General features: G+C 50.5%; 3 protein-coding genes and 1 long non-coding RNA gene across 9 annotated transcripts; 3 read left to right on the top strand and 1 right to left on the bottom strand.

Moving 5' to 3' along the window:
* The first annotated feature begins 80,972 nt into the window (after window positions 1-80,972).
* LOC101124995 (protein FAM87A) lies at window positions 80,973-81,468 on the top strand. Its single transcript, XM_055391230.2, has one exon. It carries the CDS (start codon window positions 80,989-80,991, stop codon window positions 81,466-81,468), a length of 480 nt encoding a protein of 159 aa, XP_055247205.1. The 5' UTR covers window positions 80,973-80,988.
* Window positions 81,469-100,394: 18,926 nt separating this feature from the next.
* On the bottom strand, window positions 100,395-103,281 carry LOC134758710 (uncharacterized; the record flags this gene model as incomplete). Its single annotated transcript, XM_063707357.1, has 2 exons — window positions 100,395-102,658; window positions 103,067-103,281. Coding segments are annotated over 2 exons (588 nt in total), but the record flags the coding sequence as incomplete, so codon positions are not given.
* Window positions 103,282-103,414: 133 nt separating this feature from the next.
* On the top strand, window positions 103,415-124,666 carry LOC109027124 (uncharacterized). Of its 4 annotated transcripts, none has more exons than XR_008680972.2 (5): window positions 103,415-103,501; window positions 104,654-104,757; window positions 105,421-105,564; window positions 123,030-123,278; window positions 124,134-124,666. It is a non-coding gene; the product is annotated as an uncharacterized lncRNA (long non-coding RNA). The 4 variants fall into 4 exon arrangements; XR_010134426.1 differs by having other exon boundaries at window positions 103,422-103,501; window positions 106,576-123,278; XR_010134425.1 differs by having other exon boundaries at window positions 103,422-103,501; window positions 105,421-122,933.
* Window positions 124,667-133,161: 8,495 nt separating this feature from the next.
* PDCD2 (programmed cell death 2) lies at window positions 133,162-143,318 on the top strand. Of its 3 annotated transcripts, none has more exons than XM_004044989.5 (6): window positions 133,162-133,815; window positions 134,371-134,613; window positions 134,922-135,053; window positions 138,005-138,108; window positions 139,131-139,244; window positions 140,385-143,318. In XM_004044989.5, the coding sequence occupies exons 1-6, from the start codon at window positions 133,533-133,535 to the stop codon at window positions 140,541-140,543; spliced, it is 1,035 nt and encodes a 344-aa protein (XP_004045037.2). In that variant the 5' UTR covers window positions 133,162-133,532; the 3' UTR covers window positions 140,544-143,318. The 3 variants fall into 3 exon arrangements, with proteins under 3 accessions (XP_004045037.2, XP_063564087.1, XP_004045038.2); XM_004044990.5 differs by lacking the exon at window positions 140,385-143,318 and adding an exon at window positions 139,445-139,612 and having other exon boundaries at window positions 133,455-133,815; XM_063708017.1 differs by lacking the exons at window positions 138,005-138,108; window positions 140,385-143,318 and having other exon boundaries at window positions 133,454-133,815.
* Window positions 143,319-144,179: the final 861 nt, after the last annotated feature.

Raw genomic sequence — 144,179 nt, 5'->3', positions numbered from 1 at the left:
GCCTAACCCTGGGCCCTGGCCCTGAACCTAAAACAACCCTAAACCTGGGCCCTGGCCCTCATCCTAAAACAACCCTAACCCTGGGCCCTGGCCCTGACCCTAAAACAACCCTAACCCTGGGCCCTGACCCTGACCCTAAAACAAGCCTAACCCTGGGCCCTGGCCCTGACCCGAAAACAACCCTAACCCTGGGCCCTCGCCCTGACCCTAAAACAACCCTAACCATGGGCCCTGGCCCTGACCCTAAAACAACCTTAACCCTGGGCCCTGGCCCTGACCCTAAAACAACCCTAACCCTGGGCCCTGGCGCTGACCCTAAAACAACCCTAACCCTGGGCCCTGGCCCAGACCCTAAAAAAACCCTAACCCTGGGCCCTGACCCTGACCCTAAAAAAAGCCTAACCCTGGGCCCTGGCCCTGACCCGAAAACAAGCCTAACCCTGGGCCCTGGCCCTGACCCTAAAACAACCCTAACCATGGGCCCTGGCCCTGACCCTAAAACAAGCCTTTCCCTGGGCCCTGCTCCTGACCCTAAAACAACCCTAAACCTGGGCCCTGGCCCTGACCTAAAATAACCGTAATGCTGGGCCCTGGCCCTGACCTAAAACAACCCTGACCCTCGGCCGTGGCACTAAAACAAGCCTAATCGTGGGCCCAGGTCCTCAACCTAAAACAACCCTAACCCTGGGCCCTGGCCCTGACCCTAAAACAACCCTAACCCTGTGCCCTGGCCCTGACCCTAAAACAAACCTAACTCTGAGCCCTGGCCCTGACCCTAAAACAACCCTAACCCTGGGCCCTGGCCCTGACCCTAAAACAACCCTAACCCTGGGCCCTGGCCCTGACCCTAAAACAACCCTAAACCTGGGCCCTGACACTGACCCTAAAACAACCCTAACCCTGGGCCCTGGCCCTGACCCTAAAACAAGCCTAACACGGGGCCCTGGCCCTGACCCTAAAACAAGCCTATCCCTGGGCCCTGGTCCTGACCCTAAAACAAGCCTAACCCAGGGCCCTGGCGCAGACCCTAAAACAACCCTCATCCTGGGCCCTGGCCATGACCTAAAACACCCCTAATGCTGGGCCCTGGCCCTGACCTAAAACAACCCTGACCCTGGGCCCTGGCACTAAAACAAGCCTAATCGTGGGCCCAGGTCCTGAACCTAAAACAACCCTAACCCTGGGCCCTGGCCCTGACCCTAAAACAACCCTAACCCTGGGCCCTGGCCCTGACCCTAAAACAACCCTCATCCTGGGCCCTGGCCATGACCTAAAACACCCCTAATGCTGGGCCCTGGCCCTGACCCTAAAACAACCCTAACCCTGGGCCCTGGCCCTGACCCTAAAACAACCCTAACCCTGGGTCCTGACCCTGACCCTAAAACAAGCCTAACCCTGGGCCCTGGCCCTGACCCGAAAACAAGCCTAAACCTGGGCCCTGGCCCTGACCCTAAAACAACCCTAACCATGGGCCCTGGCCCTGACCCTAAAACAACCCTAAACCTGGGCCCTGGCCCTGAACCTAAAAGAACCCTAACACTGGGTCCTAGCCCTGACCCTAAAACAACCCTAACCCTGGGCCCTGGCCCTGACCCTAAAACAACACTAACCCTGGGCCCTGGCCCTGACCCTAAAACAACCCTAACCCTGGGACCTGCCCCTGACCTAAAACAAGCCTAACCCTGGGCCCTGGACCTGACCTAAAACAACCCTAACCCTGGGCCCTGGCCCTGACCCTAAAACAAAACTAACCCTGGGACCTGGCACTAAAATAAGCCTAACCCTGGACCCAGGTCCTGACCCTAAAAGAACCCTAACCTGGGCCTTGGCCCTGACCCTAAAACAACCCTAACCCTGGGCCGTGGCCTTGACCCTAAAACAACCCTAAACCTGGGCCCTGGCCCTGACCCTAAAAGAACCCTAACCCTGGGCCCTGGCCCGGACCCTAAAACAAGCCTAACCCTGGGCCCTGGCCCTGACCCTAAAACAACCCTAACCCTGGGCCCCGGCCCTGACCCTAAAACAAACAGAACCCTGGGCCTCACCCTAAAACAACCCTAACCCTGGCCCTGAAACTAAAACAACCCTAAACCTGGGCCCTGGCCCTGGCCCTCAAACAAGCCTAACCCTGGGCCCTGGCCCTGACCCTAAAACAACCCTAACCCTGGGCCCTGGCCATGACCCTAAATCAACCCTGACCCTGGGCCCTGTCCCAGAACCTAAAACAAGCCTAACACTAGAACCTGGCCCTGACCCTAAAACAATCCTAACCCTGGGCCCTGGCACTGACCCTAAAACAACCCTAACTCTGGGCCCTGTCTTTGACCCTAAAACAAGCCTAACCCTGGGCCCTGGCCCTGAACCTAAAACAACCCTAAACCTGGGCCCTGGCCCTCATCCTAAAACAACCCTAACCCTGGGCCCTGGCCCTGACCCTAAAACAACCCTAACCCTGGGCCCTGACCCTGACCCTAAAACAAGCCTAACCCTGGGCCCTGGCCCTGACCCGAAAACAACCCTAACCCTGGGCCCTCGCCCTGACCCTAAAACAACCCTAACCATGGGCCCTGGCCCTGACCCTAAAACAACCCTAACCCTGGGCCCTGGCCCTGACCCTAAAACAACCCTAACCCTGGGCCCTGGCGCTGACCCTAAAACAACCCTAACCCTGGGCCCTGGCCCAGACCCTAAAAAAACCCTAACCCTGGGCCCTGACCCTGACCCTAAAAAAAGCCTAACCCTGGGCCCTGGCCCTGACCCGAAAACAAGCCTAACCCTGGGCCCTGGCCCTGACCCTAAAACAACCCTAACCATGGGCCCTGGCCCTGACCCTAAAACAAGCCTTTCCCTGGGCCCTGCTCCTGACCCTAAAACAACCCTAAACCTGGGCCCTGGCCCTGACCTAAAATAACCGTAATGCTGGGCCCTGGCCCTGACCTAAAACAACCCTGACCCTCGGCCGTGGCACTAAAACAAGCCTAATCGTGGGCCCAGGTCCTGAACCTAAAACAACCCTAACCCTGGGCCCTGGCCCTGACCCTAAAACAACCCTAACCCTGTGCCCTGGCCCTGACCCTAAAACAAACCTAACTCTGAGCCCTGGCCCTGACCCTAAAACAACCCTAACCCTGGGCCCTGGCCCTGACCCTAAAACAACCCTAACCCTGGGCCCTGGCCCTGACCCTAAAACAACCCTAACCCTGGGCCCTGGCCCTGACCCTAAAACAACCCTAACCCTGGGCCCTGGCCCTGACCCTAAAACAACCCTAACCCTGGGCCCTGACCCTGACCCTAAAACAAGCCTAAACCTGGGCCCTGGCCCTGACCCGAAAACAAGCCTAAACCTGGGCCCTGGCCCTGACCCTAAAACAACCCTAACCATGGGCCCTGGCCCTGACCCTAAAACAACCCTAAACCTGGGCCCTGGCCCTGAACCTAAAAGAACCCAAACAGTGGGCCCTAGCCCTGACCCTAAAACAACCCTAACCCTGGGCCCTGGCCCTGACCCTAAAACAACCCTAACCCTGGGCCCTGGCCCTGACCCTAAAAGAAGCCTAACCCAGGGCCCTGGCCCTGACCCTAAAACAACCCTAACCTGGGCCCTGGCCCTGACCCTAAAACAACCCTAACCCTGGGACCTGCCCCTGACCTAAAACAAGCCTAACCCTGGGCCCTGGACCTGACCTAAAACAACCCTAACCCTGGGCCCTGGCCCTGACCCTAAAACAAAACTAACCCTGGGACCTGGCACTAAAATAAGCCTAACCCTGGACCCAGGTCCTGACCCTAAAAGAACCCTAACCCTGGGCCTTGGCCCTGACCCTAAAACAACCCTAACCCTGGGCCGTGGCCTTGACCCTAAAACAACCCTAAACCTGGGCCCTGGCCCTGACCCTAAAAGAACCCTAACCCTGGGCCCTGGCCCGGACCCTAAAACAAGCCTAACCCTGGGCCCTGGCCCTGACCCTAAAACAACCCTAACCCTGGGCCCCGGCCCTGACCCTAAAACAAACAGAACCCTGGGCCTCACCCTAAAACAACCCTAACCCTGGCCCTGAAACTAAAACAACCCTAAACCTGGGCCCTGGCCCTGGCCCTCAAACAAGCCTAACCCTGGGCCCTGGCCCTGACCCTAAAACAACCCTAACCCTGGGCCCTGGCCATGACCCTAAATCAACCCTGACCCTGGGCCCTGTCCCAGAACCTAAAACAAGCCTAACACTAGAACCTGGCCCTGACCCTAAAACAATCCTAACCCTGGGCCCTGGCACTGACCCTAAAACAACCCTAACTCTGGGCCCTGTCTTTGACCCTAAAACAAGCCTAACCCTGGGCCCTGGCCCTGAACCTAAAACAACCCTAAACCTGGGCCCTGGCCCTCATCCTAAAACAACCCTAACCCTGGGCCCTGGCCCTGACCCTAAAACAACCCTAACCCTGGGCCCTGGCCCTGACCCTAAAACAACCCTAACCCTGGGCCCTGACCCTGACCCTAAAACAAGCCTAACCCTGGGCCCTGGCCCTGACCCGAAAACAACCCTAACCCTGGGCCCTCGCCCTGACCCTAAAACAACCCTAACCATGGGCCCTGGCCCTGACCCTAAAACAACCCTAACCCTGGGCCCTGGCCCTGACCCTAAAACAACCCTAACCCTGGGCCCTGGCGCTGACCCTAAAACAACCCTAACCCTGGGCCCTGGCCCAGACCCTAAAAAAACCCTAACCCTGGGCCCTGACCCTGACCCTAAAAAAAGCCTAACCCTGGGCCCTGGCCCTGACCCGAAAACAAGCCTAACCCTGGGCCCTGGCCCTGACCCTAAAACAACCCTAACCATGGGCCCTGGCCCTGACCCTAAAACAAGCCTTTCCCTGGGCCCTGCTCCTGACCCTAAAACAACCCTAAACCTGGGCCCTGGCCCTGACCTAAAATAACCGTAATGCTGGGCCCTGGCCCTGACCTAAAACAACCCTGACCCTCGGCCGTGGCACTAAAACAAGCCTAATCGTGGGCCCAGGTCCTGAACCTAAAACAACCCTAACCCTGGGCCCTGGCCCTGACCCTAAAACAACCCTAACCCTGTGCCCTGGCCCTGACCCTAAAACAAACCTAACTCTGAGCCCTGGCCCTGACCCTAAAACAACCCTAACCCTGGGCCCTGGCCCTGACCCTAAAACAACCCTAACCCTGGGCCCTGGCCCTGACCCTAAAACAACCCTAACCCTGGGCCCTGGCCCTGACCCTAAAACAACCCTAAACCTGGGCCCTGGCCCTGACCCTAAAACAACCCTAACCCTGGGCCCTGACCCTGACCCTAAAACAAGCCTAAACCTGGGCCCTGGCCCTGACCCGAAAACAAGCCTAAACCTGGGCCCTGGCCCTGACCCTAAAACAACCCTAACCATGGGCCCTGGCCCTGACCCTAAAACAACCCTGAACCTGGGCCCTGGCCCTGAACCTAAAAGAACCCAAACAGTGGGCCCTAGCCCTGACCCTAAAACAACCCTAACCCTGGGCCCTGGCCCTGACCCTAAAACAACCCTAACCCTGGGCCCTGGCCCTGACCCTAAAAGAAGCCTAACCCAGGGCCCTGGCCCTGACCCTAAAACAACCCTAACCTGGGCCCTGGCCCTGACCCTAAAACAACCCTAACCCTGGGACCTGCCCCTGACCTAAAACAAGCCTAACCCTGGGCCCTGGACCTGACCTAAAACAACCCTAACCCTGGGCCCTGGCCCTGACCTTAAAACAAAACTAACCCTGGGACCTGGCACTAAAATAAGCCTAACCCTGGACCCAGGTCCTGACCCTAAAAGAACCCTAACCCTGGGCCTTGGCCCTGACCCTAAAACAACCCTAACCCTGGGCCGTGGCCTTGACCCTAAAACAACCCTAAACCTGGGCCCTGGCCCTGACCCTAAAAGAACCCTAACCCTGGGCCCTGGCCCGGACCCTAAAACAAGCCTAACCCTGGGCCCTGGCCCTGACCCTAAAACAACCCTAACCCTGGGCCCCGGCCCTGACCCTAAAACAAACAGAACCCTGGGCCTCACCCTAAAACAACCCTAACCCTGGCCCTGAAACTAAAACAACCCTAAACCTGGGCCCTGGCCCTGGCCCTCAAACAAGCCTAACCCTGGGCCCTGGCCCTGACCCTAAAACAACCCTAACCCTGGGCCCTGGCCATGACCCTAAATCAACCCTGACCCTGGGCCCTGTCCCAGAACCTAAAACAAGCCTAACACTAGAACCTGGCCCTGACCCTAAAACAATCCTAACCCTGGGCCCTGGCACTGACCCTAAAACAACCCTAACTCTGGGCCCTGTCTTTGACCCTAAAACAAGCCTAACCCTGGGCCCTGGCCCTGAACCTAAAACAACCCTAAACCTGGGCCCTGGCCCTCATCCTAAAACAACCCTAACCCTGGGCCCTGGCCCTGACCCTAAAACAACCCTAACCCTGGGCCCTGGCCCTGACCCTAAAACAACCCTAACCCTGGGCCCTGACCCTGACCCTAAAACAAGCCTAACCCTGGGCCCTGGCCCTGACCCGAAAACAACCCTAACCCTGGGCCCTCGCCCTGACCCTAAAACAACCCTAACCATGGGCCCTGGCCCTGACCCTAAAACAACCCTAACCCTGGGCCCTGGCCCTGACCCTAAAACAACCCTAACCCTGGGCCCTGGCGCTGACCCTAAAACAACCCTAACCCTGGGCCCTGGCCCAGACCCTAAAAAAACCCTAACCCTGGGCCCTGACCCTGACCCTAAAAAAAGCCTAACCCTGGGCCCTGGCCCTGACCCGAAAACAAGCCTAACCCTGGGCCCTGGCCCTGACCCTAAAACAACCCTAACCATGGGCCCTGGCCCTGACCCTAAAACAAGCCTTTCCCTGGGCCCTGCTCCTGACCCTAAAACAACCCTAAACCTGGGCCCTGGCCCTGACCTAAAATAACCGTAATGCTGGGCCCTGGCCCTGACCTAAAACAACCCTGACCCTCGGCCGTGGCACTAAAACAAGCCTAATCGTGGGCCCAGGTCCTGAACCTAAAACAACCCTAACCCTGGGCCCTGGCCCTGACCCTAAAACAACCCTAACCCTGTGCCCTGGCCCTGACCCTAAAACAAACCTAACTCTGAGCCCTGGCCCTGACCCTAAAACAACCCTAACCCTGGGCCCTGGCCCTGACCCTAAAACAACCCTAACCCTGGGCCCTGGCCCTGACCCTAAAACAACCCTAACCCTGGGCCCTGGCCCTGACCCTAAAACAACCCTAACCCTGGGCCCTGGCCCTGACCCTAAAACAACCCTAACCCTGGGCCCTGACCCTGACCCTAAAACAAGCCTAAACCTGGGCCCTGGCCCTGACCCGAAAACAAGCCTAAACCTGGGCCCTGGCCCTGACCCTAAAACAACCCTAACCATGGGCCCTGGCCCTGACCCTAAAACAACCCTAAACCTGGGCCCTGGCCCTGAACCTAAAAGAACCCAAACAGTGGGCCCTAGCCCTGACCCTAAAACAACCCTAACCCTGGGCCCTGGCCCTGACCCTAAAACAACCCTAACCCTGTGCCCTGGCCCTGACCCTAAAAGAAGCCTAACCCAGGGCCCTGGCCCTGACCCTAAAACAACCCTAACCTGGGCCCTGGCACTGACCCTAAAACAACCCTAACCCTGGGACCTGCCCCTGACCTAAAACAAGCCTAACCCTGGGCCCTGGACCTGACCTAAAACAACCCTAACCCTGGGCCCTGGCCCTGACCCTAAAACAAAACTAACCCTGGGACCTGGCACTAAAATAAGCCTAACCCTGGACCCAGGTCCTGACCCTAAAAGAACCCTAACCCTGGACCATGGCCCTTACCCTAAAACAACCCTAACCCTGGGCCGTGGCCTTGACCCTAAAACAACCCTAAACCTGGGCCCTGGCCCTGACCCTAAAAGAACCCTAACCCTGGGCCCTGGCCCGGACCCTAAAACAAGCCTAACCCTGGGCCCTGGCCCTGACCCTAAAACAACCCTAACCCTGGGCCCTGGCCCTGACCCTAAAACAAACACAACCCTGGGCCTCACCCTAAAACAACCCTAACCCTGGCCCTGAACCTAAAACAACCCTAAACCTGGGCCCTGGCCCTGGCCCTCAAACAAGCCTAACCCTGGGCCCTGGCCCTGTCCCTAAAACAAGCCTAACCCTGGGCCCTGGCCCTGACCCTAAAACAACCCTAACCCTGGGCCTTGGACCTGACCCTAAAACAACCCTAACCCTGGGCCCTGACCCTGACTCTAAAACAAGCCTAACCCTGGGCCCTCGCACTGACCATAAAACAAGCCTAACGCTTGGCCCTGGCCCTGACCCTAAAACAAGCCTAACCCTGGGCCCTGGCCCTGACCCTAAAACAACCCTAACCCTGGGCCCTATCCCTGACCCTAAAACAAGCCTAACACTGGGCCCTGGCCCTGACCCTAAAACAAGCCTAACCCAGGGCCCTGGCGCAGACCCTAAAACAACCCTAAACCTGGGCCCTGGCCCTGACCTAAAACAACCCTAATGCTGGGCCCTGGCCATGACCTAAAACAACCCTGACCCTGGGCCCTGGCACTAAAACAAGCCTAATCGTGGGCCCAGGTCCTGAACCTAAAACAACCGTAACCCTGGGCCCTGGCCCTTACCCTAAAACAACCCTAACCCTGGGCCCTGGCCCTGACCCTAAAACAAACCTAACTCTGAGCCCTGGCCCTGACCCTAAAACAAGCCTAACCCTGGGCCCTGGCCGTGACCCTAAAACAACCCTAACCCTGGGCCCTGGCCCTGACCCTAAAACAAGCCTAACCCTGGTCCCTGGCCCTGACCCGAAAACAAGCCTAACACTGGGCCCTGGCCCTGAACCTAAAACAACCCTAACCCTGGGCCCTGGCCCTGACCCTAAAAGAACCCTGACCCTGGGCCCTGTCCCTGACCCTAAAACAAGCCTAACCCTGGGCCCTGGCCCTGACCCTAAAACAACCCTAAATCTGGGCCCTGGCCCTGACCCTAAAACAACCCTAACCCTGGGCCCTGACCCTGACCCTAAAACAACCCTAACCCTGGGCCCTGGCGCTGACCCTAAAACAACCCTAACCCTGGGCCCTGGTCCTGACCCTAAAACAACCCTAACCCTGGGCCCTGGCCCAGACCCTAAAACAACCCTAACCCTGGGCCCTGGCCCTGACCCTAAAACAAACCCAACCCTGGGCCCTCACCCTAAAACAACCCTAACCCTGGTCCCTGACCCTAAAACATCCCTAACCCTGGGCCCTGACCCTAAAACAACCCTAACTCTGGGCGATGACCCTAAAACAACCCTAACCCTGGGACCTGATCCTAAAACAAGCCTATCGCTGGGCCCCGACCCGAAAAAAACCCTAACCCTGGGCCTCGACCCTAAAACAAACCTAACCCTGGGCCCCGACCCTAAAACAACCCTAACCCTGGACCCTGGCCCAGACCCCAAAACAACCCTAACACTGGGCCCTGGCCCTGACCCTAAAAGAATCCTAACCCTGGGCCCTGGCCCTGAACCGAAAACAACCCTAACCCTGGGCCCGGGTCCTGAACCGAAAACAACCTTAACCCTGGGCCCCAGCACTGACCCTAAAACAACCCTAACCCTGGTCCGTGGCCTTGACCCTAAAACAACCCTAACCCTGGGCCCTGGCCCTGACCCTAAAACAACCCTAACCCTGGGACCTGGCCCTGACCCTAAAACAACCCTAAACCTGGGCCCTGGCACTGACCCTAAAACAACCCTAACCCTGGGCCCTGGCCCTGACCCTAAAACAAGCCTAACACTGGGCCCTGGCCCTGACCCTAAAACAAGCCTATCCCTGGGCCCTGGCCCTGACCCTAAAACAAGCCTAACACTGGGCCCTGGCCCTGACCCTAAAACAAGCCTATCCCTGGGCCCTGGTCCTGACCCTAAAACAAGCCTAACCCAGGGCCCTGGCGCAGACCCTAAAACAACCCTAAACCTGGGCCCTGGCCATGACCTAAAACAACCCTAATGCTGGGCCCTGGCCCTGACCTAAAACAACCCTGACCCTGGGCCCTGGCACTAAAACAAGCCTAATCGTGGGCCCAGGTCCTGAACCTAAAACAACCCTAACCCTGGGCCCTGGCCCTGACCCTAAAACAACCCTAACCCTGTGCCCTGGCCCTGACCCTAAAACAAACCTAACTCTGAGCCCTGGCCCTGACCCTAAAACAACCCTAACCCTGGGCCCTGGCCCTGACCCTAAAACAAGCCTATCCCTGGGCCCTGGTCCTGACCCTAAAACAAGCCTAACCCAGGGCCCTGGCGCAGACCCTAAAGCAACCCTAAACCTGGGCCCTGGCCCTGACCTAAAACAACCCTAATGCTGGGCCCTGGCCCTGACTTAAACAACCCTGACCCTGGGCCCTGGCACTAAAACAAGCCTAATCGTGGGCCCAGGTCCTGAACCTAAAACAACCCTAACCCTGGGCCCTGGCCCTGACCCTAAAACAACCCTAACCCTGGGCCCTGGCCCTGACCCGAAAACAAGCCTAACCCTGGGCCCTGGCCCTGACCCTAAAACAACCCTAACCATGGGCCCTGGCCCTGACCCTAAAACAACCCTAACCCTGGGCCCTGGCCCTGACCCTAAACCAACCCTAACCATGGGCCCTGGCCCAGACCCTAAAACAACCCTAACCCTGGGCCCTGACCCTGACCCTAAAACAAGCCTAACCCTGGGCCCTGGCCCTGACCCTGAAACAACCCTAACCCTGGGCCCTGGCCCTGACCTAAAACAACCCTAACCCTGGGCCCTGACCCTGACCCTAAACCAACCCTAACCCTGAGCCCCGGCCCTGACCCTAAAACAACCCTAAACCTGGGCCCCGGCCCTGACCCTAAAACAAGCCTAACCCTGGGCCCTGGCCCTGACCCTGAAACAACCCTAACCCTGGGCCCTGGCCCAAATTGTAATGAGGTCTGTTGGGCAAAATTCCATATAAGCAAAGTATAAATTAATAAAGCAAATCGTGATGAATTAGTACGATTGACTTTCTGGAGTTTCTGACAATAAAAGTAAGGAAAATGCAGAACACAAAGACAGAGAGTAAAAGGAGAAATTAGGAAAGCATTCTACATGTTTAATAGGAAGACACTGGCCGTGTTCGTGCAGCGGCAGTATGTCGTGACATGACATACTTTGGAGAGAAGTTAACAGATGAGGAAGTTGATAAAAATCGTCAGAGGAGCAAAATACTGGTAGCGACACTCAAGGAAACCACGAAATTTCCATAACTTATGTCAGCAAAGTGGGAATATTGTACAGTGTGTGCTGAAGTTCCTATACAACATTGTTTATCTGCCGTTTGTTTGTTTGTAAGGAATGTATATACTAACAGTTCTTCTTGCTGTCAAAAAATATGTGTGAATAAGTCATTCTAACTTATTCTTCTGTTTTTCTTTTATCTTCCTGCCATCATCCCACAGCCTTACTTTAGAAATTTTTTCTTTAGAAAATTGAACAAGTGCTCCTTGTGGTGGCACATACCTCGAGGATGGGAGGCAGGGGTGGAAGGGTCACTTGAGGCCATTAGTTTGACAGCAGCCTGGCCAACAAAGTGAGACCCCATGTCTGCAAAACAATTTAAAAATTAGCCAAGTATCGTCATGTATACCTACAGTCCCAGCTACCTCAACTTACGGAGAAAGTTCAGGGCCTGGAGAGAAGGCTGGGAGGCAGGAGCTGGGTCTAAAGAGGCCATTGGAACGATGGAGCTGTGCCTGTGGAGGCTGTTGTGAGGCAGTAGGCTCATCTGCGGAGACTGCCGTGAGGTAGGGTATGGGCCTAAATAGGCCATTGTGAGTCATGAGCTTGGTCTGTAGAGGCTGACTGGAGAGAGTTCTGGGCCTGGCCAGGCTGCCGGGAGGTAGGAGCTGGGCCAAAAGATTTAAGCACATTTACGTTGATTAGGCACTTCATTTCCATTATTACACTGGAATATATAATAAAATAATTATAGAACTCACCATAATGTAGAATCAGTGGGCGTGTTAAGCTTGTTTTCCTGAAACTGGATGGTCCCACCTGAGCGTGATGGGAGAAAGTGACAGATCAATAGGTATTAGATTCTCATAAGAACAGCGCAACCTAGATCCCTCACATGCACGGTTCACAACAGGGTGCGTTCTCCTATGAGAATCTAATGCTGCTGCTCATCTGAGAAGGTGGAGCTCAGGCGGGAATGTGAGCAAAGGGGAGTGGCTGTAAATACAGACGAAGCTTCCCTCACTCCCTCACTCGACACCACTCACCTGCTGTGTGGCTCCTTACGGCTCCATGGCTCAGGGGTTGGGGACCCCTGCTCAAGTGCATCCAAAGCGACCCTTCCCACACCAGTCTTCATAGTAGTCAAGTGCAGCAACCACTTAGCTCCCAAGGCGTGTGTCTCAGCTGGCATTTCATCACAATCAACAGTAAGTGGTAGCTTGAGTCGTTGTGAGGTCACTTCCTGGAAATCACCCTAACCCTGGGCCCCGGGCCCTGACCCTAAAACCCTAACCCTGGGCCCCGGGCCCTGACCCTAAAACCCTAACCCTGGGCCCCGGTCCCTGACCCTGAAGCCCTAACCCTGGGCCCCGGGCCCGGACCCTGAAGCCCTCACCCTGGGCCCCGGTCGCTGACCCTGAAGCCCTAACCCTGGGCCCCGGTCCCTGACCCTGAAGCCCTAACCCTGGGCCCCGGGCCCTGACCCTGAAGCCCTAACCCTGGGCCCCGGGCCCTGACCCTGAAGCCCTAACCCTGGGCCCCGGGCCCTGACCCAGAAGCCCTAACCCTGGGCCCCGGTCCCTGACCCTGAAGCCCTAACACTGGGCCCCGGGCCCTGACCCTGAAGCCCTAACTCTGGGCCTCGGGCCCTGGCCCTGAAGCCCTAACCCTGGGCCCCGGGCCCTGGCCCTAAAGCCCTAACCCTGGCCCCGGGCCCTGGCCCTAAAGCCCTAACCCTGGGCCCCAGGCACTGACCCTAAAACCCTAACCCTGGGCCCTGGGCCCTGACCCTAAAACCCGAACGCTGGGCCCTGTCCCTAAAACCCTAACCCTGGGCCCTGACCCTAAAACCCTAACCCTGGGCCCTGACCCTAAAACCCTAACCCTGGGCCCTGACCCTAAAACCCTAACCCTTCGCCCTTACCCTAAAACCCTAACCCTTCGCCCTTACCCTAAAACCCTAACCCTTCGCCCTTACCCTAAAACCCTAACCCTTCGCCCTTACCCTAAAACCCTAACCAGAACCCTAGTGAGCCTAGACCACACATTGCACTCCAGCCTGGGTGACAGAGCATGACTCTGTCTCAAAAAAAAAAAAAAAGAAAAAAAGACAGAGAAAAGAAAGCCAACAAGACACCATTAGGCAACCCATTGTCAGGTTATGGGAGTTTGAAAAGGAAAGTAGAGAAAGGAGAAGAAAGCTTATTTAAAGAATGGCTGAAGACTGCCTAAATCATGGGAGAGATTTACACATCTAAATCCATGAAGCTTAAAGATTCCTGAAGAGGTTCAAACCAAATAGATACTCACCAAGTCACAATATAATCAAATAGTCAAAAGTTAAAGAAACTTTGCAGGTCAGGACAGAATCGAATAATACATTCAAAGTGCTGAAAGAAAAAAAGTGCCAGCAACTAATACTATGTCTGACAAAGCTGTCCTTCAGAAAGAAAAAAGAAATAACGTGCTTCCTCGACAAACAAAGCTGAGGGCATTCAGGACCACTAGGTCTACCTTAAAAAAATGCTTAACGGAGTTTTTCAAGTAAAAATGAATGAAGTTTGGAGCAGTGGCTCATGCCCGTAATCCCATTTTGGGAGGCTGAGGTGGGTGGATCACCTGAGGTCGGGAGGTCAAGACCAGCCTGGCCAACATGGCAAAACCCCACCCCCAGTAAAAATACAAAAAATTAGCCAGGTATGAAGGCCACTGAGATCGTGCCACTGCACTCCAGCCTGGGTGACAAGAGTCAAACTACATTTCAAAAACAAAAAAACAAACAAAAAAAAACAAAACTTGAGGCCTGGTCTTCTGCTCCTCTCCAACCCCCACTTCTCTGGGCCCAAGCCACCTGGGCTGAGGAGGGGGTGAGGTGTGAGCCCCTGCCAGGAACTCCCTGCCCGGACCAAGTACTCGGCCCCCAGGCCTGCATTCAGTGAGGCCTCCCGTGGCGTCAGCATGTTCGTGTGGAGGAATGTGGAAGGTCACTCTGTGGCCGTGTTCCCCTGGTACTCCCTCCCCTTCCTGACCCCTCCCTGCAGCCACACGAGGCCCAGCAACCTGCCAGTTACTCAGTGGCCTCCAACCAGAGAAAACAACCTGCCAAGTTGGCAGCTGTTGCTCATGAGCATCCACCAGGTGGCACAGGGAGTGTTGACCCTGGGCAGCCCCCTGGAGCCACCTGCCCTGAAAGCCCAGGGCCCGCAACCCTACACACTTTGGGGGTGGTGGAACCTGTTAAAAGCTCACCTCCCACCATGGAGGAGGAGCCCTGGGCCCCTCAGGGGAGTCCCTGCTGGACAGTGAGACAGAGAATGACCATGATGATGCTTTCCTCTCCATCATGTCTCCCGACACCCAGTTGCCTCTACCACTCAGATGATGTCAGGCCCAGTCCCTCAGTGCCCTGCGCAAGGAACAGGACTCATCTTCTGAGAAGGATGGACGCAGCCCCAACAAATGGGACAAGGACCACATCGGTGGCCCATGAGTGGCGGTCATGATCTTCAGCAAGCGGCACCAGGCCCTGGCAGGGCGCACCAGGGTCACTCCAACCAGGATATCCGGACCGTCAGCCAGATGCTGACTCTGGCCCAAAGACTTCTACTCAGTATGGAGCTCCAGGCCACTTTGCAGCCCCTGGTGAGGGAGGTGTACATACCATGAATTGTGGGACCTTCAGAGCTTTTCACTTTTCGGAAAATAGCTCCTGTTGGGGCTACAAGATGGAGTGTGAAGAGGGCCTTGGGCCACAGGGAGGTGCCTGTGGACTAGGGGGAGTTCATGCACCCCTTCTTTCCCCAGAGGGGCTGGACTCAGGTGAGTATGGGGGTGGGGGCTCCTGCACTTCGACACAGGCAGCGGGAGGGTTTTCTCCCCATTCCCTCTGCACTCCCAACTTGAGCTATACTTTTTAAGAAAGTGATTCACCCTGCCTTTGCCCCCTTCCCCAGAACAGAACACGTTGATCATGGGCGATATTTTTCATTGTGCCAAACAGTTGCCATGACCGTCATTAAACCTGTTTAACACCAAATAATAAGGAAAATAAAATAAAAAATTCGGGCTTGGTGCAGAAACTCACCCCAAATAAATCACCTACCAAAATATTTACATAATGGTGGAAATATTCCAAAATTCAATATTTTGGGATTTATACACAAAAGATAAACAAATTAGAGGCCAAGAGGCTGCCAGAAGGGAAAAACGGGGCCTGGGAAGGCCGTTGTGAGGAATGAGCTGGGCCTAAAGAGGCCACTGGCAGGCGGGAGCTGGGCCTGCCGAAGCGGCCGAGAGGCAGGAGCTTTGGACTCGGGAGGCCGCAATGAGGCGAGAGCTAGCTGGGCATGGAGAGTCCGCTGTGAGTCCGCTGTGAGTCCGGGCCCGTGCAGGCCTTCGAGAGGCAGGAGGCCGGGCCTGCAAAGGCCCACTGGAGGTCAAGTTCTGGGCCTGAAGAGGCCACCAAAAGTCAAAAGCGGGGCCTGGGAAGGCCGCCAAGAGCCATGAGCTGGTCTGGGCTGAAAGAGGCCACTGGGAGGCAGGAGGAGCTGGGCCTGGAGAGGCTGACTCGAGGAAGTTTTGCACCTGGAGAGGCCGCCGAGAGGACGGAGCTGGGCCCGGGGAGGCCGACTTGCTGCTCTTCCGGGCCCAATTCCAGGCCGACTTGACGACAACTTGGGCCTGCTGGGAGCTGGGCAGGAGCTGAGTCCAAAGACGTTGTTGGGAGGCCAGAGTCAGGCCTGGAGACGCAGCCGGGAGGAAGAGCTGGGCCCGGAGAGGATGCCGGGAGGCTGCAAGTGGGTCTGGAGAGGCCGATTTGAGGAGGCCCGGCCTCCGCCTCCCGCATGGCGGCCTCTGCAGGCACAGCTGTTTCTCCTGGCTGCATCTCCCGCCTCCCAGCAAACAAGCTTTTTTGGCTCAGCTCCCACCTGCGTTTGTAGACCCCGAAGTTTCTGCAACCAAGCTCTTCAGACCCACATCCCACCTCCCAGTACCTGAACAGTCCCAGCTCCGGCTGGAGAACAGAGTCTGTAGGCCCCGCTGTTGCCTCCCAGGGGAGTCTCCAAGCCCAGCTCTCACCCCACCACGACCCCCCAGGCCCAAGTCGCTGCCTGCCTCACAGCAGCCCGCGTGCGACCCTGCTCCTCCCTCACGGTGGCCTGTTGAGGCAGGGGCTCACGCTGACCTCTCTCAGCGTGGGAGGGGCCGGTGTGAGGCAAGGGCTCACGCCGACCTCTCTCAGCGTGGGAGGGGCCGGGGTGAGGCAAGGGGCTCACGCTGACCTCTCTCAGCGTGGGAGGGGCCGGTGTGAGGCAAGGGCTCACGCTGACCTCTCTCAGCGTGGGAGGGGCCGGTGTGAGGCAAGGGGCTGACGACCTCTCTCACCGTGGGAGGGGCCGGTGTGAGGCAAGGGCTCAGGCTGACCTCTGTCAGAGTGAGAGGGGCCCGTGTGAGGCAAGGGGCTCATGCCGACCTCTCTCAGCGTGGGAGGGGCCGGTGTGAGGCAAGGGCTCACGCTGACCTCTCTCAGCCTGGGAGGGGCCGGTGTGAGGCAGGGGCTCGTGTTGACCTCTCTCAGCGTGGGAGGGGCCGGTGTGAGGCAAGGGCTCACGCTGACCTCTCTCAGCCTGGGAGGGGCCGGTGTGAGGCAAGGGGCTCATGTTGACCTCTCTCAGCGTGGGAGGGGCCGGTGTGAGGCAAGGGCTCATGTTGACCTCTCTCAGCGTGGGAGGGGCCGGTGTGAGGCAGGGGCTCATGTTGACCTCTCTCAGCGTGGGAGGGGCCGGTGTGAGGCAAGGGGCTGACGACCTCTCTCACCGTGGGAGGGGCCGGTGTGAGGCAAGGGCTCAGGCTGACCTCTGTCAGAGTGAGAGGGGCCCGTGTGAGGCAAGGGGCTCATGCTGACCTCTCTCAGCGTGGGAGGGGCCGGTGTGAGGCAAGGGCTCACGCTGACCTCTCTCAGCGTGGGAGGGGCCGGTGTGAGGCAAGGGCTCACGCTGACCTCTCTCACCGTGGGAGGGGCCGGTGTGAGGCAAGGGCTCACGCTGACCTCTCTCAGCGTGGGAGGGGCCAGTGTGAGACAAGGGCTCAGGCTGACCTCTGTCAGAGTGAGAGGGGCCCGTGTGAGGCAAGGGGCTCATGCCGACCTCTCTCAGCGTGGGAGGGGCCGGTGTGAGGCAAGGGCTCACGCTGACCTCTCTCAGCCTGGGAGGGGCCGGTGTGAGGCAGGGGCTCATGTTGACCTCTCTCAGCGTGGGAGGGGCCGGTGTGAGGCAAGGGCTCACGCTGACCTCTCTCAGCCTGGGAGGGGCCGGTGTGAGGCAAGGGGCTCATGTTGACTTCTCTCAGCGTGGGAGGGGCCGGTGTGAGGCAAGGGCTCACGCCGACCTCTCTCAGCGTGGGAGGGGCCGGTGTGAGGCAAGGGGCTCACGCCGACCTCTCTCAGCGTGGGAGGGGCCGGTGTGAGGCAAGGGGCTCACGCCGACCTCTCTCAGCGTGGGAGGGGCCGGTGTGAGGCAAGGGCTCACGCCGACCTCTCTCAGCGTGGGAGGGGCCGGTGTGAGGCAAGGGGCTGACGCTGACCTCTCTCACCGTGGGAGGGGCCGGTGTGAGTCAAGGGCTCACGCCGACCTCTCTCAGCATGGGAGGGGCCGGTGTGAGGCAAGGGCTCACGCTGACCTCTCTCAGCGTGGGAGGAGCCAGTGTCAGGCAAGGGGCTCACGCTGACCTCTCTCAGCATGGGAGGGGCCGGTGTGAGGCAAGGGCTCACGCTGACCTCTCTCAGCGTGGGAGGAGCCAGTGTGTGGCAGGGGCTCATGCCTCTGGGCAGGGTACCAGAGGCATGGGCATCAACAGGCCACCGTGAGGGAGGAGCTGGGCCGCATGCGGGCTGCTGGGAGGCAGGCAGGGACTTGGCCCCAGGTGGCCGCCGTGGGGGCAAGAGCTGGGCCTGGAGAGGCCCCTGGGAGGCAAGAGCGGGACCTGCAGAGGCCGTTCTCCAACCATTGCTGGGCCCGTACAGGCCACCGGGCGGCAGGAATGAGGCCCAAAGAACTTGGCTGGAGAAAGTTCGGGACCTACAAAGGCGGTTGGGAGCTGGGCAGGAGTTGAGCCAAAAGAGCTTGCTTACTTGCTGGGAGGCATGGCTGGGAGATGCCGACTTCAGGACAACTTGGGCCTGCAGAGGTCACCGGGAGGCCCAAGCTTGGCGTGGAGGAGCCCACCGACCGGAGACCATTTGGGTCCTGCAGGTGCCATTGGAGGGCAGGAGCTCATCGTGGAGGGGGCACCGTGAGGCCTGACCTGGGCCTGGGGAGCTTGGCTTGAGGAAGCTGTGGGCCGACCAAGGACGCCAGGAGATGGGTAGGCACTGAGTCCAAAGAGGTTGTTGAGAGGCAGGAGTCGGGCCTGGAGACGCAGCCAGGAAGAGGAGCTTGGCCCGGAGAGGACGCCTGGAGGGTGCAAGTGAGTCTGGAGAGGCCGACTTGAGGAGGTTCTCAGCCCGGAGAGGCCGCCGGAAGGGAAAAACTGGGACTGGAAAGGCTGTTGTGAGGAATGAGCCCCATGGGCCTGAAGAGGCCACTGGCAGGTGGGAGCTGGGTGTGTAGAAGCTGCTGAAAGGTTGGGAGCTTGGCTTGGGGGGTCCACAGTGAGGCAGATGCTGGGCCTGAAGAATCTGCTTAAAAAGATTTAAGCACATTTACATTTATTAGGCACTTTATTTCCATTATTACATATATATAAATATATATACGTATTATATATCCAATATATAATAAAATGATTATGCAACTCACCATAATGTAGAATCAGTGGGCGTGTTAAGCTTGTTTTCCTGAAACTGGATGGTCCCACCTGAGCGTGATGGGAGAAAGTGACAGATCAATAGGTATTAGATACTCATAAGCACAGCGCAACCTAGATCCCTCACATGCATGGTTCACAACAGGGTGCGTTCTCCTATGAGAATCTAATGCTGCTGCTCATCTGAGAAGGTGGAGCTCAAGCGGGAATGTGAGCAAAGGGGAGTGGCTGTAAATACAGACGAAGCTTCCCTCACTCCCTCACTCGACACCACTCACCTCCTGCTGTGTGGCTCCCTACGGCTCCATGGCTCAGGGGTTGGGGACCCCTGCTCAAGTGCATCCAAAGCGACCCTTCCCACACCAGTCTTCATAGTGGTCAAGGGCAGCAACCACTTAGCTCCCAAGGCATGTGCCTCAGCTGGCATTTCGTCACAATCAACAGTAAGTGGTAGCTTGAGTCACTGTGAGGTCACTTCCTGGAAATCACCAGCATCCCATTTCCCACTGGCAAAGAGCTCAGCACTGCCCCCTGGGAAACCAAACCTATGCCCAAATCCCATCTGTGTGGGTTTATCTCCTGGGACCCTTCCTAACATATTAGTCAGAGTCCAATCAGGAAGCATAAACCACTCAAAAGTTTAAAGTGGTAAAATTTAATACGGAGAATTATTCATTATAACAGGTGAACAGCATAATGAGAGATTGGCTAGCACAAAGTAAAGAGAACTCTAGAGAATACAGGACTAGCCCAGGCCAGGCATGGTGGCTCATGCCTGAAATTCCAGCAATTTGAGAAGCTAATGCAGGAGGATTGCTTAAGGCCAGGAGCTAGAGACCGGTCTGGACAACACAGTGAGAACCTGTCTCTATCCAAAAGAAGAAAAAAGTTAGCTGGGAGTGGTGGTGCACACTTGTAGTCCCAGCTACTCGGAATGCTGAAGTTTGAGCCTGGGAGGTCAAGGCTGCAGCGAGGCATGATTATGCCACTACAGTCTAGCCTGGTGACAGAGCAAGACCCTGTCTCAAAGAACAAAACAACAACAACCATTTACAGACAGAAAAGAGGTAGAGCTAATAAGCTAAGGAAAGATGTTGAAATGTGACAAGTAAAGTAATATGAGGTCTTTTATCTATTTAAAATAATCAAACAAAAAATGACTTACTAAATTATAATACCCTGTGCTGGCAAAGGTGCAGTGAAATGGGCACTTTCTTATACTATGAGGGGTGTTTACATTGTGTATAAGCCTTCCCGGGTAAAGCTTGTCAATTTTTTAAAATAATGGAGACAGGGTCTCACCATACTGCCATACTGCCTCCTCCAACTCTTGGCCTCAAGCAATCCTCCTCTCTTAGCCTCCCAAAGTGCTAAGATTATAGCTGGGAGGCACCCAAAACCCTGTCAATTTACATCAAGGGTAATGAGAATGTCCATTCACCATGACTCACAGTAATCTTACTTCTGGGGAGACAATTCAATCTAAACAAAAGGTCATCTGTACACACACAGTAAAAATCTGGGAGTAACTGAAGACAGAGTTGGTAAGTGAAATAAGAAACAGTTCTAAGAAATTAAACTATGGTATCAATAGGCACCTGGTATAAAAGGTCAGTTGATGTTAGCTGCTACTTTTTTGTTGTTTTGAGACAGGGTCTCACTCTGTCACCCAGGCTGGAGTGCAGAGGCCTGATCATGACTCACTGCAGTCTCAGCCTCCCTGGGCTTGAGTGATCCTCCCACCTCAGCCTCCCAAGTAGCTGGGACTACAGGAACGTGCCACCACACTAGGCTAATTCATGTATTTTTCTGTAGGGATGGTGACTCCCCCTTTGTTTCCAAGGCCTATCGCAAACTCTTGGCCTCAAGCCATCCTCCTGCCTCAGCCTCCCAAAGTGTTGCGATTACCAGTGTGAGCCACCACACCTGGCCAGCTGCTACTTTTAGCAATATTATTATTATTCTTCCACTCCATTAAAAATTATTATTTTCAAGGCTATGCAACAGTATGTATCCTACAGCGTAATTGTAAAAACATATACAGTTGCCGTCCCTCAGTATACAGAATTAGTTACAGCCCCCCATCTCTGCATATACCAAAATCCATGCTTACTCACGTTTCGCTGTCACCCCTCTGGAATCCACGTATACGAAAATACCAAATATTAGTTGGGCGTAGTGGCAAGCACCTGTAGTCTCAGCCACGTGGGAGGTTGAGATGGGAGGATCGCTTCAGCCTGGAAGGTTGAGGCTGCAGTCAGCTGCGATAGCACTACTACCCTCCAGCCTCGGACAACAGAGGGAGACCCTGTCTCAGAAAAAAAAAAAAACAAAATAAAACAGGTTAGAAATTGTAATGAGGTCTGTTGGGCAAAATTCCATATAAGCAAAGTATAAATTAATAAAGCAAATCGTGATGAATTAGTACGATTGACTTTCTGGAGTTTCTGACAATAAAAGTAAGGAAAATGCAGAACACAAAGACAGAGAGTAAAAGGAGAAATTAGGAAAGCATTCTACATGTTTAATAGGAAGACACTGGCCGTGTTCGTGCAGCGGCAGTATGTCGTGACATGACATACCTTGGAGAGAAGTTAACAGATGAGGAAGTTGATAAAAATCGTCAGAAGAGCAAAATACTGGTAGCGACACTCAAGGAAACCACGAAATTTCCATAACTTATGTCAGCAAAGTGGGAATATTGTACAGTGTGTGTTGAAGTTCCTATACAACATTGTTTATCTGCCGTTTGTTTGTTTGTAAGGAATGTATATACTAACAGTTCTTCTTGCTGTCAAAAGAATATGTGTGAATAAGTCATTTTAACTTATTCTTCTGTTTTTCTTTTATCTTCCTGCCATCATCCCACAGCCTTACTTTAGAAATTTTTTCTTTAGAAAATTGAACAAGTGCCCCTTGTGGTGGCACATACCTCGAAGATGGGAGGCAGGGGTGGAAGGGTCACTTGAGGCCATTAGTTTGACAGCAGCCTGGCCAACAAAGTGAGACCCCATGTCTGCAAAACAATGTAAAAATTAGCCAAGTATCGTCATGTATACCTACAGTCCCAGCTACCTCAACTTACGGAGAAAGTTCAGGGCCTGGAGAGAAGGCTGGGAGGCAGGAGCTGGGTCTAAAGAGGCCATTGGAACGATGGAGCTGTGCCTGTGGAGGCTGTTGTGAGGCAGTAGGCTCATCTGCGGAGACTGCCGTGAGGTAGGGTATGGGCCTAAATAGGCCATTGTGAGTCATGAGCTTGGTCTGTAGAGGCTGACTGGAGAGAGTTCTGGGCCTGGCCAGGCTGCCGGGAGGTAGGAGCTGGGCCAAAAGATTTAAGCGCATTTACGTTGATTAGGCACTTCATTTCCATTATTACACTGGAATATATAATAAAATAATTATAGAACTCACCATAATGTAGAATCAGTGGGCGTGTTAAGCTTGTTTTCCTGAAACTGGATGGTCCCACCTGAGCGTGATGGGAGAAAGAGACAGATCAATAGGTATTAGATTCTCATAAGAACAGCGCAACCTAGATCCCTCACATGCACGGTTCACAACAGGGTGCGTTCTCCTATGAGAATCTAACGCTGCTGCTCATCTGAGAAGGTGGAGCTCAAGCGGGAATGTGAGCAAAGGGGAGTGGCTGTAAATACAGATGAAGCTTCCCTCACTCCCTCACTCGACACCACTCACCTGCTGTGTGGCTCCTTACGGCTCCATGGCTCAGGGGTTGGGGACCCCAGCTCAAGTGCATCCAAAGCGACCCTTCCCACACCAGTCTTCATAGTAGTCAAGGGCAGCAACCACTTAGCTCCCAAGGCATGTGCTTCAGCTGGCATTTCGTCACAATCAACAGTAAGTGGTAGCTTGAGTCATTGTGATGTCACTTCCTGGAAATCACCCTAAACCTGGGCCCTGACCCTAAAACCCTAACCCTGGGCCCTGACCCTAAAACCCTAACCCTGGGCCCTGACAATAAAATCCTAACACTGGGCCTTGGCCCTGAGCCTAAAACCCCACACCGGGGTCCCGGCCCTGACCTTAAACAACCCTAACCCTGGGCCCTGTCGCTGACCCTAAAGCAAGCCTAACCCTGGGCCCTGGCCCTGACCCCAAAACAACCCTAACTCTGGGCCCTGGCCCTGACCCTAAAACAACCCAATCCCTTGGCGCTGGCCCTGACCCTAAAACAAGCCTAACCCTGGGCCCTGGCCCTGACCCTAAAACAAGCCGAACCCTGGGCCCTGGCACTAAAACAAGCCTAACCCTGGGCCCAGGTCCTTACCCTAAAACAACCCTAACCCTGGGCCCTAGCCCTGACCCTAAAACAAGCCTAACACTGGGCCCTGGTCCTGACCCTAAAACAAGCCTAACCGTGGGCCCTGGCCCTGACCCTACAACAACCCTAAACCTGGGCCCTGGCCCTGACCCTAAAACAACCCTAACCCTAGGCCCTGGCCCTGACCCTAAAACAACCCTAAACCTGGGACCTGGCCCTGACCTAAAACAACCCTAACCCTAGGCACTGGCCCTGACCTAAAACAACCCTAAAACTGGGCCCTGCCCCTGACCCTAAAACAACCCTAACCCTGGGCCCTGATTCTAAAACAAGCCTAACCCTGGGCCCCGACCCTAAAAAAACCCTAACCCTGGGCCCTGGCACTAAAACAAGCCTAACCCTGGGCCCAGGTCCTGACACTAAAACAACCCAAACCCTAGGCCATGGCCCTGACCCTAAAACAACCCTAACCGTGGGCCCTGGCCCTGATCCTAAAACAAGCCTAAACCTGGGCCCTGGCCCTGACCCTAAAACAACCCTAAACCTGGGCCCAGGCACTAAAACAAGAGTAACCCTGGGACCTGGCCCTGACCCTAAAACAAGTCTAACCCTGGGCCCTGGCCCTGACTGTAAAACAACCCTAAGCCTGGGCCCTGGCACTGACCCTAAAACAACCCTAACCCTGGGCCCTGGCACTAAAACAACCCTAAACATGGGTGCAGGACCTGAACCTAAAACAACCCTAAACCTGGGCCCTGGGCCTGACCCTAAAACAACCCTAACCCGGGCCCTGGCCCTGAACCTAAAAGAAGCCTAACCGTGGGCCCTTGCCCTGACCCTAAAACAACCCTAACCCTGGGCCCGGGCCATGAACCTAAATCAACCCTAACCCTGGGCCCTGGCCCTGACCCTAAAACAACCCTAACCCTGGGCCCTGGCCCTGACCCTAAAACAACCCTAACCCTGGGCCCTGGCCCTGACCCTAAAACAACCCTAACCCTGGGCCGTGGCCCTGACCCTAAAACAAGCCTAACCCTGGGCCCTGGCCCAGACCCTAAAACAAGCTTAACTCTGGGCCCTGGCCCTGACCCTAAAACAAGCCTAACACTGGGCCCTGGCCCTCACCCTAAAACAAGCCTAACCCTGGGCCCTGGCCCTGACCCTAAAACAAGCCTAACCCTGGGCCATGGCCCTGACCCAAAAAAAAGCCTAACCCTGGGCCCTGGCCCTGACCCTAAAACAAGCCTAACCCTGGGCCCTGGCCCTGACCCTAAAACAAGCCTAACCCTGGGCCCTGGCCCTGACACTAAAATAACCTTAACCCTGGGACCTGGCCGTGACCTAAGACAACCCTAACCCTGGGCACTGGCCCTGACCTAAAACAACCCTAACACTGGGCCCTGGCCCTGACCCGAAAACAACCCTAAACCTGGGCCATGGGACTAAAACAAGCCTAACCCTGGGCCCTGGCCCTGACCCTAAAACAAGCCTAACCCTGGGCCCTGGCCCTAACCCTAAAACAACCCTAACCCTGGGCCCTGGCCCTGACCCTAAAACAACCGTATCCCTGGGCCCTGGCCCTGACCCTAAAACAAGCCTAACCCTGGGCCCTGGCCCTGACCCTAAAACAAGTCTAACCCTGGGCCCTGGCCCTGACACTAAAACAACACTAACCCTGGGCCCTGGACCTGACCCTAAAACAACCCTAACCCTGGGCCCTGGCCCTGACCCTAAAACAAGCCTAACACTGGGCCCTGACCCTGACCCTAAAACAAGCCTAACCCTGGGCACTGGCCCTGACCCTAAAATAACCCTAACCCTGGGCCCTGGCCCTGACCCAAAAACAACCCTAACCCTGGGCTCTGGACCTGACCTTAAAACAACCCTAACCCTGGGCCGTGGCCCTGACCCTAAAACAAACCTAACCCTGGGCCCTGGCCCTGACCCTAAAACAACCCTAACCCTGGGCCCTGGCACTAAAACAACCCTAAACCTGGGCCCAGGACCTGACCCTAAAACAACCCTAACCCTGGGCCCTGGCCCTGACCCTAAAACAACCCTAACCCTGGGCCCTAGCCATGACGCTAAAACAACCCTAACCCTGGCCCCTGGCCCTGACCCTAAAAAACCCTAACCCTGGGCCCTGGCCCTGACCCTAAAACAAGCCTAACCCTGGGCCCTGGCCCTGACCCTAAAACAACCCTAACCCTGGGCCCTGGCCCTGACCCTAAAACAACCCTAACCCTGGGCCCTGGCCCTGACCCTAAAACAACCCTAACCCTGGGCCGTGGCCCTGACCCTAAAACAAGCCTAACCCTGGGCCCTGGCCCAGACCCTAAAACAAGCTTAACCCTGGGCCCTGGCCCTGACCCTAAAACAAGCCTAACACTGGGCCCTGGCCCTCACCCTAAAACAAGCCTAACCCTGGGCCCTGGCCCTGACCCTAAAACAAGCCTAACCCTGGGCCATGGCCCTGACCCAAAAAAAAGCCTAACCCTGGGCCCTGGCCCTGACCCTAAAACAAGCCTAACCCTGGGCCCTGGCCCTGACCCTAAAACAAGCCTAACCCTGGGCCCTGGCCCTGACCCTAAAATAACCTTAACCCTGGGACCTGGCCGTGACCTAAGACAACCCTAACCCTGGGCCCTGGCCCTGACCTAAAACAACCCTAACACTGGGCCCTGGCCCTGACCCGAAAACAACCCTAAACCTGGGCCATGGCACTAAAACAAGCCTAACCCTGGGCCCTGGCCCTGACCCTAAAACAAGCCTAACCCTGGGCCCTGGCGCTAACCCTAAAACAACCCTAACCCTGGGCCCTGGCCCTGACCCTAAAACAACCGTATCCCTGGGCCCTGGCCCTGACCCTAAAACACGCCTAACCCTGGGCCATGGCCCTGACCCTAAAACAACCCAACCCTGGGCTCTGGCCCTGAACCTAAAACAACACTAACCCTGGGCCCTGGCCCTGAAACTAAAACAAGCCTAACACTGGGCCCTGGCCCTGACCCTAAAACAACCCTGACCCTGGGTCCTGGCCCTGACACTAAAACAACCCTAACCCTGGGCCCTGGCCCTGACCTAAAACAACCCTAACACTGGGCCCTGGCCCTGACCCGAAAACAACCCTAACCCTGGGCCCTGGCACTAAAACAAGCCTAACCCTGGGCCCTGGCCCTGACCCTAAAACAAGCCTCACCCTGGGCCCTGGCCCTAACCCTAAAACAACCCTAACCCTGGGCCCTGGCCCTGACCCTAAAACAACCGTATCCCTGGGCCCTGGCCCTGACCCTAAAACAAGCCTAACCCTGGGCCCTGGCCCTGACCCTAAAACAAGTCTAACCCTGGGCCCTGGCCCTGACACTAAAACAACACTAACCCTGGGCCCTGGACCTGACCCTAAAACAACCCTAACCCTGGGCCCAGGCCCTGACCCTAAAACAAGCCTAACACTGGGCCCTGACCCTGACCCTAAAACAAGCCTAACCCTGGGCCCTTGCCCTGACCCTAAAAGAACCCTAACCCTGGGCCCTGGCCCTGACCCAAAAACAACACTAACCCTGGGCTCTGGACCTGACCTTAAAACAACCCTAACCCTGGGCCGTGGCCCTGACCCTAAAACAAACCTAACCCTGGGCCCTGGCCCTGACCCTAAAACAACCCTAACCCTGGGCCCTGGCACTAAAACAACCCTAAACCTGGGCCCAGGACCTGACGCTAAAACAACCCTAACCCTGGGCCCTGGCCCTGACCCTAAAAGAACCCTAACCCTGGGCCCTGGCCATGATGCTAAAACAACCCTAACCCTGGCCCCTGGGCCTGACCCTAAAAAACCCTAACCCTGGGCCCTGGCCCTGACCCTAAAACAAGCCTAACCCTGGGCCCTGGCCCAGACCCTAAAACACGCCTAACCCTGGGCCATGGCCCTGACCCTAAAACAACCCAACCCTGGGCTCTGGCCCTGAACCTAAAACAACACTAACCCTGGGCCATGGCCCTGACCCTAAAACAAGCCTAACCCTGGGCCGTGGCACTGACCCTAAAACAAGCCTAACCCTGGGCCCTGGCCCTGACACTAAAACAACCCTAACCCTGGGCCCTGGCCCTGACCCTAAAACAACCCTAACCCTAGGCCGTGGCCCTGACCCTAAAACAAGCCTAACCCTGGGCCCTGGCCCTGACCCTAAAACAAGCCTAACCGTGGGCCCTGGCCCTGACCCTAAAACAAGCCTAACCCTGGGCCCTGGCCCTGACCCTAAAACAACCCTAACCCTGGGCCCTGGTCCTGACCCTAAAACAAGCCTAACGCTGGGCCCTGTCCCTGACCCTAACACAAGCCTAACCCTGGGCCCTGGCCCTGACCCTAAAACAAGTCTAACCCTGGGCCCTGGCCCTGACCCTAAAACAACCCTAACCCTGGTCCCTGCCCCTGACCCTAAAACAAGCCTAACCCTGGGACCTGGCCCTGACCAAAAACAACCCTAACCCTGGGCCCTGGCCCTGACCTAAAACAACCCTAACCCTGGGCCCTGGCCCTAGCCCTAAAACAACCCTAACCCTGGGCCCTGGCACTAAAAGAAGCCTAACCCTGGGCCCAGGTCCTGACCCTAAAACAACCCTAACCCTGCGCCCTGGCCCTGACCCTAAAACAAGCCTAACCCTGGGCCCTGACCCTGAACCTAAAACAACCGTAACCCAGGGCCCTGGCCCTGACCCTAAAACAAGCCTAGACCTGGGCCCTGGCCCTGACCCTGACCCTAAAACAACCCAAACCCTGGGCCCTGGTCCTGACCCTAAAAGAAACCCAACCCTGGGCCCTCACCCAAAAACAACCCTAACCTTGGTCCCTGACCCTAAAACAACCCTAACCCTGAGCCCTGACCCTAAAACAAACCTAACCCTGGGCCCTGACCCTAAAACAACCCTAACCCTGGACCCTGGCCCAGACCCCAAAACAACCCTAACACTGGGCCCTGGCCCTGACCCTAAAACAACCCTAACCCTGGGCCCTGGCCCTGAACCGAAAACAACCCTAAACCTGTGCCCGGTCCCTGACCCTAAAACAAACCTAACCCCGGGCCCCGGCCCTGACCCTAAGACAAACCTTACCCTGGGCCCCGGCCCTGACCCTAAAACAACCCTAACCCTGGGCCCCGGCCCTGACCCTAAAACAACCCTAACCCTGGGCCCCGGCCCTGACCCTAAAACAACCCTAACCCTGAGCCCCGGCCCTGACCCTAAAACAACCCTAAACCTGGGCCCCGGCCCTGACCCTAAAACAAGCCTAACCCTGGGCCCTGGCCCTGACCCTAAAAACAAGCCTAACCCTGGGCCCTGGCCCTGACCCTAAGACAAACCTTACCCTGGGCCCCGGCCCTGACCCTAAAACAACCCTAACCCTCGGCCCCGGCCCTGACCCTAAAACAACCCTAACCCTGGGCCCCGGCCCTGACCCTAAAACAACCCTAACCCTGAGCCCCGGCCCTGACCCTGAAACAACCCTAAACCTGGGCCCCGGCCCTGACCCTAAAACAAGCCTAACCCTGGGCCCTGGCCCTGACCCTGAAACAACCCTAACCCTGGGCCCTGGCCCAAATTGTAATGAGGTCTGTTGGGCAAAATTCCATATAAGCATAGTATAAATTAATAAAGCAAATCGTGATAAATTAGTACGATTGACTTTCTGGAGTTTCTGACAATAAAAGTAAGGAAAATGCAGAACACAAAGACAGAGAGTAAAAGGAGAAATTAGGAAAGCATTCTACATGTTTAATAGGAAGACACTGGCCGTGTTCGTGCAGCGGCAGTATGTCGTGTCATGACATACTTTGGAGAGAAGTTAACAGATGAGGAAGTTGATAAAAATCGTCAGAAGAGCAAAATACTGGTAGCGACACTCAAGGAAACCACGAAATTTCCATAACTTATGTCAGCAAAGTGGGAATATTGTACAGTGTGTGTTGAAGTTCCTATACAACATTGTTTATCTGCCGTTTGTTTGTTTGTAAGGAATGTATATACTAACAGTTCTTCTTGCTGTCAAAAAATATGTGTGAATAAGTCATTCTAACTTATTCTTCTGTTTTTCTTTTATCTTCCTGCCATCATCCCACAGCCTTACTTTAGAAATTTTTTCTTTAGAAAATTGAACAAGTGCTCCTTGTGGTGGCACATACCTCGAAGATGGGAGGCAGGGGTGGAAGGGTCACTTGAGGCCATTAGTTTGACAGCAGCCTGGCCAACAAAGTGAGACCCCATGTCTGCAAAACAATTTAAAAATTAGCCAAGTATCATCATGTATACCTACAGTCCCAGCTACCTCAACTTACGGAGAAAGTTCAGGGCCTGGAGAGAAAGCTGGGAGGCAGGAGCTGGGTCTAAAGAGGCCATTGGAACGATGGAGCTGTGCCTGTGGAGGCTGTTGTGAGGCAGTAGGCTCATCTGCGGAGACTGCCGTGAGGTAGGGTATGGGCCTAAATAGGCCATTGTGAGTCATGAGCTTGGTCTGTAGAGGCTGACTGGAGAGAGTTCTGGGCCTGGCCAGGCTGCCGGGAGGTAGGAGCTGGGCCAAAAGATTTAAGCACATTTATGTTGATTAGGCACTTCATTTCCATTATTACACTGGAATATATAATAAAATAATTATAGAAATCACCATAATGTAGAATCAGTGGGCGTGTTAAGCTTGTTTTCCTGAAACTGGATGGTCCCACCTGAGCGTGATGGGAGAAAGTGACAGATCAATAGGTATTAGATTCTCATAAGAACAGCGCAACCTAGATCCCTCACATGCACGGTTCACAACAGGGTGCGTTCTCCTATGAGAATCTAACGCTGCTGCTCATCTGAGAAGGTGGAGCTCAGGCGGGAATGTGAGCAAAGGGGAGTGGCTGTAAATACAGACGAAGCTTCCCTCACTCCCTCACTCGACACCACTCACCTGCTGTGTGGCTCCTTACGGCTCCATGGCTCAGGGGTTGGGGACCCCAGCTCAAGTGCATCCAAAGCGACCCTTCCCACACCAGTCTTCATAGTAGTCAAGGGCAGCAACCACTTAGCTCCCAAGGCATGACCCTCAGCTGGCATTTTGTCACAATCAACAGTAAGTGGTAGCTTGAGTCATTGTGATGTCACTTCCTGGAAATCACCCTAAACCTGGGCCCTGACCCTAAAACCCTAACCCTGGGCTCTGACCCTAAAACCCTAACCCTGGGCCCTGACACTAATACCCTAACACTGGGCCCTGGCCCTGAGCCTAAAACCCCAACCCAGGGTCCCGGCCCTGACCTTAAACAACCCTAAACATGGGCCCCGGTCCTGACCCTAAAACAATCCTAACACTGGGCCCCGGCCCTGACCCTAAAACAACCCTAACCCTGCGCCCCAGACCTGACCCTGAAACAAGCCTAAACCTGGGCCCTGGCTCTGAACCTAAAACAATCCTAACCTTGGGCCCTGGCCCTTTCCCTAAAACAACCCTAACCCTGAGACCGGGCCCTGACCTAAAACAACCCTAACCCTGGGCTCTGGCCCTGACCCTAAAACAACACTAACCCTAGGCCCTGGCACTAAAACAAGCCTAAACCTGGGCCCAGGTCCTGACCCTAAAGCAACCCTAACCCTGGGCCCTGGCCCTGACCCTAAAACAGCCCTAACACTGGGCCCTGGCCCAGAACCTAAAACAACCCTAACCCCGGGCCCTGGCACTGACCCTAGAAAAAGTCTAACCCTGGGCCCTGGCCCTGACCCTAAAACAACCCTAAACTTGGGCCCTGGCCCTGACTCTAAAACAAGCCTAACCATGGGCCCTGGCCCTGACCCTAAAACAACCCTAACCCTGGGCCCTGGCCCTGACCCTGAAACAAGCCAAGCCATGGGCCCTGGCCCTGACCCTAAAACAATAAAAACCACGGGCCCTGGCCCTGACCCTAAAACAACCCTATCCCTCGGCCCTGGCCCTGACCCTAAAACAAGCCTAACCCTGAGCCCTGGCCCTGACCCTAAACCAAGCCTAACCCTGCGCCCTGGCCCTGACCCTAAAACAAGCCTAACCCTGGGCCCTGGCACTGACCCGAAAACAACCCTAACCCTGGGCCCTGTCCCTGACCATAAAACAAGCCTAACCCTGGGCCCTGGCCCTGACCCTAAAACAAGCCTAACCCTGGGCCCTGGCCCTGACCCTAAAACAAGCCTAACCCTGGGCCCTGGCCCTGACCCGAAAACAACCCTAACCCTGGGCCCTGTCCCTGACCCTAAAACAAGCCTAACCCTGGGCCCTGGCCCTGACCCTAAAACAAGCCTAACCCAAGGCCCTGGCCCTGACCCTGAAACAAGCCTAACCCTGGGCCCTGGCGCTGACCCTAAAGCAAGCTTAACGCTGGGCCCTGGCCCTGACCCTAAAACAACCCTAACCCTGGGCCCTGGCACTAAAACAACCCTAAACCTGGGCCCAGGACCTGACCCTAAAACAACCCTAACCCTGGGCCCTGGCCCTGACCCTAAAACGACCCTAACCCTGGGCCCTGGCCATGACGCTAAAACAACCCTAACCCTGGCCCCTGGCCCTGACCCTAAAACACCCAAACCATGGGCCCTGGCCCTGACCCTAAAACAAGCCTAACCCTGGGCCCTGGCCCTGACCCTAAAACACGCCTAACCCTGGGCCATGGCCCTGACCCTAAAACAACCCAACCCTGGGCTCTGGCCCTGAACCTAAAACAACACTAACCCTAGGCCATGGCCCTGACCCTAAAACAAGCCTAACCCTGGGCCCTGGCCCTGAACCTAAAACAAGCCTAACACTGGGCCCTGGCCCTGACCCTAAAACAACCCTGACCCTGGGTCCTGGCCCTGACACTAAAACAACCCTAACCCTGGGCCGTGGCCCTGACCCTAAAACAAGCCTAACCCTGGGCCCTGGCCCTGACACTAAAACAACCCTAACCCTGGGCCCTGGCCCTGACCCTAAAACAACCCTAACCCTAGGCCGTGGCCCTGACCCTAAAACAAGCCTAACCATGGGCCCTGGCCCTGACCCTAAAACAAGCTTAACCGTGGGCCCTGGCCCTGACCCTAAAACAAGCCTAACCCTGGGCCCTGGCCCTGACCCTAAAACAACCCTAACCCTGGGCCCTGGTCCTGACCCTAAAACAAGCCTAACCCTGGGCCCTGTCCCTGACCCTAACACAAGCCTAACCCTGGGCCCTGGCCCTGACCCTAAAACAAGTCTAACCCTGGGCCCTGGCCCTGACCCTAAAACAACCCTAACCCTGGGCCCTGGCCCTGACCCTATAACAAGCCTAACCCTGGGACCTAGCCCTGACCAAAAACAACCCTAACCCTGGGCCCTGGCCCTGACCTAAAACAACCCTAAGCCTGGGCCCTGGCCCTAGCCCTAAAACAACCCTAACCCTAGGACCTGGCCCTCACCCTAAAACAACATTAACCCTGGGCCCTGGCACTAAAACAAGCCTAAACCTGGGCCCAGGTCCTGACCCTAAAACAACCCTAACCCTGGGCCCTGGCCCTCACCCTAAAACAGCCCTAACACTGGGCCCTGGCCCTGACCCAAAAACAACCAAAACCATGGGCCCTGGCCTTGACCCTAAAACAACCCTACCCTCGGCGCTGGCCCTGACACTAAAACAAGCCTAACCCTGGGCCCTGGCCCTGACCCTAAAACAAGCCTAACCCTGGGCCCTGGCCCTGACCCGAAAACAACCCTAACCCTGGGCCCTGGCCCTGACCCTAAAACAAGCCTAACCCTGGGCCCTGACCCTGACCCTAAAACAAGCCTAAACCTGGGCCCTGGCCGTGACCCTAAAACAAGCCTAACCCTGGGCCCTGGCCCTGACCCTAAAGCAACCTTAACGCTGGGCACTGGCCCTGACCCTAAAACAACCCTAAACCTGGTCCCTGGCCCTGACCCTAAAACAACCCTAATGCTGGGCCCTGGCACTGACCTAAAACAACCCTGACCCTGGGCCCTGGCCCTGAACCTAAAACAACCCTAACCCTTGGCCCTGGCACGAAAACAAGCCTAAACCGGGGACCAGGGCCTTACCCTAAAACAACCCTAACCCTGGGCCCTGGCCATGACCCTAAATCAACCCTAATCCTGGGCCCTGGCCCTGACCCTAAAACAACCCTAACCCTGGGCCATGGCCCTGACCCTAAAACAACCCTAAACCTGGGCCCTGGCCCTGACCCTAAAACAACCCTAACCCTGGGCCCTGGCACTAAAACAAGCCTAACCGTGGGCCCAGGTCCTAACCTTAAAACAACCCTAACCCTGGGCCCTGGCACTAAAACAAGCCTAAACATGGGACCAGGGCCTTACCCTAAAACAACCCTAACCCTGGGCCCTGGCCCTGACCCTAAAACAACCCTAACCCTGGGCCATGGCCCTGACCCTAAAACAACCCTAAACCAGGTCCCTGGCCCTGACCCTAATATAACCCTAATGCTGGGCCCTGGCACTGACCTAAAACAACCCTGACCCTGGGCCCTGGCCCTGAACCTAAAACAACCCTAACCCTGGGCCCTGGCACTAAAACAAGCCTAAACCTGGGACCAGGGCCTTACCCTAAAACAACCCTAACCCTGGGCCCTGGTCATGACCCTAAATCAACCCTAACCCTGGGCCCTGGCCCTGACCCTAAAACAACCCTAACCCTGGGCCATGGGCCTGACCCTAAAACAACCCTAAACCTGGGCCCTGGCCCTGACCCTAAAACAACCCTAACCCTGGGCCCTGGCACTAAAACAAGCCTAACCGTGGGCCCAGGTCCTAACCTTAAAACAACCCTAACCCTGGGCCCTGGCCCTGACCCTAAAACAAGCCTAACCTTGGGTCCTGGCCCTGACCCTAAAACAACCCTAACCCAGGGCCCTGGCCCTGAACCTAAAACAACCCTGACCCTGGGCCCTGGACCTGACCCTAAAACAAGCCGAACCCTGGGCCCTGGCCCTGACCCTAAAACAACCCTAACCCTGGGCCCTGGCCCTGACCCTAAAACAACCCTAACCCTGGGCCCTGTCCGTAACCATAAAACAAGCCTAACCCTGGGCCCTGGCCCTGACCCTAAAACAAGCCTAACCCTGGGCCCTGGCCCTGACCATAAAACAAGTCTAACCCTGGGCCCTGGCCCTGACCCTAAAACAACCCTAACCCAGGGCCCTGGCCCTGACCCTAAAACAACCCTAACCCTGGGACCTGGCCCTGACCTAAAACAACCCTAACCCTGGGCCCTGGCCCTGACCTAAAACAACCCTAACCCTGGGACCTGGCCCTCACCCTAAAACAACATTAACCCTGGGCCCTGGCACTAAAACAAGCCTAAACCTGGGCCCAGGTCCTGACCCTAAAACAACCCTAACCCTGGGACCTGGCCCTCACCCTAAAACAGCCCTAACACTGGGCCCTGGCCCTGACCCTAAAACAACCAAAACCATGGGCCCTGGCCTTGACCCTAAAACAACCCTATCCCACGGCGCTGGCCCTGACACTAAAACAAGCCTAACCCTGGGCCCTGGCCCTGACCCTAAAACAAGCCTAACCCTGGGCCCTGGCCCTGACCCTAAAACAAGCCTAACCCTGGGCCCTGGCCCTGACCCGAAAACAACCAAAACCATGGGCCCTGACCTTGACCCTAAAACAACCCTATCCCTCGGCGCTGGCCCTGACACTAAAACAAGCCTAACCCTGGGCCCTGGCCCTGACCCTAAAACAAGCCTAACCCTGGGCCCTGGCCCTGACCCTAAAACAAGCCTAACCCTGGGCCCTGGCCCTGACCCGAAAACAACCCTAACCCTGGGCCCTGGCCCTGACCCTAAAACAAGCCTAACCCTGTGCCCTGGCCCTGACCCTAAAAAAAGCCTAACCCAGGGCCCTGGCCGTGACCCTAAAACAAGCCTAACCCTGGGCCCTGGCCCTGACCCTAAAGCAACCTTAACGCTGGGCCCTGGTCCTGACCCTAAAACAACCCTAAACCTGGTCCCTGGCCCTGACCCTAAAACAACCCTAATGCTGGGCCCTGGCACTGACCTAAAACAACCCTAACACTGGGCCCTGGCCCTGACCCGAAAACAACCCTAACCCTGGGCCCTGGCACTAAAACAAGCCTAACCCTGGGCCCTGGCCCTGACCCTAAAACAAGCCTAACCCTGGGCCCTGGCCCTAAACCTAAAACAACCCTAACCCTGGGCCCTGGCCCTGACCCTAAAACAACCGTATCCCTGGGCCCTGGCCCTGACCCTAAAACAAGCCTAACCCTGGGCCCTGGCCCTGACCCTAAAACAAGTCTAACCCTGGGCCCTGGCCCTGACACTAAAACAACACTAACCCTGGGCCCTGGACCTGACCCTAAAACAACCCTAACCCTGGGCCCTGGCCCTGACCCTAAAACAAGCCTAACACTGGGCCCTGACCCTGACCCTAAAACAAGCCTAACCCTGGGCCCTGGCCCTGACCCTAAAAGAACCCTAACCCTGGGCCCTGGCCCTGACCTAAAAACAACCCTAACCCTGGGCTCTGGACCTGACCTTAAAACAACCCTAACCCTGGGCCGTGGCCCTGACCCTAAAACAAACCTAACCCTCGGCCCTGGCCCTGACTCTAAAACAACCCTAACCCTGGGCCCTGGCACTAAAACAACCCTAAACCTGGGCCCAAGACCTGACCCTAAAACAACCCTAACCCTGGGCCCTGGCCCTGACCCTAAAACAACCCTAACCCTGGGCCCTGGCCATGACGCTAAGACAACCCTAACCCTGGCCCCTGGCCCTGACCCTAAAAAACCCTAACCCTGGGCCCTGGCCCTGACCCTAAAACAAGCCTAACCCTGGGCCCTGGCCCTGACCCTAAAACAACCCAACCCTGGGCTCTGGCCCTGAACCTAAAACAACACTAACCCTGGGCCATGGCCCTGACCCTAAAACAAGCCTAACCCTGGGCCCTGGCCCTGAACCTAAAACAAGCCTAACACTGGGCCCTGGCCCTGAACCTAAAACAACCCTGACCCTGGGTCCTGGCCCTGACACTAAAACAACCCTAACCCTGGGCCGTGGCCCTGACCCTAAAACAAGCCTAACCATAGGCCGTGGCCCTGACCCTAAAACAAGCCTAACCCTGGGCCCTGGCCCTGACCCTAAAAGAACCCTAACCCTGGGCCCTGTCCCTGACCCAAAAACAACCCTAACCCTGGGCTCTGGACCTGACCTTAAAACAACCCTAACCCTGGGCCGTGGCCCTGACCCTAAAACAAACCTAACCCTGGGCCCTGGCCCTGACCCTAAAACAACCCTAACCCTGGGCCCTGGCACTAAAACAACCCTAAACCTGGGCCCAGGACCTGACCCTAAAACAACCCTAACCCTGGGCCCTGGCCCTGACCCTAAAACAACCCTAACCCTGGCCCCTGGCCCTGACCCTAAAAAACCCTAACCCTGGGCCCTGGCCCTGACCCTAAAACAAGTCTAACCCTGGGCCCTGGCCCTGACCCTAAAACACGCCTAACCCTGGGCCATGGCCCTGACCCTAAAACAACCCAACCCTGGGCTCTGGCCCTGAACCTAAAACAACACTAACCCTAGGCCATGGCCCTGACCCTAAAACAAGCCTAACCCTGGGCCCTGGCCCTGAACCTAAAACAAGCCTAACACTGGGCCCTGGCCCTGACCCTAAAACAACCCTGACCCTGGGTCCTGGCCCTGACACTAAAACAACTCTAACCCTGGGCCGTGGCCCTGACCCTAAAACAAGCCTAACCCTGGGCCCTGGCCCTGACACTAAAACAACCCTAACCCTGGGCCCTGGCCCTGACCCTAAAACAACCCTAACCCTAGGCCGTGGCCCTGACCCTAAAACAAGCCTAACCCTGGGCCCTGGCCCTGACCCTAAAACAAGCCTAACCGTGGGCCCTGGCCCTGACCCTAAAACAAGCCTAACCCTGGGCCCTGGTCCTGACCCTAAAACAACCCTAACCCTGGGCCCTGGTCCTGACCCTAAAACAAGCCTAACCCTGGGCCCTGTCCCTGACCCTAACACAAGCCTAACCCTGGGCCCTGGCCCTGACCCTAAAACATCCCTAACCCTGGGCCCCGGCCCTGACCCTAAAACAACCCTAAACCTGGGCCCCGGCCCTGACCCTAAAACAAGCCTAACCCTGGGCCCAGGTCCTGACCTTAAAACAACCCTAACCCTGCGCCCTGGCCCTGACCCTAAAACAACCCTAACCCTGGGCCCTGACCCTGAACCTAAGACAACCGTAACCCAGGGCCCTGGCCCTGACCCTAAAACAACCCAAACCCTGGGCCCTGGTCCTGACCCTAAAAGAAACCCAACCCTGGGCCCTCACCCAAAAACAACCCTAACCTTGGTCCCTGACCCTAAAACAACCTTAACCCTGAGCCCTGACCCTAAAACAAACCTAACCCTGGGCCCTGACCCTAAAACAACCCTAACCATGGACCCTGGCCCAGACCCCAAAACAACCCTAACACTGGGCCCTGGCCCTGACCCTAAAACAACCCTAACCCTGGGCCCTGGCCCTGAACCGAAAACAACCCTAAACCTGTGCCCGGTCCCTGACCCTAAAACAAACCTAACCCCGGGCCCCGGCCCTGACCCTAAGACAAACCTTACCCTGGGCCCCGGCCCTGACCCTAAAACAACCCTAACCCTGGGCCCCGGCCCTGACCCTAAAACAACCCTAACCGTGGGCCCCGGCCCTGACCCTAAAACAACCCTAACCCTGGGCCCCGGCCCTGACCCTAAAACAACCCTAAACCTGGGCCCCGGCCCTGACCCTAAAACAAGCCTAACCCTGGGCCCTGGCCCTGACCCTAAAAACAAGCCTAACCCTGGGCCCTGGCCCTGACCCTAAGACAAACCTTACCCTGGGCCCCGGCCCTGACCCTAAAACAACCCTAACCCTGAGCCCCGGCCCTGACCCTAAAACAACCCTAAACCTGGGCCCCGGCCCTGTCCCTAAAACAAGCCTAACCCTGGGCCCTGGCCCTGACCCTGAAACAACCCTAACCCTGGGCCCTGGCCCAAATTGTAATGAGGTCTGTTGGGCAAAATTCCATATAAGCATAGTATAAATTAATAAAGCAAATCGTGATAAATTAGTACGATTGACTTTCTGGAGTTTCTGACAATAAAAGTAAGGAAAATGCAGAACACAAAGACAGAGAGTAAAAGGAGAAATTAGGAAAGCATTCTACATGTTTAATAGGAAGACACTGGCCGTGTTCGTGCAGCGGCAGTATGTCGTGTCATGACATACTTTGGAGAGAAGTTAACAGATGAGGAAGTTGATAAAAATCGTCAGAAGAGCAAAATACTGGTAGCGACACTCAAGGAAACCACGAAATTTCCATAACTTATGTCAGCAAAGTGGGAATATTGTACAGTGTGTGTTGAAGTTCCTATACAACATTGTTTATCTGCCGTTTGTTTGTTTGTAAGGAATGTATATACTAACAGTTCTTCTTGCTGTCAAAAGAATATGTGTGAATAAGTCATTCTAACTTATTCTTCTGTTTTTCTTTTATCTTCCTGCCATCATCCCACAGCCTTACTTTAGAAATTTTTTCTTTAGAAAATTGAACAAGTGCCCCTTGTGGTGGCACATACCTCGAGGATGGGAGGCAGGGGTGGGAGGGTCACTTGAGGCCATTAGTTTGACAGCAGCCTGGCCAACAAAGTGAGACCCCATGTCTGCAAAACAATTTAAAAATTAGCCAAGTATCGTCATGTATACCTACAGTCCCAGCTACCTCAACTTACGGAGAAAGTTCAGGGCCTGGAGAGAAGGCTGGGAGGCAGGAGCTGGGTCTAAAGAGGCCATTGTAACGACGGAGCTGTGCCTGTGGAGGCTGTTGTGAGGCAGTAGGCTCATCTGCGGAGACTGCCGTGAGGTAGGGTATGGGCCTAAATAGGCCATTGTGAGTCATGAGCTTGGTCTGTAGAGGCTGACTGGAGAGAGTTCTGGGCCTGGCCAGGCTGCCGGGAGGTAGGAGCTGGGCCAAAAGATTTAAGCACATTTACGTTGATTAGGCACTTCATTTCCATTATTACACTGGAATATATAATAAAATAATTATAGAACTCACCATAATGTAGAATCAGTGGGCGTGTTAAGCTTGTTTTCCTGAAACTGGATGGTCCCACCTGAGCGTGATGGGAGAAAGTGACAGATCAATAGGTATTAGATTCTCATAAGAACAGCGCAACCTAGATCCCTCACATGCACGGTTCACAACAGGGTGCGTTCTCCTATGAGAATCTAATGCTGCTGCTCATCTGAGAAGGTGGAGCTCAGGCGGGAATGTGAGCAAAGGGGAGTGGCTGTAAATACAGACGAAGCTTCCCTCACTCCCTCACTCGACACCACTCACCTGCTGTGTGGCTCCTTACGGCTCCATGGCTCAGGGGTTGGGGACCCCAGCTCAAGTGCATCCAAAGCGACCCTTCCCACACCAGTCTTCATAGTAGTCAAGGGCAGCAACCACTTAGCTCCCAAGGCATGTGCCTCAGCTGGCATTTTGTCACAATCAACAGTAAGTGGTAGCTTGAGTCATTGTGATGTCACTTCCTGGAAATCACCCTAAACCTGGGCCCTGACCCTAAAACCCTAACCCTGGGCTCTGACCCTAAAACCCTAACCCTGGGCCCTGACACTAATACCCTAACACTGGGCCCTGGCCCTGAGCCTAAAACCCCAACCCAGGGTCCCGGCCCTGACCTTAAACAACCCTAAACATGGGCCCCGGCCCTGACCCTAAAACAAACCTAACACTGGGCCCCGGCCCTGACCCTAAAACAACCCTAACCCTGGGCCCCAGACCTGACCCTGAAACAAGCCTAAACCTGGGCCCTGGCTCTGAACCTAAAACAATCCTAACCTTGGGCCCTGGCCCTTTCCCTAAAACAACCCTAACCCTGGGCCTTGGCCCTGACCCAAAAACAAGCCTAACTCTGGGCCCTGGCCCTGACCCTAAAACAACCCTAACCCTGGGCCCTGGCCCAAATTGTAATGAGGTCTGTTGGGCAAAATTCCATATAAGCATAGTATAAATTAATAAAGCAAATCGTGATAAATTAGTACGATTGACTTTCTGGAGTTTCTGACAATAAAAGTAAGGAAAATGCAGAACACAAAGACAGAGAGTAAAAGGAGAAATTAGGAAAGCATTCTACATGTTTAATAGGAAGACACTGGCCGTGTTCGTGCAGCGGCAGTATGTCGTGTCATGACATACTTTGGAGAGAAGTTAACAGATGAGGAAGTTGATAAAAATCGTCAGAAGAGCAAAATACTGGTAGCGACACTCAAGGAAACCACGAAATTTCCATAACTTATGTCAGCAAAGTGGGAATATTGTACAGTGTGTGTTGAAGTTCCTATACAACATTGTTTATCTGCCGTTTGTTTGTTTGTAAGGAATGTATATACTAACAGTTCTTCTTGCTGTCAAAAGAATATGTGTGAATAAGTCATTCTAACTTATTCTTCTGTTTTTCTTTTATCTTCCTGCCATCATCCCACAGCCTTACTTTAGAAATTTTTTCTTTAGAAAATTGAACAAGTGCCCCTTGTGGTGGCACATACCTCGAGGATGGGAGGCAGGGGTGGGAGGGTCACTTGAGGCCATTAGTTTGACAGCAGCCTGGCCAACAAAGTGAGACCCCATGTCTGCAAAACAATTTAAAAATTAGCCAAGTATCGTCATGTATACCTACAGTCCCAGCTACCTCAACTTACGGAGAAAGTTCAGGGCCTGGAGAGAAGGCTGGGAGGCAGGAGCTGGGTCTAAAGAGGCCATTGTAACGACGGAGCTGTGCCTGTGGAGGCTGTTGTGAGGCAGTAGGCTCATCTGCGGAGACTGCCGTGAGGTAGGGTATGGGCCTAAATAGGCCATTGTGAGTCATGAGCTTGGTCTGTAGAGGCTGACTGGAGAGAGTTCTGGGCCTGGCCAGGCTGCCGGGAGGTAGGAGCTGGGCCAAAAGATTTAAGCACATTTACGTTGATTAGGCACTTCATTTCCATTATTACACTGGAATATATAATAAAATAATTATAGAACTCACCATAATGTAGAATCAGTGGGCGTGTTAAGCTTGTTTTCCTGAAACTGGATGGTCCCACCTGAGCGTGATGGGAGAAAGTGACAGATCAATAGGTATTAGATTCTCATAAGAACAGCGCAACCTAGATCCCTCACATGCACGGTTCACAACAGGGTGCGTTCTCCTATGAGAATCTAAGGCTGCTGCTCATCTGAGAAGGTGGAGCTCAGGCAGGAATGTGAGCAAAGGGGAGTGGCTGTAAATACAGACGAAGCTTCCCTCACTCCCTCACTCGACACCACTCACCTGCTGTGTGGCTCCTTACGGCTCCATGGCTCAGGGGTTGGGGACCCCAGCTCAAGTGCATCCAAAGCGACCCTTCCCACACCAGTCTTCATAGTAGTCAAGGGCAGCAACCACTTAGCTCCCAAGGCATGTGCCTCAGCTGGCATTTTGTCACAATCAACAGTAAGTGGTAGCTTGAGTCATTGTGATGTCACTTCCTGGAAATCACCCTAAACCTGGGCCCTGACCCTAAAACCCTAACCCTGGGCTCTGACCCTAAAACCCTAACCCTGGGCCCTGACACTAATACCCTAACACTGGGCCCTGGCCCTGAGCCTAAAACCCCAACCCAGGGTCCCGGCCCTGACCTTAAACAACCCTAAACATGGGCCCCGGCCCTGACCCTAAAACAAACCTAACACTGGGCCCCGGCCCTGACCCTAAAACAACCCTAACCCTGGGCCCCAGACCTGACCCTGAAACAAGCCTAAACCTGGGCCCTGGCTCTGAACCTAAAACAATCCTAACCTTGGGCCCTGGCCCTTTCCCTAAAACAACCCTAACCCTGGGCCTTGGCCCTGACCCAAAAACAAGCCTAACTCTGGGCCCTGGCCCTGACCCTAAAACAACCCTAACCCTGGGCCTTGGCCCTGACCCTAAAACAAGCCTAACTCTGGGCCCTGGCCCTGACCCTAAAACAACACTAACCCTGGGCCATGGCCCTGACCCTAAAACAACCCTAACCCTGGGCCCTGGGCCTGACCCGAAAACAATCCTAACCCTGGGCCCTGGCCCTGACCTTAAAACAACCCTAACCCTGGGCCGTTGCCATGACCCTAAAACAAGCCTAACCCTGGGCCCTGGCCCTGAACCTAAAACAAGCCTAACCCTGGTCCCTGGCCCTGACCCTAAAACAACCCTAACCATGGGCCCTGGCTCTGACCCTAAAACAACCCTAACCCTGGGCCGTGGCCCTGACCCTAAAACAAGCCTAAACCTGGGCCCTGGCCCTGACCATAAAACAAGCCTAACCCTGGGCCCTGGCCCTGACCCGAAAACAACCCTAACCCTGGGCCCTGGCCCTGACCCTAAAACAACCCTAACCATAGACCGTGGCCCTGACCCTAAAACAAGCCTAAACTTGGGACCTGGCCCTGAACATAAAACAAGCCTAACCCTGGGCCCTGGCCCTGACCCTAAAACAAGCCTAACCCTGGGCCCTGGCCCTGACCCTAAAACAACCCTAACACTGGGCCCTGTCCATGACCATAAAACAAGCCTAACCCTGGGCCCTGGCCCTGACCCTAAAACAAGCCTAACCCTGGGCCCTGGCCCTGAACCTAAAACATAAAACAAGTCTAACCCTGGGCCCTGGCCCTCACCCTAAAACAACCATAACCCTGGGCCCTGGCCCTGACCCTAAAACAACCCTAACCCTGAGAACGGGCCCTGACCTAAAACAACCCTAACCCTGGGCTCCGGCCCTGACCCTAAAACAACACTAACCCTGGGCCCTGGCACTAAAACAAGCCTAAACCTGGGCCCAGGTCCTGACCCTAAAGCAACCCTAACCCTGGGCCCTGGCCCTGACCCTAAAACAGCCCTAACACTGGGCCCTGGCCCAGAACCTAAAACAACCCTAACCCCGGGCCCTGGCACTGACCCTAGAAAAAGCCTAACCCTGGGCCCTGGCCCTGACCCTAAAACAACCCTAACCCTGGGCCCTGGCCCTGACCCTAAAACAAGCCTAACCATGGGCCCTGGCCCTGACCCTAAAACAACCCTAACCCCGGGCCCTGTCCCTGACCCTAAAACAAGCCTAACCCTGGGCCCTGGCCCTGACCCTAAAACAAGCCTAACCCAAGGCCCTGGCCCTGACACTGAAACAAGCCTAACCCTGGGCCCTGGCGCTGACCCTAAAGCAAGCTTAACGCTGGGCCCTGGCCCTGACCCTAAAACAACCCTAAACCTGGTCCTTGGCCCTGACCCTAAAACAACCCTAATGCTGGGCCCTGGCACTGACCTAAAACAACCCTGACACTGGGCCCTGGCCCTGAACCTAAAACAACCCTAACCCTGGGCCCTGGCACTAAAACAAGCCTAAACCTGGGACCAGGGCCTTACCCTAAAACAACCCTAACCCTGGGCCCTGGCCATGACCCTAAATCAACCCTAACCCTGGGCCATGGCCCTGACCCTAAAACAACCCTAACCCTGGGCCATGGCCCTGACCCTAAAACAACCCTAAACCTGGGCCCTGGCCCTGAACCTAAAACAACCCTAACCCTGGGCCCTGGCACTAAAACAAGCCTAACCGTGGGCCCAGGTCTTAACCTTAAAACAACCCTAACCCTGGGCCCTGGACCTGACCCTAAAACAACATTAACCCTGGGCCCTGGCACTAAAACAAGCCTAAACCTGGGCCCAGGTCCTGACCCTAAAACAACCCTAACCCTGGGCCCTGGCCCTCACCCTAAAACAGCCCTAACAATGGGCCCTGGCCCTGACCCTAAAACAACCAAAACCATGGGCCCTGGCCTTGACCCTAAAACAACCCTATCCCTCGGAGCTGGCCCTGACACTAAAACAAGCCTAACCCTGGGCCCTGGCCCTGACCCTAAAACAAGCCTAACCCTGGGCCCTGGCCCTGACCCTAAAACAAGCCTAACCCTGGGCCCTGGCCCTGACCCGAAAACAACCCTAACCCTGGGCCCTGGCCCTGACCCTAAAACAAGCCTAACCCTGGGCCCTGGCCCTGACCCTAAAACAAGCCTAACCCAGGGCCCTGGCCGTGACCCTAAAACAAGCCTAACCCTGGGCCCTGGCCCTGACCCTAAAGCAACCTTAACGCTGGGCCCTGGCCCTGACCCTAAAAAAACCCTAAACCTGGTCCCTGGCCCTGACCCTAAAACAACCCTAATGCTGGGCCCTGGCACTGACCTAAAACAACCCTGACTCTGGGCCCTGGCCCTGAACTTAAAACAACCCTAACCCTGGGCCCTGGCACTAAAACAAGCCTAAACCTGGGACCAGGGCCTTACCCTAAAACAACCCTAACCCTGGGCCCTGGCCATGACCCTAAATCAACCCTAACCCTGGGCCCTGGCCCTGACCCTAAAACAACCCTAACCCTGGGCCCTGGCACTAAAACAAGCCTAACCGTTGGCCCAGGTCCTAACCTTAAAACAACGCTAACCCTGGGCCCTGGCCCTGACCCTAAAACAAGCCTAACCGTGGGCCCTGGCCCTGACCCTAAAACAACCCTAACCCTGGGCCCTGGCCCTGAACCTAAAACAACCCTAAACCTGGGCCCTGGACCTGACCCTAAAACAAGCCTAACCCTGGGCCCTGGCCCTGACCCTAAAACAAGCCTAACACTGGTCCCTGGCCCTGACCCTAAAACAACCCTAACCATGGGCCCAGGCCTTGACCCTAAAACAACCCTAAACTTGGGCCCCGGCCCTGACCCTAAAACAAGCCTAACCCTGGGCCCTGGCCCTGACCGTAAAACAAGCCTAACCCTGGGCCCTGGCCCTGACCCCAAAAAAACCCTAACCCTGGGCCCTGGCCCTGACCCTAAAACAACCCTAACCCTGGACCGTGGCCCTGACCCTAAAACAAGCCTAACCTTGGACCCTGGCCCTGACCCTAAAACAAGCCTAACCCAGGGCCCTGGCCCTGACCCTGAAACAAGCCTAACCCTGGGCCCTGGCCCTGACCCTGAAACAACCCTAACCCTGGGCCCTGTCCGTAACAATAAAACAAGCCTAACCCTGGGCCCTGGCCCTGACCTAAAACAACCCTAACCCTGGGCCCTGGCCCTGACATAAAACAACCCTAACCCTGGGCCCTGGCCCTGACCCTAAAACAACCCTAACCCTGGGCCCTGGCCCTGACCCTAAAACAAGCCTAACCATGGGCCCTGGCCCTGACCCTAAAACAACCCTAACCCTGGGCCCTGGCCCTGACCCTCAAACAAGCCTAGCCCTGGGCCCTGGCCCTGACCCTAAAACAATAAAAACCACGGGCCCTGGCCCTGACCCTAAAAGAACCCTATCCCTCGGCCCTGGCCCTGACCCTAAAACAAGCCTAACCCTGAGCCCTGGCCCTGACCCTAAACCAAGCCTAACCCTGGGCCCTGGCCCTGACCCTAAAACAAGCCTAACCCTGGGCCCTGGCCCTGACCCGAAAACAACCCTAACCCTGGGCCCTGTCCCTGACCCTAAAACAAGCCTAACCCTGGGCTCTGGCCCTGACCCTAAAGCAAGCCTAACCCAAGGCCCTGGCCCTGACCCTAAAACAAGCCTAACCCTGGGCCCTGGCGATGACACTAAAGCAACCTTAACGCTGGGCCCTGGCCCTGACCCTAAAACAACCCTAAACCTGGTCCCTGGCCCTGACCCTAAAACAACCCTAATGCTGGGCCCTGGCACTGACCTAAAACAACCCTGACCCTGGGCCCTGGCCCTGAACCTAAAACAACCCTAACCCTGGGCCCTGGCACTAAAACAAGCCTAAACCTGGGACCAGGGCCTTACCCTAAAACAACCCTAACCCTGGGCCCTGGTCATGACCCTAAATCAACCCTAACCCTGGGCCATGGGCCTGACCCTAAAACAACCCTAAACCTGGGCCCTGGCCCTGACCCTAAAACAACCCTAACCCTGGGCCCTGGCACTAAAACAAGCCTAACCGTGGGCCCAGGTCCTAACCTTAAAACAACCCTAACCCTGGGCCCTGGCCCTGACCCTAAAACAAGCCTAACCTTGGGCCCTGGCCCTGACCCTAAAACAACCCTAACCCTGGGCCCTGGCCCTGAACCTAAAACAACCCTAAACCTGGGCCCTGGACCTGACCCTAAAACAAGCCCAACCCTGGGCCCTGGCCCTGACCCTAAAACAAGCCTAACACTGGTCCCTGGCCCTGACCCTAAAACAACCCTAAACTTTGGCCGTGGCCCTGACCCTAAAACAAGCCTAACCCTGGGCCCTGGCCCTGACCATAAAACAAGCCTAACCCTGGGCCCTGGCCCTGACCCCAAAAAAACCCTAACCCTGGGCCCTGGCCCTGACCCTAAAACAACCCTAACCATGGACCGTGGCCCTGACCCTAAAACAAGCCTAACCTTGGACCCTGGCCCTGACCCTAAAACAAGCCTAACCCAGGGCCCTGGCCCTGACCCTGAAACAAGCCTAACCCTGGGCCCTGGCCCTGACCCTGAAACAACCCTAACCCTGGGCCCTGTCCGTAACAATAAAACAAGCCTAACCCTGGGCCCTGGCCCTGACCTAAAACAACCCTAACCCTGGGCCCTGGCCCTGACATAAAACAACCCTAACCCTGGGCCCTGGCCCTGACCCTAAAACAACCCTAACCCTGGGCCCTGGCCCTGATCCTAAAACAAGCCTAACCATGGGCCCTGGCCCTGACCCTAAAACAACCCTAACCCTGCGCCCTGGCCCTGACCCTCAAACAAGCCTAGCCCTGGGCCCTGGCCCTGACCCTAAAACAATAAAAACCACGGGCCCTGGCCCTGACCCTAAAAGAACCCTATCCCTCGGCCCTGGCCCTGACCCTAAAACAAGCCTAACCCTGAGCCCTGGCCCTGACCCTAAACCAAGCCTAACCCTGGGCCCTGGCCCTGACCCTAAAACAAGCCTAACCCTGGGCCCTGGCCCTGACCCGAAAACAACCCTAACCCTGGGCCCTGTCCCTGACCCTAAAACAAGCCTAACCCTGGGCCCTGGCCCTGACCCTAAAGCAACCTTAATGCTGGGCCCTGGCCCTGACCCTAAAACAACCCTAAACCTGGTCCCTGGCCCTGACCCTAAAACAACCCGAATGCTGGGCCCTGGCACTGACCTAAAACAACCCTGACCCTGGGCCCTGGCCCTGAACCTAAAACAACCCTAACCCTGGGCCCTGGCACTAAAACAAGCCTAAACCTGGGACCAGGGCCTTACCCTAAAACAACCCTAACCCTGGGCCCTGGCCATGACCCTAAATCAACCCTAACCCTGGGCCCTGGCCCTGACCCTAAAACAACCCTAACCCTGGGCCATGGCCCTGACCCTAAAACAACCCTAAACCTGGGCCCTGGCCCTGACCCTAAAACAACCCTAACCCTGGGCCCTGGCACTAAAACAAGCCTAACCGTGGGCCCAGGTCCGAACCTTAAAACAACCCTAACCCTGGGCCCTGGCACTAAAACAAGCCTAAACCTGGGACCAGGGCCTTACCCTAAAACAACCCTAACCCTGGGCCCTGGCCCTGACCCTAAAACGGCCCTGACCCTAAAACAACCCTAACCCTGGGCCATGGCCCTGACCCTAAAACAACCCTAAACCAGGTCCCTGGCCCTGACCCTAAAACAAGCCTAATGCTGGGCCCTGGCACTGACCTAAAACAACCCTGACCCTGGGCCCTGGCCCTGAACCTAAAACAACCCTAACCCTGGGCCCTGGCACTAAAACAAGCCTAAACCTGGGACCAGGGCCTTACCCTAAAACAACCCTAACCCTGGGCCCTGGTCATGACCCTAAATCAACCCTAACCCTGGGCCCTGGCCCTGACCCTAAAACAACCCTAACCCTGGGCCATGGGCCTGACCCTAAAACAACCCTTAACCTGGGCCCTGGCCCTGACCCTAAAACAACCCTAACCCTGGGCCCTGGCACTAAATCAAGCCTAACCGTGGGCCCAGGTCCTAACCTTAAAACAACCCTAACCCTGGGCCCTGGCCCTGACCCTAAAACAAGCCTAACCTTGGGCCCTGGCCCTGACCCTAAAACAACCCTAACCCTGGGCCCTGGACCTGACCCTAAAACAAGCCGAACCCTGGGCCCTGGCCCTGACCCTAAAACAAGCCTAACCCAAGGCCCTGGCCCTGACCCTAAAACAACCCTAACCATGGGCCCAGGCCCTGACCCTAAAACAACTCTAAACCTGGGCCGTGGCCCTGACCCTAAAACAAGCCGAACCCTGGGCCCTGGCCCTGACCATAAAACAAGCCAAACCCTGGGCCCTGGCCCTGACCCCAAAAAAACCCTAACCCTGGGCCCTGGCCCTGACCCTAAAACAACCCTAACCCTGGGCCCTGGCCCTGACCCTAAAACAAGCCTAACCCAAGGCCCTGGCCCTGACCCTGAAACAAGCCTAACCCTGGGCCCTGGCGCTGACCCTAAAGCAACCTTAACGCTGGGCCCTGGCCCTGACCCTAAAACAACCCTAAACCTGGTCCCTGGCCCTGACCCTAAAACAACCCTAATGCTGGGCCCTGGCAGTGACCTAAAACAACCCTGACACTGGGCCCTGGCCCTGAACCTAAAACAACCCTAACCCTGGGCCCTGGCACTAAAACAAGCCTAAACCTGGGACCAGGGCCTTACCCTAAAACAACCCTAACCCTGGGCCCTGGCCCTGACCCTAAAACAACATTAACCCTGGGCCCTGGCACTAAAACAAGCCTAAACCTGGGCCCAGGTCCTGACCCTAAAACAACCCTAACCCTGGGCCCTGGCCCTCACCCTAAAACAGCCCTAACACTGGGCCCTGGCCCTGACCCTAAAACAACCAAAACCATGGGCCCTGGCCTTGACCCTAAAACAACCCTATCCCTCGGCGCTGGCCCTGACACTAAAACAAGCCTAACCCTGGGCCCTGGCCCTGACCTGAAAACAACCCTAACCCTGGGCCATGGCCCTGACCCTAAAACAAGCCTAACCCTGGGCCCTGGCCCTGACCTGAAAACAACCCTAACCCTGGGCCCTGGCCCTGACCCTAAAACAAGCCTAACCCTGGGCCCTGGCCCTGACCCTAAAAAAAGCCTAACCCAGGGCCGTGGCCGTGACCCTAAAACAAGCCTAACCGTGGGCCCTGGCCCTGACCCTAAAGCAACCTTAACGCTGGGCCCTGGCCCTGACCCTAAAACAACCCTAAACCTGGTCCCTGGCCCTGACCCTAAAACAACCCTGATGCTGGGCCCTGGCACTGACCTAAAACAACCCTGACCCTGGGCCCTGGCCCTGAACCTAAAACAACCCTAACCCTGGGCCCTGGCACTAAAACAAGCCTAAACCTGGGACCAGGGCCTTACCCTAAAACAACCCTAACCCTGGGCCCTGGCCATGACCCTAAATCAACCCTAACCCTGGGCCCTGGCCCTGACCCTAAAACAACCCTAAACCTGGGCCATGGCCCTGACCCTAAAACAAACCTAAACCTGGGCCCTGGCCCTGACCATAAAACAACCCTAACCCTGGGCCCTGGCACTAAAACAAGCCTAACCGTGGGCCCAGGTCCTAACCTTAAAACAACCCTAACCCTGGGCCCTGGCACTAAAACAAGCCTAAACCTGGGACCAGGGCCTTACCCTAAAACAACCCTAACCCTGGGCCCTGGCGCTGACCCTAAAACAACCCTAACCCTGGGCCATGGCCCTGACCCTAAAACAACCCTAAACCAGGTCCCTGGCCCTGACCCTAAAACAACCCTAATGCTGGGCCCTGGCACTGACCTAAAACAACCCTGACCCTGGGCCCTGGCCCTGAATCTAAAACAACCCTAACCCTGGGCCCTGGCACTAAAACAAGCCTAAACCTGGGACCAGGGCCTTACCCTAAAACAACCCTAACCCTGGGCCCTGGCCATGACCCTAAATCAACCCTAACCCTGGGCCCTGGCCCTGACCCTAAAACAACCCTAACCCTGGGCCATGGGCCTGACCCTAAAACAAACCTAAACCTGGGCCCTGGCCCTGACCCTAAAACAACCCTAACCCTGGGCCCTGGCACTAAAACAAGCCTAACTGTGGGCCCAGGTCCTAACCTTAAAACAACCCTAACCCTGGGCACTGGCCCTGAACTTAAAACAACCCTAAACCTGGGCCCTGGACCTGACCCTAAAACAAGCCTAACCCTGGGCCCTGGCCCTGACCCTAAAACAAGCCTAACCCTGGTCCCTGGCCCTGACCCTAAAACAACCCTAACCATGGGCCCAGGCCCTGACCCTAAAACGACCCTAAACCTGGGCCCTGGCCCTTACCCTAAAACAAGCCTAACCCTGGGCCCTGGCCCTGACCATAAAACAAGCCTAACCCTGGGCCCTGGCCCTGACCCCAAAAAAACCCTAACCCTGGGCCCTGGCCCTGACCCTAAAACAACCCTAACCCTGGACCGTGGCCCTGACCCTAAAACAAGCCTAAACTTGGACCCTGGCCCTGACCCTAAAACAAGCCTAACCCAGGGCCCTGGCCCTGACCCTGAAACAAGCCTAACCCTGGGCCCTGGCCCTGACCCGAAAACAACCCTAACCCTGGGCCCTGTCCGTAACAATAAAACAAGCCTAACCCTGGGCCCTGGCCCTGAACCTAAAACAAGCCTAACCCTGGGCCCTGGCCCTGACCATAAAACAAGTCTAACCCTGGGTCCTGGCCCTGACCCTAAAACAACCCTAACCCTGGGCCCTGGCCCTGACCCTAAAACAATCCTAACCCTGGGACCTGGCCCTGACCTAAAACAACCCTAACCCTGGGCCCTGGCCCTGACCTAAAACAACCCTAACCCTGGGCCCTGGCCCTGACCCTAAAACAACCCTAACCCTGGGCCCTGGCACTAAAACAAGCCTAAACCTGGGACCAGGGCCTTACCCTAAAACAACCCTAACCCTGGGCCCTGGCCATGACCCTAAATCAACCCTAACCCTGGGCCCTGGCCCTGACCCTAAAACAACCCTAACCCTGGGCCATGGCCCTGACCCTAAAACAACCCTAAACCTGGGCCCTGGCCCTGACCCTAAAACAACCCTAACCCTGGGCCCTGGCACTAAAACAAGCCTAACCGTGGGCCCAGGTCCTAACCTTAAAACAACCCTAACCCTGGGCCCTCGCCCTGACCCCAAAAAAACCCTAACCCTGGGCCCTGGCCCTGACCCTAAAACAACCCTAACCCTGGACCGTGGCCCTGACCCTAAAACAAGCCTAACCCAGGGCCCTGGCCCTGACCCTGAAACAAGCCTAACCCTGGGCCCTGGCCCTGACCCTCAAACAACCCTAACCCTGGGCCCTGTCCGTAACCATAAAACAAGCCTAACCCTGGGCCCTGGCCCTGACCCTAAATCAAGCCTAACCCTGGGCCCTGGCCCTGACCATAAAACAAGTCTAACCCTGGGCCCTGGCCCTGACCCTAAAACAACCCTAACCCAGGGCCCTGGCCCTGACCCTAAAACAACCCTAACCCTGGGACCTGGCCCTGACCTAAAACAACCCTAACCCTGGGCCCTGGCCCTGACCTAAAACAACCCTAACCCTGGGCCCTGGCCCTGACCCTAAAACAACATTAACCCTGGGCCCTGGCACTAAAACAAGCCTAAACCTGGGCCCAGGTCCTGACCCTAAAACAACCCTAACCCTGGGCCCTGGCCCTCACCCTAAAACAGCCCTAACACTGGGCCCTGGCCCTGACCCTAAAACAACCAAAACCATGGGCCCTGGCCTTGACCCTAAAACAACCCTATCCCTCGGCGCTGGCCCTGACACTAAAACAAGCCTAACCCAGGGCCCTGACCCTGACCCTAAAACAAGCCTAACCCTGGGCCCTGGCCCTGACCCTAAAACAAGCCTAACCCTGGGCCCTGGCCCTGACCCGAAAACAACCCTAACCCTGGGCCCTGGCCCTGACCCTAAAACAAGCCTAACCCTGGGCCCTGGCCCTGACCCTAAAACAAGCCTAACCCAGGGCCCTGGCCGTGACCCTAAAACAAGCCTAACCCTGGGCCCTGGCCCTGACCCTAAAGCAACCTTAACGCTGGGCCCTGGCCCTGACCCTAAAACAACCCTAAACCTGGTCCCAGGCCCTGACCCTAAAACACCCCTAATGCTGGGCCCTGGCACTGACCTAAAACAACCCTGACCCTGGGCCCTGGCACTGAACCTAAAACAACCCTAACCCTGGGCCCTGGCACTAAAACAAGCCTAAACCTGGGACCAGGGCCTTACCCTAAAACAACCCTAACCCTGGGCCCTGGCCATGACCCTAAATCAACCCTAACCCTGGGCCCTGGCCCTGACCCTAAAACAAACCTAACCCTGGGCCATGGCCCTGACCCTAAAACAACCCTAAACCTGGGCCCTGTCCCTGACCCTAAAACAACCCTAACCCTGGGCCCTGGCACTAAAACAAGCCTAACCGTGGGCCCAGGTCCTAACCTTAAAACAACCCTAACCCTGGGCCCTGGCACTAAAACAAGCCTAAACCTGGGACCAGGGCCTTACCCTAAAACAACCCTAACCCTGGGCCCTGGCCCTGACCCTAAAACAACCCTAACCCTGGGCCATGGCCCTGACCCTAAAACAACCCTAAACCAGGTCCCTGGCCCTGACCCTAAAACAACCCTAATGCTGGGCCCTGGCACTGACCTAAAACAACCCTAACCCTGGGCCCTGGCCCTGACCCTAAAACAACCCTAACCCTGGGACCTGGCTCTGACCTAAAACAACCCTAACCCTGGGCCCTGGCACTGACCTAAAACAACCCTAACCCTGGGCCCTGGCCCTGACCCTGAAACAAGCCTAGCCCTGGGCCCTGGCCCTGACCCTAAAACAATAAAAACCACGGGCCCTGGCCCTGACCCTAAAACAACCCTATCCCTCGGCCCTGGCCCTGACCCTAAAACAAGCCTAACCCTGAGCCCTGGCCCTGACCCTAAACCAAGCCTAACCCTGGGCCCTGGCCCTGACCCTAAAACAAGCCTAACCCTGGGCCCTGGCCCTGACCCGAAAACAACCCTAACCCTGGGCCCTGTCCCTGACCCTAAAACAAGCCTAACCCTGGGCCCTGGCCCTGACCCTAAAATAAGCCTAACCCAAGGCCCAAGCCCTGACCCTAAAACAAGCCTAACCCTGGGCCCTGGCGCTGACCCTAAAGCAACCTTAACGCTGGGCCCTGGCCCTGACCCTAAAACAACCCTAAACCTGGTCCCTGGCCCTGACCCTAAAACAACCCTAATGCTGGGCCCTGGCACTGACCTAAAACAACCCTGACGCTGGGCCCTGGCCCTGAACCTAAAACAACCCTAACCCTGGGCCCTGGCAATAAAACAAGCCTAAACCTGGGACCAGGGCCTTACCCTAAAACAACCCTAACCCTGGGCCCTGGCCATGACCCTAAATCAACCCTAACCCTGGGCCCTGGCCCTGACCCTAAAACAACCCTAACCCTGGGCCATGGCCCAGACCCTAAAACAACCCTAACACTGGGCCCTGGCACTAAAACAAGCCTAACCGTGGGCTCAGGTCCTAACCTTAAAACAACCCCAACACTGGGCCCTGGCCCTGACCCTAAAACAAGCCTAACCTTGGGCCCTGGCCCTGACCCTAAAACAACCCTAACCCGGGCCCTGGCCCTGACCCTAAAAGAAGCCTAACCGTGGGCCCTGGCCCTGACCCTAAAACAACCCTAACCCTGGGCCCGGGCCATGAACCTAAATCAACCCTAACCCTGGGCCCTGGCCCTGACCCTAAAACAACCCTAACCCTGGGCCCTGGCCCTGACCCTAAAACAACCCTAACCCTGGGCCCTGGCCCTGACCCTAAAACAACCCTAACCCTGGGCCGTGGCCCTGACCCTAAAACAAGCCTAACCCTGGGCCCTGGCCCAGACCCTAAAACAAGCTTAACACTGGGTCCTGGCCCTGACCCTAAAACAAGCCTAACCCTGGGCCCTGGCCCTGACCCTAAAACAAGCCTAACCCTGGGCCCTGGCCCTGACCCTAAAACAAGCCTAACCCTGGGCCATGGCCCTGACCCAAAAAAAAGCCTAACCCTGGGCCCTGGCCCTGACCCTAAAACAAGCCTAACCCTGGGCCCTGGCCCTGACCCTAAAACAAGCCTAACCCTGGGCCCTGGCCCTGACCCTAAAATAACCTTAACCCTGGGACCTCGCCGTGACCTAAGACAACCCTAACCCTGGGCCCTGGCCCTGACCTAAAAGAACCCTAACACTGGGCCCTGGCCCTGACCCGAAAACAACCCTAAACCTGGGCCCTGGCACTAAAACAAGCCTAAACCTGGGCCCTGGCCCTGACCCTAAAACAAGCCTAACCCTGGGCCCTGGCCCTAACCCTAAAACAACCCTAACCCTGGGCCCTGGCCCTGACCCTAAAACAACCGTATCCCTGGGCCCTGGCCCTGACCCTAAAACAAGCCTAACCCTGGGCCCTGGCCCTGACCCTAAAACAAGTCTAACCCTGGGCCCTGGCCCTGACACAAAAACAACACTAACCCTGGGCCCTGGACCTGACCCTAAAACAACCCTAACCCTGGGCCCTGGCCCTGACCCTAAAACAAGCCTAACACTGGGCCCTGACCCTGACCCTAAAACAAGCCTAACCCTGGGCCCTGGCCCTGACCCTAAAAGAACCCTAACCCTGGGCCCTGGCCCTGACCCAAAAACAACCATAACCCTGGGCTCTGGACCTGACCTTAAAACAACCCTAACCCTGGGCCGTGGCCCTGACCCTAAAACAAACCTAACCCTGGGCCCTGGCCCTGACCCTAAAACAACCCTAACCCTGGGCCCTGGCACTAAAACAACCCTAAACCTGGGCCCAGGACCTGACCCTAAAACAACCCTAACCCTGGGCCCTGGCCCTGACCCTAAAACAACCCTAACCCTGGGCCCTGGCCATGACGCTAAAACAACCCTCACCCTGGCCCCTGGCCCTGACCCTAAAAAACCCTAACCCTGGGCCCGGGCCCTGACCCTAAAACAAGCCTAACCCTGGGCCCAGGCCCTGACCCTAAAACACGCCTAACCCTGGGCCATGGCCCTGACCCTAAAACAACCCAACCCTGGGCTCTGGTCCTGAACCTAAAACAACACTAACCCTGGGCCCTGGCCCTGACACTTAAACAAGCCTAACCCTGGGCCCTGGCCCTGAACCTAAAACAACCCTAACCCTAGGCCGTGGCCCTGACCCTAAAACAAGCCTAACCCTGGGCCCTGGCCCTGACCCTAAAACAAGCCTAACCGTGGGCCCTGGCCCTGACCCTAAAACAAGCCTAACCCTGCGCCCTGGCCCTGACCCTAAAACAAGCCTAACCCTGGGCCCTGGCCCTGACCCTAAAACAACCCTAACCCTGGGCCCTTGCCCTGACCCTAAAACAACCCTAAACCTGGGCCCTGGCCCTGACCCTAAAATAAACCTAACCCTGGGCACTGGCACTGACCCTAAAACAAGCCTAACACAGGGCAGTGGCCCTGACCCTGAAATAATGTGAACCCTGGGCCCTGGGCCTGACCCTAAAACAACCGTAACCCTGAGCCCTGGCCCTGACCCTGAAACAACCCTAACCCTGGGCCCGGGCCCTGACCCTGAAACAACCATAACACTGGGCTCTGGCCCTGACCCTGAAACAACCCTAACCCTGGGCCCTGAACCTGACCCTAAAACAACCCTAAACCTGGGCCCTGACCCAGACCCTAAAACAAGACTAACCCTGGGCCCTGGCCCTGACCCTAAAACAAGCCTAACCCTGGGCCCTGGCCCTGATTATAAAACAAGCCTAACCCTGCGCCCTGGCCCTGACCGTAAAACAACCCTAACCCTGGGCCCTGGCCCTGATTCTAAATCAAGCCTAACCCTGCGCCCTGGCCCTGACCCTAAAACAACCCTAACCCTCGGCCCTGGCCCTGACCCTAAAACAAGCCTAACCATGCGCCCTGGCCCTGACCCTAAAATAACCCTAACCCTGGGCCCTGGCCCTGACCCTAAAACAACCCTAACCCAGGGCACTGGCCCTGACACTGAAATAACGCGAACCCAGGGCCCTGGGCCTGACCTTAAAACAACCCTAACCCTGGGCCCTGGCCCTGACCCTGAAAAAACCCTAACCCTGGGCCTGGGCCCTGACCCTGAAACAACCCTAACACTGGGCTCTGGCCCTGACCCTGAAACAGCCATAAACCTGGGCACTGGCCCTGACCCTAAATCAACCCTAACCCTGGGCCCTGGCCCTGACCCTAACACAACCCTAACCCTGGGCCGTGGCCATGACCCTAAAAAAAGCCTAACCCTGGGCCCTGGCCCTGACCCTAAAGCAACCCTAACCCTGGGCCCTGGCCCTGATCCTAAAACAACCCTAAACCTGAGCCTTGGCCCTGACCCTAAAACAACCCTAACCGCGGGCCCTTGCCCTGACCCTAAAACAACCCTAACCGTGTTCCCTGGCCCTGACCCTAAAACATCCCTAACCCTGAGCCCTGGCCCTAACCCTAAAACAACCCTAACCCTGGGCACTGGCCCTGACCCTAAAACAACCTTAACCCTGGGCACTGGCCCTGACCCTAAAACAAGCCTAACCCTGGGCCCTGGCCCTGACCCTTACACAACCCTAACCCTGGGCCGTGGCCTTGACCCTGAAAGAATCCTAACCCTAGGCCCTGGCCCTGACCCTAAAACAACCCTAACCCTGGGCCCAGGCCCTGACCCTAAAACAACCCTAACCTGCGCCCTGGCCCTGACCCTAAAACAACCCTAACCCTGGGCCCTGGCCCTGACCCTAAAACAACCCGAACCCCGGGCTCTGGCCCTGACACTAAAACAACCCTAAACCTGGGCCCTGGCCCTGACCCTAAAACAAGCCTAACACTTGGAACTGACCCTGACCCTAAAACAAGCCTAACACTGGGCACTGGCCCTGACCCTAACACAACACTAACCCTGGGCCCTGGCCCTGACCCTAAAACAACCCTAACCCTGGGACCTGGCCCTGACCCTGAAACAACCCTAACCATGGGCCCTGGCCCTGACCCTGAAAGAACACCAACCATGGGCCATGGCCCTGACACTAAAACAACCCTATCCCTGGGCCCTGGCCCTGACCCTAAAACAAGCCTAACCCTGGGCCCTGGCCCTGACCCTAAAGCAACCCTAACCCTGGGCCCTGGCCCTGACCATAAAACAACCCTAACCCTGGGCCCTGGCCCTGACCCTAAATCAAGCCTAACCCTGGGCCCTGGCCCTGACCCTAAAACAACCCTAACCCTGGGCCCTTGCCCTGACCCTAAAACAACCCTAACCCTGGGCCCTGGCCCTGACCCTAAAACAACCCAACCCTGGGCTCTGGTCCTGAACCTAAAACAACACTAACCCTGGGCCATGGCCCTGACCCTAAAACAAGCCTAACCCTGGGCCCTGGCCCTGAACCTAAAACAAGCCTAACACTGGGCCCTGGCCCTGACCCTAAAACAACCCTGACCCTGGGTCCTGGCCCTGACCATAAAACAAGCCTAACCCTGGGCCCTGGCCCTGACCCTAAAACAAGTCTAACCCTGGGCCCTGGCCCTGACCCTAAAACAAGCCTAACACAGGGCCCTGGCCGTGACCCTAAAACAAGCCTAACCCTGGGCCCTGGCCCTGACCCTAAAGCAACCTTAACGCTGGGCCCTGGCCCTGACCCTAAAACAACCCTAAACCTGGTCCCTGGCCCTGACCCTAAAACAACCCTAACCCTGGGCCCTGGCCCTGACCCTGAAAGAACACTAACCATGGGCCATGGCCCTGACCCTAAAACAACCCTATCCCTGGGCCCTGGCCCTGACCCTAAAACAAGCCTAACCCTGGGCCCTGGCCCTGACCCTAAAGCAACCCTAACCCTGGGCCCTGGCCCTGACCATAAAACAACCCTAACCCTGGGCCCTGGCCCTGACCCTAAATCAAGCCTAACCCTGGGCCCTGGCCCTGACCCTAAAACAACCCTAACCCTGGGCCCTTGCCCTGACCCTAAAACAACCCTAACCCTGGGCCCTGGCCCTGACCCTAAAACAACCCAACCCTGGGCTCTGGTCCTGAACCTAAAACAACACTAACCCTGGGCCATGGCCCTGACCCTAAAACAAGCCTAACCCTGGGCCCTGGCCCTGAACCTAAAACAAGCCTAACACTGGGCCCTGGCCCTGACCCTAAAACAACCCTGACCCTGGGTCCTGGCCCTGACCATAAAACAAGCCTAACCCTGGGCCCTGGCCCTGACCCTAAAACAAGTCTAACCCTGGGCCCTGGCCCTGACCCTAAAACAAGCCTAACACAGGGCCCTGGCCGTGACCCTAAAACAAGCCTAACCCTGGGCCCTGGCCCTGACCCTAAAGCAACCTTAACGCTGGGCCCTGGCCCTGACCCTAAAACAACCCTAAACCTGGTCCCTGGCCCTGACCCTAAAACAACCCTAACCCTGGGCCCTGGCCCTGACCCTGAAAGAACACTAACCATGGGCCATGGCCCTGACCCTAAAACAACCCTATCCCTGGGCCCTGGCCCTGACCCTAAAACAAGCCTAACCCTGGGCCCTGGCCCTGACCCTAAAGCAACCCTAACCCTGGGCCCTGGCCCTGACCCTAAAACAACCCTAACCCTGGGCCCTGGCCCTGACCCTAAAACAAGCCTAACCCTGGGCCCTGGCCCTGACCCTAAAACAACCCTAACCCTGGGCCCTTGCCCTGACCCTAAAACAACCCTAACCCTGGACCCTGGCCCTGACCCTGAAACAACCCTAACCCTGGGCACTGGCACTGACCCTGAAAAAACCCTAACCCTGGGCCCTGGCCCTTACCCTGAAAGAACACTAACCATGGGCCCTGGCCCTGACCCTAAAACAACCCTAACCCTGGGCCCTGGCCCTGACCCTAAAACAAGCCTACCCCTGGGCCCTGGCCCTGACCCTAAAGCAACCCTAACCCTGGGCCCTGGCCCTGACCCTAAAACAACCCTAACCCTGGGCCCTGGCCCTCACCCTAAAACAGCCATAAACCTGGGCACTGGCCCTGACCCTAAAAAAAGCCTAACCCTGGGCCCTGGCCCTGAACCTAAAGCAACCCTAACCCTCGGCCCTGGCCCTGACCTTAAAACAACCCTAACCCTGGGCCCTGGCCCTGACCCTAAAACAAGCCTAACCCTGGGCCCTGGCCTTGACCCTAAAACAACCCTAACCCTGGGCCCTTGCCCTGACCCTAAAACAACCCTAACCCTGGGCCCTGGCCCTGACCCTAAAACAACCCTAACCCTGGGCACTGGCACTGACCCTGAAACAACCCTAACCCTGGGCCCTGGCCCTTACCCTGAAAGAACACTAACCATGGGCCCTGGCCCTGACCCTAAAACAACCCTAACCCTGGGCTCTGGCCCTGACCCTAAAACAAGCCTAACCCTGGGCCCTGGCCCTGACCCAAAAGCAACCCTAACCCTGGGCCCTGGCCCTGAACCTAAAACAACCCTAACTCTGGGCCCTGGCCCTGACCCTAAAACAAGCCTAACCCTGGGCCCTGGCCCTGACCCTAAAACAACCCTAACCCTGGGCCCTTGCCCTGACCCTAAAACAACCCTAACCCTGGGCCCTGGCCCTGACCCTAAAATAAACCTAACCCTGGGCACTGGCACTGACCCTAAAACAAGCCTAACCCAGGGCACTGGCCCTGACCCTGAAATAATGTGAACCCTTTGCCCTGGGCCTGACCCTAAAACAACCCTAACCCTGAGCCCTGGCCCTGACCCTGAAACAACCCTAACCCTGGGCCCGGGCCCTGACCCTGAAACAACCATAACACTGGGCTCTGGCCCTGACCCTGAAACAACCCTAACCCTGGGCCCTGACCCTGACCCTAAAACAACCCTAAACCTGGGCCCTGACCCAGACCCTAAAACATTACTAACCCTGGGCCCTGGCCCTGACCCTAAACCAAGCCTAACCCTGGGCCCTGGCCCTGATTATAAAACAAGCCTAACCCTGCGCCCTGGCCCTGACCCTAAAACAACCCTAACCCTGGGCCCTGGCCCTGATTCTAAATCAAGCCTAACCCTGCGCCCTGGCCCTGACCCTAAAACAACCCTAACCCTCGGCCCTAGCCCTGACCCTAAAACAAGCCTAACCATGCTCCCTGGAACAGACCCTAAAATAACCCTAACCCTGGGCCCTGGCCCTGACCCTAAAACAACCCTAACCCAGGGCACTGGCCCTGACACTGAAATAACGCGAACCCAGGGCCCTGGGCCTGACCTTAAAACAACCCTAACCCTGGGCCCTGGCCCTGACCCTGAAAAACCCCTAACCCTGGGCCTGGGCCCTGACCCTGAAACAACCCTAACACTGGGCTCTGGCCCTGACCCTGAAACAGCCATAAACCTGGGCACTGGCCCTGACCCTAAAAAAAGCCTAACCCTGGGCCCTGGCCCTGACCCTAACACAACCCTAACCCTGGGCCGTGGCCATGACCCTAAAAAAAGCCTAACACTGGGCCCTGGCCCTGACCCTAAAGCAACCCTAAACCTGGGCCCTGGCCCTGACCCTAAAACAACCCTAACCCTGGGCCCTGGCCCTGACCCTAAAACAAGCCTAACCCTGGGCCCTGGCCCTGACCCTAAAACAACCCTAACCCTGGGCCCTGGCCCTGACCCTAAAACAACCCTAACCCTGCGCCCTGGCCCTGACCCTAAAACCCTAACCGTGGGCCCTGACCCTAAAACAACCCTAACCCTGGGCCCTGGCCCTGACCCTAAAAGAACCCTAACCCTGGGCCCTGGCCCTGATCCTAAAACAACCCTAAACCTGAGCCCTGGCCCTGACCCTAAAACAACCCTAACCGCGGGCCCTTGCCCTGACCCTCAAACAACCCTAACCCTGTTCCCTGGCCCTGACCCTAAAACATCCCTAACCCTGAGCCCTGGCCCTAACCCTAAAACAACCCTAACCCTGGGCACTGGCCCTGACCCTAAAACAACCTTAACCCTGGGCACTGGCCCTGACCCTAAAACAAGCCTAACCCTGGGCCCCGGCCCTGACCCTTACACACCCCTAACCCTGGGCCGTGGCCTTGACCCTGAAAGAATCCTAAACCTAGGCCCTGGCCCTGACCCTAAAACAACCCTAACCCTGGGCCCAGGCCCTGACCCTAAAACAACCCTAACCCTGCGCCCTGGCCCTGACCCTAAAACAACCCTAACCCTGGGCCCTGGCCCTGACCCTAAAACAACCCGAACCCCGGGCTCTGGCCCTGACACTAAAACAACCCGAACCCTGGGCCCTGGCCCTGACCCTAAAACAAGCCTAACACTTGGCCCTGACCCTGACCCTAAAACAAGCCTAACACTGGGCACTGGCCCTGAGCCTAACACAACCCTAACCCTGGGCCCTGGCCCTGACCCTAAAACAACCCTAACCCTGGGACCTGGCCCTGACCCTGAAACAACCCTAACCCTGCGCCCTGGCCCTGACCCTGAAAGAACACCAACCATGGGCCATGGCCCTGACCCTAAAACAACCCTATCCCTGGGCCCTGGCCCTGACCCTAAAACAAGCCTAACCCTGGGCCCTGGCCCTGACCCTAAAGCAACCCTAACCCTGGGCCCTGGCCCTGACCATAAAACAACCCTAACCCTGGGCCCTGGCCCTGACCCTAAATCAAGCCTAACCCTGGGCCCTGGCCCTGACCCTAAAACAACCCTAACCCTGGGCCCTTGCCCTGACCCTAAAACAACCCTAACCCTGGGCCCTGGCCCTGACCCTAAAACAACCCTAACCCTGGGCACTGGCACTGACCCTGAAAAAACCCTAACCCTGGGCCCTGGCCCTTACCCTGAAAGAACACTAACCATGGGCCCTGGCCCTGACTCTAAAACAACCCTAACCCTGGGCCCTGGCCCTGAACCTAAAACAAGCCTAACCCTGGGCCCTGGCCCTGACCCTAAAGCAACCCTAACCCTGGGCCCTGGCCCTGACCCTAAAACAACCCTAACCCTGGGCCCTGGTCCTGACCCTAAAACAACCCTAACCCTGGGCCCTGGCCCTGACCCTAAAACAACCCTAACCCTGCGCCCTTGCCCTGACCCTAAAACAACCCTAACCCTGGGCCCTGGCCCTGACCCTAAAATAAACCTAACCCTGGGCACAGGCACTGACCCTAAAACAACCCTAAACCTGGGCCCTGGCCCTGACCCTAAAACAACCCTAACCCTGGGCCCTGGCCCTCACCCTAAAACAGCCATAAACCTGGGCTCTGGCCCTGACCCTAAAAAAAGCCTAACCCTGGGCCCTGGCCCTGACCCTAACACAACCCTAACCCTGGGCTGTGGCCATGACCCTAAAAAAAGCCTAACCCTGGGCCCTGGCCCTGAACCTAAAGCAACCCTAACCCTGGGCCCTGGCCCTGACCTTAAAACAACCCTAACCCGGGGCCCTTGCCCTGACCCTAAAACAACCCTAACCCTGGGCCCTGGCCCTGACCCTAAAACAACCCTAACCCTGGGCACTGGCACTGACCCTGAAACAACCCTAACCCTGGGCCGTGGCCCTTACCCTGAAAGAACACTAACCATGGGCCCTGGCCCTGACCCTAAAACAACCCTAACCCTGGGCTCTGGCCCTGACCCTAAAACAACCCTAACTCTGGGCCCTGGCCCTGACCCAAAAACAACCATAACACTGGGCTCTGGCCCTGACCCTGAAACAACCCTAACCCTGGGCCCTGACCCTGACCCTAAAACAACCCTAAACCTGGGCCCTGACCCAGACCCTAAAACAAGACTAACCCTGGGCCCTGGCCCTGACCCTAAAACAAGCCTAACCCTGGGCCCTGGCCCTGATTCTAAAACAAGCCTAACCCTGCGCCCTGGCCCTGACCCTAAAACAACCCTAACCCTGGGCCCTGGCCCTGATTCTAAATCAAGCCTAACCCTGCGCCCTGGCCCTGACCCTAAAACAACCCTAACCCTCGGCCCTGGCCCTGACCCTAAAACAAGCCTAACCATGCGCCCTGGCCCTGACCCTAAAATAACCCTAACCCTGGGCACTGGCCCTGACCCTAAAACAACCCTAACCCAGGGCACTGGCCCTGACACTGAAATAACACGAACCCAGGGCCCTGGGCCTGACCCTAAAACAACCCTAACCCTGGGCCCTGGCCCAGACCCTGAAAAAACCCTAACCCTGGGCCTGGGCCCTGACCCTGAAACAACCCTAACACTGGGCTCTGGCCCTGACCCTGAAACAACCCTAACCCTGGGCCCAGGCCATGAGCCTAAAACCCTAACCCAGGGCCCTGACCCTAAAATAACCCTAACCCTGGGCCCTGGCCCTGACCCTAAAAAAAGCCTAACCCTGGGCTCTGACCCTAAAACAACCTTAACCCTTGGCACTGGCCCTGACCCTAAAAAAAGCCTAACCCTGGGCCCTGGCCCTGACCCTAACACAACCCTAACCCTGGGCCGTGGCCATGACCCTGAAAGAATCCTAAACCTAGGCCCTGGCCCTGACCCTGAAACAACCCTAACCCTGGGCCCTGGCCCTGACCCTGAAAGAACCCTAGCCCTGGGCCCTGGCCCTGACCCTAAAACAACCGTAACCCTGGGCCCTGGCCCTGACCCTAAAACAACCCTAACCCAGGGCACTGGCCCTGACCCTGAAATAATGTGAACCCTGGGCCCTGGGCCTGACCCTAAAACAACCCTAACCCAGGGCACTGGCACTGACCCTGAAACAACCCTAACCCTGGGCCCTGGCCCTTACCCTGAAAGAACACTAACCATGGGCCCTGGCCCTGACCCTAAAACAACCCTAACCCTGGGCTCTGGCCCTGACCCTAAAACAAGCCTAACTCTGGGCCCTGGCCCTGACCCAAAAGCTACCCTAACACTGGGCCCTGGCCCTGACCCTAAAACAACCCTAACCCTGTGCCCTGGCCCTGACCCTAAAACAAGCCTAACCCTGGGCCCTGGCCCTGACCCTAAAACAACCCTAACCCTGGGCCCTTGCCCTGACCCTAAAACAACCCTAACCCTGGGCCCTGGCCCTGACCCTAAAATAAACCTAACCCTGGGCACTGGCACTGACCCTAAAACAAGCCTAACCCAGGACACTGGCCCTGACCCTGAAATAATGTGAACCCTGGGCCCTGGGCCTGACCCTAAAACAACCCTAACCCTGAGCCCTGGCCCTGACCCTGAAACAACCCTAACCCTGGGCCCGGGCCCTGACCCTGAAACAACCATAACACTGGGCTCTGGCCCTGACCCTGAAACAACCCTAACCCTGGGCCCTGACCCTGACCCTAAAACAACCCTAAACCTGGGCCCTGACCCAGACCCTAAAACAAGACTAACCCTGGGCCCTGGCCCTGACCCTAAAACAAGCCTAACCCTGGGCCCTGGCCCTGATTCTAAAACAAGCCTAACCCTGCGCCCTGGCCCTGACCGTAAAACAACCCTAACCCTGGGCCCTGGCCCTGATTCTAAATCAAGCCTAACCCTGCGCCCTGGCCCTGACCCTAAAACAACCCTAACCCTCGGCCCTGGCCCTGACCCTAAAACAAGCCTAACCATGAGCCCTGGCCCTGACCCTAAAATAACCCTAACCCTGGGCCCTGGCCCTGACCCTAAAACAACCCTAACCCAGGGCACTGGCCCTGTCCCTGAAATAACGCGAACCCAGGGCCCTGGGCCTGACCCTAAAACAACCCTAACCCTGGGCCCTGGCACTGACCCTGAAAAAACCCTAACCCTGGGCCTGGGCCCTGACCCTGAAACAACCCTAACACTGGGCTCTGGCCCTGACCCTGAAACAACCCTAACCCTGGGCACAGGCCCTGAGCCTAAAACCCTAACCCTGGGCCCTGACCCTAAAATAACCCTAACCCTGGGCCCTGGCCCTGACCCTAAAAACAGCCTAACCCTGGGCCCTGACCCTAAAACAACCTTAACCCTTGGCACTGGCCCTGTCCCTAAAAAAAGCCTAACCCTGGGCCCTGGCCCTGACCCTAACACAACCCTAACCCTGGGCCGTGGCCATGACCCTGAAAGAATCCTAAACCTAGGCCCTGGCCCTGACCCTGAAACAACCCTAACCCTGGGCCCTGGCCCTGACCCTAAAACAACCGTAACCCTGGGCCCTGGCCCTGACCCTAAAACAACCCTAACCCAGGGCACTGGCCCTGACCCTGAAATAATGTGAACCCTGGGCCCTGGGCCTGACCCTAAAACAACCCTAACCCTGAGCCCTGGCCCTGACCCTGAAACAACACTAACCCTGGGCCCGGGCCCTGACACTGAAACAACCCTAACACTGGGCTCTGGCCCTGACCCTGAAACAACCCTAACCCTGGGCCCTGGCCCTGACCCTAAAACAACCCTAACCCTGGGCACTGGCACTGACCCTGAAACAACCCTAACCCTGGGCCCTGGCCCTTACCCTGAAAGAACACTAACCATGGGCCCTGGCCCTGACCCTAAAACAACCCTAACCCTGGGCTCTGGCCCTGACCCTAAAACAAGCCTAACTCTGGGCCCTAGCCCTGACCCAAAAGCAACCCTAACCCTGGGCCCTGGCCCTGACCCTAAAACAACCCTAACCCTGGGCCCTGGCCCTGACCCTAAAACAAGCCTAACCCTGGGCCCTGGCCCTGACCCTAAAACAACCCTAACCCTGGGCCCTTGCCCTGACCCTAAAACAACCCTAACCCTGGGCCCTGGCCCTGACCCTAAAATAAACCTAACCCTGGGCACTGGCACTGACCCTAAAACAAGCCTAACCCAGGGCACTGGCCCTGACCCTGAAATAATGTGAACCCTGGGCCCTGGGCCTGACCCTAAAACAACCCTAACCCTGAGCCCTGGCCCTGACCCTGAAACAACCCTAACCCTGGGCCCGGACCCTGACCCTGAAACAACCATAACACTGGGCTCTGGCCCTGACCCTGAAACAACCCTAACCCTGGGCCCTGACCCTGACCCTAAAACAACCCTAAACCTTGGCCCTGACCCAGACCCTAAAACAAGACTAACCCTGGGCCCTGGCCCTGACCCTAAAACAAGCCTAACCCTGGGCCCTGGCCCTGATTCTAAAACAAGCCTAACCCTGCGCCCTGGCCCTGACCCTAAAACAACCCTAACCCTGGGCCCTGGCCCTGATTCTAAATCAAGCCTAACCCTGCGCCCTGGCCCTGACCCTAAAACAACCCTAACCCTCGGCCCTGGCCCTGACCCTAAAACAAGCCTAACCATGCGCCCTGGCCCTGACCCTAAAATAACCCTAACCCTGGGCCCTGGCCCTGACCCTAAAACAACCCTAACCCAGGGCACTGGCCCTGACCCTGAAATAACGCGAACCCAGGGCCTTGGGCATGACCCTAAAACAACCCTAACCCTGGGCCCTGGCCCTGACCCTGTAAAAACCCTACCCCTGGGCCTGGGCCCTGACCCTGAAACAACCCTAACACTGGGCTCTGGCCCTGACCCTGAAACAACCCTAACCCTGGGCCCAGGCCATGAGCCTAAAACCCTAACCCTGGGCCCTGACCCTAAAATAACCCTAACCCTGGGCCCTGGCCCTGACCCTAAAAAAAGCCTAACCCTGGGCCCTGACCCTAAAACAACCTTAACCCTTGGCACTGGCCCTGACCCTAAAAAAAGCCTAACCCTGGGCCCTGGCCCTGACCCTAACACAACCCTAACCCTGGGCCGTGGCCATGACCGTGAAAGAATCCTAAACCTAGGCCCTGGCCCTGACCCGGAAACAACCCTAACCCTGGGCCCTGGCCCTGACCCTGAAAGAACCCTAACCCTGGGCCCTGGCCCTGACCCTAAAACAACCGTAACCCTGGGCCCTGGCCCTGACCCTAAAACAACCCTAACCCAGGGCACTGGCCCTGACCCTGAAATAATGTGAACCCTGGGCCCTGGGCCTGACCCTAAAACAACCCTAACCCTGAGCCCTGGCCCTGACCCTGAAACAACCCTAACCCTGGGCCCGGGCCCTGACCCTGAAACAACCCTAACACTGGGCTCTGGCCCTGACCCTAAAACAAGCCTAACTCTGGGCCCTGGCCCTGACCCAAAAGCAACCCTAACCCTGGGCCCTGGCCCTGACCCTAAAACAACCCTAACCCTGGGCCCTGGCGCTGACCCTAAAACAAGCCTAACCCTGGGCCCTGGCCCTGACCCTAAAACAACCCTAACCCTGGGCCCTTGCCCTGACCCTAAAACAACCCTAACCCTGGGCCCTGGCCCTGACCCTAAAATAAACCTAACCCTGGGCACTGGCACTGACCCTAAAACAAGCCTAACCCAGGGCACTGGCCCTGACCCTGAAATAATGTGAACCCTGGGCCCTGGGCCTGACCCTAAAACAACCCTAACCCTGAGCCCTGGCCCTGACCCTGAAACAACCCTAACCCTGGGCCCGGGCCCTGACCCAGAAACAACCATAACACTGGGCTCTGGCCCTGACCCTGAAACAACCCTAACCCTGGGCCCTGACCCTGACCCTAAAACAACCCTAAACCAGGGCCCTGACCCAGACCCTAAAACAAGACTAACCCTGGGCCCTGGCCCTGACCCTAAAACAAGCCTAACCCTGGGCCCTGGCCCTGATTCTAAAACAAGCCTAACCCTGCGCCCTGGCCCTGACCCTAAAACAACCCTAACCCTGGGCGCTGGCCCTGATTCTAAATCAAGCCTAACCCTGCGCCCTGGCCCTGACCCTAAAACAACCCTAACCCTCGGCCCTGGCCCTGACCCTAAAACAAGCCTAACCATGCGCCCTGGCCCTGACCCTAAAATAACCCTAACCCTGGGCCCTGGCCCTGACCCTAAAACAACCCTAACCCAGGGCACTGGCCCTGACCCTGAAATAACGCGAACCCAGGGCCCTGGGCATGACCCTAAAACAACCCTAACCCTGGGCCCTGGCCCTGACCCTGAAAAAACCCTAACCCTGGGCCTGGGCCCTGACCCTGAAACAACCCTAACACTGGGCTCTGGCCCTGACCCTGAAACAACCCTAACCCTGGGCCCAGGCCATGAGCCTAAAACCCTAACCCTGGGCCCTGACCCTAAAATAACCCTAACCCTGGGCACTGGCCCTGACCCTAAAAAAAGCCTAACGCTGGGCCCTGACCCTAAAACAACCTTAACCCTTGGCACTGGCCCTGACCGTAAAAAAAGCCTAACCCTGGGCCCTGGCCCTGACCCTAACACAACCCTAACCCTGGGCCGTGGCCATGACCCTGAAAGAATCCTAAACCTAGGCCCTGGCCCTGACCCTGAAACAACCCTAACCCTGGGCCCTGGCCCTGACCCTGAAAGAACCCTAACCCTGGGCCCTGGCCCTGACCCTAAAACAACCCTAACCCTGGGCCCTGGCCCTGACCCTAAAACAACCCTAACCCAGGGCACTGGCCCTGACCCTGAAATAATGTGAACCCTGGGCCCTGGGCCTGACCCTAAAACAACCCTAACCCTGAGCCCTGGCCCTGACCCTGAAACAACCCTAACCCTGGGCCCGGGCCCTGACCCTGAAACAACCCTAACACTGGGCTCTGGCCCTGACCCTGAAACAACCCTAACCCTGGGCCCTGGCCCTGACCCTAAAACAACCCTAACCCTGGGCACTGGCACTGACCCTGAAACAACCCTAACCCTGGGCCCTGGCCCTTACCCTGAAAGAACACTAACCATGGGCCCTGGCCCTGACCCTAAAATAAACCTAACCCTCGGCACTGGCACTGACCCTAAAACAAGCCTAACCCAGGGCACTGGCCCTGACCCTGAAATAATGTGAACCCTGGGCCCTGGGCCTGACCCTAAAACAACCCTAACCCTGAGCCCTGGCCCTGACCCTGAAACAACCCTAACCCCGGGCCCTGGCCCTGACCCTGAAACAACCATAACACTGGGCTCTGGCCCTGACCCTGAAACAACCCTAACCCTGGGCCCTGACCCTGACCCTAAAACAACCCTAAACCTGGGCCCTGACCCAGACCCTAAAACAAGACTAACCCTGGGCCCTGGCCCTGACCCTAAAACAAGCCTAACCCTGGGCCCTGGCCCTGATTCTAAAACAAGCCTAACCCTGCGCCCTGGCCCTGACCGTCAAATAACCCTAACCCTGGGCCCTGGCCCTGATTCTAAATCAAGCCTAACCCTGCGCCCTGGCCCTGACCCTAAAACAACCCTAACCCTCGGCCCTGGCCCTGACCCTAAAACAAGCCTAACCATGCGGCCTGGCCCTGACCCTAAAATAACCCTAACCCTGGGCCCTGGCCCTGACCCTAAAACAACCCTAACCCAGGGCACTGGCCCTGACCCTGAAATAACGCGAACCCAGGGCCCTGGGCATGACCCTAAAACAACCCTAACCCTGGGCCCTGGCCCTGACCCTGTAAAAACCCTAACCCTGGGCCTGGGCCCTGACCCTGAAACAACCCTAACACTGGGCTCTGGCCCTGACCCTGAAACAACCCTAACCCTGGGCCCAGGCCATGAGCCTAAAACCCTAACCCTGGGCCCTGACCCTAAAATAACCCTAACCCTGGGCCCTGGCCCTGACCCTAAGAAAAGCCTAACCCTGGGCCCTGACCCTAAAACAACCTTAACCCTTGGCACTGGCCCTGACCCTAAAAAAAGCCTAACCCTGGGCCCTGGCCCTGACCCTAACACAACCCTCACCCTGGGCCGTGGCCATGACCGTGAAAGAATCCTAAACCTAGGCCCTGGCCCTGACCCTGAAACAACCCTAACCCTGGGCCCTGGCCCTGACCCTGAAAGAACCCTAACCCTGGGCCCTGGCCCTGACCCTAAAACAACCGTAACCCTGGGCCCTGGCCCTGACCCTAAAACAACCCTAACCCAGGGCACTGGCCCTGACCCTGAAATAATGTGAACCCTGGGCCCTGGGCCTGACCCTAAAACAACCCTAACCCTGAGCCCTGGCCCTGACCCTGAAACAACCCTAACCCTGGGCCCGGGCCCTGACTCTGAAACAACCCTAACACTGGGCTCTGGCCCTGACCCTGAAACAACCCTAACCCTGGGCCCTGGCCCTGACCCTGAAACAACCCTAACCCTGGGCCCTGGCCCTTACCCTGAAAGAACACTAACCATGGGCCCTGGCCCTGACCCTAAAACAACCCTAACCCTGGGCTCTGGCCCTGACCCTAAAACAAGCCTAACTCTGGGCCCTGGCCCTGACCCAAAAGCAACCCTAACCCTGGGCCCTGGCCCTGACCCTAAAACAACCCTAACCCTGGGCCCTGGCCCTGACCCTAAAACAAGCCTAACACTGGGCCCTGGCCCTGACCCTAAAACAACCCTAACCCTGGGCCCTTGCCCTGACCCTAAAACAACCCTAACCCTGGGCCCTGGCCCTGACCCTAAAATAAACCTAACCCTGGGCACTGGTACTGACCCTAAAACAAGCCTAACCCAGGGCACTGGCCCTGACCCTGAAATAATGTGAACCCTGGGCCCTGGGCCTGACCCTAAAACAACCCTAACCCTGAGCCCTGGCCCTGACCCTGAAACAACCCTAACCCTGGGCCCGGGCCCTGACCCTGAAACAACCATAACACTGGGCTCTGGCCCTGACCCTGAAACAACCCTAACCCTGGGCCCTGACCCTGACCCTAAAACAACCCTAAACCTGGGCCCTGACCCAGACCCTAAAACAATCCTAACCCTGGGCCCTGTTCCTGACCCTAAAACAACCCTAACCCTGGGCCCTGGCCCTGACCCTAAAACAAGCCTACCCCTGGGACCTGGCCCAGACCCTAAAACTACCATAACCCTGGGCCCTGACCCTGACCCTGAAAGAAGCCTAACCCTGGGCCCTGGCCCTGACCCTAAAACATCCCTAACCCGGGGCCCTGGCCCTGACCCTATAACAACCCTAAACCTGGTCCCTGGCCCTGACCCTAAAACAACCCTAACCCTGGGCCCTGGCCCTGACCCTAAAACAACCCAAACCCTGTGCCCTGGCCCTGACCCTAAAACAACCCTAACCCTGGGCCCAGGCCCTCTTCCCTAAAACAACCCTAACCCTGGGCCCTGGCCGCGACCCTAAAAGAGCCCTACCCTGGGGCCCTGGCCCTGACCCTAAAACAACCCTACCTCTGGACCCTGGCCCTGACCCTAAAACAACGCTACCCCTGGGCCCTAGCCCTGACCCTAAAACAACCCTAACCCTGGGCCCTGGCCCTGACCCTAAAACAACCCTACCCCTGGACCCTGGCCCTGACCCTAAAACAACCCTATCCCTCGGCCCTGGCCCTGACCCTAAAACCACCCTAACCCTGGGCCCTGGCCCTGACCCTAAAACCACCCTAACCCTGGGCCCTGGCCCTGACCCTAAAACAAGCCTAACCCTGGGCCCTGGCCCTGACCCTAACACAACCCTAACCCTGGGCCCTGGCCCTGACCCTGAAAGAACCCTCACCCTGGGCCCTGGCCCTGACCCTGAAACAACCCTAACCCTGGGCCCTGGCCCTGATCCTGAAAGAACCCTAACCCTGGGCCCTGGCCCTGACCCTAAAACAACCCTAACCCTGGGCCCTGGCCCTGACCCTAAAACAACCCTAACCCTGGACCCTGGCCCTGACCCTAAAACAAGCCTAACCCTGCGCCCTGGCCCTGACCCTAAAACAAGCCTAATCCTGGGCCCTGGCCCTGATCCTAAAACAAGCCTAACCATGGGCCCTGGCCCTGACCCTAAAACAACCCTAACCCTGGGCCCTGGCCCCAGAATTGCTTTGTTTCTTTAATCAGTTTAAGATATGAACAATGATTTCAGACAGTACCAAGTCCTAGTAACTTGGAAGAAAATTAGTATTATTAATGACTGAAGCCATATGAAGACATAAATGATTATAAAATGCAATTACTTTACTACATTCCTGTGTACCCTAATAAAAAGTTCTATTCTTCTGTTGCTGTGTATAGTAATCCATAGAAACAAATTTTTCAGATAAATCTTAAAAGTTTCAAGAATCACACTAACTGTATTCTCCATGTGACCCTATCTTCTTCATAAAGTAGTCCCCCCGTATTCACAGTTTCATCTTCTACAGTTTCAATTGCCCACAGTCAGCTTTGGTTTGAAAACATTAAGTGGAAAATTCCAGAAATAAACCATTCATAAGTTTTAAATTGTGTGCCATTCTCGGTGGTGTCATGAAATTTCACACCGTCCTGCTCTGTCCTGCCTGGGATGCAAATCCTCCCTTTGTCAAGCGAGTCCTACACTACCCGCCCCTTGGTCACTCAGTAGCCGTCTTGGTTATGAGATCACCTGTTGAGATATCACAGTGCTTGTGTTTAAAGAACCCTTATTGCACTTCATAATAGCCCCAAAATTCAAGAGCAGTGATGGTGGCCATCTTGCTATAACTGTTTCATTTTATTATTATTCTCGTTAATCTCTTACTGCACCTAATTTATAAATTAAACTTTATTATAAGTGTGTATATACAGAAAAAAAAACATAGTATCCATAAGGTTTGGTAGTATCCACAGTTTCAGGCATCCACTGGAGGTCTATCCCCTGAGGTAAGGGAGCCTACTATACATTAACATGTGTCTTGGTAACTCACAGATATGCTGCATGATAGAACTCTATGCCCTCTCACAGATAGGTCCCACCTCCAGCCTTCCCCTGCTGCCATCTAACATTCTAAACTCCAGCTCTGAATGTCTGTCTCCTGCTGTGAATCTTCAGTGACTTCGAAACTCAAGTCAGGACCTCTCAGTTTGGCCTCACTGCTCAAGATTGAGCTGAATTCATGACCATAATTCAAGCATTCAGATTCATGGGCTGTTTTGTGGGTTTTGCTATCTCTTATTTTGTTTTTGCACATCTTACCCACTGAAACGTTGGGCTGCAAAAAGTTTGATCACTAAATATGTAGGCAATGCTGGATACTGGGCTGTTATTTACATATTTGTATCACCTTTTATTTCACAAGATAGCATTGTCAGAGTAATTTAGTATTTCAACATAATCAACAAGTAAAATAAAATTAATGAGAATGATCTTACTTTGAGTATTTGTGTCATTTCTAAAATGGTCCTTTTTCCTCTTTTTGGATGCATATTCATGCTCTTCATTATTGAATATTTCTCCATCTTCGCTATTTAAGATACTGAAATAAAGACATATTCTATTAAAATATTTTTTCAGGGAGATCTTCATTTGGCTTTTCTTTTGTAAAAGGATACAAATACTTCAAAGTGACAGACTGTGGGCTTGAAATCACAGGGGTAATGTCTAATACATTTTTGTTTCATTTTGAGAAATAAGATGTATCCTGGTTCTTTGAGAATATTGTACCAGAAAGTGCTGAACATGTTTTAGAATCTCTGAAGGGTCTTGATATGCTTATCCAAGGTAGTTTCAAACATCAAAATGGCTTATTAAAACAGAGATTTTTTAAAAAACAACTATTAAAACTCCAGAAAAAAGATGGCAAGAACATGATGATACCCAATACTGACCAATGACTTGATGTATCCCTTACCCCATGCTGAGTAACCACTCAACATTTCTGTTTACTTCCTATATGTTTAAGGGTTTAACTGCAGTTAATTATTACTGCACTGAACATGTTTTTATTAAGCACCAACCACATAAACTGTTAACACATTTAACTGGAACCAGGTGAAGTGACATGTATATTTTTACTATTTAAATACATTTAATTAAAAGCTGTTCTTTGTGAAACAAGAAAATCAAATCATAAGGCAATAACTAAACAATGGGAACACCTTTTACTTTTTAAAAAAAGTCTTCCTTACAGAATAAAAAAACCTGTAAATAGTAATCCACATCCTCAAAACTAAAGATGTGTAAAATTTTTATTTTCCACATACTGTTAACAGATTTTCAGTGTAAAGTGAGGAAGGAAGCTCTGTGGAGACAAGCTGGTTGGTGGAGGCATGCAAGAGTGGTGCTCAAATCCAAGGAACTAAAATTGCTTATTTGCCGGTCATCGTTCTTTGACAAGAAAATTATATACAAGCCCCTTTCCACTCACCAGTATTCACTTTTAGTAAAAAACAGCTGACTTTGCCAAATGAGTCACTTTCTCACTGTCAGAACAGACTTAAACAGCAGTGCCAACAGTTGTAAATCATCAAGACAAGCAAAGCACATTTGAAAAACATACAAACAACTGAACTTTTTGTGGCAGACATTATAACAGCAATTTATGGAAATGTGTTGATGTTTGTATTTTATATATAGTCTTACACCAGTTTGTTATCATTGATTGAAATACTGAACGTAGAAGCTTTAGAATCTAAAAGGGCTTTTCTAATGAAAATTACAAACATATCAAAGGAAAAGCACAAATACAATGTTCTCCAGAAATAGTGTCGCAGAAATAAAGACAGAATATGGAAGGAGACAGGACTGCTGACTAATCTCATACGTACAGGGAGAAGGACACTCCATGCAGCTTAGCTCCAACATGTGAGCGTGGGACAGAAAAGCAAGGTGAACCTAAAGACATCCCATGGACACACTGAGCTGGAACCAACTCTGCCCATAGGTGGTGGGGCCAGGTTCAGATGCTTGCAGTAACTGCATCCTCCTGTGAATCTGGGCCTACATGGCTGTGGCTCCCTGGGGGCTACCCACACTGTGGATTCCACAGGTGGAGGTGACCTTCTTGGGCACTGCTGGGACACTTCCTGGGCCTGCCTGGGCAGTGGTAGGGCTCAGAGAACTTCAGCGTTAGGGCCTTGGGGAGTCTATGTCAGACTTGAGGACCAAGCCTGGGCTCACAAATGACAACTAGGCTACTATTTTTACAAAGTATTTTAAATGGGGAAAAAGCCATTATTTTTTGGTTATGGGTTTTACACTGTCAGGTAAATAAAAATGTACAAGTAGAGAAGAAAGATGAATGCTTCTGAAATTTAAATTCGACACATTAAAATGTTAATAAAGGAGTATTTAATTTATAAATCTTTCTATTCTGCATGTATCAACTACATTTCATAGCAATCAACTACATGTCATAGCAAACATGTTCTCTTTTTATAACCTTCAAGAAAACATCACCTACTCTGCCTTAAAAACAAGGGAAACTGCCCAACAACTTGATTAAAAAATGTCAAACAACTTCAACAGACACTTCTCCAAAGAAGAGACACAGCAGCCAACAAGCCCATGAAAAGATGCTCCACATCACGAATTGTTAGGTAAATGCAAATTAACACTACAATGAGATACTACCTCATGCTCATTATGAGGCTACTGGCAAATTAAAAAAAAAAAAAAGTTTAACAAGTGTTGACATGGACGTGGGGAAACGATCCTTCGTGCAATGTTGGTGGAAATGGAGGATGGTGTAGCTACTATAGGAAACAGTATGGAGGTTCTTCAAAAAATTAAACACAGAATTACCATATGATCCAGCAATTCCACTTCTGGGTATATATTCAAAAGAACTGAAAGCAGAGAATGAAAGATACTTGTATACCCACGTTCATAGCAGTATTACTTGCAACAGATAAACATGGAAGCAACCCACATGTCCATCAGTGGATGAATAAACAAAATGTGGTGTACACTATACACAATATGGAATATTATTCAGTCTGAAAAAGGAAATGCTGACACATGCTACAATAGGGCTGAAACTTGAGGACGTTACGCTGAGATAAGACAGTCACAAAAGGACACATACTGTCTGATTTGACTTATATGAGGTACTCAGAAAAGTCAAATCATACAGACAGAAAATAGAAAGCCAGTTACCAGGTCTGGGGGTGCTGGAGAATGAAAAGTTAGCGTTTAATGGGGACAGAGTTTCAGTGTGGGAAGATGTAAAAGTTCTAGAGATGGATGGTGGTAATGGTTGCACAATAATGTGAATGTACTTAACACCACTGAACTGTACATTTAAAAATGGTTAGGATGGCAATTTTATGTTATGTGTATTTTGCTGCAATTAAAGATAAACAGTGTGCAAGAGAGGAGAGGAAGTAGCAGCTTGTCTTGTTCATGCTGTCTGAGGTGCATGTCGGAGGGATGGGGTGGGGGCGGGAAGTGTTAAAAACAAAGAATAGAACGTTATACAACACAAGCGGAAAATACAGGGCACAAACGCACTTGTATAAAACACAGAGTTTCCATAAACTTAAAACATGTCTGAATGATGGAGCTAACAGCCCTTAACTCCCCACACCCAAGCTGCACCACGGCATATGTCACCCCCTTGCTTGCAAATGTGCCCAAAAGGCAATGACATTCCAAGTTTCCTCTGACAAGCCCAAGGACAGGGCATGAGTTTTCCAAGTTCCTTTCCATTCAAGAAAAGGAAGAGAAGAGAATAGAGAAGAATCAACAAAACAACTCCAAATAGAAGTAAACGAGAGCCAAGAACGGAACTATTTCTCATAATTAAACCCCAATTTCTATAAATTACAATCCTCATTCTAGTGATGACCTGAAATAAGATTTGCATTTTCCTCTGATGGTATTTTCCTTAAGAGATGGATAACAAGGTCTTAATCTTCATCTCCCAGACCACTCTAGGGTTCTAAGCACAGGCTTTACAGAAATGTGCTGTTATGGGCCATCATCTTCAAATCATTTCCACACAAGTCTAGGAAAATAAGACAGGCTAGGATAAGCCTCCGGTTTTTAAAATTGCTAATCAAGGGCATCAGTTCTTAACTATATTGCTGTAAGATATGTCACAAAACTTTTGTTACCAGTAAGAAAAATGACCAACATTTGTGAATGATTTAATTTTTAATAATTATTAAAGTACTACACTACACACAATAAAAAATAATACATACTCATAAACTCAACTTCCCTGAGTTGCCGGTAGGAAGCAACCCTGCCGAGCCCTTGATTTTGGATTTCTGGCCTCCAGAATTGTGAGGACATACATTTCTGTGGTTTTAAGCCACTGAGTTTGTGGTTATGGAATCCCAGAAAATGAATAAAATTATCTATCTTTTCAAGTTACTTCAGTTTGATATTGATTATGAAAGGTACATATATGCTATCAAACAGAAGAGACTTTAGGGAGAAAAAATCTTGCATAAATGCAACAAGTTGCCATGACTCTAAGTGCCAAGGTAATATAACATGCAAACTGTGATAATTTCACCAAAACCAAAACAAAGTGGAACAAATCCTCAAACACAGTTGTTGATAATTCCCACCCTGGCCTCCTCTGACATTTCCTTTGGATCAATTTGGCTGCACCTCTTCTGTCAAGCAGGAGCTGGATGACATTTTGGTCAGCTCCTCCCCAGAAGGGAGCTACAATCTCTGCTCTAACAATCCCCAATTGTTGTCTTAAGTTAGACTGTGTTCATCAATGGCTACCTACTAAACTTAGCTTTTTATCTGTACATTTTCCAATCAGGCCATATTATTTTCTCCTGGTAGGCAAATGTTTACATTTATCCCTTTTCCTGATATAAAGCTACTTCATATCAGTGTGTTATTAGTCTCTAATTATAAGAAGATAATCCAGAAGAGAAAGTCCAGTCAATTTTATATAAGTTAAAAAAAAAGATGTGAAACCTATTTTTAGAATTAACATTTCCTTCCTAAATATCTAACACGACACACTTACGGACCCTTAACACACCCTTCTTACATGAAGGGAGCAGCAGAGCAGAGGGCGACAAGAGCACCAAGGCCAGGTGGAGCCACAGCCAATGTGGGCCCATCTCACTCCGCAGGGAGAAGCAACTGCACTGTGCACAGTGTGCAATCTGGCAGAAGGGAAACACCGTCTTAAAGAGCTTCAGATGCAGCAACCTTGAAGAAGGGCTGTGCCAGAAAGTCCACCAGATGAGGCCGCAAACCTATCAAAGGGCATCAGACACTCTGTGCACAGGGTACACAAAACAATGCCTCCCATATTCTGTGACTTCCTGCATGTGCCACTTGGACCACCACACTCCCTACCTGCACCATCTTACCTGGACAGACTAAATCTCAGCCACCTCATGACTACGATATTAACATGGCTTCCAGTTCTATAAATTCCTCCCCCTTAAGAATGCATGTCTGTAAAATCAGAAATGATGAAAACTGGACTTGTGAGTGGCTTTGTAGTAGGGATTACAGGTCCAGAATAGAATAGGTTCAGTAACATATTTAAGATATTTAAGGGAAAAAATATAAGCCAAAGATTTAACATCTATATAGTGACTATCAAGGGTAAAAGTCACACATATTTTTTATGAGTACACACAAACACAGGAAGTACGGTGACCAGGAGCTGAGGGATGACCCACTAAAGAATAAGCTCTGGAAACCAAAATGACTAGAGGCAGACGCAAAGGTGAGCTGCCGGGTGGTCTGTATTTATCTGTGGAGCTGCTGGCACATGACGGTGATAAAAGTGCAGCATGCCATGGTTACCAGCTTGGACAATGCAGACAAAGAACAACCACCAGAGAAGTGGTAGGGGCAGGCAGAAGATGTGCAGGAGCCAACTGGGACTGGGGTGTCCATCAGCTAACTGCAGTATCAGGTACTATGGAGAGCCAACCAAAGAAACTAAGTGTTTGCTATAAAGGCATTAGGATAAAAGTGGGAAAAAAAAGGAAGGAAGAAAGCCCTCTTAAATACCAAAAGGGTAAAAGCAAATAAAATAGAACAAGGTGGTTCCCTGTTATCTGTGATGTAAAAAATGGACTTGGCTCACCTATTAAATGGAAAACAGTCTTGGATTGGCTCACAAAGCAAAATCAAACACCATACTGCATATAAGATATACAGCTATAAAAGGCTGGGAAAATATAGAGAGAATTTATAGGACTCAGAAAAAAAGTAACTGTCGCAGGAAACTTTATAGCATTAAATACCTATATCAATACAAATTTAAATAATAAAAATAAATTATTTAAACATATAACTGAAAAAGCCAGAAAAAGAATAAGTGAACCAAAAGAAACGGGTGAATTATTACAAATAAAAGCAGATATTATTAAGTAGAAAAAGAATAGAACTAAGAAGTAAATCCAAAAGCTGGCTCTCAAGAGAAAATAATCAACCAAAACAAACCACTAGGTATCTGATTAGAATAAAAAAAAATAAGAAAGTTACAAGTGCTAACAGAAGAAAATTTAAACATTGTAAAAGATAAGGAAAAGAAAGAGATAGAGAGAAAAACGTGTACATTAAAAGAGACTTTAAAAACCTATCAAATTTTAAGAATAAAACAACACTAAACTATAGTGTCTAGGGATATACACTTGGTGATAAAACTATAAAGATTAGGGAAATGATTACCATAAGAGTTTGGGAAGTGGTTATTTTTGGGGAGAGGAAGTAGGTTATAATAGAAATGGGACATGCGGTGGGCGCTTCTGGGATGAATGATAAAGTTCTATTCCTTGACCTGGGTGTGGTTACAAGGATGTTTCCTTTATAAAAATGAAGAAAAACATTAAAAAATCATTACAGGCAACTTTATAAAACTCTTTGCAGTAAGTTAGAAGTAGATGAAACATTTTTTAAAAATATTAAATTTAATGCTATTCCAATATAAAATCAAGTTTTTTTCTTAGAGCTAAACAATTATAAAATGCATTTAAGAACAAGAAGAAACTATCCTAAAATTCATATGGAATGAAAAGAGAGCCCAAATAGCCAAAGCAAATCCTAAGCAAAAAGAACAAAGCCAGAGACATCACACTACTCAACTTCAAACTATACTATACAGCCCCAGTAACCAAAACAGCTTCTGTACTGGTACAAAAACAGACTCATAGACCAATGAACAGAACAGAAAACTCAGAAATAAAGCCACACACCTACAACCATCCAACCTTTGACAAGGCCAGCAAAAGAAGCAGTGGAAAAAGACCATCCTATTCAATATATGGTGTTGGAATAACTGGCTAGCCACATACAGAAGACTGAAGCCAGACCCCTACCTTTCACCATATACAAAAATTAACTCAAAATATATTAAAGATTTCAATGTAAGACCTCAAACTGTAAGATCCTGGAAGATAACCTAGGAAATACTCTTCTTGACGTTGGCCTTGGCAAAGAATTTTTGGCTAAGTTCCCAAAAACAATTGCAACAAAACAAAATTGGCAAGTAGAATTTAACTAAATGGAAGAGCTTCTGCACAGCAAGAGAAACGTTTGATGGAGAATACAGACAACCTACTAAATGAGAGAAACTATTTGCAAACTATGCATCTGACAAAGGCCTAATATCCAGAATCTACAGGGAAGTTATGCAAAAAACGTTCACTTTCTGTCTGTGTTCAGGTCACCAAGAGAATAGAAAGGAAAAGGGAAGAATGCAAAAGTCAAAGACAATTCACCCTCCTTGAGACAGACCTCCAGTCCAGGCCAAATCTCAGCCTGCCCTTGGTCCGCTGTGGTTGGGCCTGCACCCAAGCCATGAGCACACGCAGCAATTGTGGCAGCAGAAGCTTCCTCTGGGCTCAGACTCAGGCTGATGCTGCGTCAGGACCTGCCGCGGTCTCCGCTGGGCTTCCTGGGACTCGGTGGTTGTGGGCTGATTGTAAAGCATGGAATGACTCTTAGAAACTGGGCGTCATTCTTTGTGGTTTCCCAAGCTTGGTCTCTGATGATACTCCAGGTCTTAGGAGACATGCTGAATATTTATTATGCTTACATTCAAGCAACATTAACCCTTAAGGTTGATGTAGCTCCCCGTCTTTTTTTCCCAGAAGGAGGAGCACTGAAGGAACATTTTTCCAGTATGGATTCTTTCCAGCTCCGAGAAGCTGGAGGCACACGGATCCCTCGGCCAGCTCCCATCTATGGACCTGCTGTAGTCACAAGGGCTGTGACTAAGGCTCAGTCCCTGAGGAGTGCCTTGGCATGGGCTGCTTTAGGCTGTAAACACCCAGTTTTATCCACTTTATGTGAAGAAAGCCAACAAGGAGCATGGAGTGAGTTCCGCAGGTTTTAGTGTTTGCGGCGGCTGGTGCTCAGTGGGGATGATGGAGGGAAGGCGCCTCCCTCTGTGGGCCCCGAGGTCTGTGCGGGAATCAGCTCTGCAGCTGTGTCCAGGGGCAGCCGTAGACCACACACGGCAGGCTCACAGCTCTGTTCCATGAGAACTTTATACACAAAAGCAGACAGGCTGGCCTCTGGATCATAATCTGCTGGCCCCTGGGTAAGAAATTTTAAATATTTTAAATATTTTAAATATTTACTTAATTCTGTTCAACAGAAGGGGTGATATACTGAGGAGTGAATAATGGGAAAGATCTGATTCAGCTGTATCAGGGAGAACTGGTGTAAATTCAACTTATTAACTGAATTCACAGTATTCGTGTTTTATGCCTTTAGCGGTTAAAAATGGGTCATACACGAGCAGCATGCACTTCACTGGCGTGGCAGGGCACCTCAGTGTTTACATGTGTGGTTCCCATGCTTACCAGGGCTGGAGGCCCCTGTTAGTAGTGAAGTGCATGTGGAGTTCTGGATACTTTTCCTGGCTTTCTCTATTTGTGTGAGCTTGTGCAGTTAGAGGTTTGGGCTGAATTTGGGTAGAAATGGGTGGCTCACAGGCTGCAAAAGTTCTGTGGACCCTTTTTCCCCCAGCTGATTAATGTTGCAAATATTAGAATATTGTTACGTAAAAGTCTGGATTTTTAGTTTCTTTCACATTGGAATAGCTGCCAACATTGGGCCTGCATTCATCTCTCTAGGGCAACGTCGGCTGCAGCGGAGATGGCTGCTCCCCGGTGGGCTGTGTGCTCGGCCTGCAGCCCCCGCCCTCCGGACTCCGTTCACCTCCGCTCTCAGGTTTGCGCCTCGTCATTGTCTTCTAATTTTGCATCCCTGGACTGCGTGACCTACAAGGCTCTCAGCACAACAAGACTCTATGATTCTGTCTATTGAAACAAAAAGCCAGTGAGGCAAGTGTATCATCCTGTTGACGAATTCACAGGATTAACTCTGGGAGTTGGGGACAGTGTGTATTCTTCCTCCAGACACTCTCTGTTTCTCATGGATGGAAAGGTTCTGCTACTTGTCCCGTGGTCAGGCCCAGCCAATGGAACGGAATGGAAGTGACTCTGCCCCTTATTGGCAGAAACTTTAAACGCCGCACAACGTTCCTGCACCCTCCCCTCTGCCATAAGCCTGGCAGTGCTCAGGATGGGAAAATTATCTCACCTGGGCCTGAGGATACAGGAGCTACCCCCAGCCTGCAGTGGAAGAGAAGCATGGACAAGTGATTAAACTTTGTGTTTTCAAGCCACAGAGGTTTTTTGAGGTTGTTTGCTACCATGCTTTGTCCCTACAAACACAGTCATGGAGAAGGCCAGTGGCAGAGCCTGAGCCGTTCGCCCATCTGTTCACCAGTATCCAGAATAACAATAGATTTTTGAAACATTCCTGAGAAAATTCTGGGAGTTGCATACCGGCCAGTCTTATTCTCTAAAGTTGTTCCTTCTAAAGGGTGGGATGACTGAAAATTTCAGAAAAGCAAACTACCGCTGAAAGGCAACATTATCTCTATTGGCAGAAGGCAGCCTGAGCAATCTAGATTTTCCACGGTTCACCAACTAGTTTTTAAGGAAATATGGCTGTGAGAGGAATAAAACATGATTCCTATCTTTAAGGAACTCAGAGAAGTGAATTAAAGGAAGTCACAGATCAGACAACCAACCACACAAAGTTTCTAAGAGCAAAGTGTTCAGGTCAGCAAGTCATTCTTATCCACTGCTTTGCCTTCTGAGGTTTCAGCTACTCTCAGTCAGTCATGGTCCAAAAACATTAAATGAAAAATTCCAGAAATAAACAATACACACGTTTTAAATTGTGTTTCATTCTGAGTAACGTGATGAAGTCTCATGCCGTCCCATTCAGGCCCACCTGGGGTGTGACTCATCCCTCTGTCCAGCACGTCCACCCTGTCTATACTACCTGCTTTTCCAGGAGATCCACACGGTCTAGACTACATGCCTGGCCAGCAGATCCACCCTATCTACACTACCTGTTTTTCCAGCAGATCCACCCTGTCTACACTACCTGCCTGTCCAGCAGATCCACCCCGTCTACACTAGCTGCCTGGCCAGAAGATCCACGCTATCTCCACTACCTGCCTGGCCAGCAGACATGCCCTGTCTACACTACTTGCCTGTCCAGCAGATCCACACTGTCTACACTACCTGCCTGTCCAGCAGATCCGCCCTGTCTACACTACCTGCCTCACCAGTAGATCCACACAATCTACACTACCTGCCTCGACAGCAGATCCGCCCTATCTACACTACCTGCCTGCACAGCATAACCACCCTGTCTACACTACCTGCCTGGCCGGTAGATACACGCTATCTACACTACCTGCCTGGCCAGCAGATAAACCCTGTCTACACCACCAGCTTGTCCAGCAGGTCCTCCCTGACTACACTACCTGCCTGTCCAGCAGGGGCACCCTATCCACACTACCTGCCTGTCCAGTAGATGAACCCTGTCTACACTACCTGCCTGTCCAGCAGATCCACCCTGTCTACACTACCTGCCTATCCAGCACATCTACCCTATCTACACTACCTGCCTGGCCAGTAGATCCACGCTACCTACACTACCTGCCTGCCCAGCAGATCCACCCTGTCTACACTACTTGCCAGAACAGTAGATCCACGCTATCTCCACTACCTGCTTGTCCAGCAGTTCCGCCCTATCTATACTACTTGCTTGTCCAGCAGATCCACACTGTCTACACTACCTGCCTGGCCAGCAGATCCACGCTATCTACACTACCTGCCTGGCCAGCAGATCCACCCTGTCTACACTACCCCTTCTCCAGCAGGCCCACCCTGTCTACACTACCTGCCTGTCCAGCAGCTCCACCCTATCTACACTACCTGCCCATCCAGCATATCCACCCTGTCTACACTACCTGCCTGTCCAGCAGGTCCACCCTATCTACACTACCTGCCCATCCAGCAGATCCACCCTGTCTACACTACCTGCCTATCCAGCAGATCCACCCTGTCTACACTACCTGCCTGCCCAGAAGATCCACCCTGTCAATACCACCTGCCTGTCCAGCATATACACCCGGTCTACACTACTAGCCTGTCCAACAGATCCGACCTGTCTATACTACCTGCCTCTCCAGCAGATCTGCCCTGTCTACAGTACCTGCCTGTCCAGCAGATCCGCCCTGTCTACACTACCTGCCTGTCCTGCAGATCCGCCCTGTCTACACTACCTGCCTAGCCAGTAGATCCGCCCTATCTACACTGCCTGCGTAGCCAGCAGATCCGCCCTGTCTACACTACCTACCTGCCCAACAGATCTGCCTTGTCTACACTACCTGCCTGGTCAGTAGATCCACGCTATCAACACTACTTGCCTGGCCAGCAGATCCACCCTGTCTACACTAGTTGCTTATCCAGCAGCTCCACCCGGTCTACACTACCTGCCTCTCCATCAGGTTCACCCTGTCTACACTACTTACCTGTCCAACAGATCCACCCTGTCTATACTACCTGCCTATGCAGCAGATCTACCCTGTCTACACTCCCTGCCTGACCAGCATATCCACCCTGTCTATACTACCTGCCTGGCCAGTAGATCCAGGCTATCTACACTACCTGCCTGTCCAGCAGATCTACCCTGTCTACACTACCTTCTTGTCCAGCAGGTCCAACCTGTCTACACTACTTGCCTGCCCAGCAGATCCAACCTGTCTACACTACCTGGCAGGCCAGTAGATCCAAGCTATCAACACTACCTGCCAGCCAGCAGATGCACCCTGTCTACAATACCTGCTTGTCCAGCAGGTCCACCCTGTCTACACTACCTGCCTTCCCAGCAGATCCACCCTCTCAACACTACCTGGTGGTCCAGCAGGTCCAGCCTGTATACACTACCTGCCTGGGCAGTAGTTCCAAGCTATCTACACTACCTGCCTGTCCAGCAGACCCGCCCTATCTATACTACTTGCCTGTCCAGCAGATCCACTCTGTCTACACTACCTGCCTGTCCAGCAGATCCGCCCTGTCTATACTACCTGCCTCTCCAGCACATCCACCCTGTCTACACTACCTGCCTGGCCAATAGATCCACGCTATCTACACTACCTGCGTGGCCAGCAGAACCACCCTGTTTACACTACCTGTCTGCCCAGCAGGTCCACCCTGTCTACACTAGCTGCCTATCCAGCAGGTCCACCCTCTCTACACTACCTGCCCGTCCAGCAGACCCACTCTGTCTAAACTACCTGCCTGTCCAGCAGATCCACTCGGTCTATACTACCTGCCTATCCAGCAGATCCACCCTGTCTACACTACCTGCTTGTCTAGCAGGTCCACCCTCTATACACCAGTTGCCTGTCCAGTAGATCTGCCCTGTCTATACTACCTCCCTGGCCAGCAGATCTGCCCTGTCTATACTACCTGCCTGTCCAGCAGATCCACCCTGCCAATATACCTGCCTGTGCTGCAGATCCACCCTGTCTACATTACCTGCCTGCCCAGCAGATCCACCGTTGCTACACTACCTGCCTGCCTAGTAGATCCATGCTATCTACACTACCTGCCTGCCCAGTAGATCCACCATGTCTACACTACCTGCCTGGCCATTAGCTCCACGCTATCTACACTACCTGCCTGGCCAGCAGATACACCCTGTCTATACTACCTGCCTCTCCAGCAGATCCACCCTGTATATACTACCTCCTTGGCCAGCTGATCCAACCTGTCTATACTAGCTACCTGGCCAGCAGATCCACCGTGTCTATGCTACCTGCCTGTCCAGCAGACCAACCTGTCTACACTACTTGCCTGCCCAGCAGATCCGCCCTGTCTATACTACCTGCCTACACAGCAGATCCGCCCTGTCTACACAACCTGCTTGTCCAGCAGATCCACCCTGTCTACACTACCTGCCTGCTGAGCAGATCCACCCTGTCTATACTACCTACCTGGCCAGTAGATCCACGCAATCTACAATACCTGCCTGGCCAGTATATCTGCACTGTCTACACTACGTGCTTGTCCAGCAGGTCCACCCTGTCTACACTACCTGCTTCTCCAGCAGGTCCACCCTGTCTACACTACCTGCCTGTCCAGCAGGTGCACCCTATCTACACTACCTGCCTGTCCAGCAGATCCACCGTGTCTATACTACCTGCCTGTTGAGCAGATCCACACTGTCTATACTACCTGCCTATACAGCAGGTCCACCCTGTCTACACTACCACCCTGCCCAGCAGATCCACCCCATCTACACAACCTGCCTAACCAGTAGATGCACGCTATCTACACTACCTGCCTGGCCAGGAGATCCACCCTGTCATCACTACCTGCTTCTCCAGGAGGGCCACCCTGTCTACACTACCTGCCTGCCCACCAGATCCACCCTGTCTATACTACCTGCTTGGCCAGTAGTTCCACGCTATCTGCACTACCTGCCTGACCAGCAGAAACGCCCTGTCTATACTACTTGCCTGTCCAGCAGATCCACTTTGTCTACACTTGCTGCCTCTCCAGCAGATCCGCCCTGTCTATACTACCTGCCTCTCCAGCACAGCCACCCTATCTATGCTACCTGCCTGTCCAGCAGATCCGCCCTGTCTACACTACCTGCCTGGCCAGTAGATCCACCCTATCAACACTACATGCGTGGCCAGCAGATTTGCCCTATCTACACTACCTACATGACCAGCAGATCCGCCCTGTCTACACTACCTGCCTGGCCAGTAGATCCACCCTATCTACACTACATGCCTGGCCAGCAGATTCACCCTGTCTACACTACCTACATGACCAGCAGATCGACCCTGTCTACACTACCTGCCTGTCCAGCAGGTCCACCCTGTCTACACTAGCTGCCCGTCCAGCAGGTCCGCCCTGTCTACACTACCTGCCGGTCCAGCAGATCCACCGTGTCTACACTACCTGCCCGTCCAGCAGATCCACCCTGTCTATACTACCTTCCTATCCAGCAGATCTACCCTGTCTATACTACCTTCCTATCCAGCAGATCTACCCTGTCTATACTACCTTCCTATCCAGCAGATCTACCCTGTCTACACTACGTGGCGAACCAGCATATCCAACCTATCTATACTACCGGCCTGGCCAGTAGATCCACGCTATCTACACTATCTGCCTGGCCAGCAGATCCAACCTGTCTACAGCACCTGCTTGTCCAGCAGGTCCACCCTGTATACACTACCTGCCTGTCCAGCATGTCCGCCCTGTCTATACGACCTCCCTGGCGAGCAGATCCGCCCTGTCTATACTACCTGCCTGGCCAGCAGATCCAACCTGTCTACACTACCTGCCTGCCCAGCAGATCCACGCTGTCTACACTACCTCCCTGTCCAGTAGATCCACGCTATCTACACTACCTGCCTGGCCAGCAGACGCACACTGTCTACACTACCTGCTTGGCCATTATCTCCACGCTACCTAAACTACCTGTCGGGCCAGCAGATACACCCTGTCTATAATATCTGCCTGTCCAGTAGATCCACCCTGTCTATACTACCAACCTGGCCAGCTGATCCACCATGTCTAAACTACCTGCCTGGCCAGCAGATCCACCATGTCTATACTACCTACCTGTCCAGCAGACCAACCTGTCTACACTACCTGGCTGCCCAGCAGGCCCGCCCTGTCTACACTACCTGCCTGCCCAGCATATCCACCCTGTCTACACTACCTGCTTGTCCAATAGATCCACCCTGTCTACATTACCTGCCTGCCCAGCAGATCCACCCTTTCTATACTACCTCCGTGGCCAGTAGATCCACGCTATTTACACTACCTGCCTGCACTGCAGATCCGCCCTGTCTACACTACGTGCTTGTCCAGCAGGTCTACCCTGTCTACACTACCTGCCTGCCCTGCAGATCCACCCTGTCTACACTACCTGCCTGGCCATTAGATCCATGCTATCTACACTACCTGCCTGGCCAGCAGATCCACCCTGTCTATACTACCTGCCTATCCAGCAGGTCCACCCTGTCTACACAACCTGACTGTCCAGTAGATCCATGCTATCTACACTACCTGCCTGGCCAGCAGATCCACCCTGTCATCACTACATGCTTCTCCAGCAGGTCCACCCTCTATACACTACCTGCCTTCCCAGCAGATCCACCCTGTCTATACTACCTGCCTGGCCAGTAGTTCCAGGCTATCTCCACTACATGCCTGACCAGTAGACACGCCCTGTCTATACGACTTGCCTGGCCAGCAGATTCGCCCTGTCTACACTACCTACATGACCAGCAGATCCGCCCTGTCTACACTACCTGCCTGGCCAATAGATCCACGCTATCTACACTAGCTGCCTGGCCAGCAGATCCACCCTGTCTACACTACCTGCTTTTCCAGCAGGTACACCCTCTCTACACTAGCTGCCCTTCCAGCAGGTCCACCCTATCTACACTACCTGCCCGTCCAGCAGATCCACCCTCTCTACACTACCTGCCTGACCAGCAGATCCACCATGTCATCACAACCTGCTTCTCCAGGAGGTCCACCCTGTACACACTACCTGCCTTACCAGCAGATCCACCCTGTCTATACTACCTGCCTGGTCAGTAGTTCCACGCTATCTCCACTACCTGCCTGACCAGCAGACACGCCCTATCTATACTACCTGCCTTACCAGCAGATCCACTCTGTCTACACTACCTGCCAGTCCAGCAGATCCGCCCTGTCTCTACTACCTGCCTCTCCAGCACATCCACTCTGCCTACAATACCTGCCTGGCCAGTAGATCCCCCCTACCTACACTATATGCCTGGCCAGCAGATCCGCCCTGTCTACACTACCTACCTGACCAGCAGATCCGCCCTGTCTCCACTATCTACCTGGTCAATACATCCACGCTATCTACGTTACCTGCCTGGCCAGCGGAACCACCCTGTCTACACTACCTGTTTGTCCAGCAGGTCCACCCTGTCTACACCAGCTGCCCGTACAGCAGATCCACCCTATATACACTACCTGCCCTTCCAGCAGATCCACCCTGTCTATACTATCTGCCTATCCAGCAGATCTCCCCTGTCTACACTACCTGGTGGCCCAGCAGATCCAACCTATCTATACTACCGGCCTGGCCAGTAGATCCAGGCTATCTACACTACCTGCCTGTCCAGCGGATCCACGCTGTCTATACTACCTGCCTGTACAGCAGGTCCACCCTGTCTACACTACCTGCCTGCCCAGCAGATCCACCCTGTCTAAACTATCTGCCTGGCCAGTAGATCCACGCTATCTACACTACCTGCCTGTCCAGTAGATCCACGCTGTCTATACTACCTGCCTGGCCAGCAGATCCACCCTGTCTATACTACCTGCCTGTCGAGCGGATCCACACTTTCTATACTACCTGCCTATACAGCAGGTCCACCCTGTCTACACTACCTGCCTGTCCAGCAGATCCACCCTGTCTACAGTACCTGCCTTTAAAGCAGGTCCACCCTGTCTACACTACCTGCCTGTCCAGCAGATCCACCCTGTCTACAGTACCTGCCTTTAAAGCAGGTCCACCCTGTCTACACTACCTGCCTGTCCAGCAGATCTGCCCAATGTATACTACCTGCCTGTCCAGCAGATCTACCCTGTCTACACTACCTGCCTACCCAGCAGATCCACCCTGTCTATACTACCTGCCTGCCCAATAGATCCACGCTATCTACACTACCTGCCTGGCCAGCAGATCCACCCTGTCTACACTACCTGCTTGTCCAGCAGGTCCACCCTCTACACACTGCCTGCCTGTCCAGCAGATCCGCCCTGTCTATACTACCTCCCAGGCCAGCAGATCCGCCCTGTCTACACTACCTGCCTGTCCAGCAGTTCCGCCCTGTCTACACTACCTGCCTGTCCTGCAGATCCACCCTGTCTACACTACCTGCCTTTCAAGCAGGTCTACCCTGTCTACACTACATGCCTTTCAAGCAGGTCCACCCTGTCTACACTACCTGCCTGTCCAGCAGGTCCACCCTGTCTACACTACCTGCCTGTCCAGCAGATCCGCCCTGTCTACACTGCCTGCCTGTCCAGCAGATCCGCCCAATGTATACTACCTGACTGGCCAGCACATCCGCCCTGTCTACACTACCTGCCTGCCCAGCAGATCCACCCTTTCTACACTACCTGCCTGCCCAATAGATCCATGCTATCTACACTACCTGCCTGGCGAGCAGATCCACCATGTCTACACTACCTGCCTGGTCATTAGCTCCACGCTATCTACACTACCTGCCTGGCCAGGATATACACCCTGTCTATACTACCTACCTCTCCAGCAGATCCACCCTGTCTATACTACCTCCCTGGCCAGCTGACCCAATCTGTCTATACTACCTGCCAGGGCAGCAGATCCACCGTGTCTATGCTACCTGCCTGTCCAGCAGACCACCCTGTCTACACTACCTGCCTGCCCAGCAGATCCTCCCTGTCTATACTACCTGCCTACACAGCACATCCGCCCTGCATACACAACCTGCTTGTCCAGCAGATACACCCTGTCTACACTACCTGCCTGCTCAGCAGATCCACACTGTCTATACTACCTGCCTGGACAGTAGATCCACGCAATCTACACTACCTGCCTGGCCAGCAGATCCAACTTTCTACACTACTTGATTGTCCAGCAGGTCCACCCTGTCTACACTGCCTGCCTGCCCAGCAGATCCACCCTCTCTACACTACCTGCTTGTCCAGCAGGTCCACCCTGTATACACTACCTGCCTTCCCAGCAGATCCACCCTGTCTACACTACCTGCCTGGGCAGTAGTTCCACACTATCTCCCCTACCTGCCTGTCCAGCAGACCCGCCCGGTCTATACTACCTGCCTGTCCAGCAGATCCACTCTGTCTACACTACCTGCCTGTCCAGCAGATCCACCCTGTCTACACTATCTGCCTGGCCAGTAGATCCACCCTATCTACACTACCTGCCTGCCCAGCAGATCCACCCTGTCTATACTACCTGCCTGGCCAGTAGATCCACGCTATCTACACTGCCTGCCTGCCCAGCAGATCCACCCTGTCTACTCGACCTGCCTGTCCAGCAGGTCCACCCTGTCTATACTACCTGCCTGGACAGTAGATCGACGCTATCTACACTGCCTGCCTGGCCAGCAGATCCACCCTGTCTACACTACCTGCCTGCAAAGCAGATCCACCCTGTCAACACTACCTGACTGGCCAGTAGACCCACGCTATCTAAGCTACCTTCCTGTCCAGCAGATCCAACCAGTCTATACTATCTGCCTATCGAGCAGATTCACCCTGTCTATACTACCTGCCTGTCAAGCAAGTCCACCCTGTCTACACTACCTGCCTGCCCAGCGGAGACGTCCTGCCTATACTCCCTACCTGGCCAGTAGATCCACACTATCTACACTACCTGCCTGTCCAGCAGATCCACACTGTCTACACTACTTGCTTGCCCAGCAGGTCCATCTTGTCTACACTACCTGCCTGCCCAGCAGATCCACCCTGTCTATACTACCTGCCTGGCCAGTAGATCCACGCTGTCTACACTCCCTTCCTGTCCAGCAGAGGCACCCTGTCTATACTACCTGCCTTTCGAGCCGATCCACCCTGTCTATACTACCTGCCTGTCCAGCAGGTCCACCCTGCCTACACTACCTGCTTGCCCAGAAGATCCACCCTGTCTACACTACCTGCCAGGCCAGTAGATCCACGGTATCTACACTACCTCCCTGGCCAGCAGATCCACCCAGTCTACAATACCTGCTGGTCCAGCAGGTCCACCCTGTCTACACTACGTGCCTGCCAGCAGACCCAAGCTGTCTACACTACCTGCCTGGCCAGTAGATCCATGCTATCTCCACTACCTGCCTGTCCAGCAGACCCACCCTTTCTTTACTACCTTCCTGTCCAGCACATTGACCCTCTCTACACTACCTGCCTGGCCAGCAGATCCACACTATCTACACTACTTGCTTTACCAGCAGATTCACCCTGTCTACACTACATGCTTGTCCAGCAGGTCCACCCTGTCTACACTACCTTCCTGTCCAGCAGGTTCACCCTAACTACACTACCTGGTGGCCAGTACATCCACTGTATCTACACTACCTCCGTGGCCAGCATATCCACCCAGTCTACACTACCTGCCTGTCCAGCAGATCCACCCTGTCTATACTACCTTCCTGTCCAGCAGATCGACCCTGTCTACACTACCTGCTGGGCCAGTAGATCCACGCTATATACACTACCTGCCTTGCAAGCAGATCCACCCTGTCTACACTACCTGCTTGTCCAGCAGGTCCACCCTGTCTAAACTACCTGCCTGTGCAGCAGGTGCACCCTATCTACACTACCTGCCTGTCCAGCAGATCCACCCTGTCTATACTACCTGCCTGTTGAGCAGATCCACCCTGTCTACACTGCCTGCCTATCCAGCAGATCCACCGTGTCTATACTACCTGCCTTTCGAGCCGATCCACCCTGTCTATACTACCTGCCTATCCAGCAGGTCCACCCTGTCTACACTACCTGCTTGCCCAGAAGATCCACCCTGTCTACACAACCTGACTGCCAGTAGATCCACGCTATCTACACTACCTGCCTGGCCAGGAGATACACCCTGTCATCACTACCCGCTTCTCCAGCAGGTCCACCCTGTATACACTACTTGCCTTTCCAGCAGATCCACCCTGTCAATACTACCTGCCTGGCCAGTAGTTCCATGCTATCTCCACTACCTGCCTGACCAGCAGACACGCCCTGTATATACTACTTGCCTGTCCAGCAGGTCCACCCTGTCTAAACTACCTGCCTACCCTGCAGATCCACCCTGTCTACACTACCTACCTGGCAAATAGATCCACGCTAGCTACACTACTTGCCTGACCAGCAGATCTACCCTGTCTGTACTACCTGCCTGTCCAGCATATCCACCCTGTCTACAGTACCTACCTGCCCAGCAGATCTACCCTGTCTACACTACCTGCCTGCCCAGAAGATCCGCCCTGTCTACACTACCTGCTTGGACAGCAGATCCACCCTGTCTACACTAGCTGCCTGTCCAGCAGAACCACAATGTCTCATACCTGCCTGTCCAGCAGATCCCCCTTGTCTACACTACCTGCCTATCCAGCAGATCTACCCTGTCTATACTACCTGCCAGCTCAGCAGATCCACCCTGTCTCTACTACCTGCCTGGCCAGCAGATACACGCTATCTACACTACCTGTCTGGCCAGCAGATCCACCCTGTCAACACAACCTGCTTGCCCAGCAGGTCCACCCTATCTACACTACCTGCCTACCCAGCACATCCGCCCTGTCTATACTACCTGCCTGGCTAGCAGATCCACCCTGTCTACACTACCTGTCTGCCCAGCAGTCCACCCTGCCTACACTATCTGCCTGCCCAGCAGAAGCACCCTGTCTGCACTACCTGCCTGGCGAGTAGATCCACGCTATCTCCACTGCCTGCCTGTCCAGGAGATCCATCCTGTCTATACTACCTGCCTGTCCAGCAGATCCACCCTGTCTACACTACCTGCCTGCCCAGGAGATCCACCCTGTCTGCACTACCTGCCTGGCCAGTACATCCATGCTATCTACACTACCGGCCTGGCCAGCAGATCCACCCTGTCTACACTACCTGCCTGTCCAGCAGGTCCACCCTGTCTACACTACCTGCCTGCCCAGCAGATACACCCTGTCTACACTACCTGCCTGGCCAGCAGATCCACGCTATCTACACTACCTGCCTGGCCAGCAGATCCATCTTGTCTACACTACCTGCCTGCCCAGCAGGTCCACCCTGTCTACACTAGCTGCCTGCCCAGCAGGTCCACCCTGTCTACACTACCTGCCTGGCCAGTAGATCCACGCTATCTACACTACCTGCCTGTCCAGCGGATCCACGCTGTCTATACTACCTGCCTGGCCAGCAGATCCACCCTATCTATACTACCTGCCTGTCGAGCAGATCCACCCTTTCTACACTACCTGCCTATACAGCAGGTCCACCCTGTCTACACTACCTGCCTGTCCAGCAGATCCGTCCTGTGTATACTACCTGCCTAGCCAGCAGATCCACCCTGTCTACACTACCTGCCTGCCCAGCAGATCCACCCAGTCTACACTACCTGCCTGCCCAGTAGATCCATGCTATCTACACTACCTGCCTGGCCAGCAGATCCACCCTGTCTACACTACTTGCCTGGCCATTATCTCCACGCTATCTACACTACCTTCCTGGCCAACAAATACACCCTGTCTATACTATCTGCCTGTCCAGCAGATCCACCCTGTCTATACTACCTCCCTGGCCAGCTGATCCACCCTGTCTATACTACCTGCCTGGCCAGCAGATCCACCATGTCTATACTACCTGACTGTCCAGCAGACCAAAGTGTCCACACTACCTGGCTGCCCAGCAGGTCCGCCCTGTCTACACTACCTGCCTGCCCAGCAGATCCGCCCTGTCTACACTACCTGCTTGTCCAGTAGATCCACGCTGTCTACACTACCTCCCTGCCCAGCAGATCCACCCTGTCTATACTACCTCCCTGGCCAGTAGATCCACGCTATCTACACTACCTGCCTGGCCAGCAGATCCGCCCTGTCTACACTACTTGCTTGTGCAGCAGGAATACCCTATCTACACTACCTGCCTGCCCTGCAGATCCACCCTGTCTACACTACCTGCCTGGCCAGCAGATCCACCCTCTCTACACTACCTGCCTTTCCAATAGATCCACCATGTCTATACTACCTCCCTGGCCAGTAAATCCACCCTGTCTATACTACCTACCTGGCCAGCAGATCCACCCTGTCTACACTACCTGCCTGTCCTGCAGATCCACCCTGTCTACACTACCTGCCTGGCCAGCAGATCCACCCTCTCTACACTACCTGCCTTTCCAATAGATCCACCATGTCTATACTACCTCCCTGGCCAGTAAATCCACCCTGTCTATACTACCTACCTGGCCAGCAGATCCACCCTGTCTACACTACCTGCCTGTCCAGCAGATCCGCCCTGTCTACACTACCTGCCTGTCCAGCCCATCCACGCAATCAACACTACCTGCCTAGCCTGCAGATCCACCTTGTCTACACTAGCTGCTTGTCCAGCAGGTCCACCCTGTCTACACTACCTGTCTACCCAGCAGATCCACCCTGTCTACACTACCTGCCTGGCCAGCAGATCCACCCTGTCTACACTACCTGCCTGCCCAGCAGATACACCCTGTCTACACTACCTGCCTGGCCAGCAGATCCACGCTATCTACACTACCTGCCTGGCCAGCAGACCCACCCTGTCTACACTACCTTCTTGTCCAGGAGGTCCACCCTGTCTACACTACCTGTCTACCCAGCAGATCCACCCTGCCTACACTACCTGTCTGGCCAGTAGATCCACGCTATCTACAATACTTGCCTGGCCAGCAGATCCACCCTGTCTATACTACCTGCCTGTCCAGAAGATCCACCCTGTCTATACTACCTCCCTGGCCACCAGATCCAACCTGTCTACACTACCTGCCTGGCCAGCAGATCCACCCTGTCTACACTACCTGCCTGCCCAGCAGATACACCCTGTCTACACTACCTGCCTGGCCAGCAGATCCACGCTATCTACACTACCTGCCTGGCCAGCAGACCCACCCTGTCTACACTACCTTCTTGTCCAGGAGGTCCACCCTGTCTACACTACCTGCCTGCCCAGCAGATCCACCGTGTCTACACTACCTGCCTGGCCACTAGATCCATGCTATCTACACTACCAGCGTGGACAACAGATCAACCCTGTCTACACTACCTCCCTGCCCAGCAGGTACACCCAGTCTAAACTACCTGCCTCCCCAGCAGATCCACCCTGTCTACACGACCTACCTGGCCAGTAGATCCACGCTATCTACACTCCCTGCCTATCCAGCAGATCCACCTTGTCTATACTACCTGCCTTTCGAACAGATCCACCCTGTCTATACTACCTGCCTACCCAGCAACTCCACCGTGTCTACACTACCTGCTTGCCCAGCAGATCCACGCTGTCTACACTACCTGCCTCGACAGCAGATCCACGCTGTCTACACTACCTGCCTGTCCAGCAGATCCACCCTGTCTATACTACCTGCTTCTCCAGCACATCCACCCTGTCTATACTACCTGCTTGTCCAGCACATACGCCCTGTCTACACTACCTGTCTGGCCACTAGATACACCCTATCTACACTACAGGCCTGGCCAGCAGATCCGCCCTGTCTACACTACCTACCTGACCAGCAGATCCGCCCTGTCTACACTACCTGCCTGGCCAATAGATCCATGCTATCTACACTACCTGCCTGGCCAGGAGATCCACCCTGTCTACACTACCTGCTTCTCCAGCAGGTCCACCCTGTCTACACTAGCTGGCTGGCCAGCAGGTCCACCCTATCTACACTACCTGCCTGTCCAGCAGATGCACACTGTCTACACTACCTGCCAGTCCAGCAGATCCACCCTGTCTATACTACCTGCCTATCCAGCAGATCTACCCTGTCTACACTACCTGCCCGCCCAGCAGATCCAACCTGTCTATACTGCCTGCCTGGCCAGTAGATCGACGCTATCTACCCTATGTGCCTGGCCAGCAGATCCACCCTTTCTACATTACCTGCTTGTCCAGCACGTCCACCCTGTATACACTACCTGCCTTCCCAGCAGATCCACCCTGTCTACACTACCTGCCTGGCCAGTAGTTCCACGCTATCTAAACTACCAGCCTGTCCAGGAGACCCGCCCTGTCTATACTACTTGTCTGTCCAGCACATCCACTCTGTCTACACTACCTGCCTGTCCAGCAGATCTGCCCTGTCTATACTACCTGCCTCTCCAGCACATCCACCCTGTCTATACTACTTGCCTGTCCAGCAGATCCGTCCTGTCTACACTACCTGCCTGGCCACTAGATCCACCCTATCTACACTACATGCCTCTACAGCAGATCCGCCCTGTCTACACTACCTACCTGACCAGCAGATCCGCCCTGTCTACACTACCTGCCTGGCCAATAGATCCACGCTATCTACCCTACCTGCCTGGCCAGCAGAACCACCCTGTCTACACTACCTGTTTGTCCAGCAGGTCCACCATGTCTACACTAGCTGCCTGCCCAGCAGGTCCAAACTGTCTACACTACCCGCCCGTCCAGCAGGTCCACCCTGTCTACACTACCTGCCCGTCCAGCAGATGCACCCTGTCTACACTACCTGCCTGTCCAGCAAATCCACCCTGTCTATACTACCTGCCTATCCAGCAGATCTACCCTGTCTACACTACCTGCCTGCCCAGCAGATCCACCCTCTCTGTACTACCTTCCTGGCCAGTAGATCCACGCTATCTACACTACGTTCCTGGCCAGCAGATCCACCCTGTCTACACTACCTGCTTATCCAGCAGGTCCACCCTCTATACACTACGTGCCTGTCCAGGAGATCCACCCTGTCTATACTACCTCCCTGGCCAGCAGATCTGCCCTGTCTATACTACCTGCCTGTCCAACAGATCCACCCTGTCCATACTACCTGCCTGTCCAGCAGATCCACTCTGTCTACACTACCTGCCTGTCCAGCACATCCACCCTTTCTACACTACCTGCCTGCCCAGTAGATCCACGCTATCTACACTACCTGCCTGCCCAGCAGACCCACTATGTCTACACTACCTGACTGGCCATTAGCTCCACGCTATATACACTACCTGCCTGGCCAGCAGATGCACCCTCTCTATACTACCTGCCTGTCCAGCAGATCCACCCTGTCTATACTACCTCCCTGGCCAGCTGATCCAACCTGTCTATACTAGCTGCCTGGCCAGCAGATCCACCGTGTCTATGCTACCTGCCTCTCCAGCAGACCACCCTGTCTACACAACCTGCCTGCACAGCAGATCCGCCCTGTCTATACTACCTGCCTACACAGCAGATCTGCCCTGTCTACACAACTTCCTTGTCCAGCAGGTCTACGCTGTCTACACTACCTGCCTTCCCAGCAGATCCACCCTGTCTATACTACCTGCGTGGCGAGTAGTTGCACGCTATCTCCACTACCTGCCTGACTGGCAGACATGCCCTGTCTATACTACTTGCCTGTCCAGCAGATCCACTCTGTCTACACTACCTGCCTGTCCAGCAGATCCGCCCTGTCTATACTACCTGCCTCTCCAGCACATCCACCCTGTCTATACTACCTGCTTGTCCAGCAGATACGCCCTGTCTACACTACCTGTCTGGCCACTAGATACACCCTATCTACACTACAGGCCTGGCCAGCAGATTTGCCCTGTCTACACTACCTAACTGGCCAGCAGATCCGCCCTGTCTACACTACCTTCCTGGCCTATAGATCCACGCTATCTACACTACCTGCCTGGCCAGGAGATCCACCCTGTCTACACTACCTGCCTGTCCAGCAGACCACCCTGTCTACACTACATGCCTGTCCAGCAGATCCACACTGTCTACACTACTTGCTTTCCAGCAGGTCCACCCTGTCTACACTACCTGCCTGCCCAGTAGATCCACCCTGTCTATACTACATGCCTGGCCAGTAGATCCACGCTATCTACATTCCCATCCTGTCCAGCAAAGCCACCCCGTCTATACTACCTGCCTTATGAGCCGATCCACCCTGTCTATACTACCGGCCTATCCAGCAGGTCCACCCTTTCTACACTACCTGCCTGGCCGGCAGATCCACCCTGTCTCTAACACCTGCCTGTCCAGGAACATTAGTCCTTAAAAAAAGCAAACACACAAAATCAGTGTCTATTTACAACAGCCAAATATTATGGCTATGATTTGAAATAAATTTGTAGACCCATGTAAATAAATTTTAAACCTTAATGAGGATATAAAAATGACATGAATAAAGCCTGAAAATCCTATTATTAGAATGGAGGACATAGTGACATAAAACCTCAGTGACTGTAGACTCAGGGCAACCTAGACTTAAACGTCCCATGTGGTCTTTTACATGCAAAAAATGAGAATTAGTCTAAAAGTCAATTTTGTCTAAATTTTGATTTTTGGTGAGTATACAGTCAAAATAGTGGTGAGAAGAAAAAATGTTGTCAAATTTCATGTAACCTATGTTATTTGGAAATTTAAAATAAGTTATATAAATATTTATAACAATGTTAAACAATTTCATAAGTGGACTGAATAAAACATAATATTTTATCATATACCATAGCTCCTGCCTTCCTGAGGAAAACATAAAATCAAAGAGCGTGAAGGAAGGATTTTGGTTTCACTGCAGAAACATAATAAGACACCGAAGTGTGTGTTTGTGTGTGCGTACATATAGTTAAACTACAGAATATAAAATAGCATCTAATATACATCAAAAATGAGTTTCATAGAAAAATTCATTTTACATATATGTCTATAAAATAATAAAATTTATTCAGCCTCACAATTACTTTGTGAACTGGAAATAACAATGAGTTGTCATTTTATCCAAATCTAAAAAAAAACATACATACAGTATCAAGTTCTGGTTAAAGTACTAGATGAACTTTACGTGGTACATAAGAGTATCTATACAGTTTGTGGGCTGCATCTTGCTAGAATATATTACATTATAAAATGCACCATTTATTTACTCTGCGATCAAACCCCCAACTTGCCCCAAGTGGAGGAACCCTCAAACATTTGCAGAGGAGTCAGTGTGCTAGTAAGCAGCATTCTTTACAAATCTATGAACATCAAGGTCTCCTTGGAACAGATGCTCTGTGAACAATTTATAAAACTCCCTCCTGTTAGACACTTAGGTTGATTCCATTTTTAAATCAATTACTGAATAAAACACATTCCATCGTGTGGATGAAATGCTACCTTAATTTGTCAAAGCTATCATTTTCTAAACTTTTCTTTTTAATTCAAATCATTAATATTTTGTGACCAGATCAATACTGATTCATTGTTTTAAGCTTCAAATGCATTATACAATTGGGCAGAACACATTTCCTCTCATCAGTCTTCTTTTCCAGGATTTGTCAGGTATTCCTGACATTAATTCACTACTAATATGCACAGTTTCTCTAATCATGGTCAACAAAGATCTGACAGTGCATTGTCCCTAAACGATCCATACTTGCCTCACTGACACCATGTGGCCCACTTCCCATCTATAATCTACGTCTGGGTGTGAAGCCCTTCCCATATGATCCCCCGAATGGAACTTCACAAGTTCGAATTCACTGGGTCACAGTGTGATAGTGTGAAGATGGGAGGACATTAAGGGAAGGCTATGGGTGAGTTGGGAAATGTGTTAGGCAGGGTCAGAGATTACCACATCCTAAAAACAACACTTGAGGGAGATGACAAAACAATCAATGAATAACATGACTTTTTCCAGCAAAAGTGCCATATCTAATCCTTTTCCTTTTTTGTTCTCTGAGCTTCTTTCTTAGGGAAGATCCTTCTTGAGAAGCCCCTGCTGAGTATTAGGAAAATGCATTTCAGGACCTCTCATCAACACATCCTCTTTCTTTACCACAACCACATATATGGGGGCATAACTCAACATGTGTAAAAGACAATCTTCTGCTTTTCACTGAACCTCCAGGAATTCAGGACAATAAACGTCTACATGGAGACCAACAGGTGAGTTTTTCTGCCCCTTCTTTCATAACACCGTTCTTCCCTAGTGAAGTCCACACACATACTTACATGGCAGCTGTGGGTATATCAACTGGTCTGACGCCTTTTAGTCACGGAGCCTGAAGTCTCTGCTAGTACCTGCTGAGCACAGGGTCATGGGTGAGAATGGGCAAGTCTTTTTCTTTCTCTGGTTCCTGAACTTCCCAGGCTCTCTCACTTCTGGATCCTGAATACCCAAATCCCAAGCTTCCTTCCCAGAACCAACACCTCCTCCTCATTAGAAAGATACCTTTGTTCTGTGCTTACTTTATAAAGTCTTGCTCTTTCCCTGTCCACTGCCTTGTGTCAGTATGTGTGTGTCTTGGGGCTGGTGGAAAGGTGAACAGAAGCCAGTAGAGAGTAACCAGCACCAGCTTCACAGGAACGGCATGACCGTGATACGATAGCAGCAGTTTTCCCTTAACATCCCTGCCCCCTAAAGATTTCAGATCATATGTCACACTCTTAAGTAACAGCGATTTGTCTTTCACGGTTTCAATCATATTGATTAAAAGCATTTGTCTTCTCCAGAACATCACATTAAGTCATCAAAAAATATAAACCTTAAAAAGATGTAATTATTGGAACTGAAAAACATAAAAGGTGAGCTTTGGAAATATCTTTGAGCAATTTATTGATTATGAACACATGTAATCTGTTGGAACAAAGTTCTAGGACAATCCAGGTCATCCTTCAATATTTGCAGAAAATAGCACAAAGAAAACTTGATACTTATACTTAGTTGGAAACTTTATGCCACAGCCATTAAATACAGAGATCATATAAAGGAATAGAGGAAGCTGTTGAATACTAAACTAACTCACATCATCAATATCCTTACAAAGAGCACACTGAATTAATGTAAAAAGTATTTAGTAAACAAAAAGTATTTTCAATATACAATTAAGACTGAAAAGTATTGAGGCCTCATAAGCTGAACCTGACACAACAAATTTAAAAGGGAAACTAATTTGGAAATCAGAAAACCATCTAAGGAATTTGGGAATTAGGCTTCTGTTGCCCTCTCTGCTACTGACGGTCAAGGCCTCCTCATTGTATTCTGTCCTCCATATCTCTGCTGATTCCCATTTTGTCTATTTCCATTTACCCCACTACTACTTGCTCAGGTCACTCTCCTTCATTGTCAGTGTTTGTTCAAATTCCTCAGACCCATCCACTTCCCATCTAAACTTCCCTCCCCTTTTCTCGCTCGTTGGCTCTACCTCCCTCCTCTCCGCTTTCTCCTCACTCTCCTGCCCCACCTCGACATCCACAGCGAGGCAATGAAGAAGCCCCCGCCAAGGAAGAGCCCACTTCCCAGTGGGACACCTGGAAGGTAAACACCCAACACTCACCGCTAGTGGGAGGCGACTGTGCAGAAGCACGAGGGTTGTTACAGGATCGGGCAGGTCCCCTACCCCAGTCTCGGGCTCAGGGTCCTGTCTGAGGCGGTCACCCCGAAGCGTGGGGTTTGCGGAGACGTAGGGCCTGGCGGAGGGAAGGATGGGGAAGCATCTCAGGGAGGACTGGCGTCTGCCGAATCCCAGGGCTGCCCTGAGGGGCCAAGAGGGGCGAGGGTGGGGACGATGGAAGACAAGCCACATGCCGAATGGGGACCTGAGGCCGCGCGCGACAGGATGGGCGGACGGTGAAGAGAACTAGGGTGGAAGGGCCGGACAGGGGCGACCTCAGTGACGGAACCGGACACAGACGCAGATCTGGCAGCTGAGCGACAGGCTCCGGAGCATTTCCGGGCGTCGCGGGACTCCCCGCCGACAGGAGGGCGGTTGCCGAGCCTGTGACATCCGCGGAGACCAGCAGGCCCCGGGTGTGGAGGATGCCGCAGGAAGGGGACTGCGTGGCTGGGTTTGGCCACAAAAAGCGGAGGGCACTCACCCGAGCGGACCTTGGCTCCGGAGAACCCGTTTCCCGGTCAACAAAACACGTCGCGCGAGGGGCGGGGCCCGTACGTGCAGGGAGGGGAGGCAGAGAAAAAGGCGGGGCCGGGTCGGGGCGGGGTCCCGGGGGCGGGGTCCCGGGCCGGGGCTGGGGCGGGGTCTACGGCAGGAGCGGGCCGGGCCGGGGCGGGGTCCCGGGCCGGGGCGGGGAAGTTACTGACCTCCCGCGCCCGCTGCGCGCGTTTCTGGCTCTGCCGGTGTCTTCGCCGGTTGAAAGCGCGTGTCTGCGTCGGGTTCCGTTGGAGTGCGTTCAGTGCGCCGCCGTGGGTCCGCGCTGCTTCCACACAACTTCCTGTGAGGTAAGAGGCGCGTGAGGCTCCTGTGCCGGGGGCGGTGCTGCTCCCGAGTCGGCGCGCGGCGGGGACGCGAGTCGGTAGGTGCTGGCGGGAGCGAGAGTGGGGTGGGGACCCTCGGGAGCCCACACTCCGCCTGTGGGTAGCAGCCTCTTCGGCCCCACACGGCGTGACGCGCGCTCGGGCTCCGCGTTCGCGTCGAGGCAGAGGCGGGTAGGGGTCAGGCCCAGGGCTGGAGGGGCCGGGACCGGGCGGGGTGCTGCCCTGGACACCGCGCCGGCAGCTGTTCCGCGCGGGTTCATGTCATTCCTATTTTCAACCTGTCCTGCTCCGCACCTGAGATGATTTATAAATTCGGTACCTTTGGGACAGGCGTGGATGACATCCCATAATTTACTTCGTTATTAATTTCTAAATGTAATACATACCACTCTCTAAAAGTATTTTTTAATTTGAAATATATTTGTATATATGTACATATATATTTATTTATTTCTGAATTTTGTCTCCAGTACATATAATGAGGCTTGTAAAGTGGATAGTGTTCAGGACATAGGTGGATTTTGCTTTTAAGTAGTAATGACTTAATTGTTGACTTACTGGGGCTATTTGATAAGGATTTTTTTTTTTTAATGAACATTAAAAACAGTGAAATTGTATTTCCGGATTTCATTAGCTTCATTTATATCTTAATTGGTGAAAACTGTAAGTTAATAACTCATTTTTATTTCCTTTGGAGATTCTTAAGTTTGTGCTACCAATGATTATTTCCAAAAAAGACACACTTCTGGTTTTCCCAGAGCTAATGCTAGCTTCTCAATCTTTTGAGTTTACTTGATATTAATGTTTGACCTCAAATCATGTCACATTTTTGAAGAAAACTTTCTCTTAGCCAGTGGAACATAAACCACCCTGGAGTTCATATAGAGGAGGGGTTCAAATGCCTCTGATAGTGTCGTGTTAAAACTCATGGCCAAACCCAAGGTCACATAGCTTTCTTTCCATGTTTTCCTCTAGAATTTGTATAGTTTTGTCATTATAAAATGGGTCTTGTCCTAGACTCCAAGAACAGGTTTTTGGATTTCACATGGGAAAGACCTTTTGGCAAGTCACAGAGTATAGTGAAGTTAAGATAGTTTATTAGCGACTACTCAGCTACATAGCAGGGCGTCTTCAGAAAGCAAGAGGAGGAATGCAGCTGTTGTAAACATATAACTTTTTTTTTGAGACAGAGTTTCTCTCCTGTCACAATGGCATGATCTCGGCTCACTGCGACCTCTGCTTCCTGGGTTCAAGGATTCTCCTGCCTCAGCCTCCCAAGTAGCTGGGATTACAGGTGGGTGCCAATATACCCGGCTAATTTTTTGTATTTTTGGTAGAGACTGGGCTTCACCATGTTGGTCAGGCTGGTCTGGAACTCCTGGCCTCAAGTGATCTGCCTGCCTCGGCTTCCCAAAGTGCTGGGATAACAGGCATGAGCCACCCGGCGCCCGGGCTTAATGTTTGTTTATATAGGTTATTAAGAATCAGTTTGTGACAGGCTATTAGTATTGTTACTTCTCTTTGTTACTGTCGATTTTAACAACAATTTATGTGTGTACTATTACCTTTAAAGTAAAACTTATTTTTAAACTAAGAATGCTTTTTGTTCTTAAAGTTCTGGGACATTTAAATAAGTTTCGTGTCTTTATTAACTTGTTCCCACAATCATAAATATTTTATAACCAAAAGTGCTCAACCCCCTAAATATATAATCCAACAAATTTAACGTGTGTGTGTGTGTGTGTGTGTGTGTGTGTGTGAGAGAGAGAGAGAGAGAGAGAGAGAGACAGGGTCTCACTCTGTCGCCCAGGCTGGAGTGCAGTGGTGCGATCATGGCTGGCTCATTGCAGCCTCAAACTTCTGGACTCAAGCAATCCTCCCACTTCAGCCTCCTGGGTAGCTGGGACTACAGGTACGTGCAAGCATGCCATCTAATTTTTTTTTTTCTTTTTTGTAGACATAAGCGTCTTGCTATTTGCCCAAGCTGGTCTTGAACGCCTGATCTCAAGTGATCCACCCACCTTGGCCCTTCATGTGGGAAATTAGAAACCAAAATCCCCTGTGAATCCAGCGCACTGGAGGTTCATTCTCCACACCCAAGGTGAGGCAGCCACAGGGCCAAGCTGCGGTCTTGGAACAGAAATGTAGCATCAGGAAAGCAACTAGAACACCCGCCACACTGATAATAACCTCCGTAGTACTAATAACACTGCATCTGTGATGCTAGTGTTAGCACCCGTTGTATACAGAGAGGCACACCCGTCGGGGTAACTCGGAAGCTGCCGTCCACATCCAACCCCGGGAACATGGATGTGTCCCTCAGTGCGCACATAACGCTTGGAACGTGGAGGTGACATCGTCACCTAATGCTACACCCGTCACACTCATATAATCCCCAGAACACGCATGTGTCCCTCAGAGCACACACGTAACCCCTGGAATGCCCGTGACACAGTCAGACTCACGCCACACCCGTCACACTCATATAACCCCCGGAACACGCATGTGTCCCTCAGAGCGTACATACCACCCGGGATGCAGACATGGCCTTTGCAGCCCACACGAGAGGGTCTGCAGCTCTGAGGATGGAACCTTCCGGCTCTCACTGGGGCGCTGAGTTGACAGCCTCTGCTGGCCTGGGTTTGGGCTGCATTTGGCCTCTGTCATGAAACTTCATGTTGTTGTCTCTGCCTTACTGACGTGGTATTGCCACAGTTGTTTTAAAAAGTAGTTTACTTCCCAATAATGTCATACTTCTGGGAAACTTGCAACAGCACTTAGTATGCCTTCTCCTTTATCTCCAATTCCCCAGCTGTTATTGCTGTGCCAGATTTGCAGCTTCACAAAAAATACCCCCGTGTGTTTCACCAAAAGCAGGAATACTTCTCCAGGTGATCCCCAAATAACCCCCAATTTAGAAAATACACAGTTTCTATGTGAAAATCCAGTCTACAGACCTATTTCACTTCACTCCCTGCCCTAGGTGGGAGAAAAATGTCTATTTCCATGCGGGCCCAATTTTCCTTTTCGGGAACTGTTCCTGAGACTCAGTTTTCTGTTTTTTTTGTGTGTGTGTGTGTGTTTTTTGACGGAGTCTCCCTCTGTCACCCAGGCTGGAGTGCAATGGCGCCATCTCTGCTCATTGCAACCTCTGCCTCCCATGTTCAAGATATTCTTCTGCGTCAGCTTCCCGATTAGCTGTAATTACAAGCACCTACCACCACACCCAGCTAATTTTCTGTATTTTTAGTAGAGATGGGGTTTCACCATGTTGGCCAGGCTAGTCTTGAACTCCTGACCTCAGGTGATCCATTCGCTTCAGCATCCCAGAGTGCTGGGATTACAGGCGTGAGCCACTGCATCCGGCCGACTCTCAGTTTTCATAGCCTCAACAGATGTAAAGAGCAGAGATGACTCCAAGCTGGGTCTGCCCAGCGTTTCCTCCTAAACATGTGCAGATCCTGTGTTCCTGGCAGGAACATCCTGGCCTGGTGCTGCGCTCTCCTCACTGCAGCCCACTTGGAGGAGCACCCATCCATCCCACCACCACTGGCGATCTCACTTGGAAATGGCAAATATTCATTTACAATCACAAATTTCATCCTGTCAAGCTCCGCATTTCACTTTGTGAATGGTTTTCCCTGGCCTTAGAACCATGGACTCCAGACCCCGAGTTCTCCTGCCTGCTGTCCTCTCCCATCCAGTCTGCTACAGCTGCCTGCAGTCCCACTCATGGGGACATGGACTCCCAGGTGTCTTGGGGATTTTATGTGGGTTCCCCGAACCCATTCACCCAGTGCTGACCGTACTTTTTTAAGGCTTTTTCTAGATAAGTCCTTCAAGTCACAGCAGTTATGATATCTAAAAGTAGAAAAGTTAAAGTTGATTTTCTAAAGACAAAAAAATAATTCATTATTAGATCGTCTGTGAGAAGACCCTCAATTTTTTAATTTTTTTTTTGAGGATAGAGTCTCCCTATGTTACCCAGGCTGGAGTGCAGTGGCATGACCTTGGCTCAGCACAGTCTCCACCTCTCAGGTTCAAGCAATTCTCCTGTCTCAGTCTCCTGAGTAGCTGGGACTACAGGCACCTGCCACCATGGCTGGCTATTTTTTGCAGTTTTAGTGGAGATGGGGTTTCACCATGTTTGCCAGGCTGGTCTTGATCCCCTGACCTCCAGTGATCTGCCTGCCTTGGCCTCCCAAAGTGCTGGGATTACAGGTGTGAGCCACCGTGCCCAGCTGCCCTCAATTTATAAATCAAGGAAATACTAGTTCTCTGGAACCAAAGTTCATGTTTGAAATAATTAGGAAAGAAAAATAAAATCTCATTGCTGAAAGAAAGGCAAATAGCACAATTGATTATTGAAATTGCAGAAGAGGGCTGGGTGCAGTGGCTCACTCCTGTAATCCCAGTACTTCGGGAGGCTGAGGCAGGCAGATCACCTGAGGTCAGGAGTTTGAGACCAGCCTGGATAAGATGGTGAAATCCCATCTGTACTAAAAATACAAAAATTAGCCTGGTGTGGTGGCACGCACCTGTAGTCCCAGCTGCTCGGGAGGCTGAGGCAGGAGAATCGCTTGAACCCAGGAGATGGAGGCTGCATTGAGCCGAGATCGTGCTACTGCACTCCAGCCTGTGTGACAGAGTGAGACTCCGTGTATAAAAAAAAAAAAAAAAATTTTTTCAGAAGAATTTACTGGACAGACTGTTACCTTGCTGTATTCTCTAGCCCTGTGTTAGCAGTTACAAGGTATTTTAGGTTTAAACACTTATATTTTAGTCATTCGGTATAGTTAACTACAAAAAAGTCCTGTCCACATCATGACAACCTATATAAAATTTGGAAACCTCTTCATCTATGCAATGGAAAATTGGTAAAGTAAGTGTAGATATTTAAGTTGATGAATTATTAATATTTAGGTACTGAAATGAGTGAGGGAATGTAATTATGTCATAGTTCTGGCATGGGACTTGGGGGGGCTCCCTCTGTTGCCTCTTGCTGGATGACAAATTCGTGACCTGTGGAGACTGAAGGATAAACTGTCACCTTCATCGGAAACCCTAGTCCAGAAGGAAAGTCCTCATTTCAGGATATACCACTTTGTCCCATGCATTTCCTTTTTCTTGTTCTGTTTTTTGGAGACAAGTCTTGCTCTTTCGCCCAGGCTGGAGTGAAGTGGCCTGATATCGGCTCACTGCAACCTCCATCGCCCAGGTTCAGGCAATTTTCCTTCCTCAGCCTCCTGAGTAGCTGGGATTACAGGTCTGCACCACCACACTGGCTAATTTTTTTTTTTCCTTTTAGGCGAAGTTTCACTTTTGTTGTTAAGGCTAGAGTATGATGGAGCGATCTCAGCTCACCACAACCTCTGCTTCCCAGGTTCAAGTGATTCTCCTGCCTAGGCCTCCTGAGTAGCTGAGATTACAGGCATGTGCCACCATGCCCAGCCAATTTTGTATTTTTAGTAGAGATGGGGTTTGTCCACGTTGGTCAGGCTAGTCTCGAACTCCCAACCTCAGGTGATCCGCCTGCCTCAGCCACCCAAAGTGCTGGGATTACAGGTGTGAGCCACAGAGCCTGGCCCTAATTGTTTTATTATTTCCTAGAGAAAAGGTTTCACCATGTTGGCCAGGCTCGTCTCCAGCTCCTGACCTCAAGTGATCCATCTGCCTCAGCCACCCACAGTGCTGGGATTACAGGCGTGAGCCATCTTACCTGGCCCTTTTTATTTTTATTTTTATTTTTGAGACAGGGTGTTGCACTGTTGCCCAGTCTGGAATGTAATAGTGCGATCTCAGCTTACTGCAACCTCCACATTATGGGGTCAAGCAGTCCTTCTTCCTCAGCCTCCCAAGTAGCTGGGACTGCAGCTGTGTGTCTCCGCCTGTTTTCTTTGTCGGGTTTTCCTGCTACTGCCTTAGGTCCCCGACTTGCCCCGCTTAGGCTTGTGAGACCTCCTCACTGTTGGTTGAGGTACATGTGTGGTGATCAATCCAAATCCACTCTGGCACCAGCCTCCTTCCTGCCATCCCAGGCAGGCTGACAGCAGTCACGTTTGTACCTACTGTGCCTGCCTATCTCTTTTGAGTGTCCTTCCCTGCCCTAATCTGTACTTATGGTGCCAGGTTTCTCTTAAGAATGTCCCCTTTGTCCTTATCAGCATGTAGCTAGCAATATTCTGACATTTTTATTGCAGAGTGAATGATGATTGGGGCATCTTAAGAGGAGTTCTAGGGTGTTTCTTTCTGCATAGGTACCTCTTGTCCCTTCTACCCACAACTGACAAGTGCCTATCCACTCCAGCACTAGAGATGCTACTAATATGTGAATTTTTGGTGGTCCCTCCAGGTGAGCCTTCCCAGACTTTCTCTTTTCCAGGAGCTCCCCCTCCTGTTCATGTATAGCTATCTATATAATCTAACAGAGCCCACTATCCTGTGCCTTTCCCAAAAATAGTGAGGGAACAATTAATTGGAAACCATAAGAAATGATATGCATGTAGATGAAAACTTTACAACTTACACAAATAATCACTCAAAATCATCCTTACACTAAAAATGCAAAACTATACAATTTCTAGAAGAAACTATAGAAGAATAGCTCTGTGCCTTTGGGTTTGGTAATGAATTTTAACAAATGACACAAAAGGCAGATATACACAGAAGAAATGACGATATGGATTTCTTAATATTTAAAGTTTATACTCTGGAAAAGACCAAGGTAAGAGAAAAAAAAGACACGCCACATATTAAAGAAAATATTTGCAAAATACAGATCTGAGAAAGAATTTGTATTCAAAATATATTAAAAAGTTCTTAAAACTAAACAATAAGTTAAACAGTCCAATTAAAAATGCACACAGATCTGAACAGACACCTCACCAAAGAAGATCTACAGATGGCAAGTAAACATACAAAAAGATGCTCAACATACTAGAGAACTGAAAACCACAATGAGATAGCACAGCTGGTCTATATCTCTTAGAACTGCTAAACTCTTTAAGAAATGACAAATTGCTAGAGGAAAAACAAGAACTCTTTTCTTGCAGGTGGAATACACTGTATAAGATCAAAATATGCCACCCCAAAATATAATGGTAGGAAACCAGAATATGCCACCGCAAAATATGTCCCTTTGGCTTAAGAATTATTCCAAGCTGATTATTTTGGGAAAAAAAATGCTAACAAGGGAAGTTCTGAAAACAGAGTAGAAGTTACCCTTGTGTAAAGAAAATTTACATCTATAAAGGAAATCCCCATTTAAAAGCTACCTCTCTCGACACCAAGAAGAGAAGGATAACTAAATCACTACAGAGTCTTATCAATGGAGAACGTGTGGACTTCAGTCTGTATAACATCCTTACCCTTGTCTACTGTGCTTTTGCTAGTTAACTCCCCACTAATGCACCTCAAATCTTCTATCTTTAAGTTGAAGATAGCATTTATGCTTGAATTGAAAGCCACCTGTTGGAGATTTACTCATTTACTCAGATTTACTGAGTATCTCCCATGTATCCATAAGGTATACATGTTTTTAAACTTTTCTGTTTTTCTCATTTTAATCTGTTAGTTTTTACAGAGGGTCCCATCTAAGAATTCCAAAAACAAAGAAAATTATTCTTCCTCACCTATTACAAGTTGGGCATTTTTTTCCAAAGCTACACAAGTCTCACCTTACAATCCAAAAATCACATTCCTAAGTATTTTGACAGCTACTTTGATGTTATTTCCAAACAAAAGCTGCCATGCAATTATTTACAGAAGCCCTATTCCATAATGACCAAAGGAAAAAAATGTAATCAGAAAGTCTTACAATAGATGACTGTGTGGGAATCCACTCAGACATCAAAAGTTGTTATAAAGATTATTTAAATGAAAACATTTGAGATACTGAAGATAAAGGAAGAAATCTTACCAGAACTTACTTTATCCAATTAAAGCAGAGCTCCCAGAAAAATACAGCTGCCATTAACCCCATCCAAGGAGTTTCTTGCAAATTCGGCTGCCATGAAGACAGCGTACTCTTTCCCATTATCACTGATAAATGAAAATGAAATCCTAAGCTCCCAACTGACTGAACAGACCCACTCTTGGCTGAGGGGAGCCCAGAGTAACTTTCAAAACTGAGTTCTCAGCTTGGCCAGCATGGGATGATGGGAGTCAGATACACCTTGTTGTACTCTCTCCTTTGCTAACCATGATGAGGCTTTCTTCCATAAGAATTTAACAGAAACCAACCCTTTAAAAAGACTCCACCACTGATATCAACCAACTGCCTGAAGCCACCTCTCCTTTCTTGCCTGATAAGAGACCACCCATGACGGAGACGTTCTGGCCAGCGTACAGAGGACGCACGGATTGAGTTTTCATGTCCTCTGCTTCACCTTTTAATGTTAGGGGGCTGAAAACTCCATGCTGGGATCATGCTAACACTGCCAATTTTTGTACATGGGACCCATGAAGGAGCAAGACACTCAATTGCGCATGCACGCATTTCTCCTTTCATAAATATTCATGACTCCTCCTAGAGCTTATTAAATATGTGTATTTGGCCATGCCACTCAGTATAAATTACTGTTTCCATTAACTCACATTTGAAAGTGTCTGTTTCTGGCTTCTGGCTGGACGCTATACGTCCTAGCCTGTCAGAAGAACTACCCTGCAGGCTGTAACCCTTTATAGGAAATAAATCTCTCATTGGATGCAGTGGCTCATGCCTGTACTCCCAGCACTTTGGGATGCCGAGGTGGGTGGATCATCTAACATCAGGAGTTCGAGACCAGCCTGGCCAACATGGTGAAACCCTGTCTCTACTAAAAGTATAAAAATTTAGCTGGGCATGGTGGTATGCATCTATAATCTCAGCTAATTGGGAGGCTGAGGCAGGAGAGTCGCTTTAACCTGGGAGGTGGAGGTTGCGGTGAGCCAAGATCATGCCATTGCACTCCAGCCTGGGCAACAAGAGTAAAACTCCGTCTCAAAAAAAAAGAATAAACATAAAAATAAAGAAATCTTTCGTTTCCAAATATATGAAATTCATCGCTCTTCAGTTGACAGCATTAAAATGTTCAAAAAGACCTTCCATACTATCCCACAGAAGCCCTAGAAATTGTCATTTTGTTACTCATTTTGGATGCCTGAGAACTTGTAATCAAATGAGTAGAAATGTTGGTACCCCATCTGTGGCTGTCATCCTCCCAGTTCTCAGTTTATATAAGCCTAAATCTGAAAAGGTCTCATCGCATAAGGACCCTTGTCTCTTTTTCTGTTGCCTTTATCCACTGGCTCTGGCAACAGGGGTCTTTCTTTCTCCTTGGCTATCTTTGGATATAGGGGCTCCATCTTCTGTGACACCTTAGGGAATACCTTTTGCATGCATGGCTAAGTCATTAAAAAGCCTAAAGTTTGAGTAACATTTTGAGTGAGTACTCTCTGAAGCTGGGTTGGAATCTCAGTCTTCTTTGTCTAGAAGGTAACTCTCAGGCTAGAAGTTTCTTATCCTAGCTTTCGTTTTGAGGCCTCTCTGTTCTCCTCTTGGGTTGGAACTTATTCCTGGATTTTGTTTCATGGTGTCTCTTCCCCTTCCATCAGATCTTGATCTTGCTCCTTTCATGGGAACTTCTCAGTTGACTAAAATCTCCCTTCCCAAACCTCCGCTGACTATGTGTTCCACCAATAAGGAACTAATCCTGTCTACTTCTTTTCCTGTTTGCATGACTTTACTAAGAATTATTTAGAACTTTAATGGCTCCTTTGAGAAAACTTTTATCTCTCAAATTGCCTCCGTTTAGATGTTTCCTTTCCCAGTTGAGTCTCTCAACTACCTATAATCACTGAAACTTTAGGCACCCCCCTCCATGCCTTGGAGGCTCTCAACGTGCTCAAGAATCTACAAAAGCAAACAATTGAGCCTGAAAAATAAAATAGAAAAATAATTTTAATTCTCAGCCTTCATAAGATTGTATGTCAAGACAAAAGAAAATCTTAAAAATCTCCAAAAATATTGGTGAGAAAAAAGCTTTAGCCCTCATATAAAGAAGATGAAAACTTGTTCCATTTTCCAGAAACAGTTATAATACAAATATAAAATGGGGCAAAGGCAAAAACTAACTCTTCCATATAAACTAGTGAATTTTGTGTTATTGTAATCACATTAGGGTTCTCCAGAAAGGCAGAATCAATAGGATATATGTAGATAGATAGATGAGAGAAGACTCATTAGGGGAATTGATTGACATAATTATGGAGGCTGAGAAGTTCCACGATAGGCTCTCTCCAAGTTGGAGAACAGGGAAAGCTGGTAGCATGGCTCAGTCCATGTCCAAAGGACTCAGAATCAGGGAAGCCAGTGGTGTAACTAAAGCTCCAACGTCAAGGGCAGGGGAGGAAGGATATTTCAGTTTCAGAAAGAGATAATTCACCTTTCCTCTTCCTTTTTGTTCCATCTGGGCTCTCAATCAGTTGGATGGTGCCTGTATTAGTCCACTTTTATACTGCTATGAAAAAATACCTGAGTCTGAGCAATTTATAAAGAACAAAGAGGTTTAGGCTGGGCACAGTGGCTCAGGCCTGTAATCCCAGCACTTTGGGAGGCTAAGGTGGGTGGATCATGAGGTCAGGAGATTGAGACCATCCTGGATAACACAGTGAAACCCCGCCTCTGCAAAAAATACAAAAAATTAGCCAGGGGTGGTGGCAGGCACCTGTAGTCCCAGCTACTCAGGAGGCTGAGGCAGGAGAATGGCGTGAACCGAGGAGGCAGAGCTTGCAGTGAGCCGAGATCACGCCACTGCATTCCAGCCTGGGTGACAGAGCCAGACTCCATCTCAAAAAAAAAAAAAAGAACAAAGAGGTTTAATGGTCTGGCAGTTCCATATGGCTGGAGGGGCCTGACAATCATGGCAAAAGAGGAAGCGAAGAGTCCTTCACATGGCAGCTGTAAGGAGAAGTGCTGAGCAAAAGGGGAAAAGCCCCTTGTAGAACCATCAGAGCATGAGAACTCACTCACTATCATGAGAACAGCATGGCAGTAACCACCACCATGATTCAATTACCTACCACAGGGTCCATCCCTCAACATGTAGGGATTATAGGAACTACAATTCAAGATGAGATTTGGGTGGGGACACAGCCAAACCATATCAGTGCCTATCCACATTGGGTCAGGGTGGATCTTCCTTATCTCAGTGTCTTGCAGAAACACCCTCACACTTATGCCCAGAAATTGTGCTTTTCCAGCTATGTTAGTATCTATTAATCAAGCAGATGTCTAAAATTAACCATCAGAATATGTATGCCTGATTCATGGCTAATATTTCAGGATGAAAGCTATGAGACCTCTATTTGTGTTTGTATGTATATTAATGTATGTTATGTATATGTAATTTTTCTTCACTCCGGAGAGCATGGCAAAATTCACTTATAAAATCTTCTAAAAGTGCTCTATTCTAACTTGGCTTGGAAAAAAAACAAGCATTTATAAATAAATATTCCCCAAACTCCAATAAATATAGGAACTGTTCCAAATGTTTTTCAAGTTAATACAATTTCGATAAAACTTGGTTAAATAAGAGTAATTTTATATCTTTGGTGTAATAAAACAACTATGTCTTCAGAGTTATCACTATTAAATATAAAACAAATTTCTATTCTGCTTGAGTTCTACTCAAATAAGCTAATATTATACTTACTAGATCCTTAAAATCTTAAATCTTATAGATTTGATTCTAATTGTCATTCTTATTAAAAGCATTATTTCAATAATAATTTTTTACAGTAAATCTGCCTAATAATAGTTTCCAAAATACTTTTGGTAATTTTTAACCTTAAAGTTAAGCTAAGTAAAAGATTTGCATTCAATATCTAGATCATTTATAAATAAGATACGATACTAAAACATTAATTACTGAACATAAGTAATTCAAGTTTATATACTTCGGCTTCTTGTTTTTACAGAGAGACTAAAGATATTTTGGCCCTTTAATAAACGTATTTTTGTCTACCACACTGAGAAATTGTACAATGAGGAAACACATCCCTCTAGATGTTGGGAGATGGTATACTCATACATTTTCTAATCTACTATAGAATGTTAATGTATGACAGTTTAAAATTGTCTTCTTCCTAGTTTCTCTGGAAAATAGAGATTACTAAGTATTAAAAACTAGAAGCAACTCTATGAAAAGTATGCAAAAAGCAGGGCATGTTTTGCAGGTAAAGTAGGATGTGTTTTTTATAAGAAAAACCATACAAAATATAAAATAAAAAGAGATATCTAACCTTCCCTGGGTTATATTTGTATGGGTAAAATGTTATGTTTTCAGAAATTGTATAAAATTACTGGAAATTTGTCAATATCCTCCTTATCCATGCTATGTGCCGGTATACTGTTTTGAGTCATAATTTCAATTATTATTTTAAACGTTGTATGCCACCAAAAAAATCCAATATCCTTGTCAGTTGTGGTATAATGAACTCTCATCTGACCTTTCATCACAGCCATTTCATATTCTTTGGCATTCAGATACTATTTCCCCCTGATACTTTCCTGAAAGCTCCTGCAATCAGCTACAGGTCAGAATGTTTGTCTCCAACACAGGACTCACTCTGAGACTCACGGAAAAGCCTATGACAGGTACTCTGGTTATAGGCTTCTGATGATATTGCTTAAATAACTTTAAGACCATACACTTGACTCAGTGAAGATCTCCAGAAGTCTGGTTGAGAAATCGATGGGTTCGTGACACTACTAACCCAAGATCCAGCAAGACTGGAATTGATTACATGGCACTGAATGAAGTGATGAAAATTGATTATAATTTTATAGCTTTTTTGGAGCACTGCTGGTTCTTTAATGTTCTAGTTTCTGGATTTAAGAAATCTCTTTCTCTTAAGCTAACTATAACTCACAAAAATTTAGTAGATTATAGTTTTGTAAACAGAAATGAAGCATTTATCTTTTTTTCCCTGCCTGATTTCTCCAGAATTTTGAAAATCTTACTGAATACTCTTATTTTCATGACAATATAGTTGTTAGCAAAAGTCCAATAAGCATCTGTTCACCTTATAGCAAGACATAATTGGAAACTTTGGTTATATTATCAAGGCTTTTACTGGAATATCATATTTAGGAATAGTATACCTGAGATCAGTTATGACCAGCAATTTTAAGGAACTAAGACTGACTTTTATGAAGCCAATGCTTACAAAGCACTTTGAGAAAGCCAGCCTGGTACCTACATTACAGGGTTCACAGCCTTACAGGTTAGTAAAGAAGGTAATTTCCTGCTAGGCCCAGGAATTTGGGGATATTTTGGGGGCGTCAAGAAGAGAGGAATTCACATAAAGCTACAATGACTGCAGCTGAAATTTGAAAGTATGTTCTTGGCTTGGCTTTTAGCCTCAATAAGGCCTTTAAAAGTCCAATCTAAGATTCTGTATGAAAACTTCCAGCGAAGAAGCTTGAAAGCACCTACGTGGTCAGCTCCTGTTCTTGCTGCACTTACATAAATATTCAGGCAAAATCTAACGAAACTAGACTTATTTTTAAAACAAGAATAATCTTACATTGATTATCTATGATCAAAAATGATGGGTACTACAGAGAGGAATTTTATGTTTCAATGGAAAACTATAACTCAGCCGCGCATGGTGGCATATGCCTATAATTCCAGCACTTTTGGAGGCCAGAGTTCAAGACCAGCCTGGGCCACATGGCAAAACCCCACCTCTACTAAAACCGCAAAAATTAGCTGGGCATGATGGCATGTTCCTGTAGTCCCAGCGAATCAGGAGGCTGAGGAGGGAGGTTCGCTTCCACCCAGGAGGTAGAGGTTGCAGTGAGCTGGGATTGCACCATTGCACTCCAGCCTGGGCGACAGAGCCAGACTCTGTCTCAAAAAAATTGCTTTTAAAAAGGAAAACTATAGCCCTTGTGGGTTATCAGATTCTAGTCTTGTTTCTCATTTTGGGCTATTTTCACCTCTTTGTAAACTGGATCCTGCCATCTGATGAATTTTGTCCCACAATGATACTTGTGGAATAAGAAGCCAAGTATTGCCTCTCCTACTAATGTATCTATTGTCAGTTAATTTGAAGGTCTCCAATGCTGGAACAAAGTTAGAAGAGGAAGGTTTTGCTCCCTAAAATGCATAACCAAATTGTGGTACATTCATGCAATGGAATACTATTTAGCCATAGAAAGGAACAAGCTATCAACTCACACAAAGACATGAGTGAATCTTGCATGCACATTACTGAGTGGAAGAAGACAGTCTGAGGAGAATACACATAGTGTGACCTCATTTAATGAGATTCTGGAGAAGGCAAATTGCACAGATGGGAAAGCCATTGGCTGCATGGGGTGGGGGTTTGAAGCATTCCATATGATTCTTTAATAATGGATACCTGCAACTATGCATTTGTCAAAACACACAGAATTTTACAGCAAAATGGTAAATCAAACTCTATTCAAATTAAATTAAAATATTCAGGATGTGGAGTATCCCAGCACAGAATACATCATGTGAAAAAGAATTTAACTATGCTACAAATTACTAAGGTTTGGATGTGGTTTGTCCCTGCAAAATCTCATGTTGAAATTTGACCCCCAATGTGGCAGTGTGGGGAGGTGGGGCCTAGTGGAAGGTGTTTGGGTCATGGGATGGATCCTTCATGAATAGATTATTGTCCTCCACAGAGGTGAGTGAGTTCTGCTTTCACAGGAATGGATTAATTCCTGCAAGAGTAGGTAGTTAAAAAGAGTCTGACTTCCTTGGCTTCCCTGTTGCTTTTGCTCTTGCTATGTGATCCCTGGTGCACTCCCTTGTTCCCCTTCCACTTTCCACCATGAGGTGAAAAAGACTGAGGCCCCACCAGATGCCTCTGCCCAATCTTGGACATTCCGACCACCAGTATTGTGAGCCAAATGAACGTTTTTTACTTATAAATTACCCAGCCTCAGGTATTCTGTTACAGAAGCACAAAATGGGCTTATTTAAAACATTGTTATATTTTTGAACACTTCCTTGTTTAATTATTTATACCATGAATTACTAGTAATTTACACTGTTAAATAGTCCTGTCTTTTAAATAAGAGCATTTATGACACAAAAAATTAAACAATACAGACTGATATATAAATCAAAACAAATGCTCTTTACATGTTTTATGTTACAGTAGTAACACATGTGTGTAAACTTATTTATCACATTTTTTTCTTGTGCTGTGGTTGTGGTTCATTCTCTAAAATGCTGTTCACCTTAGAACAGGAAAAAAATAATCTTACAGACTCTCTTTCAATTCATGGCTAAATATTTTCAGAAGAGTGATGTAAAAATATGTTCCAATGGCAAATTGATTCATTGTGACTGGATCACTTATTCAAAAGACCTCTTGTCTTTATTTTGTTATCATGCCTACCTTTTACCCATAATACAACAGAATCAAATATTGGCCACTGGGAAAAAATATTCAAAGAAAGAAAGAATGTGAACAGAACTTGTGACCATTATGATTCAATGTTTCACCACAATGCTTTCTAAAACAGAAGAGTGTAAAAGGATATTCAAAGTCAATTTCCTCAGCAAGGCTTTGCAGAAAATGAGGAAACTAGAGAAACAAAAATGGCAGGACATTCTACAGGTGATTTTAGATGTTGCTATGTTAAAATATTTTAGCTTTTAAAGAATCACAAAGAATTATTAGAAACCCAAACTTCGGAATGTTTCCAAATTTAGTTGAACTTCAGTGTAATTGTGTGTATATAGCTAGTCATGAAATTGATGTTTTTTAAAAAATCTGTGCCTTATTTTAGTAATAAAATACACAATGAATAATTAATGCTCATAGGAAACCATGTTAGACCTTACGAAAGAAAAATCAATCTTGGGGTCCCAAAATCACTAAGCTAAAGGGAAAAGTCAAGCTGGGAACTGCTGAGGGCAAACCTGCCTCCCATTCTATCCAAAGCCACCTGTCTGCTCATAAATGCATATCTGATTGCCTCATTTGGAGAGGGTAATCCGCAGCTCAAAAGAATGAAACCATTGGTCTCTTTTCTACCTATGACCTGGAAGCACCCTGTTTGGCCTTCTCTTCAAGTTGTCTCACCTTTCTGGACTGAACCAACGTACATCTTTCACGTATTGATTGATGTCTCATGTCACCCTAGAATATATAAAACCAAGCCGTGCCCCAACCACCTTGGGCACATGTTGTCAGGACCTCCTGAGGATGCATCACAGGCATGCATCCTCCAACTTGGCAAAATAAACTTTCTAAAAAATCTGAGACCTGGCCGGGCATGGTGGCTCATGCCTTTAAATCCCAGCACTTTGGGAGGCCAAGGCAGGCGGATCACCTGAGGTCGGGAGTTCGAGACCAGCCTGACCAACATGGAGAAACCCTGTCTGTACTAAAAATACAAAAATTTGCCGGGTGTGGTGGCACATGCCTTTAATCCCAGCTACTGGGGAAGCTGAGGTAGGAGAATTACTTGAAACCAGGAGGCAGAGGTTGCAGTGAGCCAAGATCGCACCAATGCACTCCAGTTTCGGTGAAGAAGCGATACTCTGTCTCAAAAAAAAAAAAAAAAAAAGAAAAGAAAAAAAAGAGAAAGAAAAGAAAAAGAAAATCATAATTGTGAAGAATATAATTTCTATTCCTTTGTATGTTGGATGTAAGTATTCAAAACACAACTAAAGTGTTAAAGTCTTCTGTGGGTTTCTCCAAAGCACCTCTTTCTTTTCTCTGTTTCTCTTTCTTTCTCCTTCTTTCCTTCCTTCCTCCCTTTGCTTCCCTTCCTTTTTCTTCCCTTTCCTTTTCCTTTTCCTTCCTTCCTTCTTTCCTTCCTTCCTTTCTTCCTTTCTTCCTTTCTTTATTTGAGACAGGTTCTCACTCTCTTGCCTAGGCTGGAGCGTCATGGTACAATCATAGCTCACTGCAGGTTGGTACTTCTGTGCTCAGGCAATCCTCCCACTTCTGCTTCTTGAGTAGCTGGGATTAAACGCTCCTGTCACCATGCTCTGCTAATTTTTTTTCTGCAGAGACAGGGTCTCTCCATGTTGTCCAGGCTGCTCTGAAACTTCTGGGCTCAAGCGATCCTCCCACCTTAGCCTCTGGTGGGATCCAGGACCCCTCTTAAGGAGGCCTGACCCTAGCCACCATCCCTCCTTGGCAGAGCCTTCACAGGATGTGAGATCACTCAGGCCAGCACACTTGCATGAGTGCAGCTTCAGTTGGGAACTGAGTTTGGTCAGAAAGTCAAAGTGTTTGGTTCCTTTGTTGCTTTTAGCTCAAGTAGTCCCTGGGCTATTTGCCCACTGTTGTTACCTCTGCCTGCCACACATTAAGGACCCCAGAGCCACATTGATGAATAAGCTGAGAGTGTGTTTTGTGGTGGATGATGGGGTATTTGCTTTATTGGAAACTTCCCAGTTTTGTACTGTCCATTATGGGCACTCTGGGATAAATCCTGGAGATCCCTAAGGGCCCCAGCAATGGAAAATGCTCTGCTGAACCATGGGACCTGGACAGTTTATTAACATCTTCCACCTAAGTGCCCTCAGCTCTAAATGAATGCACTAATACCCCGTATACTTCATGGGATTTACAATGTTTGTCCCCTGCCACAGCTGGTACTGCTGCAGTAGATTTATGCTGCACAAATGCTGTGAGCCTTCTGCCTGGGGAACCCCCGCAAAAGGTCCCAACAGGAGTCTGTGGACCATTGCCAGCAGGGACGATAGGATTACTTCTAGTAAGGTCTAGTTTAAATTTAAAAGGGATACAAGTACGAACAGGAGTCATTGATTCAGATTACAATGTGGAAATTCAAATTGTTATATCCACTTCTGTTCCCTGGAAAGCAGAGCCAGGAGAGCTTATAGCACAGCTCCTGATTGTGCCGTATGTGGAAATACGGAAAAGTTAAATTAAACGAACAGGAGGATTTGAAAGCACAAATAAACAAGGCAAAGAAGCTTATTGGGTAAATCAAATTACTGATAAACATCTTACCTGTGAAATAACTATTCAGGGAAAGAAATTTAAAGGTTTGGTAGATACAGGAGCAGACATTTCAATCATTTCTCTACAGCACTGGCTGTTTGCGTGGCCAATTCAACCCGCTCAATTTAACATAGTTGGAGTTGGTAAAGCCCCTGAAGTATATCAAAGTAGTTATATTTTGCATTGTGAAGGCCCGATGGACAACCTGGGACTATTCAACCAATTATAACTTCTGTACCTACAAATTTATGGGGAAGAGATTTATTACAACAATGGGGAGCACAAGTTCTATTTCCAGAACAATTATATAGCCCTCAAAGTCAACATATGATGCATGAAATGGGGCATGTCCCTGGTGTGGGACTAGGAAAAAAAATTGCAAGGTTTAAAGGAACCGCTTCAAGCAGAAAGACAAAGTTTCCGCCAAGGTTTAGGATATCATTTTTAATGGCGGCCACTGTTAAGCCTCCAGAACCTATACCTTTAAAATGCTTAACAGATAAGCCAATTTGGATAGAACAATGGCCGCTAAGTAAAGAGAAACTGGAGGCTTTAGAGGAACTAGTTACTGAACAATCAGAAAATAGGCACATAGCGCCAGCATTTTCCCCTTGGAATTCTCCAGTTTTCATAATTAAGAAAAAATCGGGTAAATGGAGAATGTTAACTGACTTAATACCTATCAATTCAGTTATACAACCTATGGGAGCATTACAGCCTCCTGGATTGCCTTCTCCTGCTATAATTCCAAAAAATTGGCCTTTAATTGTCACAGATTTAAAGGACTGTTTCTTTACTATCACTTTAGCTAAGCAAGACTGTGAATGGTTTACATTTACAATTCCTGCAGTAAACAACCTGCAGCCTGCTAAGCATTTTCATTGTTTCACAGATGGGTCTAGTAATGGTAAAGCTTCTTATTCTGGCTCAAAAGTTAAAGTTTTCCAGACACCCTGTACTTCAGCTCTAACAGCAGAGCTTGTAGCTGTAATTGAGGTATTGACTGCTTTTAATATGTCTATTAATATGATTTCTGATTCTTCATCCGTGGTTCATTCCACACAGTTAATTGAAAATGCTCAGTTACAATTTCAAACAGATGACACTAATGACTTTATTTACACAGTTGCAAATAGCAGTTAGGAGTAGAATGCACACTTTTTACATCACTCACATTAGGGCTCATACACCTCTTCCAGGACCTTTGACTGAAGGGAATCAAATGGCTGATCACTTAGTTGCTAAAGCAATATCTACTGCTAGACATTTTCACAATTTAACCCATGTTAATGCCTCTGGTCTGAAACACAGATACAGCATTACCTGGAAAGAAGCTAAAGCTATTATCCAGTGATGCCCAACTTGCCAAATGGTGCATTGCTCATCTTTTGCAGCAGGAGTTAATCCCCAAGGATTGGAACCTAATTATCTTTGGCAAATGGATGTCACACGTTACATGTATGTGTGCACACCTTTTCTCACTTTGCATAACAAAAGGTTGGGAAATAGGTAAAATAATAACTTGGGGTAGAGGTTATGCTTCTGTTTCTCCAGGCCAAAATCAAGAGCTGATTTGGATACCATCAAGATACCTGAAACCTTATCATGAGCCAGATGCTGAGGAAGAGATTCCAGGAGGATCCTGAGGACCCCCTGGTTGCAGCCATCTCGAGACTGATGCTGAGGAGGACCCCAACTGTCACGAACAACACCCATCGAACACAGCCACCCACTTGGGGACAGATCAAGAAGCTGTCACAGATGGCAGAAGAAAACCTGAGGAAAGCAGGACAACCAGTCACAGTGAGTAATTTAATGGTAGCTATGACAGCGGTGATCACCATTGCCGTGAGTATTCCTTCAACAAGGGCTGACACAGAGAACAACTGTACTTATTGGGCATATTTATCAATCTTGGCTGGCAATAATGCCTGGATGTAATCACTCTATGACACACTTACACATGCTTTCTGATCTCAGTATTTACCATAATAAATCTGCTCCTATAATTAAGGCATACTGCCCTCAAAAACCTATTTGTAAACAGGATTGGACCCAGTTAGAAAAAAATGAACGTACTTGTTTAGGAAGACTGCATTGCAGAACAGGCAGAGGTGCTGCACAATGCTTCCTATGGAATCATTATTAATTGGTCCCCTAAGGGGATGTTTGGCTTGAATTGCACCTCTCAGTCTGCATGCCATGGCCACACTATGTTCAGCTGGTCTGAACAAAATGGTCAGATGTTAGAAATGATAAGAAGGTCAGATGGTAGAAATGATAAGACATGGCAAGAGTTCCTATCATCTGGAACCATAGCGGTATAGTGGCACCTCAACCTCAAATGATATGGCCCACTCTAGGAGCTTAAATAAGGATTTGTGGAAATTATTAATAGCTCTTAATTAGATCAAAATTTGGGAAGGAATTTAAAAAGCATCTAGGAGGACACTCTACAAGCTTGTCTTTGGATATTGCAAAATTAAAAGAACAAATAAAGCATCCTAGGCACACCTGACCTTAATGCCAGGAAAAGGAGTGCTTAAAGGAGCTGCAGACAGATAAGCAGCTAGCAACCCATTAAAATGGATGAAAACACTTGGAAGCTCTGTGATTTCAATGATGATTGTGCTTTTAATCTATGTTGTTTTTGTATAGTCTGCAGATGTGGATCCTGACTCCTGCAAGAAGTAGCTCACCGTGACAAAGCTGCCTTTACTTTTATCACTTTGCAAATCAAAGAAGGGGGACACGTTGGGACTAGGCCCCCAAAATCTGGCCATAAATTGGCCCCAAAACTGGCCATAAACAAAATCTCTGCAGCACTGTGACATGTTTGTGATGGTCATGACGCCCATGCTGGAAGATTGTGGGTTTACCGGAATGAGGGCAAGGAACACCTGGACCACCCAGGGCGGAAAACCACTTAAAGGTGTTCTTAAACCACAAAAAATAGCATGAGCGATCTGTCCCTTAAGGACATGCTCCTGCTGCAGATAACTAGCCAGACCCATCCCTTTATTTTGGCCCATCCCTTTGTTTCCCGTAAGGAATACTTTTAGTTAATCTATAATCTATAGACACAATGCTCATCACTGGCTTGCTGTCAATAAATATGTGGGTAAATCTGTTTGAGGCTTTCAGCTCTGAAGGCTGTGAGACCCATGATTTCCCACTCCACACCTCTATAATTCTGTGTGTGTGTCTTTAATTCCTCTAGTGCCACTGGGTTAGGGTCTCCCCAGCCAAGCTGGTTTCGGCAATAACCAACTTTTGATTATGTTACTTTCTCTGTTTTTTGGGTCTTCCATTTATTTCCACCCTAATCTCTGTTATTTTCTACTTTCTGCTTGATTTAGATTGTTTGCATTTCCTTTTTCATTTCTAACGGTAGAAGTTTAGATTATTGAACTAAAATCTTTCTTTTTAAATATAGGTGTTTACAGCTGTAAATTTCCTTTTCAACACTGTCCTGTGTCCCATAAATTTTGACATGGTGTATTTTCATTAATCTCTACATATTTTCTAATTTTCCCTGTGATTTCCTTTTTATCCCATAGGTTATTTTGTTTAATTACTACTTATTTGTGAATTTCTCACATTTTCTTCTTTTATGGATTTCTAATTTCATTTTATTGTGGTTGGAAGACATACTTTGTATGACTTCAGTCCTTTTAAACTTATTGAGACTTGTTTTAGGGCCTAACACATGGTCTATCCTAGAGAATGTTTCATGTGTATTTGAAGAATATATATTGTGCAGTTGTTGGATGCAGTATTATACAGATGTCTGCTAGGTCTATTTGGTTCATAGTGTTGTTTAAGTCTTCTATTTTTTGTTGATCTTCTGCCTAGATCTGTTCATTATTGAAAGTGGGATATTAAAGTCTCCAACATTTATTGTTGACCTGTGTATTTCTCTTTTTAAGTTAGTTTTTGTTTCATTTACTTTGGTGCTCTACTGTCAGAGGTATATATGTTTATAATTGTTATGTCTTCCTGATACATAGACCCTTTTATTATAAAATATCTTTGTCTCTAATGATTCGTGCATTAAAGTCTATTTTGTCTGGTGTTTATATAGCCACTTCAGCTGTCTTTGGGTACTGTTTGCAGAGTATATTTATTTCCATCCCCTTTCTTTCAACCTATTTGTTTTCCTGAATGTAAAGCAGGTCTCCTCATATAATTGGAGAATGGTTGTTGTTTCTGTCTGTGTTTTGTGTTTTAAGCCATTTTGCCAATCTCTGCCTTTTTTATTAGAATGTTTAATTCGTTTACATTTAATTACTGATATGGTAGGATTTGTGCCTGTCATTTTGCTCTTTATTTTCTGTATGTTTCAAGTCATTTTGCTCTCCATTATTGCTTTCTTTACTGTTAGATATTTTTATGTGCCATTTTATTTCTTTGTTTCTTTTACTCTATTTTCTTAGTGACTGCCTTTCAATTAACATTTAATTTCAGTTATCATCTTAATTTAAAACAATCTAGTTCAGATTAATACCAACTTAATTCCAATCATACACAAAAACTTTACTCCAATATAGCTCTATTCCCATCCCTCTTATTTGTGGTATTAACATCATGCAAATTAAATTTTCATATAACATTGTCAAAACATTTTTATTGGTATTGTTTCCTGCAGTTGTCCTTTAAATCAGAGAGAATGAGTTACAAGCAAGCAAAAATACATTTATACTATCGTTTTTATATACCTATGTAGTTACTTTTAACAGTGCTCTTTTTTCTTCTGTAGATTCAAGTTATGTGTAATGTTCTTTTATTTCAGCCTGAAAGAGGAGGCCCTTTAGTATTTCTCATAAGGCAGATCTATGAATGACAGATTATCTCAGTGTTATTTGTTTATTATTAATTTGGGAATATCTGATTTTTTTTTATTTTTCTTCTTTGGTTTTTGAAGGCTAGTTTAGCTGGATATACAATTCTTAGTTGGCATGCTTCTCCACCCCACTGCCTTCCCAAATATGTCATTCTGCAGCATTTTGTTCTCTGTGAGTTTTTGACAAGAAGCCAGCTGTTAATCTTACTGATGATCTCTTATACAAGATGAATTGTTTTTCTCTTGGTGCTTTCAGGATTCTCTCTCTCTTTTTTGGCAGTTTGACTATGATGTGTCTAGGTATGGACCTCTTTAAAAAGTATGAGTAGGATACACTTAAACTTTTTAAAATATATAAATTTTAATCAAATGAAAAGCTTAATGGAAAATTTTGGCTATTATTTCCCCAAATAGCCTTTCTGCCTTTTTTCCCCCTTGTTCTCTCCTCTGGGACTTCCAGATTTGTTTGATGGTATCCCACAGATTTCTAAGGCTCTGTTCATTTTTCTTTATTCTTTTTTCTTTCTGCTCCTCTGATTGGGTAATCTCAATGTACCTATCATCAAGTTTGCTGTTTCTTTCTTTTGCAATCTCTAATCTGCTGTTGAGTGCCTCTAGCAAATTTTGTATTTCAGTTTTGTAATTTTCAACTCTAGCATTTCTTACTTGGTTCTTCTAATTCTTATCTCTTCATTAGTATTCTCTATTTGGTGAGATATTCTTATACATTCCTTTAGTTCTTTAGAAATGGTTTCCTTTAGTTCTCTGAACATATTTATAATAGCTAATTTAAAATCTTTGCCTAGGAAGGATAACATCTGGGCCTCCTCATGGACAATTTCCATTGACTGCTTTATTTTCCTGTTGGGAACAAGCCCCCCAAAATCTGGCCATAAACTGGCCCCAAAACTGGCCATAAACAAAATCTCTGCAGCACTGTGACATGTTCATGATGGCCATAACACCCACGCTGGAAGGTTCTGGGTTTACCGGAATGAGGGCAAGGAACACCTGGTCCGCCCAGGGCGGAAAACTGCTTAAAGGCATTCTTTTTTTTTTTTTTTTTTTTTTTTTGAGATGGAGTCTTGCTTTGTCGCCCAGGCTGGAGTGCAGTGGCGCGATCTCGGCTCACTGCAAGCTCCACCTCCCGGGTTCACGCCATTCTCCTGCCTCAGCCTCCCGAGCAGCTGGGACTACAGGCGCCCACTACCACGCCCGGCTAATTTTTTGTATTTTTAGTAGAGACGGGGTTTCACCGTGTTAGCCAGGATGGTCTCGATCTCCTGACCTCATGATCCGCCCGCCTCGGCCTCCCAAAGTGCTGGGATTACAGGCGTGAGCCACCGCGCCCGGCCTAAAGGCATTCTTAAGCCACAAACAATAGCATGAACGATCTGTGCCTTAAGGACATGCTCCTGTTGCAGTTAACTAGCCCAACCTATTCCTTTAATTCGGCACATCCCTTCGTTTCCCATAAGGGATACTTTTAGTTAACTTAATATCTATAGAAACAATACCAATGACTGGCTTGCTGTTAATAAATATGTGGGTAAATCTCTGTTTGGAGCTCTCAGCACTGAAGGCTGTGAGACCCCTGATTTCCCACTTCACACCTCTATATTAGTGTGTGTGTGTTTTTAATATCCCCTAGTGCTGCTGGGTTAGGGTCTCCCTGATCGAGCTGGTCTCAGAATTTCCTCTGCATGGGCTTTTGTTTCTTTGTGTATCTCATATTTTTGCTCAAAACTGAATATTTTAAAGACTAGGATGTGGTAACTGTAAGCCAGACCCTTCCCTCTCAAGGGTTTTGTTGTTGTTGCTGTTGAATTTTTTAGTGACTTTCCCTGACTAATTCTATGAAGTCTGTATTCTTTGTCGTGTGTCTTTCAGTCTTTGCCTAGTGTGCTGAGTGGTCAGCTAATGATTAGATAGAGATTTCCTTAAATGCCTTGAACCTATGTCTCCCAGCCTTTGTAGAGTGGCTTTGTATGTGCTGGGACATATCCTCAACACTCTGGCAGTCCAAGTCTGCTTTAGCCTTCACTTTCTGATTGCACAGAACCCCAGAGTCAGATGTAAAACATTACAGCTGCCTCAGGTCTTTCATGGCCATGCACAAAGCCCTGCCCCTGTGTAGCTGTCTAGATTTCTGGAATATATCAGAGCTTTTCAAAGCCTTCTTTGAACATATCATTCCCCAGGATTTCTTTTTTTCATTTTTAAAAATTGTGGTAAAATACACATAACATAAAATTTATCATCTTAACCATTTTTATGTGTACAATTCAGTACTATTAAGTCCAGTAAGTCCTCATTTATCATGGATAGATTCTTGGAAACTGTGACTTTAAGCAACACTACTGGTAATAAAACCAATTTGCCATGAGATGATTGATATAAACAAGAGTTAAGTTCTTGTAACATATTTCTGGTCACAAAAACATCAACAAACGTCTAAATAAAGACCCCAAATATTTCTCATTTTAAACATTGAAATAAATGTGAGCTATACATTTAAGAAAGATTGATAAAAACAAATAATTTTTTTTGGAGATGGAGTCTTGCTCTGTTGCCCAGGCTGGAGTGCAGCGGTGCGATCTCGGCTCACTGCAACCTCCACCTCCCAAGTTCAAGTGATTCTCCTGCCTCAGCCTCCCAAGTAGCTGGGAGTACAGGTGCGCGCCACCATGCCTGGCTATTTTTTGTATTTTTAATAGAGACAGGGTTTCACCATGTTGGTCAGGCTATCTACAGCTTTTAACAATTGAGTAACATATACTCCTATGAACAAAATTTGGAGCACATTTGGTTCTCTCTACCCGATTTCTCCAGAATTTGGAAACTATAAGTATTCTTAACTTATGACAATACAGTTATTTGCATAAGTGCATTAAGAATCTGTTTTCATTTGTAACAGGACACAACTGGGGAAACTGGTTGTTTACCAATGCTTTTACTTGACTTCTGGAGCCAATTAAACCCCCTTGGAAAAATCGCCCTCATAACTTTGTCTACACAGCTCCTGTACAGGGTTCCTGACCTGTGGTAAGTAAAGAATGTCACTTTCTGACAGGCCCAGGAGCCTCAAGTTTATCTTGGAACCTCAAGAGGAGAGGATCACCCAACTCACAGGTATTTGATGGCACAAATCCATGGCTGGGCTCAGCTTTTAAAAAGTCTTATCTGAAATACCCTCTATGGAACAAAGTTCCATCAAAGCCAATTTAAAAGCCAATGTTAAAAAATAATTATTCTTGCTGCACTGTATACAAATAATTCGGCCAAGTATAATAAGGCAAACCTATCATGATTTGTCTTTAGTATAAATGGGAAACTAGAGACTGGAAAACTATAGTCCACCAGTTGTTAGATTCTAGTCTTGCCTAATGTTTTTCAATTTTTATCATTTTCTACAGTTTGGACCAAATTCTAATTTTTTGGGCTACAAGTCTTCAAAATAATGTTTTCAATTTTTTTCCTTCTTTTTTTCCCCATTTTTCCTAATTTGGATTCACTTAAAACTAAGCTGTCACTAAACTAAGTCACTTAAAACTAACTTTTGTGAAGCCCTGTGAACTGAAGTAGACAACTTAAACTTCAGAAGAAAATAATGGGAACCTATTTACATACATAAGCCACTTTCATATCTGCTTACTGATGTATGGACTTCAGAGTAATGTGGCCTAGATCAATTTTCCAAGATTGTTCTTATTGTTCTCCCTTCCTCCCCAAATTTTCTCTTCATAGGACATTAGACTTCACAACCTTCTAAAAATGAGCTTTCCTAATAACTCAGGACCTACCCTTCTAGGAAAAAACCACCCTAGCCATGAGAGAGCAGATAAAACCTGGGAACAGAAACTTATTTTCTTCAAAAATGCTTTCTCCAAACTATTTTAAAAAAGAAAAGGGGGGAAATGTGAAAGGAAATTACCTTGGAATCCCATAATCACTAAGCTAATGGGAAAAGTCAAGCTGGGAACTGCTTAGGGCAAACCTGCTTCCCATTCCATTCAGTCATCCCTCTGCTCACTGAGATAAATGCATGTCTGACTGCCTCTTTTAGAAAGGTGAATCAGAAACTCAAAAGAATGCAACCATTTGTCTCTCACCTACCTGTGACCTGGAAGCCCCTCCCCACTTCGAGTTGTCCCATTTTTTCTTTGAGTTGTCCCACCTTTCCTGACCAATATTCATTTTACATATGTTGATTGATGTCTTATATCTCCCTAGAATGTATAAAACCACCCTGTGCTCTGACTATCTTAGGCACATGTCGTCAGGACCTCCTGAGGCTGTCACGATCGTGCGTCCTTGACCTTGGCAAGATAAATTTTCTAAATTAACTGAGACCTGTCTCCAATTTTTGGGGTTCATACAGGTTAAATTGTAAAAGATCTGTGTCAGAGGAGGAAGTCCATTCAGAGGGTTGGGGGGCCTTATTTTATTTTTGGTTTATAGGATTCTGACCCTTTTTATTATTTCAGGTTGGCAATGAAAAAACCAGCGAAAGTATATAGGACTAAGGATTCTAGGCTGGGTACAGTAATTCACACCTATAATCCCAGCTCTTTGGGAGGCCAAGGTGGGAGGATTGCTTAAGCCCAGGAGTTTGAGGCCAACCTGGGCAACATATGAGACCTCATCTCAAAGAAAAAAAAAATATGTAGAAAACTAGAGAGGATAAATTAAAATTCCAATAAGAGAAATCTATTAACCTGGAAACCTACAGGAAATGGGTGATTGCCTAATAAAAATACACATGAACAAAAGGAATCCTAAAATAAGAAACATACAAATAGGCCAGTTAGTATAGAAAAGCTTGGAATGATGCTTAGAGATCTCTCACTGGAAAAGACCCCAGGGACATACAGATTCAGAGTTAAGTTTCAACTGACCTTCAACAAATCCTGATTTTATTTAAAATGGTCAAGGCCTAGTTGAGGGAAGGGGAAATAAGTGATTTTCTTCAATTACTTTTACGGTATAATTTCTGTGAAAGGAAAATAAAACTCAGGACCACAAAATCACTAAACCAAAGAGTAAAGTCAAGCTGGGAACTATGTCAGGCAAACCTGCCTCCCATTCTATTCCTAAATAAGATAGCTGCCAAGATAAGAGGCTACCTACCTCCCTTAAAATTTGCCCACAAGGAAATTCCTTGTGGATAAAGGACAGGCAGAACTCAAAGTTATCCCTTTAAGGCGCACCTGAGACAAATGCATATCTAATTGCTTCCCCTCCCCTATTGTTTATGTAAAAATGATAATTAACTGAGCCAGACTAAATTGTGTATTCAGCGGAAGGCTGATCAAGGACTCAAAAAAATGCAATCTTTTGCCTCTTATCTACTCATGACCTGTAAGCCCTCACCTCAAGTCCTGCTTTACCTGACTAAAGTACATCTTACACATACTGATCGATGTCTCATGTCTCCCTAACATGTATAAAAGCAAGCTGTACCCTGACCACCAAGGGCACCTGGTTATCAGGGCCTTCTGAGGCTGTGTCACGGGTGCAACCTTAACCTTGGTGAAATAAACTTTCTAAATTCATGGATGCCGGATGCGGTGGCTCATGCCTGTAATCCCAGAACTTTGGGAAGCTGAGGCGGACAGATCAACTGAGGTCAGGAATTCGAGACAAGCCTGGCCAACATGGTGAAACTCTGTCTCTACCAAAGATACGAAAATTAGCTGGGTGTATTGGCACACACCTATAATTCCAGCTGCTCAGGAGGCTGAGGCAAGAGGATCGCTTGCCCGGGAGGCGAAGGTTGCAGTGAGCTGAGATCATGCCACTGCACTCCTCCAGCCTGGGTGACAGAGCAAGATGCCATCTCAAAAAAGAAAAAAAAATTGATGGAGAGTTAACTTTTGGTTTACAATGTAAATGTTTATTTAAAAACAGACATTATTTTATGTACCATTACAAATATACTGCTACCCAGCTGCTCGGGAGGCTGAGGCAGGAGAATGCTTGAACTCGGGAGGCGGAGGTTGCAGTGAGCCGAGATCGCGCCATTGCTCTCCAGCCTGGGCGACAGAGCGAGACTCCATCTCAAATAAAACAAAAACAAAACAAATATACTGCCAACTAAACTGATTTTGTCAAAAATAAATGTTGTTGATGACTTTACTTCCATTAAACCACTGTAGTAGCCAAGGGAAAGCTTCCTTTTTGTCCTCTGAAGGTTCACTGAAAAGTCAACTGACAAAAGGCACATTAATTGGAGAAAGGGCATACAAATTTATTAACATGCACATGGGGGAGAACCAGAGGGATTTTGCTGAAGCCCCAAATGGGGTTCAGAAACTTATATACCATCTTGAGGTTACAGAATGGGGGTTTGGATTGTGGCATAACAGGTTATGCGGGTGGAGACCTGGCTGACAACCACGGTCTTGTTATGTAAATGAAACCTCCTAAGTAGAACTCCTTAAAAAGAACAGATGGTACGTGTTTCTTTCAGACCTTTGCAAACCAACAGTAAAATTCTAAGCCCTCCAACCGACTGATGGACCCTCTGCTTGCCCAAGGGCATTCTGAAGTTAACCTGAAAAACTAGTTCAGGCAATGATGGGAAGTGGGGGTTGGCCATGCCTCATTATACACTCCTCCCTTGGAATTCAGGCACAGCAAGCCAGCACTAACATTAAAACAGAGACATTAAGACTGACAGAAAAGACTCTTCTGCATAGGCTTCTTCATTACTCTCAGGCACACAGGATTCTTGGTTTCCGCTGTAGGGTCCTCACTTTATCTGTTCAACCTTCATTTATCTCTCACTGCCTACTCTTGGTTAGCACTTGGCCAGCGCACAGGTTTCCCACACCCTGAGGTGGACACCAGCAGGGAAGGTTTGAGGGAGGGCGCTGCCTCCCTGGCGGCCACCCGCAGGCCCACAGCAAGACATGTGCAGAGGTGAGCGGAGCGCCGTCACCAGCTGCGACTCTCCCAAAGACCAGAACCATCCCAGAGCACCCGGAGGCACCAGGAAAGCGGCTCAGAGGCAGAGGCGCCAGGGGCGGGGCTAATGCCGAGAGGTTTCCTCTGCCCCGTTCCTTCGCATTGGTCCTGCAACCGCTCTCGTCAGTCGCGTTTCCGCCTCCTGTCCTCCGGAAAGGTGCCCGCCTCTTGCCTTCCGGCCCGGCGCCCGATTTCCGCCTTCCGACCCAGCTGTGGGCTGCGCCCCACGCCAGCCCGCGCCTCGCATGGCTGCCGCTGGGGCCAGACCTGTGGAGCTGGGCTTCGCCGAGTCGGCGCCGGCGTGGCGACTGCGCAGCGAGCAGTTCCCCAGCAAGGTGGGCGGGCGGCCGGCGTGGCTGGGCGCGGCCGGGCTGCCGGGCCCCCAGGCCCTGGCCTGCGAGCTGTGCGGCCGCCCGCTCTCCTTCCTGCTGCAGGTGTACGCGCCGCTGCCCGGCCGCCCGGACGCCTTCCACCGCTGCATCTTCCTCTTCTGCTGCGGCGAGCAGCCGTGCTGTGCCGGCCTGCGGGGTGAGCCGCCAAACGGGGTCGGGACGGGGCCATGCCTCCGACGCGTGCGCGGCGTTAATTCCGAGAGCGACGAGGGGGACGGCGGCAAGCACCGCTGCCTCCCCATCCTCAGAGCTCCCTCTCCGCGCTGCCCCAGGAGCACCTTCTCCCGGGCCCTTCCAGGATGTGCTCATTTTTACTACATAAGCTTCTAACTGTGCCCACGCGCATTGGTAACCCCCAGCTTTTAATCAGTGGGTACCAGGTATGGTGTTAATTCAGATAATAGAAATTGTCTTGGAAAGATGGATCCCAGTAGCTTTTTCGTACTTTTGGCAGTCGTTCTTAACGATCAGTCTTATTAATTTGATTAACTCAAACCACCTCTAGGAGGCAACTCAGTTGAGTGTACAGGACGAAATCTAGTTTCTGGATTTTAAAAGCTTATTCCTGAAAGCAAAAACTTTCATTTCTTTTTTTTTGTTGTTGAGTATTTTCAGTTTTACGTGCAGAGGATGAAATATGTGAATTGCTGTTTTGTTTGAAGATAAAACTTTTCTCTGCATTCTTTTTTAGTTTTTAGGAATCAACTACCCAGGAAAAACGATTTTTACTCATATGAGCCACCTTCTGAGAATCCTCCCCCAGAAACAGGAGAATCAGTGTGTCTCCAGCTTAAGTCTGGTGCTCATCTCTGCAGGGTTTGTGGCTGTTTAGGCCCCAAAACGTGCTCCAGATGCCACAAAGCATATTACTGCAGCAAGGAGCATCAGACCCTAGACTGGAGACTGGGACATAAGCAGGCTTGTGCACAACCAGGTGGGTAATCTTTTTTTTAAGTCTCAGTTCAGTTTCATCGCCTTTGTCAACCCAGATATTTCCAGGACAACTTTAAAGGTAAAATTAGGAAAGGTATAGTACTTCAAAATTTTTCATGCCTGGAACAACTTTGTAAAAAAAAAAAGGCTGTGAAGTCTGAATCGCTGAATAATGTCACCACATAGGCATTTAATTTATGACCCTTTATCTAAAATGCCAGAACTATAGGGAATATAGTACTTTAGAGACAGCAATAGACTGTCTTCAAAACTAAATGATTACTAATAGTGCTGTCCTTTTTGTTGCAGATCATCTGGACCATATAATTCCAGACCACAACTTCCTTTTTCCAGAATTTGAAATTGTAATAGAAACAGAAGATGAGATTATGCCTGAGGTTGTGGAAAAGGAAGATTACTCAGAGATTATAGGGAGCATGGGTAAGCAGTTTCAGGACTTCATTCATTAAGTGGTTAAACATAATGCTTGGAAGAAAGGGCTCCATGTGCCTAGAAGAGAGGTACTGAGAGGAAGACTCACTTTGGAGGCTGTAGCATACAATTTTCAGATATTGCCTCAGGTAAAAATATACTTCCTGGACTTTCTTTTCTGACACATAAGAGGTGTGTTCTGCTCCCTGTAAAGACAAGGGTGGGTATCCAGATGGTCCCATGAGTAGGGCTGCACAAGATGATGGAGGCTTGGTAAGTTCCTCTGGGTCGCAGATCTGTTTCTCGGGTCGGGATAGTGTGAGTGCCTAGCACAGTGTTGGGCATGCAGAAGGGCCCCTTACAAGTTTCTTTTTCATCTGGCCAGTTTTAGATACACAATTTTGTCAGTTTACTTACAGTGCATACTCTTGGGTAGTACTTGTGCTGACCAAGTATCTTAGAGGCTTATTTTATTATAGTAGCCAACATTTATCCAGCACTTACCTTATATAAAGGGCTGTTTGTGCATGAGCTCATTAAAATCGTGACAGCAGACCAGTGAGTGAGAAACTGCCCCATTTTGAAGGTGAGGAAATTGAGGTTCTGGGTATAACTTTCTTTGGTCACATAATATTAAATTTTACAATTTGAGCCTTGAGCCATACACAAAACCACCACAAAATTAGATTTATAGACTCAAAATGAAAACATCAGCTTACTGGTTTGTAGTTCATACCAGTCATACATTCCAAAACATGTTTGAGTCTTACTCTGTGCCTGACCTTGTGCTTGATAACAAGGATATAATGGGAAGCAACACTCCAGTGGTCAGATGCTCACAGTCTTATGGAGGAGCCCAAATAATATCTGGGGAAGTTAAAGCCCATGTAATGACTGATAAGAGTACAATACAGGTGCCATGGGAACACATGTGACATCACTGAAGACTGCCTGGAAGGGGCCGCACGTGTGTTCATACCTATACGATAAAAATGATAGATAATGAAAATGCTTACCTTTAGGAGACAGGAGAGCCTAGAGTAGGAGGATCAAGGATGAAAGCTGGACTTCAAATATGCCTTGTTGGTGTAAATGTGACTGTGGAACTGTATGAGTATTTTAAGATTATGGAGTAAAGTAAGTTTTAAAAAGCAGTCCCTAATCATCAAAAGTAAAAAACTCTTGATGTAGCCATCTAACCACACTAAGAACTCTTCTAGGTGACTTCAAAACATAGGACAGTACATCTCTAGTAGAATATACCCTGAGAATGAAAAGAACGTAACAGTGTTAGTATTTTGAATAAACATGTTATTACTAGACTGTTGCTTTTATTTTGAGATGGTTGTGTGTGTATTGGCAGGAAAAGGAAACGAGTAATTATGTTGGTGTTACTGAGAACTGAGATGTTGGGCGTAGGAGGAAGATAATGTTGATTGTGTCTACGTACCATTTCTCTCTAAAAGGAACTCCAGGCTCTTTGGAGAGGTGGTTGATTCCAGAACTAGGTCAGGAAATGTTCGTATAATGTGGGAACATGGTCATATCAAAGATTAAGGATAAGGATTACTAGGGCCATGTCAGAACTCAAGCAACATGAAAAGGCTCCTGCTTGCAAAAGATGGACAGTTTGAACATCCACAAGGACGCTAACTGCATCAGATATGTTTAATGGGTTCAAAGTGATACTTTAAAAAAACTCAGTAATCATCTTTATAGGATACTTGGGAACAGACTCATTTTCAAATTGGTAAATAAAAGGAAAGAGTTTGCCTTCGAGGGGTACATAACTTAATTATGAATGAAGTGATATGTGTGGAATTTACTTCAGAGTAATGGAGTTGGAAGTGGCAGAGAAAGGAAACACTGGACTTGATAGTGTTGAAGCTGATTAATGATATGTGGTGGTTCATTATAGTATTTCCACTTTTCTGTATGTCCAAAATTTTCTAAAATAAAAGGAGAATTGAAAAATGCTTCCTGGAGGTAGCTGTGTCTTACCTGAGACTTGGCAGGAGGCAGCAGGGCCTGAGGGAACAGCGTTTACAGTGTCCTAACAGTTATACTGAAACTTTCCACGTGTACTTGATGGAACATCAATCTGAAGGCATCCTACACTTCCTCCATCAGACCTGATGGTGCAAGTGAACACCATCAGTGCCTTTCCAGTTTCATCAAAGCAGTTATTTTAGCTTCTCTGACCCAAGGTATATCAGTTCTATTTTAACGTACATTACAAAGACTAATGGTTATACTTAGAGACACGGGTCTGTTGGGGACAACAGTGGCTTAGGGTGGCTGTAATCCCAGGAAGGAATGTGGAGAAGGAAATGAACATTTTTTTTTTTGAGATGGAGTCTCACTCTGTCGCCCAGGCTGGAGTGCAATGGCACCATCTCGGTTCACTGCAGCCTCTGCCTCCCAGGTTCAAGTGACTCTCCTGCCTCAGCCTCCCGAGTAGCTGGGATTACAGGCACCTACCACCAAGTCTGGCTAATTTTTATATTTTTAGTAGAGACGGGATTTCACCATGTTGGCCAGGCTGGTCTTGAACTCCTGACCTCAGGTGATCTGCCCGCCTCGGCCTCCCAAAGTACTGGGATTACAGGCTTGAGCCACTGCTCCAGGCCAGAAATGAACACTTGATGACTGAGTGAGTGAGCCTACCAGCTGAGGATACTAATGATAAGAAGGGCTCACATTTGTTGGGTGTCCTGTGATGTGCTGGGCAGTCCTAAGCCCTTGACCATTCTGTTATTTTGAAGCTTTAAGGAGATGCACTAAGTGGAAGTCCGTATAATAGAGTTGCATGGAGTACCTGGAAATTCAGATGGTCCAACTTGAATGAGTGAATAAATAGGGAAAGCTATCTGATTAAAAGTGGGTCCCCTCTCCATGTGTGAATTGTCAAGTTGTGGGGATTACTCCTGTTTTTCATAATAGTTACGTTGATTTTTCAGGTGAAGCACTTGAGGAAGAACTGGATTCCATGGCAAAACATGAATCCAGGGAAGATAAAATTTTTCAGAAGTTTAAAACTCAGATAGCCCTTGAACCAGAACAGGTAAAGTGGAGCTCATAGCTCCTCATCGTGTTCTCTTCAGGCCATGTTTTATGAGTATTATCTGTAAGAAATAACTTCATGGTAACATTAGTCTGTTCCTTAGGAGCCTATAAAAGCAGGCTTTTGTTATCTTGTTAGAGGAGTTCCTCACACAGATGGGCCATGTAGAAAGGTGTTTTGCAGTGCTGATCCATTTAATAGTTACTAAAAGACTAAAGGTTATTATACTGTTCATCATACAGGGTTCATTTTCTAAAGCAAGCATCAGGGATGGGAGATGAATGAGATGTTGCCTAAGGTACATGAGGTTTAGGCACCATTGGACCCCCCGCCAGAAAGAAAAAAGGTTATTTTTGCCCATTTCTAACAGGTAACTTTGGCTTGTAAAACATGACATGTTAACATTTTCTCCTTAACCTCCCCTACCATAAACGTAAATCACGAAAGAAAACTAAATTCCCATAAACCAGTCACTGGTTCAAATAAATACACAGGAAGAATAGATCTAGGTCTTAAACACTAAGGCAGTTTTTAGCAATGCATGTGCTTTTAGACAAAATACAGAAAACCACTCAGTTGCTGTAGGAAGCTTATTACAGTGAAATTTACTTATGTTTGTAGTAGTTTTCAAAGCACCATGTTTCACTTGGTATTTGTCCTTCCTAAAATTTTTTAACTATGAAGGTAGGCACAGACTCTGGGCAGAATTCTGCAATCAGAGCAGAGGCTCATTCTTAGTCCCTTCACAATATGAAGATGCCAACATTAGGTAGTAAAAGCATCATCTGGGAAATATATTTTGATGCCCTCTGAGTCAGATAAACTGAAATAATCACTTTGAGGTGATTGAGAAGGCATTAATGGCACACTGGCACAGCCAGGTCTGATGGGGGAACTGTGACATGCCTTTTGGGTCAGTGCTACATCAAGAGTAGGAACATTCATGGAGTAGATAGCATGTTACCATTGGAAACTTATAGGTAAAGTATTGATTATTTGAACATGATCTTCATTGATTTTAGATTCTTAGATATGGCAGAGGTATTGCCCCCATCTGGATTTCTGGTGAAAATATTCCTCAAGAAAAGGATATTCCAGATTGCCCCTGTGGTGCCAAGAGAATATTGGAATTCCAGGTATGACCTTAAATAAGGACCATTTAGTGTGTAATCACCATGATTGTTTTTAAACATTAAAAACTTCACCAAGGTAATTTGTGCACATGGGTCAACATGGCAGTACGGAAGGGTACCCTATAATGAAAATCATCAGTTTCCTGCCTCACCTTGGGGCTAGTTCCCTGGAAGGAACTGTCTTGTTTTTTTCTGTTTCCTAGTTTTCAGACATGGTCTGTTGACTGACTTCTGTGATGATGAGGATATCTACACTGCTCTCCACCTCCAGTGTGGTTATGTCATTATTATTAGTGCCTCTGTTAACTTTTGTTATTTTAAATAATTTATACCTTCCTTTCTTGTTCCAGTAATTAAAGTCTTTGACTATATACTTTATGAGAGGAGTCTTTACTGTCTAATCTTGGTTTGTGGATTTGTTAGAACAAATGGATATAAGCATTAAAGATAAATGTCCTCCCCTGCCCAAAAGGATTTGTTAGCATCAAAATCCATTTGGGTAGGGTGGAAATGCTCTTGAGCTATGGATTCACTAACCTTACCAAAGTCATAGCTAATATTGGTTTGTTTCTTTGGGTAAAAAAGGAATTATGAGGACCATACACAAAACTCTGCTTGGTTCTTAGTGCCACAGCTCTCAATGTCCAAATTGAGGTGACAGGATTTGTATAAAGTGATTCCATATCAGGGTGGCTATTCTGCCTATTCACTCTTTCAGTTAGACTACTTCTAAGATTCCTCTCTGGTCTCTATAACTACATTGATAGATGTCCTTTCTGTATTCATTATTAGTAATTAGTGTTTCTTCAGTCAAGAGTAACAACATCTGCAATGATACAAAGTAAAAGTTGCCCAAATAGAAGCCTCAGCCCTTTTGAGTGGCATATTAGTAATGAAAATAATTCATTAACAGCCACTTGTGAACTTCTTTCTCAAATGGAAAAGACCAAACAGAAGGTGAGAGGGGCTTTGAAGTCATAAGGAAGTTTTAGATTGTTAAACGTGTTAATTGTATAATGTCTATAATCCTGCTTTGTAGTATGAGGATTGAAAGACCAAGATCCCTATAATCATCCTGGCTGAGAAGGTCTCGTACTCCCTGCTGTGAAGCAGCTTTCTAACTGTGTGTCACCCTCTTCTCAGGTCATGCCTCAGCTCCTAAACTACCTGAAGGCTGACAGACTGGGCAAGAGCATTGACTGGGGCATCCTGGCAGTCTTCACCTGTGCTGAGAGCTGCAGCTTGGGTACTGGCTATACAGAAGAATTTGTGTGGAAGCAGGATGTAACAGATACACCGTAAAGGCATCTTAAAGCCTTGAAAAATGTTAATAATCTTTTATACCTTGCAATTCCATTTCTGGGATTTTATCCTAAGGAAATACTTATACCAAAAATAGAGGTGCAGAGATGTTGACAGATTGCTTACACAGTGTCTACTTATTAGTGAAACAAGTGTCCAGTGACAGGGAATTAAATAAATTTTGGTACATCCACAGAGGAAGGCTACACAGTCTTAATTATAACACCTATATTGACAGCAGACATACCATTATAGGTGGTATTCATGGTATGATCCTATTCTTGTAAAAATATTTGTATGTATGCACAGAAATCTGCAAAGATGTACACTTAGTGCACTGGTTACCAACGAATGGTGGGACTAACTAAAATGGTCTTTTTACTTACATGTGCATTTCTTTTTATAATACAAATGGGTTATATGCCTAATGAAGTCAAACCATCTCACTCTGAGCATTTCCCACCTTAAGTTTTTTAAAACACAAAAATACTTAGGTAAAACTCCAACAAACTTGTCTGATCATTAGCTGATTATCACAGGCTCTAGTATGTACTGGAAGCCCAGAATATTTGAGAAGTACCAAACCTCAGGTTGGTGAGTATGATGAACAGGAAACCCAGTAATTCTGAAGCAGCAGTATCACAGTTGGCAGGATGAGGAACAACAGTGGCTTTGTGATCACAGAACTGGAATTTAAAGAGGCTGGACCTTCAGAACTGATCTTGGTCAGCCAGCGGCCCTGCTTACAGATGAGACACTGAAAGGCAAAAGGCGATAGTCTTCCCTTTCCGTGTCAGCATTGTATACAGGTTCCCTAACGCATATACAAGGGTTATGGAATGTAAGCCAAACTAAGGGTCTGGCCTAGGAGGCAGCAGCCTGAGGAAAGGAAGGCCCTGAAGTCAGTTTTCAAAGGGCTGACCCTTGGCCTATTATGTTTCTGATACATTTGTTTAAGCAAGTGGCTCCTAAGACTACACTAAGGTTTCTTCCATCCCCTAGCAGCTCACAGTTGACAATTCCCAGTTCTCTAAGCACCAGTGATGCCTGCCCTTAAGACACATTGCTGTTGATCAGTGCTTGAATACTGACAGCTAATTCTGATAAATTTCTCAGGCTTATTTCCTTAATCTACATTGGCTCACATTGTCCCCTAACACATCCCTGTTAACTGAAATGCATTGCCACCATAAATCCTCACGTTTTCATAGGTAACATCACTTGCTAATGTAATTGTCTACTTGGCTATTTTATTTGTAATTTAAAAAGTTCTGTCCTAGTAGTCCATATTATATAAGTATACATATGCAATTTGTATTAATTGTATAAGATAGTTATACATAGCACCATATGGGAAACTGCAGTATGGAGTTTCTCCCATGGGGAGGTTATCAGCTACTTAAGAGCTAGAGGATACTAGTTTTGAACCTGGGATGGCTAAATCTATGAGAATCACCTATAACTATGGTGTCACAGCCTGTGGCTACTGGAGTAAGTTGTCATCAACTAGTGACAAGAGCTGGTCGCAACACGTAGTAGGAAGCACAGTGGCATAAGGAAACCTGGACTAGTGGGGCCTTTATATCTAAAATTATGTATTATTCCTTATAGGCAGAATCTGTAAGTACGTTATGACTGCTAATGGCTTTTAAAGCAAACATGTTACGATCTTTCTGTGGTAAAAACTGTTATTTGGGGACATCACCAGATGATGTGGACATTCTTGCAGGTATTTTGGCGTACCCAGGCAAGCTGTCATTGGTGTATATTCCAGTTAACCTCTGGAGATGATCATAACAGTTTACAGGGCCTTTCCATTTGGGATGGATATATCAGGAGGGAGACAAACTGGTCCAAATCACCAGAAAGAAAATCTCACAGCACCGACTTGGCATCTGTGTTAAAAAATAGCAACTATATTTAAAATAAACTGTACAACATAAAAAATTTAAATTAAAAAATGCATTAAGCAAGTTGCCTTTAGAAATGTGAAGACATTTTAAAACACTACAAGATAATGAGCAAGTCTCACCTACATAATCATGGCTCCACAGACGGTGCCAGTCCATGCATTCACCATTTCTCAACACTTACACAGTTTTAAGATCTGCCTGGTTCAGATACTGTCCAGCCACAGCAGCTCCCTCTGCTGTAGAGAGCAGCATATTCAGCTTTGCCTTTTTATTTCAGATACTGAATATCCTTTGGCAATTTCAGATATCACAGCAAAAAAAAAAAAAAAAAAAAAAGTTCCAAGTGTTTTTGGCAATCATATTGGTGATAGTGTTTTTGTTACTCTTAAGAATGTTATGGTGGAGGTGGGAGGATGGCTTGAGCCTAAGAGTTCAAGACCAGCCTGGGCAACAGTTGAGTGACTTTGTCTCTACAAAAATTAAAAAAAATTAGCTGGGTGTGTTGGTGTGCACCTGTAGTCCTAGCTAGCTACTCCGGAGGCTGAGGTGGATCACTTGAGCCCAGGAGTTTGAGACTGCAGCAAACCATGATTGTGCCACTGCACTCCAGCCTGGGCAACAGAGACCGTGTCTCAAAAAAAATTGCACATATAACAGATAAAGTAATGATAAAGTAAATATGTAAAGTAAATGAGTAATGGGACATTCTAATTCCTCATCCCCTATGTCTTTAAGAATTAAAAATTCTCAGTGTAGAAGAAAGAGTGTAATACAGAATTGGTTGAATAAAAACCCTATAAGCTTTGAATTTGAATTGGATATACAATTGGTAAAATAAAAACTCTATGAGCTTTGAATTGGACATATTAATATGAACTCATTTTATCTTGAAAACTTAAAAGGGGAAAGTATTCTGCTATATGGAGCACAACACTTTATAAAAGTATTCAAATTAATAAATGAAAAAGAAATGAAATGACTAAAATGTCATTTTGCAACCCACTAATGAATTAATAGATCTACGAATTACACAGCAGCTTCCAATTTGCAGGAAATACAGAGAATAGGGAAACTACACCATGAATTTCCAACTAGCAAACCCCAGACTATGAGAAGCTCTACACACTAAATGGCCTGTAAATTGGAAAGAGTGGACAAGGAACTTCAATTATCTTTAAGTGCGTGAGAGTCAGGATAATAGTTACTGCTTGAGGGAAGCCAGAAGTGTGTGTCTGGATAGGACCATAAGGAGGGGCTTCTAGGACAGGCAGCAAAATTGTTTCCTGACCTTGTTGGTGGCTGCAAGGGTGTCTGCCTTTGTATAATACATTATGCTATACATTTGTTAGATTTCCTGTATATGTAGCTACAACTGTAAGAGATGATTTTTTTTTAAGTTATATACATTAAAGTCCTAGGCACTGATAGGAAAAATAAATGTTGGAAAGGAAAACATAAAATTACTATTTACAGATGATTACATGCCTAGAACTTTCAATGCAATCAACTAAATCAGCAGTAATAGGAGTTCAGTAAACTTGGAATAAGAAAAATATTATCAACAATAACTTTTAAAGTGTTAGGAAAAACTTCCAGTAATAAAACAGAAATGATACTAAGGAATTAAGGAAGTAATATTTATGAAATATAAAAGCCCTGTGTGAAAAAAAGTACGAAACTTTACTGAGGAACATAAGACCTACATACATGAAGAGATACTTCT

Source organism: Gorilla gorilla, chromosome 5, assembly GCF_029281585.2.
Source record: "Gorilla gorilla gorilla isolate KB3781 chromosome 5, NHGRI_mGorGor1-v2.1_pri, whole genome shotgun sequence".
Taxonomy (NCBI): Eukaryota; Metazoa; Chordata; class Mammalia; order Primates; family Hominidae; genus Gorilla; species Gorilla gorilla.
The sequence above is the reverse complement of the archived record's forward strand: the minus strand, read 5'-3'. Positions and strand labels throughout refer to the sequence as shown.

Coding starts and splice junctions, on each gene's coding strand:
- LOC101124995 (XM_055391230.2), top strand. CDS start 80,989: ATGCTGCGTCAGGACCTGCCGCGGTCTCCGCTGGGCTTCCTGGGACTC.
- PDCD2 (XM_004044989.5), top strand. CDS start 133,533: ATGGCTGCCGCTGGGGCCAGACCTGTGGAGCTGGGCTTCGCCGAGTCG. Junction 134,614..134,921: donor GCAGGCTTGTGCACAACCAG/GTGGGTAATCTT, acceptor TTTTTGTTGCAG/ATCATCTGGACCATATAATT. Junction 135,054..138,004: donor AGAGATTATAGGGAGCATGG/GTAAGCAGTTTC, acceptor TTGATTTTTCAG/GTGAAGCACTTGAGGAAGAA.